General features: G+C 41.3%; 3 protein-coding genes and 2 long non-coding RNA genes across 7 annotated transcripts; 2 read left to right on the top strand and 3 right to left on the bottom strand.

The window, feature by feature from the left end:
- Positions 1 to 649: 649 nt before the first annotated feature.
- Positions 650 to 3,627, bottom strand: LOC120897125. Its single transcript, XR_005738500.1, has 3 exons — positions 1,576 to 3,627; positions 1,404 to 1,482; positions 650 to 1,332 (listed from the first exon to the last, which is right to left on the bottom strand). It is a non-coding gene; the product is annotated as an uncharacterized LOC120897125 (long non-coding RNA).
- Positions 3,628 to 14,088: 10,461 nt separating this feature from the next.
- Positions 14,089 to 44,631, bottom strand: LOC120894611 (serine/threonine-protein kinase fused). Of its 2 annotated transcripts, XM_040297321.1 has the most exons (4): positions 44,345 to 44,628; positions 14,476 to 16,535; positions 14,282 to 14,411; positions 14,089 to 14,212 (listed from the first exon to the last, which is right to left on the bottom strand). In XM_040297321.1, exons 1-4 carry the CDS (start codon positions 44,453 to 44,455, stop codon positions 14,150 to 14,152), a joined length of 2,364 nt encoding a protein of 787 aa, XP_040153255.1. In that variant the 5' UTR covers positions 44,456 to 44,628; the 3' UTR covers positions 14,089 to 14,149. The 2 variants fall into 2 exon arrangements, with proteins under 2 accessions (XP_040153255.1, XP_040153256.1); XM_040297322.1 differs by lacking the exon at positions 14,089 to 14,212 and having other exon boundaries at positions 14,298 to 14,411; positions 16,454 to 16,535; positions 44,345 to 44,631.
- Positions 44,632 to 53,627: 8,996 nt separating this feature from the next.
- LOC120894790 lies at positions 53,628 to 54,452 on the bottom strand. Its single transcript, XR_005738236.1, has 3 exons — positions 54,140 to 54,452; positions 53,984 to 54,074; positions 53,628 to 53,895 (listed from the first exon to the last, which is right to left on the bottom strand). It is a non-coding gene; the product is annotated as an uncharacterized LOC120894790 (long non-coding RNA).
- Positions 54,453 to 58,690: 4,238 nt separating this feature from the next.
- Positions 58,691 to 139,021, top strand: LOC120898543 (cytochrome P450 306a1-like). Of its 2 annotated transcripts, none has more exons than XM_040304535.1 (6): positions 58,691 to 59,188; positions 111,075 to 111,492; positions 127,610 to 127,755; positions 137,753 to 137,961; positions 138,056 to 138,536; positions 138,628 to 139,021. In XM_040304535.1, the coding sequence occupies exons 2-6, from the start codon at positions 111,177 to 111,179 to the stop codon at positions 138,991 to 138,993; spliced, it is 1,518 nt and encodes a 505-aa protein (XP_040160469.1). In that variant the 5' UTR covers positions 58,691 to 59,188; positions 111,075 to 111,176; the 3' UTR covers positions 138,994 to 139,021. The 2 variants fall into 2 exon arrangements, with proteins under 2 accessions (XP_040160469.1, XP_040160470.1); XM_040304536.1 differs by lacking the exon at positions 111,075 to 111,492 and adding an exon at positions 59,568 to 59,629 and having other exon boundaries at positions 58,692 to 59,188.
- Positions 111,522 to 122,711, top strand: LOC120898544 (uncharacterized protein K02A2.6-like). The gene is made up of 2 exons (XM_040304537.1): positions 111,522 to 114,894; positions 122,604 to 122,711. Exons 1-2 carry the CDS (start codon positions 113,525 to 113,527, stop codon positions 122,659 to 122,661), a joined length of 1,428 nt encoding a protein of 475 aa, XP_040160471.1. The 5' UTR covers positions 111,522 to 113,524; the 3' UTR covers positions 122,662 to 122,711.
- Positions 139,022 to 144,179: the final 5,158 nt, after the last annotated feature.

The following is a 144,179-nucleotide window of genomic DNA, read 5'->3' as shown; positions in this document are numbered from 1 at the left end:
CCAATTCTTAACACATATGTTGACAGGTCGTTGGAACCATCCTATTTTGCTGTTGTAAGGTTCCAACTAGTGTTGGGTAAAATAGCACAATTGAGTGTGCTGTGCGTACACGCACGCACATCTTAGTGTGCGGTGCACATTTCGCACTGTGCGCGTTCTCCGCACTGTGCGCGCACTCCGCACTGTGCCCGCACTTCGCACAGTGCGCGCACTTCGCACAGTGCGCGCACTTCACACAGTGCGCGCACTTCACACAGTGCGCGCACTTCACACAGTGCGCGCACTTCGCACAGTGCGCGCAATTCGCACTTTTCGCACAGTGCGAGCACACTCCGCATGGTGCGCGCACTTTTCGCACAGTGCGTGTGCTTTCCGCACTTTACGCACACTTCGCACAGTGCGGGCACTTTTCGCACAACGCACAGTGCGAGCACACTTCTTACTGTGCGAGCACACTTCGCACAGTGCAAGCATATATTGCAAATATAACCGCCCTTTAGCATTAGCATCAGATAGCATTAGCGACTCCGATCCGTTGGTGCAACGAGTTCAAGTCGGGGCGAATCAAAGGTCAATCGCTTTCACACATTCATACCACACATGCCCATCACCCCGCCCCCCCCCCCCTCTCGCCATGTCCCATGTCCCCTTCTCTTCATGTTGGAAACTGTTATAAGGTTCCAACAAACTGTCAGCTAAGGCGATGTTTTGTGTGTGCGCAAGCAGTTAAAAAGGCAGAAAAACCGCGGAAACGATCAATTGCGATAAAAACACCCAAGAGCGAAGATAACAGAGAATAAAGAAAAAAAACTAATTTTTTGGTGCACCCTCAGTGCTTACCTAACAAATTCACTTTGTTCTCTTTTTTTTGGTTAGAGCGCCAGTTTCTAACATTCCAAAAAATTAGTTTGGAACACATCGACGCTTAAAACTAAATCGCGATCTTTCATTCTCTCCTCTCTCCCAAAACAAACACAGACTCTCTCTCATTTTTCCGTTCTACACATTCGCTCTTTATTTTACCTCTTTACCTCTACTCACACATACACTTTTCAATACTCACACAATTCACACTGCCGAACACCCGTGCGAGATACACACGTACCCGTCTTACGCCCTCGTTCTTCCTTTAATCCAGCGTTGTCTTCGTCGAATGGTGTCCACACGTTAAAAATTCTTCCTACTTGCCTCCCTCTCGCTGCTCTCACATGCTGCGCTAGCGCGCTGGATGATCGCCTCTACCTTCCTGCCGCTTCTCCTCTACCAGGCGCTAGCACGTTGGAGGATCGTTCCTGCCTTCTTTCCTCTCTTGTTCTGTTGTTTTCGGCACTCCTAGGGATAGAGGGAAATATTAAATATTTTGCCAACAGCTGTTCCGACTTCACGCGAAGCGCAATACTTACCAATCAATTGAATATTGTTTCTATCGTGGTCCGTGCTCACTTCCGTTCGTGCGTGTGTTCTATAGAATTTCGTGGATTTCTATAGAAAACGAATATTATTTGATATCACAATTATTAATACCATTTAGTTTGATAAAGATTGATGTAACTCTTACTTAAAGGCTGTATTTACCAAATAGTTTTTTTCGTAGTGGTTTCGCGAGAGAAAAAACGACCACGCATCGACTGGCAAACTTGATTTCAAGCGGTTCTTCTGCTTGCAAACTTGATTTCATACTACCACTTTTTCATGAGAACGCGAAGCAGCGCCTTCCTCGTGTGGATATACAGGTATTCCTCGATATACGCCAGACTCGAAATACGTGATTTCGCTATACGCTTTTTTTTAATTTGACAGTTCTTGAAGAAATTGTACTAATTTGAGAAATGGAATGTAAATTGGAAAATAAATTCCCTTTTGGTTGAATATTAAAAACCATTTCAAAAGGTATAACATTGTAATCTTCAGTTGAAATCAGATCAAATAACTAATTTAGTGGCTAAAACCTACCACTTCATGCAAAATTATACGAAAATAAGCTATAATTTGACTGAAAACCTCGAAATTTGGCTTTCGATAATACTCGAGATACGCTATTGCCTCCGGTCCGCATTGATAGCGTATATCGGGGAGTACCTGTACAATGATACAAAGAGCGGGAGAGAGAACGCTTGCGTGAACGATTGGTGTAGCAAGCGAAATTGGATAAGTCCCAGAAAAGCGAGACGCAAGAGTTTCTCTCTAACGATGGAAAGAGAAGAGCCATATGAAACATGAGAATGTTTGATGTGACACAGAAAAGTTGCAAGCAAAACCAGACCAACACCCAGAAGAGCGAGGCAGAACGAAAATTTTTCTGAATGTTAGAATGAGAAAAATGATAGATACACATAAAAATCGCGCGATAATGCCGGTTGGGGGTGCATGTGTGTCGCGTACCCTGCATCCTGTTGTGTTGCGTACGTGTCGTGGCCATATTGTATCGTGTGAGGATTTGGTGTGCGTGTGATTCTCGCGTCGGGGTGTTGAACCACAGGATGTTGACCCCGTGAACGGCCATCCTTGTCGCGAATGGGCTGGCGCATGGAATTCTCCATGTCGCGGACCCACTCTTGAAACTCTTTCTCTTTTCGTCCCAAAGTGTTCGGGGGCTGCGCGATGGCGGTCTCGCCAGTTTGCGCTTCCGCAATATCGAGCTTTAGCAGCTCGCGTTCATGCACAATACGCCGTCTGTGCCGCTCCTCACTTTCCCATCGTGCACTTTCAGACGCTGACAGCGTCTCTTCCTCGTCTCGATCTGGATTTGCCGGACCGTTACCACTTGCCTCACCTGTCTTACTCGACGCTCCTTGTTGAGGGGTCTTACTTCCTTCTTGAGGAACGCGCCTCCGGGCGTCATCTTCGAACTAGGTTGGCTGGTACTGCTGCAATTTTTCCGCCTTACTTGCTGCCCACTCGTACACATATTCCACAGTGGAACCTTCTGACGGGGAGAGAGTCTCGCGCAATGCTCCTGGGGTGGACGATGCTCCGCGGGGGCTAGTGTAAACGTTGACACGTTCTGTCCCTTGGACAGTCCCTGTGGTAGCCGGCTCTGCCCTTGGCATACCACGCAATTGCTGCTGCTCCATTGCACTTTTTGGTCACAGGCACTTCGACACACACCGCGCGTGATTTATTTTTTCGACTCGCGAAACTACACGACGAACGAGGAATGCCGTACACGAAATCGTTTGACGAATTTCCAAATCCAATTTATTTTGGATTTATCGAATCAACATGTGTTTGGATTTATCGAACCAAATTTATTGGAATGTTGGGAACTAAAACCAAAGCGGATGAAATCTCTTGCCAAAAACGATTTATTATCTTATTACGCGCCAAAAAATTTGTCCGTTTTTTCGCGATTGGTTTAGAAAAGGCTCGTTCCTATCTTGCGGCCCTTTTTAACGCTTTTTTCCTGTTACGCTTCGTGCCTTGTTCGTGTACTGGTCGCTCGTTTTAAAACGTCCCGTTTATGACAGGTAGTTGGAACGCGAGATTCCAACAGTTACCACGAAATTTCAGCAAGAACAACGCAGTGGTGTGAAGATTTTTCTCAACCAAAACATTATTTTACATTAATCCCGCAAGCCGAATTCTCACCTAAAATTTTATGGAGGTGTCTGTAAGCGCTTACCAAATCAACTTTTGTTCATCCCGAGCAAGCTGGCACTGCAATATGTTTTCTTTTATTGCTCAGACTGACTGACATGTCGTTTTGACAGAATGAATAGCTACATTTTGAGTAATTTGTTTTACTCATATTTAGTGAAACGACAAAATTGACACTACATAGCTGAATTTCAGTAAAATTTGCTGTACTGCAATATGTTTAATTCAGCAAAACTATCTATTACTCAATAGCTTTCATGATTATGATAAGTCCCGCCTCTTACCCCAACACAGGTTTGAGACGGACGGCAGTATCTTTACGATAATATCACTCTAAGGTAGCTTTCAGTAAAAAAAACATTACTGAAGCAATCTTAGAAAATTTGCGGTGTATGATTCGTATACCACTCAAGAGTCGAGTCTTTTTATCCTATTTCCTTACAACTATTTTCACTTTTCCCATCTCTTTTCTTCTCTCACCAATTCTTAACACATATGTTGACAGGTCGTTGGAACCATCCTATTTTGCTGTTGTAAGGTTCCAACTAGTGTTGGGTAAAATAGCACAATTGAGTGTGCTGTGCGTACACGCACGCACATCTTAGTGTGCGGTGCACATTCGCACTGTGCGCGTTCTCCGCACTGTGCGCGCACTCCGCACTGTGCCCGCACTTCGCACAGTGCGCGCACTTCACACAGTGCGCGCACTTCACACAGTGCGCGCACTTCACACAGTGCGCGCACTTCGCACAGTGCGCGCAATTCGCACTTTTCGCACAGTGCGAGCACACTCCGCATGGTGCGCGCACTTTTCGCACAGTGCGTGTGCTTTCCGCACTTTACGCACACTTCGCACAGTGCGGGCACTTTTCGCACAACGCACAGTGCGAGCACACTTCTTACTGTGCGAGCACACTTCGCACAGTGCAAGCATATATTGCAAATATAACCGCCCTTTAGCATTAGCATCAGATAGCATTAGCGACTCCGATCCGTTGGTGCAACGAGTTCAAGTCGGGGCGAATCAAAGGTCAATCGCTTTCACACATTCATACCACACATGCCCATCACCCCCCCCCCCCTCTCGCCATGTCCCATGTCCCCTTCTCTTCATGTTGGAAACTGTTATAAGGTTCCAACAAACTGTCAGCTAAGGCGATGTTTTGTGTGTGCGCAAGCAGTTAAAAAGGCAGAAAAACCGCGGAAACGATCAATTGCGATAAAAACACCCAAGAGCGAAGATAACAGAGAATAAAGAAAAAAAACTAATTTTTTGGTGCACCCTCAGTGCTTACCTAACAAATTCACTTTGTTCTCTTTTTTTGGTTAGAGCGCCAGTTTCTAACATTCCAAAAAATTAGTTTGGAACATATCGACGCTTAAAACTAAATCGCGAAACGAAAAATATCGGTAGCCACCGAAGTACCGTTAGTGTTGAATCGCGCGCGTGATAAAAAGGAAAACGTTCACTAGGTCGAGTAGTGCAAACACCATGGATTTCATGCAGTATTTACACGGAGTGGAACGGGAGAAATCAAACATTCCCGTAGCGAGTCGGACGGCAGGACGCAATAGTTCCTTCACAACGTCCTTTGGCTCGCTCGTAATGTGTGAAGCTTTAGCAGAATCTTCTCGTGAGGCGGGCACGAGCAGGTGCGTCACTGGCCGTGACGCGACACCAAGAATGCAGGTGCGGGACCACATCGCGACAGATTCGATCCATGACTCCAGGGCTGCAGTAATGACTACCGGCAACGTAGGTGAGACCTTTTCCAACTATCGGGACGTAGCGTATCGTGTCTATCGGGAATTGGTGCTTCAATTTACGCAAGCGGAAGCGTTGCGTCTGCAAAACGCTGAGACCCAGCGTAAGATCCGCGAATCACACAAAAGACAGCAACGAATAAAGCAACTAGAGCGTGAGTTAAATGATATCCGTGAGCTTGAAAAGGATGAGGAACGGTGCCGGGCAACAGATCGTTCGGGCGCACCGTATCCTGATCAATTTGGCTACGGGCATCACGAGCCGCACGGGGACATGTTCCGGGGTCAAACCCCTTCCCCGCCGTGTATTGACCGCAATGGTGATGCGAATCGGACGCACGTCAGTGGCGACACAACTACACACACATGCCCTGATAAACGTCATAACCGCGCAGTGATCCACAACACACACAATCTAAAATCGTTCACTAATACTATCAACGCGACATTGCACACAAACACTGTCTTAGAAGACACGTACATCGAGGCTCATCACCGTTTCTGGCTGCGTCCTGCGGGGTTGAAAGATGCTACAAGTGGCGGTGGGGCCACCTTTGAAAGACAGGAATTGATCGAGGAAAGCGAAGCTTTAGAACCATCGGAGTCAGGTGCTTACTTCGAACCCTGCGTTGCAATCGAGCTCGAAGAAGTCATGCCACGACTGAGCATGAAACCATGGCCTGAGGAGCTGCAGCAAGGAGAACGAAGCACTGGAGGGGAGACATACTCGCGCGACGGCTCGAACCGTGTCCCACGTTCGTCAAGGAACAGAATTTCTATCCCGGGATCCAGAGAGATTGGGAGGATGGAGTCTTCTGTGTCGTCGAGAAGGGATCCGGTCTGGTCGATCGTGAGGGATCTTGCCACTAAATGTTGCCTGCTGCAGTGCAACATTGGACTACCTCATGGAAAAATGAACGGCTTGTGGCGGTATGTACGGCTGAAACAAAAACTTAATTTAATTTCAGCAGCAGATAATAGGACGTCAGGATACTCATGCCAAATCATCCGTGCGTATCGTGGTACTCTGCGAGTATGTGTGTGTGGTCCGGTTGCAGAAGCTGTGAGCGATTGAATCATTGCGTACAGAGGAGAGGTGTGAGGTACAGAAGCGGGGAGCGCACGGTTCTCCGTACTGCGCTGATAGCTAATTCGCTAGGTAAAGTGAGAGGCGCCGTTACAAAAAGATTGTCCGCAGCGAACAAATTCATGTGTGTAGTATGCGATCCACTTATGTGTTGAAACAGTTTTGATCAGTTTAGGCACACAACAATATCGAGATGAATGGTAATCCGTCTTTTTTGTTCAGCTACACGAGTAACCACGTTTAATTAGCGGAAGGTAAACAAACATTAGCTGACAGTCAGAATAGGAGTGTGACAACAGTTAACGTGGTCAAGTTCGGTGGTTAGAAAGAGAGCTAACTTTGTCGCACTGGAGGGGAGAATGTTGGAAACTGTTATAAGGTTCCAACAAACTGTCAGCTAAGGCGATGTTTTGTGTGTGCGCAAGCAGTTAAAAAGGCAGAAAAACCGCGGAAACTATCAATTGCGATAAAAACACCCAAGAGCGAAGATAACAGAGAATAAAGAAAAAAACTAATTTTTTGGTGCACCCTCAGTGCTTACCTAACAAATTCACTTTGTTTTCTTTTTTTTGGTTAGAGCGCCAGTTTCTAACACTTCAGTTAATTTGAAAATTTGACTAGGGCTCCGAGTGAAAATTGTATTTTTTGCATTAACACATGCCACACTAGCAATGAATTATGTTTCTCGCTCTACCCAATGGCTTGGGCCAACGATGATTAAATTGTATTGCTGCGCTGAACGCTGAAACACACGCGCACACCACCATCGCTTGACCACCATCGAAAACCCGTTACACAACCACAAACATACAACACATCCAGACAAAAATTTAAAGGCCCGGAAACACAATATTAACACAGCGGTCCGTAGCCGGAGAAATTATCAGGAAAAATCGGCTGACACCAAGCACGCGTGTCTTTAAAACAACTATGAACTGTGAAGGTCGTAGGTAAACGAGGCTCCAATGGGTTGAGGTTTCTCTTGAATTTGGCTGAGATGAAACGTGTCTGTGCTTGTACTCGGAGCCACCGCTTTACGATTGTGCAATAAAAACAGACAGCTGGTACAGTATCGGACATTAAGATAGAACCCTGGTGTTTTCAACGCACCTTGCACTTGTTTTACCACGTTACTTGTGTGTGTGTGTGTGTGTGTGTGTGTGTGAGTGTGTGTGTGTGTGTGTGTGTGTGTGTGTGTGTGTGTGTGTGTGTGCGTGTGTGTGTGTCTGTGTGTGTGTGTGTGTGTCTGTGTGTCTGTGTGTGTGTGTGTGTGTGTGTGTGTGTGTGTGTGTGTGTGTGTGTGTGTGTGTGTGTGTGTGTGTGTGTGTGTGTGTGTGTGTGTGTGTGTGTGTGTGTGTGTGTGTGTGTGTGTGTGTGTGTGTGTGTGTGTGTGTGTGTGTGTGTGTGTGTGTGTGTGTGTGTGTGTGTGTGTGTGTGTGTGTGTGTGTGTGTGTGTGTGTGTGTGTGTGTGTGTGTGTGTGTGTGTGTGTGTGTGTGTGTGTGTGTGTGTGTGTGTGTGTGTGTGTGTGTGTGTGTGTGTGTGTGTGTGTGTGTGTGTGTGTGTGTGTGTGGTAGAAAGAGAGTGTGCTTTTTAATGTGTATTTGCAAGTGCGCGGGTTTGTGTCTGAAAAACGTAGCTTGCTATGGTTTCATATTGCATGGAAAGTATTCTGATAATGTGTGTTATCATGTGAGACAGCGTGTGTTTGCACTTGGATAAAAGCTAAAGTTTGCATCGACAGCAGCGCTTGTTCCTCGGAAGAAACCGCAGGTGTCCTGGTTGATGAATGTGCATGCGCAGCGATGTGAAATGGACACGCGCACAACAGCAATGAACTCGGCATTCCCTTACAGGTGTTTCTCCAGTGCACGCCACAGAAATGCCTGCGTGCATCTCTGCGTTGAACGTTGTGTGCGCATGTTAAACTTTGTGCGTGCATTGAGCTGGCGCGCAGTTGTTCTTTTCAATGGGCGTTTTGTTTCATGAGCGCGGCAGTATTCGGTTCTCGATTTAAATGGGTAGACACTCACTCGCTTACTCATAGATAGTTTTTATCCATACGCTTTTTTTGCTGCTCTACAACGATGTAATTCATCACGTGTAGAAGCAGAACGCAGGCTGAGCACGGGATCAGCTGTGTCCAACTTTTAACCAGCGCGTTCTTGACGGTCCAAACAAGCAATGTTAGTAACAATGGGTCGAGGTAAACATTGTGCCGATGATCAGCGCCATATAATAAAGCGAATGGCGGCTGCTGGCATTAAGCGCAAAACGATCGAGTTTGTAATGGAACGATCGCGCACTTTTGTGGCAAACGCGCTTCGGACATCCGAAATGTGTTTGGACAACCAAAACGCGCTTGGACAACTGAAACGCGCTTGGACAACCGAAACGCGCAAGTCAACCGGACGTCCTCAGAAGACCACGGCGAAAGAAGACCGTAAAGTTGTTAATAGATCGAAAAAACACTGATCGCGAGGGCGGTGGTTCTGCTTATTACATCAAAAACCTTACCCAAAACACAGAAAAACTACTAACAAATCTATACGAAACGACATACTTGTGAAACAAACACACACACCAATACACATTCAAACATACATACACACACACACATGCACACACACACATGCACACACACACACATGTTCACACATACACACACACACACACACACACACAAACACAAACATACAAACCACACATAAACCTGTCCCAACAGGTGCATGCTGCGTTGAAAACACCAGGGTTCTATCTTTATGTCCGATACTGTACTATACACTAGCGATCTACGGGGCCCCTAAATCGGCGGGGCCCCAGGCGACCGCCTAGTCCGCTTACCGTTAGATCCGCCACTGAATAAAAATAAAAATGAATAAAAATTAATGCACTCATTTTTTCTGTCTCGTAACCTACAATGTACCTCAGTTTCATTCAAATAATTGGCAAAGTTCTTCGTGGGCCGTATGTTTGACATGTTTGGTCTATATGATTATGTGGTCATTGACACAGGTATGAACACCTAAGTGGGTATAATATCTTATTCTTCTTCTTTTTGGCTCAACAACTATTGTCGGCTAAAGCCTGCCTCTATACTACTTAGGCCCGTGTCTATGAACATTTAGCGACCAGAGTTCCATCTGGTGCATACACCTAGAACCACGACCAAAAATGTTCGACGGGCGAACTAGAGCGAGACAACCAGTGACAGCACGCTTCACCGCCTCGATTATCCGGTGGCTTGCTACACATACTCTCTTCTCCGGCAACTCTCGAACGAACAACAGTAGTTTTCGCGTCTCTCCCGAACTCACCGTTCCGCGGCTTAAAAGAAAAACGCAAAGCGTGTTGCGTATCTTCTTAAAAAATTAGGGACCACATTTGTGGCGCCCCTAAAAACATGTTGCGGCTATACCCACAACATGAGTTTGACAGGTCGTCCATACGATTTGGCAACAACTTACGTAATAATTTTATTTTCAAAATACATTTTCTATTCTTGTGAACCTGTTCTTCCCTATCGATTTATGTACCTTACATAGTCTATAAGCACTAATTCAGGTACATTCATGTAGGATCTTCAAGATCCCGATGGATTAATCAATAAACATACTAAACATACTAAATAAATGTTCTCGCAACATTTTCATAGGCCCGGGCCTTATGAAGTTGGCTTTCAATGACTTTTGGATTTTGGATTTGGACACAACAACCCACCATCTGCGAGCGGTGATTGAAGTCAAGTTTTTACCTTCTTTTAGCATCAAATTAAGTTCAGGACAGTTATAGAACACGATATTCAGAAGTTTACGACAACACAAAGCAGTCCAAATGCACGCTGCTCAACAATATTCAATAACATACTTACCCACACCATCAAGCCACCGTCTATCCATGTGGTAGCCCATGTATATAGCTTCTCTACAGTAGAATTGTCAAATCATTCGGGATAAGCCCACCTGTATATTATACAGTCTTTTCCCGAGTTACACGGTTCTCGACTTACGCGGATTCGGAGATACGCGGTTTTCTGAATTTGACAGATTAAAAGTCAAATCAGTACAATTTGCTTAAATTACGGTATAAATGGCATTTTTGCTAACAAATTGAAACCGCTTAAAAGCCAGAAATATTAAGTTTTCTGAACGAATCATATCAAATAAATGATAAAGTGTATAAAAGTACTAGGCCGGTCTCGTAGTACAGTCGTCAACTCGTACAACTCGTACAACGTCGTCAACTTAACAACATGCCCATCATGGGTTCAAGCCCCAAATAGACCGTGCCGCCATACGTAGGATTGACTATCCTGCTTTGGGGGGAAATCAATTAGTCACTGAAAGCCAAACCCACAAGAGGTGAAGGCAGGCCTTGACCGACAACGGTTGTTGAGCCAAAGAAGAAGAAGTATAAAAGTACTAAATTAAATCTAAAATTCCGAGTAATCAATAGTATTTTAGTCAAAAAACGTGGAATTCGACTTTCGCGGATATTCGAGTTACGCGGATTCGTCGGGAACGCAGAAACCGCGTAACTCGGGAACATACTGTACCCACTTTTATCAACACCATCAACCATTACTCAAATCTCACTTGCTTCAATTCGGAAGGTTCACATTGGAGCTTAGTATTAAACAATTATATCGCCATTCTCGTTCTAACTCTGGAAAACTTCATTGCGAAACCATACAACAGTACAGAGGGAAGGAGAAAGCTCTCAAAGCGAAGAAAGCTCCACTAGCTGGGTATCCCACCTACAAATGGCGATATCTATCCTTTTTTACTATTTTTAGAATGCATCAGTCATTTACCTCTGCTAAACGAAGTCTTTTTAGATTTCTTTTAGGCTTAGAGGTTGAGCCGTTTAGAACCCGTTTAGATGTCGCTAAGTGGATTTATGGCAAGGAATATAGAGGAGGTGTCTTCTTAGCGTTTGGCATGTTGCCATTTTGAGACTCAGTTTGACAACAGCCGTCGATATTTGTTTACAGGCAGCAGCTGCATCAAAACGTGTAAAATGCCGATTTATGGAGTGTGGATGCAAAATACAAATTTTTAGTGCTAACCAAATGTTTATGTTTAAACGAAAACAATTCATATATCATATCCAAATACCAGCAACATTCGTCGCATTTGACAACTGCCGTCGATCCTGGTTTTGTGCTTTTTTCTAAAGCCTCGATGCCCAATTGTTCTACATGACGACACCTCCTTTCTACCCACTTTGGATTTATGGTACTTGGGACGGTACCTATTATAAACGGATTGGAAGATACGCGGCTTTTTAAATTTGACAGCTCTCTGAGCAAATTGCACTGATTTGACACATCAGTTGTCAAATGCAAGATAAATTCCCTTGTCGTCGAATTTTACAATTATTCCATGAACTTACTGTTAAGGTGTCAATTCAATTATCGAACTATCCATACGTAAACACAACAACTATGTGTAAACGCGGCCTCATGAACTTTGTATATATACACTTGGATTTCAATAAAACTGAGTAGTCGCATGCTAGCTGTTCTCGGTGTCACTCAAGGTGGATTAAAAATATCAGGAGGTGGATAAGGGCCTTTGGGGGGTCGCCATAGTTGAGGGACTTTACGTCATTTTAGAACCGTTAACCATTGGTTTCCGCACACAAAGCCTAGCAAATAGAACAGATTTCTTTGTTATTATGAGCATTTTTGTGTGTCTATTGGTTTTATCGAAAAAATGAGATACATTAACAAAAGATTTGATGATTTGTTTATGCACGAAATTTAATATCATGTGAGTAACCCGGCGCTCTAGCACCAATCGAACACGACATCGAACATGAAAAATGTATGGGATTTGACATGTTTGTTTTGTTTGTTTGTTTGTGTCTGACAGTGCACCTCCATGATTATATGGGTTTGTCGAGTCGGTTGTCGTGTTCGAGTGATGCCAGAGCCCAGCCTAACGGCCAAGCTACACGTACCGGACGACATCGGACGATGCCATAAATCTGTTAATGCCAACTGTCAAATCCCATACAAAATCGGCCCGCTGTGATCCGACACGGCCCGGCCCGACGCGAATCTCTTGTCTGCGGTCCTACGTTTTATGGCATCGTCCGATGTCGTCCGGTACGTGTAGCTTGGCCGTAAGAGTTCTAATCTCAAGTAAATTGTCCATGCGGCTCGTAGATAATGAGGAATTAATGCGCAAATTAATAAAAAAAATGATTTCTCAGTTTTTATCATCAAAAATGTCGAAAACACAATGAATTATAGAATTAATTCGCGGAATGACACAAAATAACACACTTTAATCTGTGTTTTAATGTTCAATAAGAACTTGCTAAGTCCAATATATATTTTTAAATAATATTTTACCGAAAAAATGGGGTAGATAAATTATATGAACAAATTTAATAAATGTAAACAAAGTTTGAATCCTGGGGACCTTACGTCAAGTGACGAATTGTCAAAATGCACTAGAGTCCACCACCTGATATTTTTAAATCCACCTTGGTGTCACTTCATTTCGAACACATATCACAACAGTTACAGGGTTTCCCACGATTGGTTCCCATCTATTTTTGGTGGGTTCCCATATTTTTTTTGGTGCATTCCCACGATTTTTTGGCCGTTTCCCAGAATTTGTTGGTCCAATTGTATTGATATCCAATCGCAAAATACCAATAAATTATGAGAACTGTTGTGGGCAGCCGTGCGTGCCGACCCCTGGACTTGCCGTGGCAGTTGCGCTGCCACCGGTCAACGTCCAGGGGGACAACAGTGTGTACACGCACACTGTCGCACACACTAAGCGTGCAAGGCTTAGTGTGTGCCGAGCGCCGAGGCAGAGTGTGCACGAAGGCCGATCGAGCAGGAGCTCTCGGCAGGGGCGCTCGGTGCGGCTGGTGCGCGGCCACCGCACTTGCGGTTTTAAAGTGTTAATTGTTTGTTCATTGTGTCTTTTATTTATTATTGTTCGTTTATATGTGTTTGGAATAAAAGCAAAAGTGTCAACCATAACAGGAACGAACCAAGAATCTATGAAATACGATAAAAAAATCGTGAGAACTTACCAAAAAATCATGGGAACTGACCAATAAATCGTGGGAAACCCTGTATAACATTGTACATAAAAAAATAAAAAAATAATTTGCTAGCTGCAACCTATCACTTCAAGTGATAGCTATATCATTATTATTTTTAATGTTTAAGCTAGAAAACGAGGAACTCGGCTTACGCGAAAATTCGAGATACGCGGTTTTTTGTGGCCGTTTTCGGTCCTCATTAATAGTTTATTTCGTGGACCGCCTGTATCCGACAAATGACTTTCTCGACTTAGGCCCGAGTCTGTGCTCCATCGGATGCGATTTTATCGGAAGGCCTGTCAAAATTTAGATGGAATTTGACAGATAACGTCGGACGTGCGATTTCGTCGTACGACTAACTAAAACTAAATGTGTGGTGTTTTGTAGGAGCAATCTCAACTGAATTTTTCATAATCGTTATATTATTAAAATCATCCAAATAATCGCAATATCATACGAAAAAGCGTTTGACAGAACGTGCGATAAAATCGCATGCGATGAAGCACAGACACGGCCCTTACACCTTGCTGCGGGACATTTTTTTCTTTCTCATACAGAGTCGTACCTCGGGTTTCTTGTATAGTGGTGACAAATGTTTTAGGAGTGCATACATTAATTTTAATATAGGTAAGTCAACATATTTCGGTAGTGACACAACTAAGATATTTCAATTCACCAATGGCAAGCATAGCCTCCTAAAAGAGAAATGAAAAATAATTAAAGAACTATACCTTACGTAAAGACTGTTAGTGATTTCATATTACCTTTTTAACATATAAGTTTTCATCTAAAATAAGTTCTTCCAGGTTATGTTTGATATCGATTGTCCAACGTTTCTGCAAAGCTAAGCAGCTGAATCTTGCCAATATGCGTAGTAGCATACAGGTTCGAAGTCTGTGAAAACACATATACAAAAACATTCACTATAATATAACAAACTTTTCTAAATTTTACTCACCGAAGTACAGCATTATCATGTTTCAACAGTGTCATAAAATTTACATTTTCATGAAATATTATTTGCTCAATTATTTCTGCATTTTCTGGAAGTTCACGTAGCGCACAGTTCAAAAGAGCTAGTAATGAACAAACTAATCGAACGTACGCTTCATTCACGTGCACTACGGCAATTAAATTAACAAATAATTCTTTAGCCCCCAGAATTTCAATGGCATCGCAAAACTGGTTCAAAAATATATCTCCCATATGAATAAGATAACACATTAGATCATATACGGCTATTAAGGTTTTTATCTCGTCGTTATCTAATGCAGAAAGTTGACGAATAGAACAAATCGATTGTCTACTGGGCTTTATACCAGATTGGCTTTCACTAGTGGAGCTGTCTTCATAATATAGTTTGTTACATAAAAGTTTTGAAGCATATACAAGATTTGGCACTAATTTTAGCTCGCCATAAACATTGACTATGTCTCTCAAAATCGTTGGGGGCGTATTAATTGTTAATGGAAGGCTCAGCAAATGGGCCACATTTTCTACGACTTTTGCACTTGCTCGTCGGTTTCGTAACGGAGCTACAATAATGCATACAAAATTTTGCTGCTTCAATGATTCTAGCTCTCCGTCGAGTACTTCTTGTATTGAACGTTGCAAAAAAGCAAGCCATTCTTCGTTTTCGATAGGAGGATTTTGTGATTCGTCGCAAGAGTCCCATCCTGGGAGCAGGCTTGGTGTGTTTTTTTCAATCCGTTTTTGTTCTTCTTCTTTAGTTGTTATAGAAACATAGGACATTCCAAGCGCGATCGAATTACGATTAGTTGCCTGCAGTTCTGATTCAATACGCATTGAAAAATTGTCAATGCTTTGGCTTAATTTTCGCATCCCTAGTTCCTGTGATCGTACATGTTGCTTAACATATTCTCTTGATGTCTGAAGTTGCGAAAAGTCGCTATTAGGAACAGTAACTGATGCCAGTGGTAGTGGTGGACGAAGTCTTATAATGGGAAAATTATCGTTAAAACAGTTAACAATGAGATTCGGATTTTCCAGCAATTGAATTTTCTTTACTTTTTGTTCGTCAGCAGTCATATCATAGACACTTTTGCCATATACTGTTTCGTTTCTATTAGCTGCGTTTGATAATGAGCTAAAAAGGCAATTTTCTAACGGTATATTAGTGGCACAGTCGTCCGTATCTGTTTCTTGATATTCAAAATCGCTCTGAAGTATTACTTTAATGCTATCTTTAGAGGTTGTCAAATCTTCCTCATTGGATATATTTTGCCATATCTTAGTGCTTTCTACTATATTTGTCAATTGATTATTATTTTCTCTTGATTGCGATGCTGTAAGAGAATGCGTGAAGGGTGATTGAGGATTATTTTCATCTAAAGTTAAAATATGACCTTTTACGAATGGATGTTGTAGAATTGTAGCCCAGCTCATACGCTTGATGGGATCACGCTCAAGCAAACCTTGTATGAATGAAATACAATTGCTTGTTAGATAACTCGGCCATTTGATGTACTGGTTGCGAATAAGTCGTACTAAATGTATCATCGAAGTAGAACTAAATGGTGGTTCACCGGCAAGCATCTCGTAGATTATACATCCTAATGACCACAAATCAGCGTGATGATCGTACGGTTTTGCCTCCAAAAGCTCAGGGGCCATGTAAAGAGGTGTCCCTTTAATTGATGTCAGAACATGGGTACCCATTGTCATGTTTCGAGCGAATCCGAAATCACATAATTTTGCACACATTTTCCGGTCTAACAGAATGTTTTGTGGTTTTAAATCACGATGCAGTATCCGATGTGAATGAAGGTAATATAATGCAGATACGAGATTAAATGTAATACGTTGCGTTTTTTGCTCTTCTAGTGATCCAGCGCGTAGTAAACTATGCAAGTCTGTTTTAGCATATTCAGTAACGACTACTATTTCATTGGGTGTTTCGAATGAGTCCAACATACGAATAATGTTTGGATGTTTAAGATTTCGCTGTATTTCACATTCTCCTCTTAGTCCTTTCAATTCTCGTCCGGAACGGCCGCGCTAAAATGAATTAATAAAAAAATAATGTATTAAAAGCGTTGTTTAAATTATTAAATTTGCACGCAGAAAACACCTTATTTCTACCTTAATCTACCAAAACTAAAAAATTCTACATTACAATTTATGAAAGGAAAAAAATCATACTATACAAAGGTTCATAAGATTAGTCAGCCTAAGAACGCATGTCCCCGCTGCGCAAATTCGAGCAGTTTCCTGCGCAGGAAATGTACCAAAGCCGCAGCGCAGATTTTAGCTGGTCTCTCGCGCGGGACTTCAGCGATTCCTGCGCAGGCCTGCGCAGGGTTAGCGCCATCTGTTGGCGAAATGGACGAACTATTTATGGCGGCGAAGCAAAAAACGGTCAAAAAATTTAAAAATATTGGCGTAAATTTTTTTATCCGCTTCTTCTCCCTCCCTCACCCTGCCTTGCCTTACTTGCGCTTCTGCCCGTGCCTTCCGCCGCCAGCTGATTGGGTGTTGTGGTGTATGCGTTGGTTCATATATGTGCATTGCGGTTGTGTATTGTTGTTATTGGTGGGTGTTAGCATTTATTAATTTGTGTGTGACCTTGAGACGATGCGAGCTGGATTGGGATTCAAAGTGTTATCGGTGTATTGATGGTTTATTTTATTTCGTGCCGCTGCTGATGAGACCATTCGATGCCGCTGCCAGTTGAGGGTGAAGAAGCCTATTTAAAACAAGCGTAGGAGAACGTCTAACACTAATCTATTATTTTTTAATTTGAACATGTTTGATGCTTCAACGACCTTTTAAGCATCATGTAGCACAGTGTATAGTGGCAATAAATTGTTTTTAATGTGCCGAAATCTGTCACGAGTTTTTGGGTCTCGATACACACACGCACACACACAGCACGGGGAAAGTGACCGTTCACTCTATCATGTCGCGATTCCCCACCCCGCCCGGCGCTAGTGATGAGGATGCGCTACAAGATAGCTGAACCAGCCTTTCTTCCGATAAGGTAGCCGTACTCGCTCGTGCGGGAGGGGTTGGTGGAGGGTGCGTGCTCGCGTGTGCGACTTCGGGGGTGCGTGCTCGCGTGTGCGACTTCGGGGGTGCGTGCTCGCGAGCGCGCTTTCGTGGGTGCGTGCTGGCGTGCGCGCTGTCGTGCGTGCGTGCTCGCGTGCGCGCGTACGTGCATGTGTGCGTGCGTGCGTGCGTGTGTGCTGAGGTAGTAGATTCGGAGACTGTCACGGTCGCCATGTGGTAAGTTCGGCCGCGCTTCTAGATAGTCGAAGTCTTTACAGAGAGAGTAAGCCTCTGAATATGCTGTTTCAAACAAGCGTTTGAACAACATAGGAGGATATATCCCCTCTCACAAGAAGAAGAAGGCCGCGCTTCTCAAACCGTTTCGGTGAGTCAATGCGCGGAGCGCAGTGAAAGGGTGTGGAACGAGGAAGGGGATCGTACGGAACGCGACACCAAAATGTATACACATTCGTCGCGTATTGGTTACGTCAACTCGTTCACACTTACGCTAAGTTCGAAAAGAAGCACTTGCTTACGTCGGCGGAATCGCGGACTGGATCGACCTTGCGCGTCGAGTTGATGACCGAGGCGGAATCGGACACCGTGGGAGAAGTTGGGTGGAACTAGTGCAAACGTGCACTTTATTTCGATGAGGGTAATGCTGATCGGTCAACTGACTGAACAGCTGATAACCAAAAATGATTATCAAATTGAGCAGAGCCTTCGGCGGAATCTGCAAATTGGTGAGATGCACCAGAACACGAGTGATCTACGTGTCTATGGAAGGTGAACTGACTTCTCCATCAGTTCGAGCTTTATTTATAACAAATATGGTGTGAAAGTTGTGACACATTTGGTAACCAGATGTTTGTCAAATGTGAGCTTTCGTTTGGTTTTCCGGGTTTGGGTTTTTTTACAGGTGTTTCTTAAATTATACCTAGCGTGCCTGTGTTTTATCAACTATCCGTGCATTGTGGATGCAGCGAACGTTTTCCTATTTATGCCTGGGTTTTACGGAAGTTTAATTGTTTATCTGTGGCGCGTTTTCCTTATTTATGTTCTGTTTATGTAGTTAGATGTGACCTACTGTTAGCAGTAAATCTTAATCGTAAGCGTTGATGCATGTGAATGTGTGAATGTGTGTGTGTGTGTGTGTGTGTGTGTGTGTGTGTGTGTGTATGTGTGTATGTGTGTGTGTGTGTGTGTGTGTGTGTGTGTGTGTGTGTGTGTGTGTGTGTGTGTGTGTGTGTGTGTGTGTGTGTGTGTGTGTGTGTGTGTGTGTGTGTGTGTGTGTGTGTGTGTGTGTGTGTGTGTGTGTGTGTGTGTGTGTGTGTGTGTGTGTGTGTGTGTGTGTGTGTGTGTATGTGTATGTGTAAGCAAGTAATGCCGACCATATATTCTCTTCTATTTCATTTATTCATTATGTTTTTTTCATTTTATTATACAGGGTGTCCGAAATAAATTTGACACCTTGCCTTTGGGTTTATATCTCAGGGTTGAGTTGACGTATCGAAATGATTGATATGTCATTCGATTGCTAAAAGTTGTACGACCAAGTGTAAAAAATGTCTAGCTCCGTTAATATGTGGAACTCGTCCGAATTGTACAAGCGCGTAACGTGTGTTGTGATGGTTGCTGCACCATGCCATATGGCCGTAAAAACACGCCAATGGCTCACTGCCAATTTCCACCGATACACCAGCACCGACGTTTGGCCACCCTGCTTCCCTGACCTTAATCCTATGGATTACTTTGTGTGGGGCACAGTTGAGCGGGACACCAACAGGGCGTCCTGCAATACCCTACCCTGCTGGTGGCCAGAATAAAGGCCGTGTTTGCGGCCATCCCCAGAGACATGGTTGCCCTGGCTTGCACGCGGTTCCGGAAGCGGCGTGGAGGGGGGGTACTTCGAATAAAAAATGCGGCAAACATGGTAAGCTAAACTTTGTAGAAAAAAATGGTTTTTTAATATTTAACATAAATTTGATAAAAATTCCTTTCCTATTCCCTCAGAAACTGTCAAATTTATCTCGAACACCCTGTAAAAATCACGGTCAAATTGAAATTTAGAATCGCTTGAATTTGACTCGTAAATAAGCACAACACGAAAAAAGGACGAAAAGAAACATCATTCTCCATACAAAATGTATGGAATACCCAAGGTGTATGGGTACCAGGAGGTGAAGTGCTTCAGAGCAAATTGACAGCAAATTTCACGACTTGACATAACAATACTGGGGGCTCCGGTATTAAAATCGTGGAGGGCGGGGGGGGGGGTGGTATAGAAAATTGTATGCGATTTGACATTCATGCGCTAATACACCTGTTCTCACTTTCCTCTGAATCTTTATCCGGTTGCTATGGATCGCAATCATAGTGACCAAAAATACCGATTTATCTGTATTCCTACCGATTTTTGATATGCCTACCGATTCACAGATGAGCCCCCTAAAACTACCGATTTTTCATTTATCCTACCGAAAATCACAGATTTTTTCGTAATACTGACCAAAAAATCATATTACCATTTCCCAAATCACTTAATGTATTAAACTCTATATGGAAATTACTAGCAACCAGAACCAGCCCAAGCGCCATAGATTAAGCTTAAACGACTGGAAAATTGAATATCCATAGAAAAAAAATGAAGGCTCCACAGCTTGATTGGTTTGATCAATAGATGGCGTATTACAACTCATCATTATTTGCTATCCTTTTCTTGCAATGTGTTTCGACAAGTTTCATCTTATCATGACCTATATAGCCTTATAACTTTCTGAGCAAAAATCTACATGAATGGTCGTGTGGTCAGATACGTGGGTATCAACACCAACGACCATTACTGTAATCTCACTTGCTTTTCAGTGCTGGTGATTTCCGTTGGAGTTTAGTATTTAAACAATCGTATCGCCGTTCCAGTTCTAGCGATGCATAACTTCAATGCGAAACCATACAACGGTACAGAGGAAATGAGAAAGCTCTCCTCCAAGCGATGAAGGCTCAACTGGTTGGTGTATCCCACCAACAGAGAGCGCCACCAGCTTTTTTGCTATTTTTAGAATGCATGAGTCGTTTGCCGTCTGCTAAACGAAATCTTTCTATATTCCGTTTAGGTAGAGAGCTTGAGTCGTTTAGAAGGCGTTTAGTGGTCGTTTAGTAGATTTGTGGCACTTGGGTTCACATGTTCGATTTGTGGGTTATCATATCGAACATGTAAAACCCCATATATTTTTCATGTTCGGTATCACGTTCGATTGCTGCTAGAGCGTCCCAATCATTTGTTGGGTTAAATTCCCTAGTACAATTTTCCGACCAACACTTCAGAAAGGCCTCATGTGACCGCCCGCTGCGCAAATTCGAGCAGTATTCTGCGTAGTTTTTTACCCCCTGTGCAAAGCGACGGAAGAAATCATTCCCTTTCGCGCATTTTCTCATGCTTTCTTTTTCCCTCCTACGGCAAATTTGTCAAGCAGCGTTTCGAGCTACCCGTCCCTGGCACCGCCTCATACCCCTCGCCTGAGCGCGCTGTCGAAGGTTTGGATGTGTTGGTGCGTCAGACGGCCAATCGCTGTCAGTCGTCGTCCGTGCTTTTTCCCTCCATAGCGCTATCTCTTTCACGCGTATGGTCAATGCTCGCGAGCTGTTGTGGCGCTCAAAAAAACCGTTAACAAACATTGCGGCGATGAAGTTGCATTTTCACAAATCAAACCAAAAAAGCGCAATGAGTTCAATCGTTGCAATGTACAAATGACTAAGGAATCGCTAGTTCACGTTGGAGGGTTTGCTGTGCAACGCGCAGAACCCTAATTCCAAGTAGCGCACGCAAGACAGGTGGCCATGGCCGTGCATAGGAAAGCTTAAACCAAATTACATAAAGCTTAAGTTTATGTGACACTATGATTTTCCTTTTATATGTTGTAGATTGCACAGATATGCTAAGTCGTATGCGCATGGGTGTGAGTGTGCGTGTGTGTGCACAACTGTCGCCGAATGTGTTTTCTTCCGGAATGTTATGATCCATCGGTCAAAGAAAGGAAGGTGTTCATGACGGTGTTTTTTATTGTGGAGCTGCATCCTTCCCCCTGCCTGCAGCGTATGCATCGGGCAGGATACAGTTTGGCAGTATGCAAGTTGCCCGCTGGATAGGAGCGGGCCCGCGACACCGCCATGATTCCGCACATCTGTATGCCCGTCGTGGGTTCTAACCGCGTATGAACCGTTCGCCGTAGCAAGAACTGACTATCCGGCTACGTGGTACTCAAGTCCTGAAAAGGCCGGCATGATCGCGTAGGCCATTACGCCAATAATAATAATAAGAAGAAGAGGAATAACATAGCGTAACAGCCCACACCCGGAGAAGAGATTGGATTATCTTTGTTGCTGCCGTGTTACCGCTGTGACGCGACAAATGCACGGAATGCAATCGACCAAAACATGAACCTACCGATCCGAACCCATTCCAAGGCAGTGCCGGTCGCACGGCGTCATTATACCGACTCAAAACCAACAAGCCACCAGATTCTGGACGGACATGTGCAGCACCATACGCGCACCGTAATAAACAAATCCAGAATCCTCTTTTGTATGGATTCAATTCAAAATGTTGTTTCCACTTGCATCCGCTAGCTGAATTGGAAAGAAATGTGCTACATATCAGACGCACGTTTGCTTCGATCGTTTGTCTTTTTAATACCCCCAACAGCAGAACCGGTCGCAAAGATGGTGGTGCCAATTAAATGGTTGTATTGTGTCGAAGGTAGCGGTAATCGATCGGGCGGCGTGCAGTGCGTTTTCTAAGAATGCATGGAGTGTGTAGACGCAGCCGGTGACAATGCACGCATTAGAATCAAACAGTTTTGGAGTTCCCGCACGCACACACACACACACACGCGCACGCACGAACGCATGCACGCATGCACGAATGCACGTACGCGTGCACGCGAGCACGCACCCACGAAAGCGCGCAGGCGAGCACACACCCCCCATCAACCCCCACCCCCCTCCCGCATGATCGATTACGGCTACCTTATCGGAAGAAAGGCTGGTTCCTCACTCAAAGCACCGGGAGGGGAGGGGGATCGCGGCATGATAGAGTGGACGATCGCTTTCCCCGCGCAGTGTGTGTGTCCGTGTGTGTGTGTGTCGTGGCCAGAAAACTCGAGACAAATTCCGGCACATTGAAAAAATAATATTTTTTATTGCCACTATACACCGTGCTACATGATGCTTAGAAGGTCGTTGAAGCATCAAACCTGTTCAAATTAAAAAATATTAGATTAGTGTTAGACGTTCTCGTACGCTTGTTTTAAATAGGCTTCTTCACCCTCAATTGGCAGGGGCATCGTATGGTCTCATCAGCAGCGGCACGAAATAAAATAAACCATCAATACACCGATAACACTTTAAATCCCAAAATGAACCAGCTTCTCCCGTATCGTCAAGGTCACACACAATAAATAAATGCTAACACTCACCAATAACAATACACAACCGCAATGTACATATATACCAACGCATACACACAATCAGCTGACGGCGAAAGGCACGGGCTGAAGCGCAAGTAAGGCAAGGCAGGGAGGGGAAAGGGAGTGAGAGGAAGAGGAGGAAGGAATGGGCGCCAATATTTTTGAATTTTTCGGCCGTTTTTTGCTCCGCCGTCTGAAATAGTTCATCCATTCCTTCAGCAGATGGCGCTCGTTCCGCACCTAAAAACTGCAATAAATACGGTAGCCATCGTAGTTTCGGCTGAAGTCCAGCGCTGTTTTTTGCGTATTTTTTGACACAAAACGACGCAAAAAACTACGCAGAAAACTGCTCGAATCTGCGCAGCGGGTTTGTGTCAAAAAATACGCAAAAAATTACGCTAGACTTCAGCCAAAACTACGATAGCCAGCGTATTTATTGCAGTTTTTAGGTGCGGAAAGAGCGCCATCTGTTGAAGGAATGGATGAACTATATCAGACGGTGGAGCAAAAAACGGCCGAAAAATTCAAAAATATTCCTTCCTCCTCCTCTTCCTCTAACTCCCTTCCCCTCCCTGCCTTGCGCTTCAGCCCGTGCCTTTCGCCGTCAGCTGATTGTGTGTATGCGTTGGTGTATATTGCGGTTGTGTTTGCATTTATTTATTCGTGTGTGACCTTGACGATGCGGGAGAAGCTGGTTCATTTTGGGATTTAAAGTGTTATCGGTTATTGATGGTTTATTTTATTTCGTGCCGCTGCTTCCCTTCTTCCCTCCTTCCCTCCCTCCCTCCTTCCCTCCTTCCCTCCTTCCCTCCTTCCCTCCTTCCCTCCTTCCCTCCTTCCCTCCTTCCCTCCTTCCCTCCTTCCCTCCTTCCCTCCTTTCCTCCTTCCCTCCTTCCCTCCTTCCCTCCTTCCCTCCTTCCCTCCTTCCCTCCTTCCCTCCTTCCCTCCTTCCCTCCTTCCCTCCTTCCCTCCTTCCCTCCTTCCCTCCTTCCCTCATTCCCTCCTTCCCTCCTTCCCTCCTTCCCTCCTTCCCTCCTTCCCTCCTTCCCTCCTTCCCTCTTTCCCTCCTTCCCTCCTTCCCTCCTTCCCTCCTTCCCTCCCTTTCTTCCCTTCCATCTCCATATTCGTACCTTTCCTTTCCCGCTGCGCATGACCGGGAGCAGGGGGTACTGGCACACAGCTGTTGGAAGATTTAACAGTATACTTAACACTTTGACCGCCAGCCTGACGTCACAGTTTTTGAGTGAGCACGTAGCGTATGGCAAGAGAGCGATGAGAGCGACAGTTTCTCGTGCGATTGTTATCACTCTTTTGTTTCATTGCGATAAGCGGCGTAGCACATGTCGTTCTCGTTCTCTCTTTCCTACCCCATTCGTTCTCAAGAGAATCACTGAGCGTCAAATGCAAAGCTGAACGGTGAGCAAAACCGTCATGCGAATTTATATGACACGGCGCTTAAAGTGTTAAATTGCCAGCGGGGAGGGAGGGGGATGGTCATGGGATCCCTACGATCATCTTTCCGGGGGCCTTTGTCGCTAATACTTGTAGACATACGGCATATCAAAGACTAGAGATCATCGGTGACCGCCTAGTCCGCCTACCGTTAGATCCACCGCTGGTTCATGACGGTGTTTTTTATCGTGGAGGTGCATCCTTCCCCCTGCATGCAGCGCATGCATCGGGCAGGAGACAGTGTGGCAGTAGGCAAGTTACCCGCTGGATAGGAGCGGGCCCCCGGCACCGCCATCATTCCGCACATCTGCATGCCCGTCGTGGGTTCTAATCGCGTATGAACCATCCGCCGTAGCAAGGGGTTAGTCACCGGCTCCGGCTACGTGGTACTCAAGTCCTGAAAAGGCCGGCATGATCGCGTTGGCTATTACGCCAATAATAATAAAAAGAACTTAGCATAGCAGTCCACACCCGGGTAAGAGTTTGTCCTGACTTTGTTGCTGCCGGGCTACCGCTGTGACGCGACAAATGCACGGAATGCACTCGACCAAAACATGAACCTACCGATCCGAACCCATTCCAAGGCAGTGCCGGTCGCACGGCGTCATTATACCGACTCAAAACCAACAAGCCACCAGATTCTGGACGGACAGGTGCAGTATCATACGCGCACCGTAATAAACCAAACCAGAATTCTCTTTTGTATGAATTCAATTCAAGTTTTGTTTCCACTTGCGTCCGCTAGCGGAATTGGAAAGAAATGTGTAACATATCACATGCACGTTTGCTTCGTTCGTTTGTCTTTTTAATACCCCCAACAGCAGAACCGGTCGCAAAGATGGTGGTGCCAATTAAATGGTTGTATTGTCTCCTAGGTAGCGGTAATCGACCGGGCGGCGTACAGTGCGTTTTCTGAGAATGCATGGAGTGTGTAGACGCAGCCGGTGACAATGCACGCATCAGAATCAAACAGTTTTGGGGTTCCCGCACGCACACACACACGCGCACGCACGCATGTACTAGTGATGGGTAACCAGAATCGCACCCACGGCTCGGAATCGCTTCCGAGCATTGCTACTCCGGCTCCGATTCCGAAAAATTCAAATCGTCGATTCCGCCCGGAGCCGTCGGAGCCGTCCGGAGCCGTCGGAGCCGTCCGGAGCCGTCCGGAACCGTTGGAGCCGTCCGGAGCCGTCCGGAGCCGCTAGTCGGCAGCTGGAGCCGTCGGAGCTGTCGGAGCCGTCCGGAGCCGTCGGAGCCGTTGGAGCTGTCCGGAATCGTTGGAGCCGTCGGAGCCGTTCGGAGCCGTCGGAGCCGTTTTAGCCGTCGGAGCCGCTAGTCGGCAGCTGGAGCCGGTCGGAGCCGTCGTAGCAGTTGGAGCCGACGGAGCCGGTTGGAGCCGTCCGGAGCCGACGGAGCCGACGGAGCCGTCCGGAGCCGGTCGGAACCGTCGTAGTCGTTGGAGCCGACAGAGCCGTCGTAGTCGATGGAGCCAACGGAACCGGTTGGAGACGTTGGGGTCGTCGGTGCCGTCGAAGCCGACGGAGCCAGTTCGAGCCGTAGGAGTCGTTGTAATAGTCGGAAGTCTTCTGAAGCGCTTTAATTTCCCGATATCAGCGATGATTTCATTTAAAAAACAGCTTACGAGTAAAAAATAGTCTTCTTCATTTATTGCTCTGAAGTTTTTTTGTATTTTTTTTAAACAATAAAATCAAAAACAATTGTTTGCTCCGTATATCTAGGGAAAAATTATGAATCAAACTATTATTGATCTTTATTTTCATAAAAGATGGACGGATGATTGATAGTTATATTCTTTGTCTTGTCCATGTGCCATCATGTTATTCGGTAAAAAACAAGTGCGGCCTAAACCATACACGTTAGTCGATGTAAACAACCGTGCAAAACTGCCATAATTACGTTACGTTGTTTCGTATTTTATCAAACCCACCTCCCGTCATAGTTCTATTGCTCCTTGACCTCCTAATTTGATTCATTTTTTTCCTATATATATAGGGAGCAAACAATTATTTTTGGCTTTATTTTTGAAAAAAAAAAAAAACACAAACAAACTTCATATCAATAAATGAAGAAGACTCTTTTTTTACTCGTAAGCTGTTTTTTACAATAAAATTATCACTAATTTTCTGATCTTCTGATTTTCTAATTGATCTTTCTGATTTTCTAATCTGATCTGTTCGATTTCAACATATCCTATCCTGTCTACCGATCCCGTCTTCGCTCCTTTTCCGTACCATAAACTCCTTCCAACTCCTTCGTGAATAATTGTATACTATAGTCAGTAAGCACTATTGCTGTAACCCAACGTGGCCGAGCAATTAATAAAACAAAAAATTAAAAATTAAAAATTAAATATCGAGAAATTAATGCGCTTCAGAATGCTTCCGACTATTACAACTACTCCGACGGCTCCGACGGCTCCGACGGCTCCGGACGGCTCCAACGGCTCCAACGGCTCCGACGGCTCCGCCGGCTCCGGACGGCTCCGGCTGCCGACTAGCGGCTCCGGACGGCTCCGGACGGCTCCGACGGCTCCAGACGGCTCCGACGGCTCCGGACAGCTCCGACGGCTCCGGACGGCTCCGACGGCTCCAACGGCTCCGGACGGCTCCGACTGCCGACTAGCGGCTCCGGACGGCTCCGGACGGCTCCGAACGGCTCCGGACGGCTCCAGACGGCTCCGAGGTCGGAGTTTTGCACCTACCTTCCGGAACCGCTTCCAATTTTGGCGGAGTCATTCGGAAGCGATTCCGGATTTTTGTTGAATTTACCCATCACTAGCACCCCCGAACGCGCGTACACGCACGATCGATTTCCGCTACCTTATCGGTAGAATTGCTGGCTTAACTTGTAGCGCATCCTCATCCAAAGCACCGGGAGGGGAGGGGAATCGCGGCATGATAGAGTGGACGATCACTTTCCCCGCGCTGTGTGTGTGTGTCGTGGCCAGAAAACTCGAGACAAATTCCGGCACATTGAAAAACATATATTTTTTATTGCCACTATACACCGTGCTACATGATGTTTAGAAGGTCGTTGAAGCATCAAACATGTTCAGATTTCAAAAAAAAATTAGATCAGTGTTAGACGTTCTCGTACGCTTATTTGAAATTGGCTTCTTCACCCTCGATTGGCACGGGCATTAAATGGCCTCATCTGCAGCGGCATGAAATAAAATAAACCATCAATACACCGATAACACTTTAAATCCCAAAATGAACCAGCTTCTCCCGCATCGTCAAGGTCACACACGAATAAATAAATGCTAATACCCACCAATTACAATACACAACCGCAATGTACATATACACCAACGCATACACACAATCAGCTGACGGCGAAAGGCACGGGCTGAAGCGCAAGTATAAGGCAAGGCAGGGAGGGGAAGGGAGTTAGAGGAAGAGGAGGAGGAAGGAATGGGCGCCAATATTTTTGAATTTTTCGGCCGTTTTTTTGCTCCACCGTCTGAAATAGTTCATCCATTCCTTCAACAGATGGCGCTCGTTCCGCACCTAAAAACTGCAATAAATACGCTGGCTATCGTAGTTTTGGCTGAAGTCTAGCGTAATTTTTTGCGTATTTTTTGACACAAAACGACGCAAAAAACTACGCAGAAAACTGCTCAAATTTGCGCAGCGGGAGGCATGATAAAATTCTCTGAACGCCTTGATTTCTTCCGTCGCTTTGCGCGGGCGCTGTGAACCAAATCTAAACTATCTCCTGTAAATAAATGAAAGATGTTATTTTCTCGTGCTGTTCCTCATGGGACAGATTAGCTTCCATCTACGACAACCCCCCCCCCCCGCTCAACACTTCCAAAGCCTACCGAAAACTACCGAAATAATCTTAAACTCCTACCGAAAACTACCGATAAAATTTTGATGCGCCTACCGAAAACCGCAAAAATAATCTGGCCACTCTGATCGCAATCCATGAGATTGGATCGCAATCAACTACAGTGGAGCGCCGTTTATCCGGGTACCTTTTATCCGGCTGTCCGTTTATCCGTGCTGTTGAGAAATGACAGTTCTATACAATGGTGACATTTCGTTATGAGGAGGATATTTGAAAAAGCGGTTAAAAGAGCATATTGTCATAACAAAAGACCCTATAATTCAAGGCAAATTTCAAATATTCTTGTGGAAAAAGCATGAAGTTAATTAAAACTGGGTTATTTTTATCAAAAAATAAGATAATTTTCCAAAAACTAATCAGGAATTGGAGATAAAATATATCATTTGACTCATTATCCGTGTTATTCGCTTATCCGTGCGAGGTCAAGTCCCGAGAAGCCCGGATAAACGGCGCTCCACTGTACGTCTGAATCGTTTGCAGCTACGTTTGGATCGTTTTCAGCAACGTTTGGATCGCTCTCAGCTACCTTTGGATTTAGCGGTAGCTCGCGTAAATCTCGTTGCGGCGCAAAGTTTATTTGGTGACTAAGGAAAGAACTAAACAATTAATGCATTCAATTGTAAAATCTTATCGTATTTTATACGAAGCTTACATCACTATTCATACGTTTTTGATTATTAGGCCAAGTTTTCCAAACAAACCAGCACAATCTTCTTTTTTTTAGCGTAACGACCTACGTGGTCATTCAGTCTTGTTCAGGGTTTCGAGGTATAGTCGGATATTCCATCTTTAGAATGGAGGAAATCTGTTCTGATGCGTAAAAGCAGACAAATCTGTCAAATGTTGTTCATAGCTTAAAAATTAGTTTTTAACACATATTCTTAATTGGGTTCAAACATAGGCGATTTGAAAAGCAACAATTTCGTATTGTTCTGTTATGAGGAGAATCGTGATGTACGCCGAATGGTCACTAAATAAACGGTGCGCTAAAACGAAATTTGCGCGAGCTACCGTAAAATCCAAAGGTAGCTGAGAGCGATCCAAACGTTGCTGAAAACGATCCAAACGTAGCTGCAAACGATTCAGACGTAGTTGATTGCGATCCAATCTCATGGATTGCGATCCATAGCAACCGGATAAAGATTCAGAGGAAAGTGAGAACAGGTGTAATTCACCTTCTTAATAAACACACCTTGTGGAATACCCAGGTATGCTGGTTGCCAACTTAAGTGATAAAGTTTAAAATAAATCAAAATAAAATACTTACAGACTGTTTAAAATTAAAATTTATGCAGTAAAAAATCAGAAATTAAAAGTTGCTACGGAAAATTTCAGGTCAATAATAGCAATGAATCAAAAGTGATTTCAGTTTAAAGTTAAAAAAATACCCGGGTATCCGGTGGCCAACTTAAAGGTTAATGCAAATTAGGGTTCTGGATTTAAGGATTTAAACTTTGTTTACATTTATTAAATTTGTTCAGATAATTTATATACCCCATTTTTTCGATTAAATATTCTTTAAAAATATTTTTTTGACTTTGCGAGTTCTTATTAAACATTAGAACATGGATTAAAGTGTGTTATTTTGTTTTATTCAGTGAATGTATTCTATAATTCATTGTGTTTTCGACATTTTTGGAGATAAAAATTAAGAAAACATTATTTTTTTCAATTTTCACATTGATCCCTACCAGCATTAAACGGCTTTGAAGGCATTCAGAAGGCATTTAAAGCTTTAGTCGCCTTAGAAGGCGAATTAAGATTTCAACCGAAACTTTCACGGCTGTAACGGGTTCTTTTCGAAATCTTTCAACTTTTTGATTCAAGGAGAACAGATAGCTTGCCGCCATCTTAGCTTGTTTATATACTGAATTTGCACCTTTATTAATGTAACTTCCAAATAGAGCAGTGACAACACTTTTGGTTCCGAACCGAGAAAGCGTGTATTCAAAACCTGATTTTTATAATCTTTTTTCTGTGTTTTTTTTTTCTTTTTAAATTGATGTTTTCTTACTTTAATTAACATAAACAAAATTTATGTGAAGCAAAACTAAAATGATACCTTTTTAAAAAACATAATAATTACACTATGTTCACCGTTCATTACCAGAATGGGAGAAATATGTATTTAGCGTTTAGTTCGATTTTCTTTATTTCCACTTTTCCAAATTGGTCTGCTCTCAAAATGGGCGCCAAACAGATTGGTCGTTCACGCCAAGGAACTCTGACAGCTCTCTTGATGACAGCTCGTACTCTGCGTACGAGCCACGCGAACTGCACAGTGGGCTGCTACATTACTCCCCTTCGAGACTAGGATACGTACTGTTGAAGATGGGTAGGAAACACCACTCTTCGGCCTGAACGAGTGGTCCTAGTCGGTGGTAACTCAGAAGAACTGGTAGGTGGAGCAGGAATACTTGCAGAAGATTCTTGTAGGATGTGGGCTGGTTTGAGGCGGTCTATTGATATAGATACTGTACGACCTTTCACGTTGACCTTGAAGATTTTTTCTGTTCGATCCATAACCTCATAAGGCCCTTCGTACGGTGGTGAAAGTGTTGGTCGTATGGAATCATTGCGAATAAAGACGAATTTACATGATTTTAGTTCGGTGGGAATAAAAATGTTCTGAGAACCATGCCATGATGTTTGTCTGGGGCGTAATGATCGAATGGCATTTCGTAAATTAGCTACAAACTCAGCTTCATTTGTTGTTTCGCCAATATCGTTGAAAAATTCAGAGGGGATACGAAGTGTGGTACCATAAACCATCTCAGCTGGTGATGCTTTAATATCTTCTTTGTATGTTCTTAAGCCAAGTAGTATCACTGTTCATTATCGTGGCAGAGAAGAGCTGCTTTAAATGTTCTATGGAATCTTTCGATGATTCCATTGCTTTGAGGATGGTATGCAGTTGTACGCAGGTGAGTTGAACCTAACAGACGGTTGAATTCCAAGAAGAGTGATGACTCAAATTGTCTACCTTGATCAGAAGTAATATATTTGGGTACGCCAAAACGCGCAATCCATCCCGAAACTAGAGCATCAGCTATTGTAGCAGCAGTCATGTCCGGAATAGGTAAAGCCTCTGGCCATCGAGTAAATCTATCGATTATAGTCAAGCAGTACCTATTTCCTCTGCTGATTGGAAAAGGACCGACTATGTCGATGTTAATATGGGAAAATCGATCGTCTGGAGAAGGGTATTGGGATAATGGTGATTGAGTATGCCTTGATATTTTTGAACATTGGCATTGTATACAACTTCTCGCAAAGGCAATGCTATCTTTTCGAATATTTGGCCAAACGAATCCTTCGGTCATCGATTCGGCTGTGCTTCGTGTCCCAGGATGCGATAAATTATGTATCGCTCGCAGCGCAATATTTCGAAATGATGGTGTGACATACGGCCGGATACGATTAGTAGAGCAATCACAATATAATTGTGTGTTGCTGCCTGGAATCTCAATTAATTTTAATTGCAGCGACGATTCAGTTGTACCTTGCAATATCTGGCGGAGTTCCTCGTCATTTTTTTGATCATTTGCCAGCGCAACAAAATCCATCGAAGGCAATGTGTGTATAGCTGATATGCGAGACAGCAGATCGGCGACGATATTTTCTGTACCATTTATGTGGCGCATGTCTGTAGTTATTTGGCCTATGAAATCTAGTTGACGGGCTTGCCGATCAGAAACTTTGTCGAGTTTTTGGCGAAATGCATATATAATGGGTTTATGATCAGTGTAAATATGACAGCTGCGCCCTTCCAGCATATACTTAAAGTGACGCACTGCCAAATATATTGCTGATAATTCTCGATCGTAAGTACTATACCGCAGCTGCGCTTTATCAATTTTTTTGGAAAAGAATCCCAGGGGTTGAACGTTTCCCTCCACAATTTGATGTAATACAGCACCAGCGGCAATGTCTGAGGCATCAACCCAAAGAGAAAGCTCAGCAGATTTAGCAGGATGAGATAATAAGGTGGCTTGTGCGAGTTGTTGTTTACATTGATCGAAAGCTGCAAGAGTGTTGTCAGTCCAGGACAAAGGAGAGCAGTCGTTTCGTTTATTTCCCGGGATCATGTTCAATAATGGAACTTGAGCTTCAATTGCATGAGGAATAAACCTTCGATAAAAATTGATTATTGCCAGGAATCGTTTAAGTTCCTTTACTGTCGACGGAAGGTTAAAGATTTGCATGGTACACGATCAGGTAATGGGCGAATTCCTTCAGCAGATACAGCATGACCCAAAAAATTGAGCTTATCGCGACCAAATTCACAATTAGCTACATTAATGGTCAGATTGTGTTCATTTAGTCTCTCAAACAACTGTCTCAGATGTTGTTTATGTTCATCTGGAGAATTGGACGCTACAAAAAAGGTCGTCGACATAAGGGAACACAAACTGTAAGCCACGCACAACTTCATGTATCAATCGCTGAAAGGTTTGAGCCGCGATACGCAAACCGAACGTCATGAATAAAAATTCGTACATTCCGAACGGCGTCGTAATAGCTGTTTTCGGAATATCATCCGGATGTATAGGAACTTGATGAAATGCTTTTTGGAGATCAATTTTAGAAAATATGCATTTACCTTGTAACATTGATGTAAAATCCTGGAGATATGGCAACGGATATCGGTCCGGAACAGTTTGAGCATTAAGAGCACGATAGTCTCCACATGGTCGCCATGTTCCATCTGCTTTCTTGACCATGTGGAGAGGGCTAGCCCAATTGCTGCTTGATGGACGACATATTCCCAATTTCATCAAAAGTTCGAATTCGTTACGGGCTGCTTCGATTTTTTCTGGTGAGTCTTCGAGGTCTAGCATATACAGGCTGGCCAGTCGTTTCAATTCTATGCATAACGGAAGACTTCGTTGTTGTACCCATAGGAGCGAGGTGTGTTATTTGAGGAAATTCAGTTAGTAAATCTACAAAAGGCGACGCCGCGGAAAAAGTTTTCACCGAAATGTCAATATCTCTGGTAAGAAAACCACGTGACTCTAAATTGGTAGTGTTGTCTATGAGGCGGCCACATTTTAAGTCAATAAGAAGATCAAACTTCCGTAAAAAATCTGCTCCGATGATACCCGTTGAGACATCAGCAATGAGAAACGACCACACAAATTCACGACGAAGGCCGAGGTTTACTTTCAGTAACACTTCACCGTATACTTCAATAGCAGTTCCATTAGCGGCGAACAATTGGATGGACGAAGGCTTTACTCTGGCTGATTTTAATCCTTTTGGAACGACGGAAACATCCGCTCCAGTATCGATAAGAAATTGCATATTAGTAGAACAATCTGCAATTTTCAGTCGACAGATTGTGGCTGCCGAGGAAAGTTCGCCATTTTCCTCCACAGCATCAGCAGAGTGGCGTCATTGCTGGCTGGAAGAAGGCCAATTACCTACAGAGCAAGGTGCGCGACATACTCTAGCATTACTTCCGTAAGTACGATGATACCAGCATGGCCCATTTGATGTGTCTCTAGCGCGATCAGCATCCGTACTACGTGCGCGAGAACGGGATTGACCTTGGGGGTTATTAGGATGGATCTTGTCGAGTCGTTTCGATAATGCGTCGATTGCCAATTTAAGATCCTGAATCTGTTGGTCACTCGATGTTACATTGAGAGCAGTTGTAGTTGTTTCCTGACCGATAGAGCTAATATTTCGCAAGCTCATAGATTAGAATAATGATACTGATGCTCCTGTGTCGACTAATAATATAGATGTTTTAAAACTCAATTTTATTTTTATGTAATCAACTCCATTCAAATCTAGCGAGTATATTGGTCTAGAGTCTGAGTTGATTCCTTTTGGTCTAAAAAATTATTTTCATTTTCCTGTACTTGAGCTGTAGTATGATATACGTTTCTGGATTGTTGCCCTGTTTGTCGGTTCGTTATGGCCCTAGGATTTCTATTTGGCCTGTTCTGATAGCCATAATTATTGTATCTTTGATTTTGGTTGTATCTATTATTGCCACTGCGGTTACTATTTCTTTGATTGCTGTTGTAGCCATCGTTGTTATGATTGCGGTCATTGAAATTGTTGTTGTTTTTGTGATTGTCATTGCTTCTGTATGATTGGTTTGAGTTACGACGGTTATTATACTGATAATTCCTGTTCTGTTGTCTATAATTATTGAATCTATTATTGTTATATGAACCCTGGTAAGCAAGTACTTGAGCTTTGTCTTGCCTAGATTCGCATTCGTCTACTACTTTAGTGGCTTCTTTTATAGTTGTAAATTTTCCAATGGTGAGAGCAGTTTTAGCATCTCGATTTGACACTTTATCTATTAATGAATTAATTCCTTCTCGAATTGCGAATTCGTTTGCTACTTCGGTTGGAATTTGTTTTTGTAGGTAGAGAACCTTCAATTTTTCTGTAAGCTCTTCTATCTCTTTGCAAAGTGTTTGTGTATCCTTAGTTTTTAATGATTTCATGTTAGCTATTACTTTGCTTGGTTCTACCTGTTCCTCACAGCGTGATTTTAAATCTTCTGCTAATTGCTGTACTGTGGTACATATACATATAACATGGCGACCGTGAATTTTAAGCTGTAATCTTCGGATGTGCAAAAAAAAAAAAAGTGATGAATGAAACCCCAAACACGGACAAAAAGTGCAAAGTGGAAACGTTTTATAAAAATCGCAAGTGCTTCTGAAATGACTTGGAAAGTCATTCATAGATTCTTAATAGCATCAGCTATAGTCGTCTTGTCAGCGGCATCACCACGCGAAGCGATTACTGCTGCTTGGGCGTGAGCAGGAAGTCGAGCTGCCCATAAGTCTAGCAGCAAGGTGTCCCCTAGAGAATCGCCGGCAACTCGCTTCATCTTCATCTCGTTAAAAAGATGGCTAGGCTTTAAATCTCCAAGGGGCATTTCAGACAACACACGATGCAAACGCCGCTGCTGGCTGTCAGCAAAATGTACCGTCAGCTTTGATTTGATATATGCGTATTTTCTACTAGTTGGAGTATTTTCGACAATTGTGCGAAGTTCACCATGTTTCTGCGGGAGAACCTGAGCCATGACGATATTGTACCGTTGAGAGTCATGTTGGGCGGTGATTTCAGATGCAGCAAACCAAAACTCAAGGGACATAAAATATGCGTCAATGTTGGTGTCGGCCATAACTGGTGGGTTAAGACGCGGGGTAGCAATTGCTGCAACAGCCGCGAATGATTATGATGATGATGCTACACTTTCACCAGCATAAACATGCTGAGCACACGGTACAGCTGCGTTCTCGTTCTCCATTGTTTGTATTCGTTCGTAATTGTGAAAAATATTGACGGATCACGTCGGGGTCACCACTTTAGCGTTTAGTTCAATTTTCTTTATTTCCACTTTTCCAAATCGGTCTGCTCTCAAAATGGGCGCCAAACAGATTGGTCGTTCACGCCAAGGAACTCTGACAGCTCTCTTGATGACAGCTCGTACTCTGCGTACGAGCCACGCGAACTGCACAGTAGGCTGCTACATGTATCTCCTTTTTCCTTTTATTAGAGTTATCGAAATGAGTTTGATATATTGACACCTTTCAATGAGTTGGTCTTTAACAACCGAATAATGCAGACCATTTTTAATAGAGTGAAATAGCTCAGAGCTTAACGCAAGAGAACATAACACGTAAATCGTGCTATCGAATCTCACGCTCATATCAGGGAACACTACAACAGTGCTGCCGAAGACACTTGTAAGGTTTTCTTTTGACAGTTGCAATTTCAAATTTCAAATTGAAGTCGAAATTTTTCATTGACATACAGTAGAACGTCGATTATCCGGGGACGGATTAACCGGCGGGCGGCTTAACCGTGCGCATAAATCTGACAGCTGTTCATACGTACGGCGAAAGTTTGCAGCGATAATCAATTGGGTAACCAGTTTCTTGTGCAGCTCTGTAGTGTCTAGGGGTATTTTCGAAATTCATTTTTGTTCATGAACAGTTGTTAAACCTACAGTTATTGATTAAAATAATATTCTACTATCGATTAATCGATTGATTCTAGGTGAATTAATAATAAAACTGGTGAATTTCATATGTTTTATATGCGTTTGACATTTCTTGGACCATTATCCGTGCAAATCGATTAACCGGCAACCGTCCGGTCCCGATCTGCCCGGATAATCGACGCTCTACTGTATTTCAAAGGCATTTAATTACTGCTTAATGCACTGCTGATCGCCTTCAATTCGCCGGCGATTACAAGGCGATTAGAAGGCATTTAACACAAATTTCCGGGTAGGGATTCCTTATTATCTACGAGCCGGATGGACAATTTACGTGTGATTAGAACTCATACTCAAGGTGTGTTTATTTAGAAGGTGAATTATTAGCGCGTTTGCCGGGCGCCATCATTGAGTATTGTTATGTCAAATCGCATACAAATTTCTATACCCCCCTCCAGCCCTTTCCTATTTTAACCTTTAAGTTGGCAACCGGATACCCGGGTATTTTTTTTAACTTTAAACTGAAATAACTTTTGATCCATTACTTTTATTGACCTGAAATTTTCCGTAGCCTCCTAACTTTTAATTTCCGATTTTTTGGTGCATAAATTTTAATTTTATTTTTTTATTTTTTTAACAGTCTGTAAGTATTTTATTTTGATTTTTTTTAACTTTACCACGTAAGTTGGCAACCAGCATACCCGGGTATTCCATACATTTTGTATGGAGAATGACGTTTCTATTCTTCCTCTTTTCGTATTTTGCTTATTTTCGAGTCAAATTCAAGCGATTCCAAATTTCAATTTGACCGTTATTTTTATAATAAAATGAAAAAAAACTCAATGAATAAATGAAATAGAAGAGAATATATGGTCGGCATTACTTGCTTACACCATTAAAATATAGAAAGCATTGTTTACCTATGAAAATCGTTAATTTTTTGCATCAAAACGTGTGGAATACCCGGGTATGCCGGTTGCCAACTTACGTGTGTAAATCTGGTTGGCAACTCTACGGTTAATACCGGAGCCCCCAGTATTGTTATGTCAAGTTGTGAAATGGCATTTTGCTCTGAAGCACTTCACCTCCTAATATCCAAACACCTTGCTCATACTCACATGATTTTAAATTTTGTGCATAAACAAATCATGAAATCTTTTGTAAATATATCTCATTTTTTCGATAAAATCAATAGACACACAAAAATGCACATAATAACAAAGAACTCTGTTCTATTTGCTAAGCTTTGTGTGCGGAAACCAATGTTTAACGGTTCTAAAATGACGTAAAGTCCCTCAACTATAGCGACCCCCCAAAGGCCCTTATCCACCACCTAATATTTTTAATAATAAAACAGCGATTGGCCGTCTGACGCAAGGTGGATTAAAAATATCAGGTGGTGGAAAAGTGCCTTTGATCAGGTGGGGGTTCGCCATAGTTGAGGGACTTTACGTCACTTTAAAACCGTTAACCAATGGTTTCCGCACACAAAATATCGCAAATAGAAAGGTTGCTTGAATATTAAGTGCATTTATGTATGTCTATTGATTCTATCGAAAAAATGAGATATTATAACAAAAGATTTGATGATTTGTTTCAAAAATCATAGAAATAAGTGTTCTAATCTCACTAAACTCGTCCATTTATCTCGTAGATAATGAGAAATACATGTGAAAATAGGAAAAATAAATGATTTCTTCGTTTGAATCATCAAACATATCGAAACACAATTAATTATATAATAAATTCGCGAAATCACATAATGTAACTCACTTCATTCGATGTTTTATTGTAAAATTACAACTCGCAAAGCCCAAAATATATTTTTAAAGTATACTTAATCGAAAAAATGTAGAAGATAAATTAAAAGAACCAATTAAATAAATGTAAACAAATTTTGAATCCTGGGGACCTTACGTCAAATGACGAGTTGTCAAAATGCACTAGATTCCACCACCTGATATTTTTCCACCATGGTCTGACGCAAGGTGTTTTAAAAAGACAAGGTCAAGGTGGAATCCCGCTGCGCAGATTCGAGCAGTTTTCTGCGTAGTTTTTTGCGTCGTTTTGTGTCAAAAAATACGCAAAAAACAGCGCTGGACTTCAGCCGAAACTACGATGGCTACCGTATTTATTGCAGTTTTTAGGTGCGGAACGAGCGCCATCTGCTGAAGGAATGGATGAACTATTTCAGACGGCGGAGCAAAAAAAACGGCCGAAAAATTCAAAAAATATTGGCGCCCATTCCTTCCTCCTCTTCCTCTCACTCCCTTTCCCCTCCCTGCCTTGCCTTACTTGCGCTTCAGCCCGTGCCTTTCGCCGTCAGCTGATTGTGTGTATGCGTTGGTATATATGTACATTGCGGTTGTGTATTGTTATTGGTGAGTGTTAGCATTTATTTATTGTGTGTGACCTTGACGATACGGGAGAAGCTGGTTCATTTTGGGATTTAAAGTGTTATCGGTGTATTGATGGTTTATTTTATTTCGTGCCGCTGCTGATGAGACCATACGATGCCCCTGCCAATTGAGGGTGAAGAAGCCTATTTAAAACAAGCGTACGAGAACGTCTAACACTAATCTAATATTTTTTTAATTTGAACAGGTTTGATGCTTCAACGACCTTCTAAACATCATGTAGCACGGTGTATAGTGGCAATAAAAAAAAATTTTTTTTTTCAATGTGCCGGAATTTGTCTCGAGTTTTCTGGCCACGACACACACACACACGGACACACACACTGCGCGGGGAAAGCGATCGTCCACTCTATCATGCCGCGATCCCCCTCCCCTCCCGGTGCTTTGAGTGAGGAACCAGCCTTTCTTCCGATAAGGTAGCCGTAATCGATCATGCGGGAGGGGGGTGGGGGTTGATGGGGGGTGTGTGCTCGCCTGCGCGCTTTCGTGGGTGCGTGCTCGCGTGCACGCGTACGTGCATTCGTGCATGCGTGCATGCGTTCGTGCGTGCGCGTGTGTGTGTGTGTGCGTGCGGGAACTCCAAAACTGTTTGATTCTAATGCGTGCATTGTCACCGGCTGCGTCTACACACTCCATGCATTCTTAGAAAACGCACTGCACGCCGCCCGATCGATTACCGCTACCTTCGACACAATACAACCATTTAATTGGCACCACCATCTTTGCGACCGGTTCTGCTGTTGGGGGTATTAAAAAGACAAACGATCGAAGCAAACGTGCGTCTGATATGTAGCACATTTCTTTCCAATTCAGCTAGCGGATGCAAGTGGAAACAACATTTTGAATTGAATCCATACAAAAGAGGATTCTGGATTTGTTTATTACGGTGCGCGTATGGTGCTGCACATGTCCGTCCAGAATCTGGTGGCTTGTTGGTTTCGAGTCGGTATCATGACTCCGTGCGACCGGCACTGCCTTGGAATGGGTTCGGATCGGTAGGTTCATGTTTTGGTCGATTGCATTCCGTGCATTTGTCGCGTCACAGCGGTAACACGGCAGCAACAAAGATAATCCAATCTCTTCTCCGGGTGTGGGCTGTTACGCTATGTTATTCCTCTTCTTCTTATTATTATTATTGGCGTAATGGCCTACGCGATCATGCCGGCCTTTTCAGGACTTGAGTACCACGTAGCCGGATAGTCAGTTCTTGCTACGGCGAACGGTTCATACGCGGTTAGAACCCACGACGGGCATACAGATGTGCGGAATCATGGCGGTGTCGCGGGCCCGCTCCTATCCAGCGGGCAACTTGCATACTGCCAAACTGTATCCTGCCCGATGCATACGCTGCAGGCAGGGGGAAGGATGCAGCTCCACAATAAAAAAACACCGTCATGAACACCTTCCTTTCTTTGACCGATGGATCATAACATTCCGGAAGAAAACACATTCGGCGACAGTTGTGCACACACACGCACACTCACACCCATGCGCATACGACTTAGCATATCTGTGCAATCTACAACATATAAAAGGAAAATCATAGTGTCACATAAACTTAAGCTTTATGTAATTTGGTTTAAGCTTTCCTATGCACGGCCATGGCCACCTGTCTTGCGTGCGCTACTTGGAATTAGGGTTCTGCGCGTTGCACAGCAAACCCTCCAACGTGAACTAGCGATTCCTTAGTCATTTGTACATTGCAACGATTGAACTCATTGCGCTTTTTTGGTTTGATTTGTGAAAATGCAACTTCATCGCCGCAATGTTTGTTAACGGTTTTTTTGAGCGCCACAACAGCTCGCGAGCATTGACCATACGCGTGAAAGAGATAGCGCTATGGAGGGAAAAAGCACGGACGACGACTGACAGCGATTGGCCGTCTGACGCACCAACACATCCAAACCTTCGACAGCGCGCTCAGGCGAGGGGTATGAGGCGGTGCCAGGGACGGGTAGCTCGAAACGCTGCTTGACAAATTTGCCGTAGGAGGGAAAAAAGCATGAGAAAATGCGCGAAAGGGAATGATTTCTTCCGTCGCTTTGCACAGGGGGATGTATAATGAGGTGTAGTTATAGCGGTTTTGGCGATCCCCCCCCCCCCCCTGGGCTCCGATTTTGACAGATGGTTTTCCGCTTGTATATGTATTGATGGATTGTTTACGTTTTGCATGGTCAATATTTGGTGGAGATCAATTTGGGTGAATATTTTAGTGTATTAGAACACTGCGCGTAATTTAAAATGGAAATTTTTCTTTGAGAACTTGAAACGTTCGCCAAAAGCGGAAAACTAACTGTCAGTTTTCTTCGTCGATTCTTTTCCCATCTAGCTGTCAAAACGGGCTTATAACTTGACCTGATATCTTTAGGGTCCTTGGACAAGGTGAAGTTGTTCAGAGCAAAATGACATTTCTCGGCTTGACATTACTGTTCCGGAAGCTCCGGTATAAAAATCAGGAAGAGCTGGTACGGTGTAAAGAAATTTGTATGCAGAGAGTGACAGATGTCTCCCACGATGTCGCCCAGCAAAAGCGATAAAAATCAATCTTCTAAATACATTATCCTTGGTCTGACGCACCTACAAATCGATACCTGTCACAGCGAGCTCATGCGAGGAGTATGAGTCGGTGCCAGGGCCGGTAGCTCCAAATTTGAAGTTGGAGGGAAAAAGAAGGCATGAGAAATGCCTTGTCATGAGAAATGGCATGAGAAATGATGATTTCTTCCGTCGCTTTGCACAGCGGGGTGCCAAACTCATTTTATCAGAGGGCCGCAAGTACAGGCGTCCCCCGAGTTACGACCCCCTCGAGTTACGACGATTCGCAGATACGACGATTTTGATTTTGACAGTTAAAAGTTGTCATTGACAAGAAATTTATGTATTTTTTTGAATATCTGGGCTGATAACCGTTGTACATACATTTCCAAAGATTTCACAACTACCCTATCTTGAATAACTATATTATGTACGGTTTTTTAAATATAATTATTTTATTATCGAACATTATTTTAAATAAAATACACAATATCATAAATTCCAACTCTTCAACTTCGGTTATAAACTTTATATTTATAGATATTCGACATACGACTTTTTCGACTTACGCGTTGCTTTGGGACATTTTTTCGGTCCCAAATACAGTCGTATCTCGGGAGACACCTGTACACACAAATTTTTCTCATCCGGCTTCAGCAAAGTTTTTTACTGAAACGGTTCAGTAATAGAATATTTTACTGATTTTCAGCATAAATGTCTTTTTTTTACTGATTTTCAGTAAAACAATTTACTGAATGCATTTCAGTAATACACATATTAATGAAAATCAGTAAAATAAGTGTCAAATTAGTCGTTTCACTGGATATCAATAAAACAAATTACAGGCGGTCCCCGAGATACACGGTTAATGGGGACCGAAAACACCCGCAAAATACCGCGTATCTCGAATTTCCGCGTAAGTCGAATCTCGTGATTTTCAGCTATATTATCACAAATTTTCGTGTAATTTTGCAAGTAGGGGGTGGTTTTAGTCACTTTATGAATTATTTAATATGATTCTGACTGAATATAACAGTTTTAAACCTTTTGAAATAGTTTTAAACATTCGATCAAAATGGAAATTATTTGGCAATTTGCAATTGATGTGTCAAATCAGAACAATTTGCTCAAAGAATTGTCAAATTTAGAAAACCGCGTATCTCCGAATCCGCGTATAAGAGGTACCGTGTATCTCGGGGACCGCCTGTACTGAAAATGTAGCAATTCATTTTGTCAAATCGACCTGTGAGTCAGAACATCAAAACAAAACAATGCGGTAACCACTTGCTCGTGATGTGCAAAAAATTGATTTTGTAGGCGCTTACAGGCACCCTGGTGAAATTTCAGGAGATATTTCGGCTTACGGGATTAATTTAAAACAATTGGCAGCCGTGTTGGTGTGTAAAATGTTTGCTACAATCCACTGTGCTTGCTGAAATTGGGTGGTGTCTGTGAGCGCTTACTGAACCATCTACAATTGCGGCGGCAAAATACAGTATAAAAACTGTATAAAACAACACAAAACATGTATGAACAATATGAACTGAGCGACTCAATTTAAAAGAAATATTTCGTCATTTTTTAATCGCTACCAACTACAGTCTGTTCCCGAGTTAATCGGTTCTCGACATACGCGGATTCGGAGATACGCGGTTTTCTAAATTTGACAGATTAAATGTCAAATCAGTACAATTTGCGTCAAGTTCGGTATAAATTGCATTTATGCTAACAAATTGAAACCGCTTAAAAACCAGAAATATTACAATTTTTTGCACGAATCATATCAAATAAATGATAAAGTGTATAAAAGTACTAAATTAAATAAAAAACTCTGAGTAATCAATAGTATTTTAGTCAAAAAACGTGAAATTCGACATACGCGGATATTCGAGTTACGCGGATTCGTCGGGAACGCAGAAACCGCGTAACTGTACGTAAAAATCAGTAATATGAGAATGGCTTTACTGGGATTTCAGTAAACGAGCTGTCATTTTGGTGAACACTGGACATTACTGAATGATTCAGTAAAGCAAGTGTCTGTGCTCCATCGCATGCGATTTTATCGCACGTGCTGTCAAACGCTTTTTCGTATAATATTGCAATTATTAGGATGATTTTAATAATATAACGATTATGAAAAATTAAGTTGAGATTGTTCCTACAAAACACCACACATTTAGTTTGACGGATAAAATCGGATGCGGCGTCCGACCAAATCAAAAATCGACGAAATCGCACGTCCGACGTTCTCTGTCAAATCTCATATAAAATTTTGACAGGCCTTTCGATAAAATCGCATCCGATGGAGCACAGACACGGGCCTAAATATTATTTTTACTGAAAGGATTACTGAAACTTCAGTTCAAAAAGCTGCTAGATATTTCACCTGTCAAATAAGTCATTTCGTTGTATATTTCACGCTGTAACCGGTAACCGTCTATCTCGGGGACCGCCTGTAACCGTTCAAATAGACATAGAGCGAAAACGGCGCGCGCGACGAAAAATAGCTCAAAATTTGACTCGGTGTAGATCAAAATAGCTCATTTGACTCAGTCAACCAACTTGTTTTTTTATTCGATAACACACAAAAATAGGTTAAAATGTGTTCAAATCTATTTTTAGCGTTTGGCACTAATCTGGCTTGTAAACAAAGTAGATAATTCGATTATTTCGGATGAAACAAAAATGTCGCGCGAGACAAGTAGCTCTGTTTGCAAAATTGAGCTACTTTTTGTCGCGCGCGACGTTGTCGCTGTATGTCTATTTGGACTGTAATTTTATAAGGAGTTCGATGGGTTCGCTGCTGACGATTGGCATGTGTAAACAGGGGGTAAGGGCTGTTCAGCAATTCACCTTCGCATATTCATACACCTTGCTCTTAGGAATTCATCGACCTGTGTCTTAAACGGAATTCCCTTGGCAACATCAAGCGGATGAGAAAAATACTCGAGAAAGATTTGCCGAACTGTCCTAAATTGTTTAATGTGTTAATTAAGCCGAGAACTTTCGATAAGGAATCGTGTCGTAGAAATGCATTTGCTGCACCTTTTTTCTATTTTGAAATTATGGATCGATTGTTGACACATACGAACTTACCTTGTTTATGATTTTGATAGCCACTGTGTCGCCTGATGCTTTCTCAACAGCTTTATAAACTTTTCCAAATGAACCTTCTCCAATGAGATCGCTAAGCACATATTTATTCATGTTTTGGCTGTATTTCTTGAGTGTTATTTTAATTATGATGCAATATGTTTTTCGGATTGCTGATTCCAAATCGTATTGTTCACAACAGCATATAAAAGTGGACTGTTAAGAAACGAGGTGAAGTATTAGCCAAAATCGGGTTGGCCATCTTGGATGTCTGTTGACAGAAGAAAGGCATGGAAAAATCATTAAGGGCGGTGGCAACGCTGATCCGATGCGATTTTATCGGACGCTTCTGTCATACGCTATTTCGGATCTTATTGCGAAAATTTGAATGATTTGAATGGTTCAACCATTATACTTAACTAATTTCATATTGTTCCTACTTAACCTGCATTATCACATTGCCCGATATAATCTGTTGCGCCGATCCGACGGAATGAATTTTTTTCGATTCCGTCGTACGACGAAATCGCGCGTTCAACGTTGTCTGTCAAATCCCATTTAAATCTCGTCCGATAAAATCGCATCGGATCAGCGTTGCCACGGCACAAAGCCCGTGTCTGTGCTCCAACGCATGCGATTTTATCGCACGTGCTGTCAAACGCTTTTTCGTATAATATTGCGATTAATTCAAGGTGGAATGTATAATGAGGTGTAGTTATAGCGCTATTGGCGATTCCCCCCTGGGCTCCGATTTTGACAGATGGTTTTCCGCTTGTATATGTATTGATGGATTGTTTACGTTTTGCATGGTCAATATTTGGTGGAGATCAATTTGGGTGAATATTTTAGTGTATTAGGCCGCAAATACACGACGCGCGTTTCCGCGGGCGCGTTCAAACGCGTATAACAATCCAGCCATAGAAATGAAATGTCATTCGAACGCGCTACCGCGGAAACGCAGAGATGCTCAGCTGGATATCTCTGCGGAACTGTTATACGCGTTTGAACGCGCCCGCGGAAACGCGCGTCGTGTATTTGCGGCCTAATAATATAACGATTATGAAAAATTAAGTTGAGATTGTTCCTACAAAACACCACACATTTAGTTTGACGGATAAAATCGGATGCGGCGTCCGACGAAATCATTTTTTTTATTGCGTCGTACGACGAAATTGCACGTCCGACGTTATCTGTTAAATCCCATATAAAATTTTGACAGGCCTTTCGATAAAATCGCATCCGATGGAGCACAGACACGAGCCTAAACCCTTAAACCATTATTATTAAAAGAGGCATCAAAACATTTGGAGAAACATTCAATAAATAATTTACAATTTTCTTGTTATTTGTGATGTGTTCTTGTATGACCAGACCGATTTATCATTTTTTCACAATAAACATTTAAATCGTTAAGGGCTCTCAGATTTCAAACTACCTGTAACGAACTTTTGGCTACTTGTCAAATCGTTCTTCATTACTTGACATCGTTCCTACACAGCCCTTGCTCTAATACGGACGTCACATGAACCGTAAACTTTGGCGTAAACTGGATTTCAGCCATACAACCCTGAAATCTTTTGACATGAAGTTTACGCTCTCCCATACAAATCAAGCGTAAACTTTTTGAGTTTACGCCTCGTGTGACGTCCGTATAATGCTTTACAACGAGACCATGATTCCTCAAGAAATTTCATCGTAGACGTCAAAGTGGGTTCATTATACAGGTGGGCTTATCCCGAACAATTTGACAGCCGTGCTGTAGAAAAATGAAAACGGATTGACATGACCGTATTAATACACGATGCGCAATCTCAGATTGCGCATATATTCGTTTTATCTAAACATAAGTCATTCCGCGCAGCCAACCCTGAGCTATAAACGTCATTTCCATACATTTTCAGATTGCGCATAAATTTTCAAGATTAGGGTAAGGGCGGTGGCAACGCTTTTTCGCATGCGATTTTATCGGACGGCCTGTCAAATTTTTAAATGGGATTTGACGGATAACGTCGGACGACGAAATCGCACGTCCGACGTTATCTGTCAAATGCCATATAAATTTCATCCGATAAAATCGCATCCGATCAGCGTTGCCACCGCCCTAAGGCCGCAAATACACGACGCGCGTTTCCGCGGGCGCGTTCAAACGCGTATAACAGTTCCGCAGAGATATCCAGCTGAGCATCTCTGCGTTTCCGCGGTAGCGGGTTCGAATGACATTTCATTTCTATGGCTGGATTGTTATACGCGTTTCCGCGGGCGCGGAAACGCGCGTCGTGTATTTGCGGCCTAACTGTACCAGTTTTCGGCAGGCTAGTGCAGCACTTTCACAAAAATTGCAGACACATCAATATTTTTCATTATTTTTCTTGAAAGTGTTGTTATTCTGGTTGATAAATTGCAGACACATCAATATTTTTCATTATTTTTCTTGAAAGTGTTGTTATAGTATATTACAATATTTTTTATTTGCCGGTTCAAAGCCCTTTTTCATAAATATTCGTGAAAATGCAAATATTAATTTTGCTCCTATTTTCGCCAGTTTGTTCCTATTTTCGGCAGGCAGTGTTCCTATTTTCGGATTGACATGGCCGTATTAATACACGATGCGCAATCTCAGATTGCGCATATATTCGTTTTATCTAAACATAAGTCATTTCGCGTAGCCAACCCTGAGCTATAAACGTCATTTCCATACATTTTCAGATTGCGCATAAATTTTCAAGATTAGGGTAACTGTACCAGTTTTCGGCAGGCTAGTGCAGCACTTTCAGGCTGAATATAGACGAACCGAGATCATCGCGGTACCGCGAAAATCGCGTATGACTTGAGCTGTCAATTACAGTGGAGCGCCGTTTATCCGGGTACCTTTTATCCGGTTTTCCGTTTATCCGTGCTGTTGAGAAATGACAGTTCAATACAAAAGTGATATTGCGTTATGAGGAGGGTATTTGAAAAAGCGGTTATAAGAGCACATTGTCATAACAAAAAACACTATAATTAATGGCAAATTTTAAATATTCTCTTTGTAAAAACATGAAGTTAATTAAAACTTAGTTATTTTTATCAAAAAATAAGATAAATTTCCAAAACATAACCAAAAATTGGTGATAAAATATATCATTTGACTCATTATCCGTGATATTCGCTTATCCGGGCAAGGTCAAGTCCCGAGAAGCCCGGATAAACGGCGCTCCACTGTATGTTATAAAATCTGATAGATAGGCGAGATAATCGCGGTTGGAACCATCCGAGGTCTGGTGACGATTGAATGTGCCTAGAAATATTTTTCTATCAATTTGCGAATTTGTGAAATTATTTATATCACATAGTTTATGCAAAATAAAAAACAAAACTCATTTCTCGACACGACTTTTCACACAAATCCGCCAGAAAAAGTAAAAATAATCGGTTCGCGCTACTGCGAAAATCTCAGCAATACCGAAGTTGGGTATCTCTGCGAAACAGCAGGCGTGATTGGAGGCGCGGAAGATTTGACAGCCCAACTGTTCTACAACTGTTATAAACAAGGCGCGAATTTCGCGGTACCGCGACGATCTCGGTTCGTCTATTTCCAGCCTCACAAAAATTGCAGACACATCAATATTTTTCATTATTTTTCTTGAAAGTGTTGTTATTCTGGTTGATAAACTATCAAAGTATATTACAATATTTTTTATTTGCCGGTTCAAAGCCCTTTTTCACAAATATTCGTGAAAATGCAAACATTGATTTTGCTCCTATTTTCGGCAGTTTGTTCCTATTTTCGGCAGGCTGTGTTCCTATTTTCGGCAGCGCGAATACGGGTCAGAAAATGTTTTTATCAATGTAAATATGTACAAAAAAATGTTTAAAGCAATTTAACACTCTTACTTTCCTAAGATTGGTGTTGAAAAGCATTTTAATTATTAATTTTATGTTGCTTATTTTGGCCCGTTTTGACAGCCATTTTGATGCGACGTTTAAACAGAGCAGCCATTGACGAAAATTGACAGTTTGATGGTTATAGCGTAGGCGAACTGGCTTACATATATTTATTTTTCTCTTAAGTTAGTGCATTGTTTGTCGTAAATTTGGTGATATTTGGAATAAGAAAGGTCTTATTATGTGTCGACATACGCATTGTAGTGTTCTGATCAAGGTGGAATGTATAATGAGATGTAGTTATAGCGCTTTTGGCGATTCCTCCCTGGGCTCCGATTTTGACAGATGGTTTTCCGCTTGTATATGTATTGATGGATTGTTTACGTTTTGCATGGTCAATATTTGGTGGAGATCAATTTGGGTGAATATTTTAGTGTATTAGAAAACTGCGCGTGATTTAAAATGGAAATTTTTCTTCGAGAACTTGAAGCGTTCGCCAAAAGCGGAAAACTAACTGTCAGTTTTCTTCGTCGATTCTTCTTCCACCTAGCTGTCAAAACGGGCTTATAACTTGACCTGATATCATAACGGTCCTTGGTTCTGATCAATTTTAAAAGAAATATTCAGCCAAATCCAAGGTGTGTTATTGTTCCGAGTTTCGACAGGAGCTCACAACATTGAGCTGTCAAAAATGAACATTTACTGTGTACCTATTTTCGGCAGCATTTAAAGTGAAAAATAATTTGTTTATCGTGATTTCAAAATTCCGAACAAGTTAGAATATATTAAATAAGTATAAAATCTTTAATATACACCACTTTTGTATTGTTTTACTGTTCTGATTCTCTTAATCACAAAACCTGCCGAACGATTTGCTGACAGCAAAGCTGCCGAAAAAAAGGCACAATTTATTTGATATTTAGGAAAATACGTAATGAAATGGTGTGAAACTTCGTATGTGAATATCAAATAAGTACAGTTTCACTGCAAAATTGTATTTTGTGAAATATTTTACCGCATTTGTGCAGCATTTCACGTTTTTAGCTATCTAGCCAAAAATAGGTACACTGCCGAAAACTGGTACAGTTACCCTATATGTCCGAGGTATATAATTTTTTTTTTTGACCGATAAATACAAGGTGGAATATAGAGGAGGTGTCTTCTTAGCGTTTGGCATGTTGCCATTTTGAGATTCAGTTTGACAACAGCCGTCGATATTTGTTTACAGGCAGTAGCTGCATTATAACGTGTAAAATACCCATTTATGGAGTGTGGATGCAAAACACAAATTTTTAATGCTAAACAAATATTTATTAAACGAAAACAATTCATTTACCATATCCAAATACCAACAACATTCGTCGCATTTGACAACTGCCGTCGATCCTGGTTTTGTGTTTTTTTCTAAAGCCTCGATGCCCAATTGTTCTGTATGACGACCAGTGTTGCGAACGGTGACGTTCATCGACATAAAATTGTAAACATTCATTCGATTTGAAGCTTCCCATTCCCATCTCTCTCTGTCATTTTACATTCCCGTCAAAAAATGTCATTTGACATGAAGACATTTTCAAGATACATTCATTTGACATTCGCCAACCTGTATGAATCGTGAACTGTGTCGTATTGCAAACGGCCGTATTCATGTCAAACTACAACAGAGCGTGCGGTGCAAAGGCTTTCGTTTCACTAGTTTTTGCTATTTCACTAGAATCCCCATATTCAGCGACGATACACTTCATAATCCTCCGATCGTATCGATTTGTGTTGTTCAAAAAATGTCAAATGACATTCAGACTACATTGTTTACATTTCATGTCATTGCATCAGCCCTGACGGTAGCGACACGAATGAATTTCGTTTAATGACAGTCGTGTCGTGGAAGCATTGAATGTCATCAGCCAAAAAATATTTTGACCGGCTGTTTACGGTGACTGTCATGAAAAATGTCAACAGTTAACAACACTGATGACGACACCTCCTTTCTACCCATTTTGGATAAATATATCCCGTTTGACAGATAAACATATGCGCAAATTGAGATTGCGCATCGTCTATTGCTACGGTGAGGGGATTCGATGATTTGTTGATGTAAGCGTGCAAGGTGTTTTAATATGACAAGGTGAAGTTGTTCAGAGCAAATTGACATTTCACGACTTGACATAACAATACTGTGGGCTCCGGTATTAAAATCGGGAAGGGCAAGAGGGGGGTATCAAGGACCGTAATGATATATCAGGTCAAGTTATAAGCCCGTTTTGACAGCTAGGTGGAAGAAGAATCGACGAAGAAAACTGACAGTTAGTTTTCCGCTTTTGGCGAACGCTTCAAGTTCTCGAAGAAAAATTTCCATTTTAAATCACGCGCAGTTTTCTAATACACTAAAATATTCACCCAAATTGATCTCCACCAAATATTGACCATGCAAAACGTAAACAATCCATCAATACATATACAAGCGGAAAACCATCTGTCAAAATCGGAGCCCAGGGGGGAATCGCCAAAAGCGCTATAACTACACCTCATTATATATTTCACCTTGGGGGGGTATAGAAAATTGTATGCGATTTGACATAACAATACTCAATGATGGCGCCCGGCAAACGCGCTAATAATTCACCTTCTAAATAAATACACCTTGGGAACAAGTACCGCTCTCTAATTGTACTGCTCGAATTTTTCCCCCGTGTTTGCCTATATACCATTTCGAGCAGTCGTTAACTGTTTTGTCGATCGTTTATTTTAACAGGAATGAACAACAAATGAACTCGGTTAAACCAAAATGAACTTTAAACGACTGTTAAAATGTGTTCATTTATTCGCGATGCCGGCTAATGTCATCGATTTAATCGTTTCTCGAATGAAACCCCAACCCACTGAAGCACCGTTGACCAAACGACCTTCCCAGGTTTTTTAAAGCGACGCGTGCTTGGTGTCATTTTTTCCTGCTAAATTCTCCGACTACGAGCCGGTGTATTGAAATTTTGAACAGGGGCCTTTAATTTTTGTCTGTGTATGATGTTTGCTTGTGGCTGTTGTAACGGGTTTTCTTTGGTGGTTAAACGCAGCGTTCTGTTCTGTGTTGTGTGCATTGGATTTTAGCAGCAAGTGTCTCCGCGTTTTTTTGGTGAGCTCGTGCACCGACCTTCCACACCAAGACACCAAATGGACGGGGCCCCTTATTGACGGGGGCTCCTTACCGACGGGGGCCCTTACCGACGGGGCACCCTCATCGAAGAGTCCACATAATCGACCCCCAAAACCACCTATGAGTTTTGGCTTCAGTATAGCTGTAACGGTTTTTGATCTTGTCTTCACGCAAAAAGTGGTATGTAAATAGTGATAAAACATTTTAATATCAACATGGCCCAGATCCCCTTAGGACATACGAATACAACCCCTTCCCAATTTCCCCCACTTGTCAGTGACCATAAAAGTTGAGTAGGGCCCGAGTGAAAATTTTAGTTTTTGCGTTAAATGCAGGCACGCTTCACGGTCCTAGTCTTAGGATGTGAATACCATTTTTCGCGTGTAAACATGTGCCTGTTTTCGGCACTCATCTGCAAAACAAGTATAGAGGCCCCCAGACTAGCACAGGCACGTTTCATCCAAGCCAAATTGAAGAGCGCACACATCGATATCGATGGAATCGTTTCTCGAATGAAACCTCTACCCAACGTTGCCCAGAGCACCGTTGCTTGCTTAGTGGTAGTCAATATTTCTGCTAATTTCAACGGCTACGAGCCGGTGTATTGATATTGTGTTTCGGGGCCTTTAAATGTTTGTCTGGGTGTGTTGTATGTTTGTGGTTGCGTAACGGGTTTTCGGTGGTGGTTAAGCGCAGCGTTCTGAGCATTCAATTTTAGCAGCAAGTGTCTCTGCGTGGTTTGGGTGTCTTGTGACCCGGCCATCCACACCTGCAAAAAGTGACGGTTTATCGCTTTGTCCAATGCTTTGCGCCAACGATGATGAAATGGTACAGGGGTTTAAATTGAGTTTAGACTAGCAGCATACTTTTTTTGAATAGTCGCAATAGATTCTTGACTAGCATCCTCTAATTTTGATTACGAGCAATGGATTATTGGGTAAAAGTAAGGCTCAGCCCTCTACGTTACGCTAGCGTTACGCGTAACGCCTGTTTATCACCAACCCAAGCAGCATTTTTGAACACCTGTTTTAACCGCCGTGGATGAGCAAATTAATAGCTTATCATGTCTTATTATTGCTTATTTTTACATGATTATTAGAAAAGCAACAATTTTTGAACAATCATAAAAAAGAACGGCAATCGCTAATAAAGATAAAACTCATTGATACTTCATGAGTATAAATAAATTATAGTATTACTATTAGGCCATCATTTTTAACAACAATCAGAGCTGTAATAACTTCAACTATTATAATTAATAAAAATATTATACACAAGAAAGGGTTACTTATAAAAAAAATTATTTATTTTCCCACCTATTGATAAAGCAGGATAATGAAATACATACATATATTTATTAACTTCATTAACCTAACTTTTAAAAAGAGCCCTCGCACCTAAAGTAATGTTTGTTCAAAATGGCCGGAACAATAGATTGAATAGGTAATAATTATATTTCATATATACAATTTATTTATAAATGTTTTTAATATTTTATATTTTCTTATCATAGGAAATATTACTCCAATTGAAAGCTTTTGGGATGTTTATGAACTGCTTTCTTTCAGACTATTTTTCATAAATCATAATGGAACAATAAAAAATATTGAACTTTTAATTTACTCGTTATATAAAAATTAAATCTCGTAGAAATCGATTCATCTTCAAGCAATTCATTTTTTTTATCGCAATTTAAAATATTTTTTATTCAAATAATGTAAACTGGTCAGTCGCCTGGATGACAAATCTGTAATAAAAATGCTGCTTGGGAATATTTTAAGGGATGTAACGCTTCTCCAATGTAACGTAGAGGGCTGAGCCTTACTTTTACCCTTTGGATAATATTTAATTTCATCCGCCCATTAGTTTAAAGTATTTGTTTTATTGCTATCCTTACTAGCAATGAGAATGAAATAGTGTGCAACTTTCAGGCGAGGGGCATGTACCCAGCCAACAATTTCCGAAGGCGCCCCGTGTAAAAAAATTTTACTTTAAGCTTTCCTTAAGTTTTTACACTAGCAGCAGCTAAAGTAAAAACTTTCAGCACGGCACAAACCGACGCATACATTCAAATACTTGAATTGCTGGTCCTGCTTACGCATACATTTGTATTTATCCCTCCCCTTATACGGACGTCACACGAGGCGTAAACTCAAAAAGTTTACGCTTGATTTGTATGGGAGAGCGTAAACTTCCTGTCAAAAGATTTCAGGGTTGTATGGCTGAAATCCAGTTTACGCCAAAGTTTACGCTTCGTGTGACGTCCGTATTATATTTTCGGATTGCTGGTTGTAGTAGTGACGTTTTTTCTTTTTGCTTTATGCACACTTTCGCATGCTATTTATTCATGTTACTCTTTCCACGTGCGTTTTGGCACACTCACACTCTGTATACGGAAGGATGCTTCACCCCTTCCAAATGCTGCGGTTGCTTTCTGTTACCCTTCCTCTCGTTCTTCCTTCTACCCTCTGCGCTAGGATATCCTCGACTGGTGCTGCGCGTGTTCAGCCGGCGCCTGTCTGGAAATGACGTCACGGACTGACTGTTGATGAAAATTAACCAATAATTAATCTATGTTTTTTATAACAAACTAAACAATATTTTGCACATAGGATTATAGAAACGCTTACCTTGATATTTTAAAACCGGACACCGTTTTCCTTCCGTCGATCGTTTTGCGGGATGTTGGCAACCGTCGATTAACATGCGCGTGCACTGTAACTTTTTAGACGACAAGCGTTAATTGAATGTATCCATTAAAGCACACACGAGGATAAGAAACTTACCTTAGAAATTTACAAAGATAAATCATTCCATAATTGAAGAAGAAGGACCACGACACAAAACGTAAACGAGCAAAGTACGGGGCACAAGAAATCACACATCACTCCAACTGTTATGAACTGCTTATGTTTTATTTAAACACGTATAACGTACATAATAAATACTGATACACGAAATACAAACACGTTAAAATGTACAACAATTTACAACGTAGGCCGCGCGCCAGCCGCACCGAGCGCCCCTGCCGAGAGCTCCTGCTGGATCGGCCTTCGTGCACACTCTGCTCGGCGCTCGGCACACACTAAGCCTTGCGCGCTTAGTGTGTGCGACAGTGTGCGTGTACACACTGTCGTCCCCCTGGACGTTGACCGGTGGCAGCGCAACTGCCACGGCAAGTCCAGGGGTCGGCACGCACGGCTGCCCACAACACCAACACATCCTTCCACAGTGAAAGTTCTGGACAGACTGAGGATGCCTAACACTCGGATGAGCGCGATAGCAGAAAAATCATGGGAGATCGAGAGAGATGTGTAGTCTCGGTTCAGCGGAATACGCATGCAGATGCATGCGTGTGTGTCACTCGAAGGATGTCGGTTTCCTCTTCTCTCGTTTTTCGTTCATAGGCCACACGATCGGCGTTGTGGCGTCCAAAATCTAGAGAAAGAAGACATGCTCTCTCGCTTTGGCACACAGGAAAGTTTTCCAATAGCTTCGGTTTTGCTGGTTGGGTAGAAGCATGGGGAGACGGTTAGAAATACGCGGAATTACGCGGAGGCGCAAGCGTGTTTTGGTTTCTACACAGTTTTTGCACTCACACAATTACACATGTGTGAATGTGTTCGCTCACTTTCAGCCCGACAGACAAACCCGACAGACAACCCGACAGACAAAGAGAACGAAATTTTCAGGCGAGGGGTAGGTAGAAACACGCGGTGGGGGTCCGGCCCAAGCACGGATCCGAAGTCCGTTCCCTACTAGCAATGAGAATGAAAAAGTGTGCGACTTTCAGGCGAGGGGCATGTAGAAGCATGGGGAGACGGTTGGAAATACGCGGAATTACGCGGAGGCGCGAGCGTGTTTTGGTTTCTACACGGTTTTTGCACTCACACAATTACACATGTGTGAATGTGTGCGTTCACTTTCAGCCTGCGCGCTCAGTTTGGTTTTCTGGCAGCGGCATGCGGGTATCGGTGTCTCGCTCGCACTAGTGCAGCGAGTGTTCCTCTGTGCGCTCCCCTTCTTGCCACCACACGAAATCGTCAGTTCAGCTCAAGCGTTCGCCGTGAAAGGCTGCGCGCGTGTTAGCCTAAGTCCCGGGCGATCGAAGTTTCGCTAAGTGTTGAAGTGTTGTGCACATTGAAATGAAGCTGCGCTTTTCTTTCACCATTTATCTTAAATGTGTGATTTGCGTTGCTTTATTTCAATGTTTATTTTTGCTGTATCGAACATCAACAACGGGATCCACGCGGTTAGACGGCTCTTTGAAATACGACGATTTTTTTATATTAAGAATTTGTGTGATTTTGTGGCAAGATTGTGTGAAGCTATGTGTGAAAATGCCCCATTATTTGCAATAAAAGTGATAAAATATAAACCAAGTTTGATGAGTTCAAGATTTTGTTTTTATTCGGGTGCACCAAGTCCGAATGAAGGGAAGCGCACAGCGCGCTACGAAAGAAACGAGCCGGAGGGGGTGTCAGTCCAGCGCAGCGCAATTCGCTGGAATCAAGTGGGAGGGGGTACCAGTTCAGCGCAGCGCAAGCCGAAAGAAACGGGAAGGAAGGGGTATGAGGAAAATACGATGAAACAGCGCGAGCGAGCGTTCTTTACTGCGAGAGCGCCTCGTGTATTTTAAAGGCAAGCAAGAGAGCGCATTCTCTCCGTGGTAGCGCTCCATTCGCCATTTTTAATTTTGAGCCCAAAACAACGGACTTCGGATCCGAGCTTGGGCCGGACCCCCACCGCGTGTTTCTACCTACCCCTCGCCTGAAAATTTCGTTTTCTTTGTCTGTCGGGTATCTTTTACGTTAAACTCAGAGATGAACATGTAAAATAAGAGTTATGTGTGTGGTTGTCCAGAGTAAGTTAAAAAAAGGTTAGCTAAACTGGGGATCTTTATTCGCGAAAGCCTGGACCAAAACTACAGTGGTGCGCCGTTTATCCGGGCTTCTCGAGACTTGACCTCGCCCGGATAAGCGAATAACACGGATAATGTGTCAAATGATATATTTTATCACCAATTCCTGATTAATTTTTGGAAAATTATCTTATTTTTGATAAAAATAACCCAGTTTTTATTACCTTCATGCTTTTTCCACAAGAATATTTGAAATTTGCCTTGAATTATCGGGTCTTTTGTTATGATAATGTGCTCTTTTAACCGCTTTTCCAAATATCCTCCTCATAACGCAATGTCACCTTTGTATTGAACTATTATTTCTCAACAGCACGGATAAAAGGTACCCGGATAAACGGCGCTCCACTGTAGTTTGTTAGATAGGTGTTCAATCAATATGACACCGCACGTGGAGGTTCCGTTCGCGATCAGCGCCAGTTGTCGTGGAAACCTGTTTCTAGTGCGGTTCCCGTTTTAACATGACTCCGCGACTCACTCAACCGTGTTGTTGGCTAGATATATATATATATATATATATATATATATATATATATATATATATATATATATATATATATATATATATATATATATATATATATATATATATATATATATATATATATATATATATATATATATATATATATATATATATATATATATATATATATATATATCGTTTAAAGGGCCGTGAGTGCCTTTTGCATTGAGCGCCGAAACGGATTTCGTCGAACGGAGTCCATGCTCTAGCCGAATAAGAAAACCTGTCTACACTCCATACTGGTGATGGGTAAAGTTGTCAAAAATTCGGAGTCGACTCCAATCCGACTCCGATAAATTCGGAATCGACTCCGGAAGGTAGGTCCGCGCTGCAATATCGTTCGGAAGTCGTTCGGAAGCGTCCGGAGTCGGAGTCGTCCAGAATCACCCGGAGTCGTCCAGAATCGCCCGGAGTCCCCCGGAGTCGTTTGGAGTCGTCCGGAGTCGCCCGGAGTCGCCCGGAGTCGGAGTCCTCTGAAGTCGTTCGGAGTGGTTCGACTCAAGACGACTCCGAACGACTCCGACTCCAGCGACTCCAGCGACTCCGGACGACTCCGAACAACTCCGGGCGATGCCGGGCGACGCCGGACGATTCCGGAAGACTCCGGACGATTCCGGACGACTTCGAACGACTCCGACTCCGGGCGGATCTAGTGGTTCCGTTTTGTCGGAGTCGGAATCGAACAAACAATAGTCGGAGTCGGATCGGAGTCGTGGGTGCGCTCAATACATCACTTCGCTAGTGTCAACCTCCTCCCTCATTCGGTCGCCGTCATGCGGTTGAGTCCAGTATCCCCAATATTCGAGTATTTGTTACAATCATCCGCTCTCGTTCCGCTTCTTTTTCTCGTTATCCCCCCTCTTTACACACACACACACACACAAACAAACAAAGAAAAACACAAACAAACACACACACACACACACACACACACACACACACACACACACACACACACACACACACACACACACACACACACACACACACACACTTGTTAGTTTTATGAGGATACTTAATCTCGGGTAATTTGTAGAACTTAAATTTTTGGGGCCGGTCTGGTGGTACAGTCGTCAACTCGTACGACGTAACAACATGCTCGTCATGGGTTCAAGTCCCGAATAGACCCCATACGTAGGACTGACTATCCTGCTATGGTAACAATAAGTCACTAAAAGCCAAACTCACTTCACTAGTGGGTACAGCCAGGCCTTGACCGAAAGCGGTTGTAATGCCAAAGAAGAAGAATAAGATTTTGTTTTTCAATACATTCTTCCTCATAAAAATATATTGTTTTCGAGGTATGAACCAATATGTAAGTTTATGCACATTATTTGTTAGTTCATTGATTCCTATACGTTCTTATATTTCATTGCATACATACTATTTCATGGGTTTTAATGCGTTATGGATTGATTTTATTGAAGTTCTTTCATAATAACTAGGATTATTTTTTCATTCTATAATTTTAATTTTTTCATGATCAGATCATACAACATTATTTTTATAAAATCTTTGAAACACTACTCATATATTGTACTACTCATATATTGAAACAATACTCATAGGAAACAATTTAATGATTGTTCAAGTATTTTTTGCCATATAAAAACAACCTCGAAGTTCATTTGCCTCTATCAGCAGAAGTATTTGTTTACTTTTGCTATTGCCGCAATATGCTACGGTATGGGGATATATTATTTTCTACGCTTGCTGATTGCTATTTGACAAGTTTGAAATAATTAGGAATGACCGTCAATACATAAACACGTATGCAATGCACGTAGTTACCATTTCACGTGTTAATATAAGTAAATAAAATACTAGAATTATTGTTATATACACAATATACACTCTTGCAGTTTTAAATGAAACGAAATCAATGGTTTAAATGAATGAGAGCGAAATAGAAAAATCCTTCGTTACTTGTTTTCTTGTTGTGTTGTGCTTAATGATGGAACGTAAACGAAAGTAAACCGAAAATGGAATGAAACTAATTGAGTGAGAAGAACACTAAAACTAAGAAAAACCAAATCTGAACGAACGCTCCCCTCTGGCTTTTTTGCTAGCTATGCAGTTCTTCGATGGCCAGCATTCGGAAGTTACGTACAACAATTAGAATAAATGGAGTGAATAAATGATTTACAGTGTTCACATTTACAAGTCTGAAGCAATTGGAATTCCAAATTTAGTGGTGGTGAAAGATATTTATGTGGAGGTTGGGAAGAGATGGCTGCAGTTGTTATTGGACAGTAGGAACCGAAGCATCGTGAAGTGTTTGCATTTTATACATCTGGTACATCTGGTTTTAGGAATTTAAAATAGTGACAGCATTTTTTGCGAACTATTTTTATGTTGGTCGGTCAAAATCATTGATTCAACAAGTGATTTGTAAGTGTTTTTTTTCTTTTAAGATATTGTATCTTTGTTTCAATACCCATTGTTAGCATGCTAGAACCATAATTCTTAGCTGTTATTTTGGAGATCGTCAACATATCTGTAAAAAAGCGAAAAAGTTTTGTGTGTATTATATTACAAATGAATAATTTACACGTTTGATCGAGCGTATATGAGGAACTCCATTTCTTCGACCTCATTAGTGTGATTTAGTTTTTAAGATTATTGTAAAACACGAGATTTTTCTTTCCGTATACGTGTAAATATAGTCCATAGACACACTAATACACATAACCAAAAATGTAAACAACACCTCTAATACAGGCGACCCTCGAAATACGACTCACTCGATTTTGTTTTTGATAATTTACAGTGGTCTTTATTTGATGACCTTTACATATAAAGAGGCGAGTGAGAATAATTAACCCAAAGTCGGTAAGAAATAAAAACATTACATACACATGTATGCAGATTCCCTAACTACCCTTATTTGAATATTTATGTAGGGTAAACAATTTTGGTAATAAAAAAAAATCATTGCAGGGTTTCCAAGTCACTTTAAAATGTGCACATAATTATTCACCGCATCCAAGATGTTTTTCAACAGCTTTCAAACGGTGTATTTGCTTCAACATGAAATTTCATTTTCAATACATAACAAAGAACTGTCCAATTCAATCCAGGTCCAAAATTACAATTATTGTGATGGAAATAAAATGTCCGATCTATATGGAATAACATTTTTTCACGCGATGAATAACAATGTTTACATTCGAAAGGAAGATGGAAACCTCTGTATCGATTTTTTAAATTAATTCGTGTATTTCATAAATCACAAGCTCATATTATAAATTAAAACTCTTCAACTCTGGCTTTAACCTTTGGATTGACAGATATTCGACAAACCGCTCTTTCGACTCACACTTTACTTTAGGGCTTACATCTCGGGGGTCTCCTATTCATCTAGTCTCGGACATACGCGGTGTACATTTTATGAAAATTTGGAAATACAGTCTGTTCTCGAGTTGCGCAGTTTTTGCGTTCCCGTTACATCCACGTTAACAGAATATCAGGTTTTCTTGCAAAAATGCATTTAACAAATATATAATTTTGATTTTAGCTATTGCTTTCACTCGCTAAACTATTAAAATCATTCGATAGAGTAAGTTTTCGAGTTACGTGAATTCCACTTATTTTTATTATTATACAGCGTCCACCACAACTATATGGACAGTCGTTTTTCACGATTTTCGGAAAATCTGTAAAAGACAGATTAAAAAAGGGGATTTTTTAGTTGTGCAGAATACTATTTCACATCTTCGTATATTTCGTACAAAAATCATTCAAAAATCGAGAAATAACATATTCTAGAAAGATTTTACAGAAAAATATGTTTTATAGATTTTTAAAAAGTGTTGAAGGTTTAAATTAAAAATAACGTTTTTTAAAGTTTTGAGAGTTTTTTAAGACTAATCATCAAAATATTGTTTAATATCAAAAGTTAAAAAAAAATTCTTTGCACGTAATATTGTTTTGAAAATTCAAACTAAAATATGTAAAAAGATTTTCAAAAAATTTTTTGAAATTACCATGAAAACCTGATCAATTTGGTAAACAATGGTTCAAAACTGATCTGATCAAACAAAAGCGACACAAAAACCCCACCAACAATTTTTAGCAGAATCTAGATTTTTGCTTATGTTACATGCATAGTTACGGAATGTAATGCTAGCCTGATATATTTTTCTTCCCACTGCCCACATCACCATCGATATTCTCTTAAACCGCCACAAAGGCGCTCGTAACCGTCTGCTTGTAAAATTTGATCGTGACTTGGTAAGGTAGTTTTTGAGCCTAAATAAGGACTGGCTGAATTAGTATGTGGTATATATATGTATTAGATAAGTATTTGTAATGCGGGTAGGAATATGTGCAATGAATATTAATGTAGGCCCTTTGCAATTGAATATCGTATTCGTCTGCACTTAATCCAAAACATTTATGGGCGCCTTTGTAGCGGTCCAAGGCTGGAAATAGATGAACCGAGATCGTCGCGGTGCCGTGAAAATCGCGTATGACTTGTACTGTCAATTTTGTAATTAAATCTGACAAACAGGCGAGATAATCGCGGTTCGTGTCTGGACTCATCCGAGGTCTGGTGACGATTGAATGTGCCGAGATGATTTTTTTTAATCAATTTGTGAATCAAATTATTTATTTCACATAGTTTATGCAAAATAAAATACAACATTCGTAACTCCACACGAGTTTTCAAACAAATCCACCAGAAAAATAAAAATAATCGGTTTGCGCTACCACGAAAATTTCAACAAAGCCGAAGTTGGGCATCTTTGCGAAACAGCAGGCGCAATTGGAGGCGCGCAAAATGGGTAGAAAGGAGGTGTCTTCATACAGAACATTTGGCCATCAAGGCTTTAGAAAAAAAACACAAAACCGACGGCAGTTTTCGACGGCAGTTGTCAAATGCGACGAATTTTAATGGTATACGGGTATGATAAATGAATTGTTTTCGTTTACTAAATATTTTTATAGCACAAAAAACTTGTATTTTGCATCCACACTTTATAAATCGGCATTTTCAACGTAATATTGCGGCTGCTGCCTGTAAACAAATATCGACGGCTGTTGTCAAACTGAATCTCAAAATGGGCAATATGCCAAACGCTAAAAATACACCTCCTCTATATTCTACCTTGGAGGCGCGGATGATTTGACAGCTGAACTGTTCTACAACTGTTTTAAATAACGCGCGAATTTCGCGATACCGCGACAATCTCGGTTCGTGTATTTCCAGCCTAAGAGGACATCGAAGGTGAAGTGGGTGGTGGGAGGAAAAAAAATATCAGGCTAGCATTACATTCCGTAACTATGTATGTAACAGTAGCAAATATTTAAATTCTGTTAAACAATCGTTGGTGAGGTTTTTATGTCGCTTTTGTTTGATCGGATCAGCTTTGAGCAGTTATCCACAAAATCGATAAGGTTCTCGTGGCAATTTCATAATAATTTTTGAAAATCCTTTTTCCTACTTTGGTTTGGATTTTTAAAACAATTATTGCAGGCAATTTTTTTAAATTTTTGATATTTTTCCAAGTTACATTTTGATAATTACTCTTATAAAACTTATTAAACCTTAGAATAAGTTATAAAAACACCTTTTAAAAGCCGTTAAAAAATATATACCTGTAAACCCATTCTAGAATATGTAATCTATATTTTTGAACAATTTTTAAATGTGTTAGTTTGTACAAAAAACGGATTTTCGAAATGTCTTAATGTTATGGTACGACCATAAATTTGTTTTTTCGTAATAAATCGTGTAAAAACGTTTGAAAAAAAATGGAAAAATATACGAAGATGTGAAATAGTATTCTGCACAACTAATACATTCACTGTTTTTATCTATCTCTTACGTATTTTCCGAAAATCGTGAAAAACGACTGTCCATATAGTTGTGGTAGGCGCTGTATCGATGGGGTTTGTTCTCCTATGTGGCAATAAGCCTCATACTCAGAGGAATAATCATCTGTTATTGAGCTAGGCTTTACTGTCTATTGCTCGTGGATTCGGTGATACACTGTTTCCAGATTTTAACATTTAATGTGTCAATACCAAGATGGTTTAAAGTGATTAGATGGTGGAATCTAGAGCATTTTGACAATCCGTCATTTGGCATAAGGTCCTCAGGACTCAAACCTTTGTTTACATTTTAATTGGTTCAAATAATTCATCTACGACATTTTTGTGAACAAATATACAGTGGAGCGCCGTTTATCCGGGTTCCTTTTATCCGGCGTTCCGTTTATCCGTGCTGTTGAAAAATGACAGTTCAACACAAAAGTGACATTGCGTTATGAGGAGGGTATTTAAAAAAGCGGTTATAAGAGCACATTATCATAACAAAAAACACTATAATTCATGGCAAATTTCAAATATTGTCATGGGAAAAACATGAAGGTAATAAAAACTGGATTACTTTTATCAAAAATAGGAAATTTTTAAAGAACTAATCAGAATTTGATGATAAAATATATCATTTAACTCATTATCCGTGTTATTCGCTTATCCGGTCGAGGTCAAGTCCCGAGAAGCTCGGATAAACGGCGCTCCACTGTACTTTTTTTTGACTATGTAAGCTTTTATTTAACATTGAAACATAGATCCTATTTTTGAATAGCCGTTTCTAAGACATCTTATGTTTATAAAAAAAGATCGGCTTTTTCGTATCGTTTTTGTGTGTATGTACAGTTATGCATCACGCAATAAATACAACGTTGATTTGAGCCAAATTTGCCACATGGGTAGTTTATAGTTCAGGGTATGATTTTTTGTACTCCTATAACCCCTAGATCCTCTTCATCCCATTTCCTTTCTCTTTTCTTGACGGTTTCATCAAGAATAATTATGTGAATATTTTGTTTAAAATTAAACACCCGATTGATTTTGCTCAAATTTGGAGAGAAGATTCTTTACAACGCTACAATACACTGAGAAAATTTTCATCCATTCCGGATGAGGGGATGTGATTTTTTAAAATCATAGTTCTACCTTTAAAAACTCCCTCCTCCTATTTGTCATTTGTTTACCTTTTAATCCTTAAATACAGTATGTTCCCGAGTTACACGGTTCTCGACTTACGGTGGTGGCAACGCTTTTTCGCATGCGATTTTATCGGACGGCCTGTCAAATTTTTATATGGGATTTGACAGATAACGTCGGACGACGAAATCGCACGTCCGACGTTATCTGTCAAATCCCATAGAAATCTCGTCCGATAAAAGCGCATCCGATGAGCGTTGCCACCGCCCTTACACGGATTCGGAGATATGCGGATTTCTAAATTTGACAGATCACATGTCACATCAGTACAATTTTCTTCAAGTTCGGTATAAATTGCATTCTTGCTAACAAATTGAAACCGCTTAAAAGCCTGAGAGCATTTCTACATACACCGAGAATGCAGCTGAGAAAATAACTGACAGCATGCTTTGACAGCGACTGACAGCATTTTCGGTGAGAGAATTCTCCTCGGCATGCAAAGAACGATGGAGCTGAGAAAAAATTGAATTGGCAGTTTATAGCGATCAATTATCAATTATAGTTTGCATTTTTGCCGTCTAATAATTGTAGATATATTATTAAAAAGTAAAAGAAACTTTTTTGGCTTCATTTTAACAATTAAAATGGATTTTTTCAACATCATTTTAAAAGTCTCATCTCGGCGCTTTTCAGAGCTTCTTGTGTGCAGATCGTGAGAATTTGAGCGTGAAAAACCGGTTGTCAATTCTCTCACAGCCATCTCTCAGCTGCAGTCTCGGTGTATGTAGAAACGCTCTGAAATATCAGAATTTTCTGCACGAATCATATCAAATAAATGATAAAGTGTATAAAACTACTTAATTAAATTAAGAACCTCCGAGTAATCAATAGTATTTTAGTCAAAAAACGTGAAATTCGACTTACGCGGATATTCGAGTTACGCGGATTCGTCGGGAACGCAGAAACCGCGTAACTCGGGAACAGACTATATACCATATCTACATTTTATTACATTAATATCTAAACCTTATCCTCCAACTTCAACTACACCTCAAACTTTTCTACTCATTATAAATGTTGAACTTGTAAACAACGTCAAATAAAATACTCTTAAGGACTGAAGAATATAAGAGCGTTTCTACATACACCGAGACTGCAGCTGAGAGATGGCTGTGAGAGAATTGACAACCGGTTTTTCACGCTCAAATTCTCACGATCTGCACACAAGAAGCTCTGAAAAGCGCCGAGATGAGACTTTTAAAATGATGTTGAAAAAATCCATTTTAATCGCTAAAATGAAGTCAAAAAAAGTTTCTTTTACTTTTTAATAATATTTCTACGATTATAAGACGGCAAAAATGCAAACTATAATTGATCAATCGCTATAAACTGCCAATTCAATTTTTTCTCAGCTCCATCGTTCTTTGCATGCCGAGGAGAATTCTCTCACCGAAAATGCTGTCAGTCGCTGTCAAAGCATGCTGTCAGTTATTTTCTCAGCTGCATTCTCGGTGTATGTAGAAACGCTCTCACCGAAAATGCTGTCAGTCGCTGTCAAAGTATGCTGTCAGTTATTTTCTCAGCTGCAATCTCGGTGTATGTAGAAACGCTCTATGACACAGAATTACACGTGCTTTTTCAACTGCGTACACAACGTGAATTCCCCTTTTTATTATCTTTTTCTGACAGCACGGCCGGGTTGCCAAGATTTTTCAATTGTACGAGGTTTGGACATTATTCGGTTGACAGTTGATGTAAGAGGTTGACGTTTATGATCCACATACGCCTACAAACTTAATATGTTTCTTCTTATTATTATTATTTGGCAAAAAAATCTTTTTCATAATAGACTTGTTTACATCATTCATGGGCGAGGCGTGGTGATTTATTGGAGTAGAAATGTTGTGTGTCAGGGCTATAGTTTTTGTTTTTTGATATTACAGTAGAACGTCGATTATCCGGGGAGTTCGGGACCGGACGGTTGCCAGTTAATCGATTTACACGGATAATGTTCCAAGAAATGTCAAATACATATAATATAAAATTATAAAATCCACTAGTTTTATGATTAATTCACCTTGAATCAATCGATTAATCGTTATTAGCATATTATTTTCATCAATAACTATAGGTTTAACAACTATTCATGAACAAAACTGAATTTCGAAAATACCACTAGACACTACAAAGCTGCACAAAAAACTGGTTGCCCATTTGACTATCGCTGCAAATGTTCATCGTACGTTTGAACAGCTAGGTTTGAAGCCGCCCGCCTCCAGATAATCGACGTTCTACTGTATTTACAATTACGCGTTTGTTTACAACATTACCAAAGATATGTATCAAATATTATCGCTTAAATACAGGTATTAGAAAAGTCACTGTAGAAAATTTTGTATGCGCCACAATTTTCATGTGTTTTTTTTAAATATTTTTTTCATTTATTTCCCCAACAGTTCGGTATGTTGTTGCTTGGTTTACTCAATCCTCCATGTCTGATTCCTTTTGCTGTTACTAAATGGTATCTTCTTCTTCGTATTTGGGACAACAACCGCTGTCGGTCAAGGCCTGCCTGTACCCACTAGTGAAGTGAGCTAAGGCTTTCAGTGACTTATTGTTACCATAGCAGGATAGTCAGTCCTACGTATGGCGGCTCGAGACCGGCCCACTAAATGGTATATTAAGGCCTAATTAGACGGAGGAAAATACTGTCATGCGATTTTGGAATCTGTCCTTCAAACAGGGTTTGACAGATAGATGCCAGTCGGAAAATCGGAATTCGGCATGCTCATTTCCGATTTGCTCCCGAGTAGATTTTTTTCTGGTGATGTCGAAAGAGCGAATTGAATTTCCTGATGATGACGTACAAAAACAACAAAAATGGGAAACAACGAATGATTCTTTCGGATAAAGCCAAGAAAATCAATAAATTAAATAATAAATGAGAAAGGTGGCAGAATAATTCTCTTGCATTACTACACGCACGAGAGGCATTTTGTGCCAAAGTCTTAAGGGCCAATTATGTGACTCGAGTGTTTGAAAAAAAAGTATCAAAAATGCTCATTTTCTATTATGATCCGTGTTAGAGAACTTGATTTGTTTCTGGTTTGAAATCTAACTGAACGAAAGTCATTTGCTTTACCTGATTCAAACGGATACCGATTTTTGTCCAACAGCTTTCTGTCAGGTTAAAGCTACGGAAATCGTTTTGTTTTATAGTTTAACTTCTAAATTCTTATTTTTAAACCACACGTATTGCATGTAATTACATGCGTCCCCCGAGTTACGACCCCCTCGAGTTACGACGATTCCCGCTGCGCAAAGCGACGGAAGAAATCATGGAGTTCTGAGAATTTTATCATGCCTTCCTTTTCTCTCCAACGGCAAATTTGTCAAGCAGCTCGTCGAGCTTCCCGTCCCTGGCTCCGCCTCATACCCCTCGCCTGACCGCGCTGTCGAAGGTTTGGATGTGTTGGTGCGTCAGACGGCCAATCGCTGTCAGCCGTCGTCCGTGCTTTTTCCCTCCATAGCGCCATCTCTTTCTCGCTTGTGGTCAATGCTCGCGAGCTGTTGTGGCGCCTAAAAATGCCGTTAACAAACATTGTGGCGATGAAGTTGCATTTTCACAAATCAAACCAAAAAATCGCAATGAGTTCAAACACTGCAATGTAAAAATGACTAAGGCATCGCTAGTTTACGCTGGAGGGTTTGTTGTGCAACGCGCTGAACCTTAATTCACATTGACACGTTCAGCCCGGCGCTGATTTTCATCAACTTTCCGTTCCACCAGCATCAAGAACGCAAGCTGATTGTGAAGCCAGCATCCTGGAAAGTTCACTGGTAGTCCCTGGGACATGTTCTGAACATCGTGCTTAACATCGTGCTGAACGTGTTAAGCATTAAGTATAACTTTGTTACCCTAAGCTTTTGCTTTCGTATGCTGTAGATTACACAGATATGCTGTGCCGTCTGCGCAAGGGTATGAGCGTGCGTGTGTGTGCAACACTTTCGCCAAATGTGTTTTCTTCCGGAATGTTATGATCCATCGGTCAAAGAAAGGAAGGTGTTCATGAAAGGCGGAAAGACGAATTGAGGCCCCTGTCAATGGTAACTGATGACCGGGAGGAAGGGGTACTGTTACACAGCTGTTGGAAGATTGAACGGTATACTTAAATTGCCGGTGGATGGGGGGGAAGGGGGGGGGTGGCCATGGGACCCCTACGATCATCGGTCACAGGCCCTAAAATTGTAGTAGCCATGGAGGAAGGGGAGGTGCAAATGGTTCTCCAGCCACGGAGCCCTAAAGACCATCTTTCCGGGGGCCCTTGTGGCTAATAATCTGTCCACTTGTAGACATACGGCATACTACAGACTAGATATCTTCGGCGACCGCCTAGTCCGCCTATCGTTAGATCCTCCGCTGGTTCATGGCGGTGTTATTTTTATCGTGGAGGTGCATCCTTCCCCCTGCCTGCAGTGTATGCATCGAGCAGGAGACAGTGAGGCAGAATGCAAGCTACCCGCTGGATAGGAGCGGTCGCGCGGCAACGCCATCATTCCGCACATTTGCATACCCGTCGTGGGTTCTAACCGCGTATGAACCGTCCGCCGTAGCAAGGGCTTAGTTACCGGCTACGTGGTACTCAAGTCCTGAAAAGGCCGGCATGATCGCGTAGGCCATTACGCCAATAATAATAATTATAAAAATAAGAAGAACTAAGCATAGCAGTCCACACTCGGGGAAGGTTTTTGTTTTGAATTTGGTGCTGCCGGGTCTACCGCTGGGGCGCGACAAATGCACGGAATGCACTCGACCAAAACATGAACCTACCGATCCGAACCCATTCCAAGGCATTGCCAGTCAATCGGCGTCATGATAACTACTCCAAACTAACAAGCCACCAGATTCTGGACGGACAGGTGCAGCACCATACGCGCATCATAATAAACAAATCCAGAATCCTCTTTTGTATGGATACAATTAAAAATGTTGTTTCCACTTGCGTCCACTAGCTGAATTAGAAAGAAATGTGCTTCATATCACACGCACGTTTGCTTCGATCGTGTTTCTTTTTAACACCCCCAACAGCAGAACCGATCGCAAAGATGCCAATGCCAATGGTCTCTCAGGTAGCGAGATCGAAAATGCATGGACTTTGTAGCCGCAGCGGATGAAAATGTACGCATCAGAATAAAATAGTTTTGGGGTTTCCAAACGCACGCACTCACACAAACACACAAACACGCGTGTGAAAACTCTCTCTCACACACACACACACACACACTCACACACACACACACACACACACACACACACACACACACACACACACACACACACATGCACGTACGCGCGAACGCAAGCACGCACCCACGAAAGCGCGCGCGAGCACGCGCCCCCGAAGTCACGCACGCGATCACGCACCCTCCACCCCTTTTTTTTGCTCCGCCGCCATAAATAGTACGTCCATTTCGAAAACAGATGGCGCTAAACCTGCGCAGGCCTGCGCAGGAATAGCTGAAGTCTCGCGCGGGAGACCAGCCAAAATCTGCGCTTTGGTACATTTCCTGCGCAGGAAACTGCTCGAATTTGCGCAGCGGGCATGACGGTTAATTAGCTCATCCACGGCGGTTAAAACAGGCGTTCAAAAATGCTGCTTGGGTTTGCGATAAACAGGCGTTACGCGTAACGCTAGTGTAACGTAGAGGGCTGAGCCTTACTTTTACCATTATTTTTTGTTTAATGCTGTCTTCATACTTATTTTGGTGCAATGAGCTTATTATAACTTGATTTCAGTTAAAGAAATGTTAAAAAATGATTTTTGTTACAAAAATCCTCAAGATTTTGCTTACAGCAACACTTGGTACAGCTATGGCGAATTGCTAGGAACGCTACAGTCATAATTTGTGGAAGGCTGGGCAAAATGGGCATGTTAAGTAGTTTGCTGAATATTTCTTTAAATATGCCACAAAATACAATTTTTCTTTCATTATTGTATGCCTCCTTCCTTTATCTATGGATAAAAATAGCCACATAGAATGAAAATAACTTGAAATCATGAAAACAGTGTAAAATAAAAATTAATGTTTTACAAGCAGCTATTATGACTCGCGGGGTAAAATGGGCATAGGCATGGGGCATGGGCATATGTAAAAAAACTGTGAAACATCAAAACAGTGGGGCAATATGGGCCACAACAACCGCGCTTAGGTAATGGTCTATGCTTTTGTGCATGTTTCGTGAAATGTATTTTCGTTCTATCTTTTGTTTTGCTGGTCAGGAAATCCCTTAAAATTCTTCCAAAAATATGTTATCAAAATTTAAACAGTTTTTACACGTTTCAATCTACAAAATCGAATGTTTTGAAGCTGTGCTTGTTATCATTATTGAGGCGACAAATACAACACCATATCCTCACCAAGCGCCGTATGTCAAAAGCATCTGCCAATTTTGCCCCACGTGAAGCATTTTTTTATTTTTGTTATATTAGTAAAAATACGCATTCTTGCTTTGCCTTGCTTTCTTCAGACAAATTGTATAGAAAAATCATATCTTTAAAAATATATCATGTAAAACTTGAACGCATCCTTATGACACTGGTTTAAGCTTATTTTCGAAATGGCAAAAATTACATCAATATGCTACTAAACCTTACCCAAGCGCCACAGATTAAGCTTAAACGACTGGAAAATTGAATATCCATAGAAAAAAAATGAAAGCTCCACAGCTTCATTGGTTTGATCAATAGATGGCGTATTACAACTCATCATAATATTGCTATCCTTTTCTTGCAATGTGTTTCAACAAGTTTCATCTTATCATGACCTATATCAGTGATCAGATATATAGTGTGATCAGATACGTGGGTATCAACACCAACGACCATTACTCAAATCTCACTTGCGTCATTGCTGGTGGTTTCCATTGGAGTTTAGTATTTAAACAATCGTATCGCCGTTCTAGTTCTAGCGATGCATAACTTCAATGCGAAACCCATACAACAGTACAGAGGAAATGAGAAAGCTCTCCTCCAAGCGATGAAGCTCAACTGGTTGGGGTATCCCACCAACAGAGAGCGCCACCAGCTTTTTTGCTATTTTTAGAATGCATGAGTCGTTTGCCGTCTGCTAAACGAAGTCTTTCTATATTCCGTTTAGGTAGAGAACTTGAGTCGTTTAGAAGCCGTTTAGTGGTCGTTTAGTGGATTTGTGGCACTTGGGATATGTGCCTGATTTGCGTTGTAATCTTTTCTCAGTAATGCGTGGTGATGCTGCTGGTATGAAAGTGGTGTATGAAAACGGAGTGGTACAGATTTATCGTGGTTCAGAAATTGTCGCGTGTGGTTCACGGGTTGGAAAGTTATACCAGCTAGATTTTCGTTACATGCAGCGTGGTGAATATTCGATGATGACGACAAGTCAAGTGTCTAATGAGCTGGAATTGTGGCCCGTTGCGCTCCGTGATTTTTTAATATTTTTCTTGTTATTTCTGCGTCTCTGCGTTTTCTGTGCATTGGATTGTTGTCTGTTCTACTGACTATTAAGCTGTTTCATATAATCGTTTCGTCTGGGCGAACTGTTTCGCTGCACCGCAACTGTAGTTTCCTGTTGTTTTTTTCGGCTTAGCAGTGCTGTGCTGTGATTACGCGTGATCTAGTGATGGCTATTTGCTTCTCGTGTGCTGAACCACTAGAGGCCACCGGCTGCATCATCAGTTGTGCATATTGTGACGCTACGTTCCACCGCGGCTGTTGCAAATTGCCCCCCGAGCTGATTGACGCAGTATTGTCCAATGTCTACCTGCGCTGGAGCTGCATTGGCTGCACTAACATTCTTAAAAATCCGCGCTGCCGTTCGGTAAAAAAAATAGGCGTCCAGGTCGGTTTCCAAGCCGCCCTCACCTCAGCCGTAGCAGCTATCGGCAAGCTCATTGGGCCTATTGTCGCCGAAGTTCGCAGTGGTTTCACCCTCCTTCAAACTGCATCCACGCCTCACACTCGGAATCCTGATCCTCGACCTGCTACTGGTAGAAAGCGGAGGCGCGTAATCGAGCATTCGGCATCTTCTGGTGTTAATAGAATTGTAAACAATCGCGGTAACATCCTTTGTGCCGCGTCATCGCCAAACGCATACACCAACACCACGATTGCCGTCCAGCCGGCACCTACACAACCGCATGAACTAGTGGGAACCGATCCACTATCATCACCGCCTCAAACTGCACCTCGTGAGCCTTTCACAGACAGGATCTGGATCTGGATCTGGAGCGGGATAGGCGGCCGCTTAGCAACAGCCGTCACTGTGGAACAAGAGGTCGCTTCTGTAAAGCGTCGCTTAGCCACCGAGGACGTTATAGTTATAGTGTTGAACCTGATTGCCTGGACATCATCCAGCTTTACTAACATACTTCACGCTCCCGCAATGCAGTGTACCGTCATCTCAACCCCCACGTCAAGCAGATTTCAATTTTAGACGAACTAATTTCACTGATCTCGTTTCTGCACACTTAAAAATATTTCACGACCTCGGTTAAAAAAACTGCCGAAATTCGTCGGCTCTTTCGATTCTTGCTGATATGTCAGTTGAAAATTTCCCATTGCCGATAATCAGTGCCATTTAAAACTGAAATATCAGTTAAACAAATATTTTAACCGAAACTCGGCAACACAACATGCCGATTACATACGTTAACACTGCTGTCACCGAGGTCATCCGTCAAAATAACCGAAATTTCGGCCATGCTATTTGAGTTAGCCGAGGCTCGGTTTTCTATCTGTCATTCATCATTTAGTCGATGCAGAAACCTTTCGGAGTGATTTTGTGTTATAAAATCAATAGTGTGAAAAATAAATGAAAATATGACACCCAGCGTGAAGAAACCGATCATCAGTAGCGTACGATCGGACACGGGTGGGCTACGAAGCTCTGTCAACGCACGTAGCCAGTGCACATAAGATCGTCGCTCGAAGCAGTCCTTATCCAAGGATTACCGGATGCTAGTTCGATTGGACCAACATTTGCCGGCCCGTTCGGACTTCCAGGTTTCATTTCCAGTTACCTTCACGAGGTAAATATCCAAATACTCGACCACGTGACTTCCAATCAGGGTTCACTCAGGCTTGTTTCACTCTGCCCGCTTTACAGAACCGTGTCTGTACCGGTGTCCGCTCTATGCCCGGCCCATCTTCCTGCACCCTTACTACATCCAGACGCTGTACACCATCTGGTGTTGTATCGGCGCCCGTCCCTGCGCTTCCCATCCCACCACAACTCTCACAATTGGGGGGGGAGGTGACTTCCTGCCATCCAACTACAGATACGATGGTGGCATCATGCTGCAGAAAATGTACATCGGCAATCAGTATGGGCTCTGGCTGTTATGGTTATGTCTCAATAAATAATTGTGTTTGTATTTATAACTCAAACTAACTTTTTACGCAAATAAAACCGTTAAAATTAAAAAAAAGATTGTTTTTATAATTAGCTGAAATCTCGGATTGCTCTAACCGAAAATCTCGGTTAAACGTAAATGTCAACACAAAATGTCAATTGCATTTTTAACCGAGCTTTCGGCAACAGAAATTTAACCGAGATCTTTGCCGAGATCTCAGTTGTGCAGATCTCGGCAAAAATTAACCGAGATTCGGCAAAAAATTTTAAGTGTGTGCACTTAACCAAGTTAACTGGGACTCTTTCACTGATTATGACGACATCAACGACAGTGTGGCTGAATTTTCTTCTCAAATGAATGAATTTGTTGAACAATTCATCCCACGGTTTAATGTTCGTGCTCATCCACCATGGACCAATTCTGCACTACGTTTGCCTAAACGTCGAAGATCACGGGCCCTTAAAAAACTTCATCGACTAAAAAACAGCACTAACCGAATAAATTGCTCGCGCCTCAAAAATATATAAGCAGCTGAACCGAACCGCCTACGCCAACTACGTCAGGAAAATTGAAATCAATATCAAAAGACATCCCACATCATTCTGGAAATTTGCTAAAGATACGGAATCCTGTGGATGACTTCCTTCCTCGATGCAGTTCAAGGGAAACACCATTACCGGAGATGAAGAGTTTTGCAATGCATTTGCCTCATATTTCTCTTCTGTGTACACCAACAATTCCTCGGTACCGTCCAACTCAACATCGGCTTTATCCTTCATAAATGATGAGGTTAATTTATGCACAAAACTAATCAACGATGATGAGGTGGAATCTGCTATTTCGTTGTTGAAGCTTTCCTACGCACCTGGGCCTGACAATATTCCCAGCGCAATTCTCATTAACTGCAAGGCTGCTCTCATTCCTATACTGACCAAATTATTCAACAAATACTTGCAATCGAAATGCTTCCCGCGTCTTTGGAAATCATCGTGGATGTTTCCTGTTTATAAAAAATCTAATAAAACTAATGTGTGCAATTATAGAAGAATTTCAATGTTATGTGCGTGCAGTAAACTGTTCGCAAAGATAATGTCTCGTCATATGCTCCAAGCCTTTTCACCATTAATTTCTAATGTTCAACATGGCTTTATGCCGAAACGATCGATTGAGACCAATCTAATAAACTTACTTAACTTTTGCCACTCCTATATTGACAAGGGCTTACAGGTTGACGTCATTTATACTAGTGATGGGCAGGTCGACCCGAACCTATCGGGTCGGAGCCATCCGTAAGCGACCCGGAGTCGTTCGGGTCGACCCGAAAGGTACATGTAGGTTCAGTGGGTGCAACGACTCCGGTAGGTGCGAGAAAGCATAAGCGACTCCGACCCGTTGGTGCAACGAGTTCGGGTCGGGTCGGGCCACAGTAGGTTCAGTTTGACCCGAGGGTGCAGCGAGTTCGGGTCGACCCGATAGATCAGTAGGTGCGAGAAAGCATAAGCGACTCCGACCCGTTGGTGCGGCGAGTTCGGGTCGGGTCATATTGAACCTATCTTGATCCGACCCGACCCGAACTCGCCGCACCAACGGGTCGGAGTCGCTTATGCTTTCTCGCACCTACTGATCTATCGGGTCGACCCGAACTCGCTGCACCCTCGGGTCAAACTGAACCTACTGTGGCCCGACGCGACCCGAACTCGCTGCACCAACGAGTCGGAGTCGCTTATGCTTTCTCGCACCTACTGATCTATCGGGTCGACCCGAACTCATTGCACCCGCGGGTCGGATTTGATTCCGACTCCGAGCTAGCGCACTCGCTACACCCACGGGTCGGAATCGATTCCGACTGGCTTGCACCCGACTCCGGGTCGGGTCGTGAAATGAATCGTATGACCCAACACTAATTTATACTGACTTCTGCGCTGCTTTTGACAAGGTCAACCACTTTCTATTGCTATCTAAATTATCAAAGTATGGTGTTCACACAAATTTTGTTGAGTGGTTAAGAAGTTATTTAACTGATCGTTGCATTAACGTTAAGATGGAAACTAGCTTATCTGCCACATTCCATAATTTATCTGGTGTTCCTCAAGGGAGTATATTAGGACCTTTACTATTTATTATATTTGTTAACGATTTCGTATTTGCTATTCCTCATGTTAAACTGTTAGTATATGCTGACGATCTAAAAATGTTCCTACCTGTTAAATTTTCTGAAGACTGTGAAATGTTACAAGTCGTTAAACTATTTTTCTGCATGGTGTTTTAATAATGAAATGTTACTTAATGTTAGCAAATGTAGTTGTATAACATTCTTAAAGAAAAAAAATCCTATTATTTATAACCACAAAATCAATGAAGACAGCGTTCCAAGTTTTTCTCAGGTTCGGGACTTAGGAGTTATTGTAGACAATAAGCTTAGTTTATCAAGCCATTATCAAACTATCGCCACTAAAGCTCTTAAACTATTAGGATTTGTCTTACGTGTCTCAGCTGACTTTAAATATCCTTTCAGTTTACAAACATTATACTGTTCTTTAGTCCGTCTCATTCTGGAATTTGCCAGTGTAGTTTGATGTCGCCATCAGATTACATACATCGATAAAATTGAAAAAAATCAGAAAAAATCACACGTATTATGTTTCATCGTCTACCCTGGTCAAACAAAATTTCACGTCCTTCGTATAATGTTCGGAGTTTATTATTTGGCTTAGAGACTTTACAGCATAGGAGAACTACGGCTCACATGCCGTACACACATGCACACTGTAAGCATTTAGTTATTTAGGCATACTGCCCGATAACTTTAATTTAAATAAATTGTAAAACCTCGAATTTTACTTATTTGAATTAAACGTTCAAGTTATAACAAAGGCACAAAATCACAAAGTAGAAGAATAGACAGAAGGCTGAAGGTGTTGTCAGTACAACGATCCGTAAACGAATGATCTTTATTTTGACATTCAGATTATCGCACAGTTGTCACGGTGATGGTCATATTCTGATCCGGCATATTGGGCACTATGGTCTTTTCAGGGGTCAAATCTCCAGGATATTACAGCTCGGCTATCCTGACAAACAAATTGACCTCAATTTTAGCGGCTTTACTGTAGAAATCTTCAATACTTATTGAACAGAACTGGCATGAGAATAACTCACATACTTTCAATCACAACTGCTTTTCTGACCAACATCTCCTCCGGAAGTCTTGCTGAAGTTTACGGAAGTTACAGCCAAGCATGAGGACGATGATGATATCGAAAGGTGTTGATCTGGAATGATGTCGTCATATGATGCGTTAAGTTGGGTAAATTTCAAGGTGGGTGTCAATTTCAATCACAGCTGCTTTTCTGACCAACATCCCCTCCGGAAGTCTTGCTGAAGTTTACGGAAGTTACAGCTAAGCATGAGGACGATGCTGATATCGAAAAGAACTGATCCTGAATGATGTCGTCATGTGATGCGTGCGGTTGAATCAATCTCATAGTGGGTGTAAATACTGCTGCCGCTGATCGGCATCTCCTCCAGAAGTCTTGCTGACGTTTACAGAAGTTACAGCCAAGCATAAGGACAATGTCGATCAGGATGAACCTGAATACTGAACGACAACACGATGATTGTTGTTCAACAGCTCAGTAGGCTACAACCGATGCCACAGCACTCGAACATGACGCGGCGGTAGAGGGTGGTAGCGGGGTCAATCCATAAAGTGGTGGAAGGCAATACACACGATGAATCGGAGGCGATGACAACACGGCATGCGGTGCACATGCAATACCAGAAGTGATGCGCGAAGCTTTTCCAGTATTCCAAGTATCAGCGATGATAAAAGAATAGCCAGCGGCCGAATTCTTACTAAATGGCGGTGTCGTCATTGTCGTGCAAGATGAACAAGATGGCGGCCTTACTAAATGCAAGTGCTAGATGGCTGGTGTCTTTGGGGTTGCAGGGATCGATATCGTTGTGGCTGGTGAATCTGGCGTAATCTGGTCTAGCCATGAGGCAAATCGTTGCCTAAACATCGAATTGGCTGCCTATACCGGCAAGCACATACAGAAGCTTCTCGTTTTTGCGCATTACAATGGTAGATGGTAGCGTCATCTCACACACAAACAAACAAACTCTTCGATACACAATCTTGTGCCGTGCTGGATTGGACAGCAAAGCAGGTGCAGGCGATAAGATTTATCCCACTTCTGAGATGTAAAACCTCGAATTTTACTTATTTGAATTAAACGTTCAAGTTATAACAAAGGCACAAAATCACAAAGTAGAAGAATAGACAGAAGGCTGAAGGTGTTGTCAGTACAACGATCCGTAAACGAATGATCTTTATTTTGACATTCAGATTATCGCACAGTTGTCACGGTGATGGTCATATTCTGATCCGGCATATTGGGCACTATGGTCTTATCAGGGGTCAAATCTCCAGGATATTACAAAATGAATAAATAAATAAATAAATAAATAGCATATTGCCTGCTGAGAAGAGGGGTTAGTGTGGACAGCATGAATTGGCTTTCATTCAAAGTGAGGGTCCCGGCTATCCTTCGAGATGCGGCACTCACACCATCCACCTGGCCCGTCGGTATCGGTGTACGTGAGTTTTTTCCATCCCGTCAACAAGACCACCAAACCTCATCTCCTATAGCCACCCGAAACCGCTTTACAACACGCACACCAGCAACCAGTACTGATCACCGCTACACCACACGCACACTAACAACGACTCACCGTTTAGCCGCACGCACGTCTACTCTACCTGGTCCTGAAACTACATCATCACAACAGTATCACCCCCCGGTGAATGATACCTTGGAAGCACCGAACTCAACACTTGTTTCTAGACCGCCTCAAAACCACCGCGCTTCATCTCCGCACCTGTACCAGTCTACAATCGATCGCTTTTTTCTCAACTAGATGAAGTTCCGCTCAATGCACGCAACAAACACGCCAAGCCTCATGCTCTGACAACGCAGCTCAATTGACTTACCGTATACCCGCTTTATCCAACCGCCACAATGACAACGCTACCGCTGAGTATTTAAGCTGCTATTATCAAAACGTTGGAGGTTTGCGAACTAAAACAAAATAATTTCACCTAGCTGTATTGGAGGCTGACTTCGATCTCATCGCCCTCACGAAAACTTGGCTTGTTGACAACATTCCATCGGCTCTTCTCTTCAACAACAACTTCTCTATATACCGCTGTGATCGCTCTCTAAGCGGCTCTCGCTCTCGCGGTGGTGGTGTTTTGCTTGCCGTTTCTAACGCATACGATTCGATGGAATTACCTTCCCGTGATCGGTCTCTCGAGTATATTTGTGTGCGCGTCGCCTGCAATAACGCTCATCTGTACGTCATGGTAGTATACATTCCACCGCAGCTTAGCTCCGAGATATCGACTCTTCGCTCTCTACATGATTGTATCAGCGGCTTTATTCTCACATTGAAGCCTTCGCATTTGCTGTTTGTTATTGGCGATTTCAATCAGCCTAGCATAAGCAGGTACACAGCTGATCCTTCGTCCTCGCCTGCATACTCATCAATCATGCACTATGAACCAACGGCTCGCTCACTGGCCAATAACACCTTTGTGGATGGATTTAAATTTAACGGATTAGTGCAATTAAATCACATAAAGAACTCGCACGGACGCATGCTTGACCTGCTCTACGCTAACAATGCTGCAGCTAAATTGTGTTCGCCTGTCTTTCCAAGTGTTGTTCCGCTTGTACCTCTTGACTCCTACCATCCGGCGTTTGACTTCAATTTATGTATTAACTCGTCGACCCGACGCAATTCAACGACTCGACGAAACTCGACGACAACCGTATTTTATCGTTATAACTTTGCTAAAGCTGACTATGTGAAACTGAACGATATGATATCAATGTTTAACAATAGCTTTCATTGTTCCAATTTTGTTTCACTTGCCGAAGCATTATTTTCATTCTCGTCCTGTATGCTGCAAGCTTTTGTTATATGCGTCCCAGTTCAGCGTCCTAAACCTAACCCCCCCTGGGCGGACCGCGCACTCAAACGACTCAAACGTGTAAAAAGAGCTGCTTATCGTCACTACCAAACGCGCCGCTGCCAAAGATCTCGCTCGATCTACTTTGACACGCACTCTTTACACTGCAGCTATAACCGTTTTCGATATGGCACATATTTGAGTAATATTCAACGTAACCTCTGCAGGTGGCCTGACTCGTTTTGGCGCTTCTACAACAGCAAAACAAAATCCACGCATACACCGAAATCTATTACGTACAAAGGAGCAACAAGTGCCAACACTAAAAAAAATGTGCAATCTCTTCGCGGATCGCTTCGCAGATTGCTTTTCACCGGCCATGAATGATACCGATACCATTGATGCTGCTCTCGTCAACACTCCGGCTGGCGCAATTAACATGAGTACTCCTTTCATCGACAGTGAGATCGTTTTATCATCCCTAATGCAACTAAAGCCTTCCTTCTGAAACGTTGTCAAACGACTGTAGCACCTATCCTTGCAAAAATGTTCAATGAATCGCTGGCCAATGGCTACTTGCCCAAAACATGGAGGAAATCTTGGATGGTTCCTATTTATAAAAAGGGCGACAGGACAGATGCCATCAACTACCGGGGTATTATATCTTTGTGTGCCATTGCCAAGGTGTTCGAACTAGTGATATACAAAAATCTGCTATATGCATGCCGCAGCTACCATAGCCCGTATCAACATGGATTCGTGCCAAAAAAGTCGGCTACCACGAACCTGGTTGAATTTGTAACCTATTACACTAGCTAAATTGATGCCGGAGCTCAAGTCGATGCAAGTTATACAGATCTGAAAGCAGCATTCGACTTTCTTCCGCACGCAATTCTTCTCCCTAAACTGCGCCGTGGCCGCAGTGAATTGCGATGCAAATCTTGTTTTTGCTATGTATTTTTTTTATTGAACTGTTACATCTTAATTAGGCCATACGGCCCGTTGAAGATTAATAAATAATAATAATAATAATAATAAATAATAATAATAATAAACTTGATAAGCTAGGATTTCCCTGCTCGCTCGTACAGTGACTTAAGTCTTACCTAATTAATCGCATATACATCGTGAAAATTGATAAGCACATGTCAAAAGAAATAGTCAGCAGCTCGGGTGTGCCACAAGGAAGCAATATTGGCCCGCTTCTCTTCATATTGTTCATCAACAATGTTACCCTTTACCTCCCGACAGTGTCTGTTTGCCGACGGTGCAAAAATTTCACTTTTTAATGTTACTGGTACACCTGTGGACATAAAAATAGGAACTTTTTTTCTGACCGAAAGAGATAGTGCTTTACATAATTTTTTGGTAGCCCTGAAAAGAGCTGATTAAGTGGTGGTTGGGAGGTGGTGTTGCGGTGTTCCACAGAGCGAAAACACATTCTAACGGTCAATGTGTTGACCATTATTGTCTTTCACTGCCTGGCAGCGAGTAGCCATATCGTGGATGAGATTCTGACACATTTCTATAGGAATGCGTTTCCACAAATCCTTGCAGCGTGCCCATAGGTCTTCCGCTGATGATGCATGCTGGTTCTTGATCTTGTCCTTAAGAATTGACCACAGATTTTCAATTGGATTGAGGTCAGGACTCCACGGAAACGCATTCCTCTAGAAATGTGTCAGAATCTCATCCACGATAGCCACGGTAGAACTTGCACATCCTGGTTTGCCAAATAACATCTAACTGTTCGTGATGTGTGCTTTGAGTCGTTATCATGCTGAAAGATGTAAAGGCCGGGCTACATTGATCGGACTCGCAAGCGTAATTTCGATTTTCACTAGCGCATCTGGCGGCGGCTGGTGGAACCTTTTTTTGGTCATCGAGGGAATGGTCGTGCCGGACCCACAAATTAAGTAGTTTTTTCATCGTTTTTTGTCATGAAAATGGATGCAATGCGTGCAGGACATGTGCATCTACCTTTAACAAAACTTTTCTTGTTCGATTTAAGTAAAAAACATGGAAAAATAACGTATTTTCTGGAGTGGCTCCAAATTATTTAGCAAAATGCTTCGGTTAGCCGCCGCCAGATGCGCTAGTGAAAATCGAAATTACACTTGCGAGTACGATCAATGTAGCCCGGCCTTAATGCTCTTCGTCGCCGAATTTTTGTCGAGCGTATGGCAACATCTTACCGCAGGACTCCACACAGCATAACACGGAGCGCAACATAACAATTGACAGCTGCCAAACGCTTGAGAAAACGCTTGGGAAAGGAGGTAAAACGTTTCATTAACTGTCGGTCATCGCAGCAGGTTGGTAGCTTTTCAACGAGAAATGAGCGGGCTACTAAGGATACTCAAAACATGGTACCGGCAATAGAGCGTTTTCTGAAGCGTTAAGCAGTTGTCAGTTGTTATGTTGCGCTCCATGTTATGCTGTGTGGAGTCCTGCGGTTACGACTAAGTATTTTTCTGTACCCTTCCGAGTTCAGTGTCCCGATGATACGGAACAAAGGACCCGGGCCGTGCCAGGAGAAGCAACCCCACACCATTACGTGGCCGTCTCCGTGACTAAGGGTTTTTATCGTGTTTTCCGGATGATACGCCTGATTGGGAAGGCGCCAGACGTATTTAATGCCGTCCGAACCATCCAGATTGATTCTGGACTCATCCGAAAAGATTATTTTCATCCACCAAGTGATGGATGCAGTTAGATGTTCTTCGGCAAACCGAATGCGCGCTTCTACGTGGTGCGGCTGCAGCTTCCGAACCTTCCGTGGTCTCCGGGCACAGAACCCAGCCTCTTGTAAACGGCGAGACACCGTCTTCGACGATACTTGCAATCCAAGCTCTTGCTTGATGCGAGTGCAAGTAGTGAAAGGGTCCGCCCTGACCTTTTCAACAATCTGCGCGTCAACGTCAGCCGTAGTTTTTCACGGACGACCGGTCGACTTACCCATAGCCTCGCTACGAATGGCGTTGTCAACAAACGTCCACGAACGGCCGAACGCCTTGCAGATTGTCTTTATTGGGACGTTCTCACGAAACAGCCCCTGAATGTGTTTCCGCTCCTCTGGTGTGCAGTGCTTACCGTGACCCATGATGATTTTGTGGAATTTTTTAACAGCAACCTTAAACCTTGACCACTGGCTGAAGAATGAAGTGCAAAACGATTTGGCTCTCCTTTTATACTGCCGCGACACGTCATCGGCACTCGTAACTCAGGTTAGTAGCGCACCAAAAATGGGAGTATAAAAGACAAAAATTGGCGATTGCAACTTCAGTGCGCTTCGCACTCTTGCCGATGACACATCTAGCGCATGCATTGAGCCAAAAACAAAAAAAAACACATACAATTTTTTTTCCTATTTTTATGTCCAGCGGTGTACCTACTTCAAGGACGGCATCGCAGTAAATCGACAAAATCATGCCAAAGACCTGGGCGTTCTTCTTGATTCAAGTTTGATTTTTAAACATCATATCGATGACGTTGTACTCAGAGGAAACCAATTACTTGGCGTGGTTATCCGAACAACTAATGAATTCCGCAACCCCATGTGCATCAAAGCTGTCCACAATAGTATCGTTCGTTCGGTTCTGGAATATTCGTGCGTAGTCTAGAGCCCAACTACTGCTTCTTTGATTGCTCGACTTGAGGCGATTCAACGTAAGCTCACGCGATATGCCCTACGCCTACTTCCCTGGCAGGATCGCAATAATCTTCCTCCGTATGCTGCGCGGTGCCGTCTTCTAGGCCTTGAATCTCTTTCGGTTAGAAAACGCAATGCACATTGCTCTATCTTCGCTGGATTGCTAAATGGCTCTATCGACTCATCCCCTTCGTTGCATCGAGTCGATATCTATGCACCATCCCGAACACTTAGGTCTAGAGAAACTCTACGGCTCGCTCAACCTCGTTCCAGCGCTGGTCTTTTTCTTCTTCTATATGCGAGTTTGGACCTATATCCTCCTATGTTAGATGGCAACCATCTCTCATAATCAGAGGCTTACCGTACTCTTATTTGTCGTTGGACTACTCTGAGTCATATCGACTTGGTTTTGATATGGGTTTTTTGGTTTAGAAACGTATCTGGTTTTCTTTAATAAATCTCGTTATTTTTTTACTGTCCCTCCATCCCTGTCTTTGAAATGTCTTTTTAGATCCGCTTTAGTTAGTCCCAGAGGTGGGTCATATTTAGTACATTCGAATAGCATGTGACTTGCTGTCTCTGGTAGTTTGCATTGGCTACAGTATGGGTTATCCGTTATTTTCATTGTATGCAGCCATTTGTTTCCTAGGTCGTGTCCCGCTAGTATACGATTAGTTATTCTTATTTCGCTTGCTGACAGGTTGGTTTCCAGATGCCATGGCTTAGTTTCAAACACTGGTTGAAAATACTCGAATTTTTTCCTTTCTTTTGACATTGGTCACTGTACCACCTTTGAGTTCCTTCTATCATTTTGTTTTTCGCTAGTCTAGTCTTAACTTATTTTGTATTCGGTTTTCCTCGTTGATTCCTTCATTAGCTAGTTCATCTGCTTTTTCGTTTCCCGGAATGCCTATATGTCATGGAATCCATCTTATTTCCGCTTTGATTTGTTTGCATTTGTTCAATATGTTGTGTTATGGTTTTTCAATGTGTGTGTCTTTTTGTGCTTTGTTGATAATTTCGCATGCTGCCTGACTGTCTGTGTATATGATTATATTTTTAATTTTTTTGTTTTTGCTATTTCGAGGGCTTTTTCTATTGCAGTTATTTCGATTGATGTTATAGATGTAGCGTTTTCTAGTTGGTATGCGTATTCATATTTTCTGTCCTTAGATGTAATAAATATTCCTATTCCTGCTCCTTCTATAGTTTTGCTACCGTCTGTGGATATGATTGTTCTTGTTTTTTGAACCTCTTCAATTTCGTTTAAGTACTCTATTTTCATTATTCTTTGGTCGTTATGGTTCTTTTTTGATAGTTTTTGGTCGAGTTTGGTCCTAATGACTGTTTTGTGGTTGATGTTGTTCCTTATGATATGTACCATTTGTTTAATTATTTGTTTGTTTTCTGTGTATAGTTTTTCCGCATAGTTCATTCTTCTTTTTTTCTGGTTTTTATTCTTTTCTAATTGTTTTTTTTTTGTGAATGGGTGAGTATGCTATAGTTTTAAAGAGCTCTTTTGTTGCTAAATATGTGGTTCTGTAACTAAGGGGTATTTCTGCGTTTATAGCATATAGTGTGTTAATCGGGGTTGTTTTAGTGCAACCCGAATCCTTTCTAATAGATTGAGTAACAATTGTGTTCATAGTGTTTAGTTGCCTTTTCTTTGCATTTCCTAGAAAGGATGCTCCATACTCGAGTGTACCTCTAACTATTGATCTATGTACTGCAATAGTTTTGTTATTTGTTATTTGTTATTTATTAATTAAAATTCAACGGACCGCAAGTGCCCACTTGAAGCGAATTCATTTACATTCATTCATTATAACATAGTCACATTTCGGTCATTCATTTGTCACGCTTAGTCTTAAGTAACATAATTAACATGTAAAAGGTCGCACGACACGAATACTGTTTAACAATGCGGTGCGCGACATGTCAGTTTGATGACGATCACAAATAACATTAAACTCACGGCACATACGAATAAACGGATCAGAGGAGCCAAAGCGAGTGCGGCGTTCCTCCACGTCAAGTAGCGATCTAGCTCGGAGCGATCTCGGCGGGACTTACATGTTGAGCCTCGAAAGAAGCGCGGGCGAGTCGATCCGATTGTCAAGAAGTCCCGCGACAAACAGCCTCTGAGCGTTGCAGTTCCGCTGCTTCAGCGTCTCGATGCCAAGCAACGCACAGCGTCCCTCATAGTCAAGTTGGACACTCCAGGAGCGCAAAGCGAACCGCGTGAATTTGCGCTGGATCGACTCTAAACGAGCTAGGGGGCGAGCAGCTGTAGGCCACCATACTACTGAAGCGTATTCTAACACTGGTCGCACCAAAGCACAGTATAGCGTCTTGATGCAAATCGGGTCAGTGATGTCTCGTGCTATTTGTTTTAGTAAGCCGATCAATTGGTTACCCTTAGTGACAACGTGCTCTAGCTGGTCGTGGAAGTTCAACTTTTCGTCAAGGAGCACTCCTAGATCCGTGACACAGCTTTTGCGACCAATGGTAGATCCATTTAACGCATCGTCATACACTAAGGGGCACCGCTTTCTCGCAAACGTAACGACAACACACTTCTCGACGCACAATTCAAGACCATTCAAAGAGCACCATGACTGGAAGGCACTTAGAGTAGCTTGAAGGCGGAGTTGGTCTGACCGGTCACGGATAGGCAGGAACAGCTTCGCGTCGTCTGCATACAGTAGGTGGCCGTCAGGAAGGAGCAACCGTGTTACGTCATTCAAGAAAATGACAAACAGCAGCGGTCCAAGGTTACTCCCCTGCGGCACCCCCGAAGAAGCATCGATACGGCGCGACGTATGGGGTCCCATCTTCACGCAGTATGTGCGACCAGCAAGATAGGAACGCATTCAGGCCAGCAGCTGCACAGGCAGACCAAGCGTTTCGAGCTTTGCGAGCAGCAAGGCGTGCGGAACGCTATCGAAGGCAGCCTTGATGTCCGTGTAGACTGCGTCGATCTGCGTGCCGGCATCGATGGTCCTGTGGCAGAGGCTAACGAACTCAACCAGGTTGGTGGTGGTTGAACGCTGAGGGACAAATCCATGTTGAGCTGCGCTAATGTAGTTCGAGGCAGCTGCGAGGAGAGGTTCGTACACCAGGAGCTCGAAGACCTTAGCGCAGGCACAAAGCGATGTAATGCCTCGGTAATTACATGCATTTGATTTGTCCCCCTTTTTGTGCACTGGAACAAGCCACGAAGTTTTCCAGCAGGCAGGATAGATGCCGGAACGCAGTGAGTCGCGAAAAATCGAGGCCAGGATAGGCGCGATGGTGGTGCCACAACGCTTAAGCGTAGAAGCCGGGATCCCGTCAGGCCCTGGAGCAAACGAAGATTTCAGCCTGTCAATCGCTTTCGAGACTGAATACTCATCGATGATCGGCAAGTTTGGGGCCATAGCATCCACCGGTACGTTTGATAATGCGTCGGCTATATGCCTCTCATCAGTTACAGCTGGAAGGAAGGTGGCGGCAAAGCGCGAGGCAAAAATATCACATACAGCAGACGGATTGTTGCCGTTGCGCCCGTTGTAACTGACGGAGCTAGGAAAACCAGAGGATTTCCGACGATTGTTTGCGAAGTTCCACAGTACACGTGAATTGCCGCGGCAGCGCAAAACCGTACGCCGTACGTGCCCCAGGTAGCGGAACCTGTTATAGCACCGATAGAGAGAGTGCGCAGTATTATAGTTGCGCAATGCTGCGGGATACCTACGCAACAAATAATCGCGATACGCGGCAGCTTTAGCCGTTTTGAGCCTGCGCAGCGTTCTGTCACCCCAAGGGGGGCCTCGTTTAGGTCGTTTCCCCGGCGTGCATTCATTCAGGGCTTGCAACATGAACCGCTCAAAATCTTTCACAGCGAGGTCAAGAGTGGCGTAACGGGAACAATCAAAGACATTCGCGAACGAGGCGATCATCGGCAGGAGCCTGTTAAAGTCCGTCCGCGCGTAGTCAAGGCGTGATGTTAGCGCAGGAACGGCTGATTCCTCTCGTGGTAGCGGGATGGCCAACTCAAGCGCAGGGTGATAGGTGTCAATTGCTAACAGCGGGGTGAGGCAAAGTTCAAGCGGAAGGCAAACAGAAGCAACAGCATTATTTGCAAACACCAGGTCTAAGATGCGTCCGCTGGTGTTAAGATGACCATTGATCTGGAAAAGTCCGCTATGATGCATCTCGTCCATAAACAGAGCGGAGAGAGCCGATCGCGTACGTGGCTCATAATGCAGAAATGGCAAATCCGGATCATGCTGAGCGGCTGACCAGGAGACGAGAGGTTGATTGAAGTCTCCTAACAGGAGTAAACCGTCTCCGGGATGCATAGTTGAGCATAATGAGCGAATGCAGTTTTCGATTTCACGGAGCGTGGCAGCATTTGCGGCAAGTCTAGGCGGGAGGTATGTAGCAATGATGAATAGTCGGGAATTGCCTAGTTGTATTACAACGCACACTAGCTCAAGCGATGGATGCACCGTTGTGTGTTCCCGTGACGTCAGAGACTGAGAGCACGCAATCAACACACCTCCACCGCGGGAACATGTACTGTTGTCAACACTACGATCGCATCGGTAGACTCGGAAGCTATCGTCAAACAGCAAAGCCGAAGGTAGACTAGGATCGAGCCAGCTTTCCGTAAGCACTATTACATCGAAATTTTCTTTGGATTTAAGTTGTTTTTGTAGTTGCATACGTATTTCAGGACATTTAGTTTGTTTCGTGCTTTATCTTTTTGTGCTTCAATTTGTTTGCGGAATGTTAGTTTGCTGTCTGTTAGTATGCCCAAATATTTGTATGTTTTTACTCTTTCAACTGTTTCTCTGTCTATATCAATTGCTATGTCACTTATTTCGGTATCTGTTACCCAAAATTTTGTTTTTTGTGTGTTTATAGGCAGATGCAGTTTTTTTGCTATTGTTGTGAAGTGGTTCAATGCTGCTTGTAGTTTTTTTCTCTAAATCTCTTGGTGAGCTACCTGATTGTACTATAGCGAAGTCGTCTGCATATTGTATGATTTCTATATTTTTTTTGTTTTTGTTGTTGTGGAAATCACGTGTGTAAATGTTAAAAAGGGTTGGAGATAGGACGTCTCCTTGTGGCAGACCATCTGAAACCAATTTTCGGACAGTCTCCCCTTCCACTTCTATCTCCAATGTTCTGTTATAGAGGAATGCTGCGATCCATCGTATAATATCTTTGCTTATTTGGTTTTCTTCCAAGATTTGGATTATTAGGTCTGTTTTTACGTTGTTGTACGCATTTGTAAGATCCACAAATACGACTCCCGTAAATCTCTTTTTTCTTTTGTTGTGAGATATTTGGTTCATCAGTAAGTCTATGCATTGATCGTTTCGTTCGTTTTTTCCTAAAACCAAAGGAAGCGTCAGGGATGATGTTTTTTTCAGCATTTTGTTTGTCTAGGTTATATAGTACTGCAGAATTTGCTATTTTTTGTTATTGTTGGTATCAATGCTATTCCTCTGTAGTTTCTGGGGTCGTTGTGTTCTTGTTTTGGCTTTGGAATTGCTATTATTTTTATTTTCTTGTAGCGTTTTTTTACCTTTCGGACTTTCCACATATCGTTTATTTCGTTTACGAATTGTTCGGCCACTTCATTGTTCAATTTTTTTAGAATCTCATAAGATATTTTGTCGTTACCGGGTGCTGTATTCTTTTTTTCCGTAGTATTTCATGCCAATCACTTAAGTCGATTAGATTAGTTGGTACTACCCCTTGATAGATTTTTTAGTTGCCTTTTTTATTTTTTTTTTTAAGTTTATGTCTAGAAACTCTTTCGCCGCTTGTTTGTTTTGGTATTTTTGTATTGTTTGTTTTGGGATATTTTGCTCTAGTGAAAGTGTGGTCTTTCCTTCTAGATTGCCAAGAAAATACCACAGTTCTTTGCTTGTGGTGTTTGTATCGAATTTATCTAGCTTCTTCTCTATCTTTGTTCTTTTGTGTACTCTTTTTTTTGTATCTGAACGTTGCCGTTGCTTTATTGAGGTTTATCATGTTTTCGACTGTTCGATTATTTGTAAATGTTTTGCGTGCTCGGTTTTTATCGTGCCATGCCTTTTCGGTCTCTCGATTCCACCATATTTTTGGTTGTTTTCGTTGTTTGTGACTATTATTCCGTATTTTGATTTGAATTGCCTTTATGACTGAGCTTAAATTTCCATTTCTTTCTGGTATGAGCTGATTTATGTCGATCATCAGTTGTTTTTTGTTCATATATGTTCTTTGCCTTGTTCTGTTTTGTAGTTGAATTTCTGTTATGATTGTTCTATGGTTAGTGGCACCCATGTGATGGTCTAAAACTTTGCGTTTGCTCTTGAACATGATATCTTCCGATACCATGGTAAGATCAATTGCTGTTTTCTGTCTTTTTGTATCTGTGGGAATGAAAGTAAACTCCCTCTCGTGGAGCATGTACAGATTTGTCTCTTCTAATTCATCCACTAGGAACATGCCTTTACTGTCGTTGTATGTGTTTCCCCATATGGTATGGTGGCAGTTTAAATCAACTGTTATTATAGTTTTGGTTTTGTGTTCAGTTTTGTTAAGCAATTTTAGCAGGGCATTTTTGTACAGGGCAATCGGTTATGCTGGGGTTGGCATATACACTAATGATATTTAATTTAGTTTGGAGTAGTTGAACTTCGGTTATTTGTACGTGATCATTTTCATCGTATTCGTTTATTACCTTGTATTGTACACCTTTTCCACGTATATACCAGTTCCACCATACCCGTCCGTTCTGTTGGTGTATATCAAGTTGTAGTTATGAATATTGGCTTTTTTTACGTTTGTATCATTTAACCAGGTTTCCATAAAACACCCAACTGTTATATCCATGGTCGACATTATGCGTAATATTTCATCTTTGTTTTTGATGAGGCTGTTAACATTACTTTGCAGGATTTTGATATTATTTGAAACCATTTATAAATTTGATAATTATTTTTTGTAGCACTTTTTTTTGTTCGTTACTGTGTTTGGATTCCGTCTGTGCTGTTGTCACGGCTAGGCTTTGTTTTCGGTGGCCTTCCTCTTCCTCGTTTTGCTTCTTTTTCTTCGTTCTCTGTTTCTTGCGGATACGGACGGACTAGCTTGGATTTGTTAGTGGCAGCAATTTCGAGAGAGCATTTTGAGAGGTCGATCATTTCTATATTAGCATCTTCCTCTCTTTCGTTTTGGATTTGGCAGATTCGCTCTGCTAACGTTTTTGACGGACCTGGTTTTGGTGTTGTAAGTGGTTTCGCGGTGCTCTGCTTATTTAGGAGTGTATTGGTTTTGTCAGTGGTGTTGGTATTGGCTGTGGTGGATGCGGCTTTCATTGTCTCGGCTTAGGTTAACCTATTTTGTGCACATGACACGCCCGGGTGCAGTTTGCATTGGCAGAATCTGCACAAATTGGATTGGGTTTGGTAGGTGATGAGAATTTTATGTTCGCCTGCTAGAAAGGCTGTGGCTGGTATTGGGCTATTGATAATTATTCTGGCGATGTAGTCGCTAGTCTTGGTCACATACTTATAGTTTGCTCCCCATGTGGACGATTTGACACTTTTCACTTCTCCGTATTGTGCCAGGAATGTTTTAATATCTTCTTCTCCTGCCTCCTCCGGTGCGTCATATATCCTAACCTCCACTGCACCATCTGCCATACTCACCGGGATTTTATAGGTTTCATTGTTAACTACTTGTTACATCTTTCGGACATATTGAATGAAACACGACCGCTCTGTTTGGTTGTTCGTACGCGAGAGAGCGTGCCGCCAAATTCCTCTTTGTATTTTCCTCTTCCTTTACTTCCATATCTGTCGCCGCGCGTCAACTGTCACAGCGGTTTACACATCGTGGTTGGATACGCACGGTGTGTACGAGGTGTATATTGTTGTGGGCAGCTGTGCGTGCCGACCCCTGGACTTGCCGTGGCAGTTGCGCTGCCACCGGTCAACGTCCAGGGGGACAACAGTGTGTACACGCACACTGTCGCACACACTAAGCGTGCAAGGCTTAGTGTGTGCCGAGCGCCGAGGCAGACGGGGCGACTATGGGCTTCGAACGACGATATCCGTTCGCCGCGGTTGTCAGAAGGCGCTCACTTGGCGCTCAGTTTTAAAATAACCCGTCCGGCAAAATGAGTGTATTTTTTGAGTGATTTGAGTGACGCTGTCGAAACCCGTCCGGCAAAATGAGTGTATTTTTTGAGTGATTTGAGTGACGCTGTCGAAATACAGTGTCTCTTCGACGAATGAGTTACCCACTCACGCGAGCCCTCCCCCACCCCACCCGCAACGCACGGTGCGCTCTGCAGTTCTCAATGTGTTTGTGTTCTTTCGAGCCATGCTACGAACATATCAAAAGCTTGTTGTTTTTCGCTTTCTTTCATACATTACCACGATCGCAAATACGCACTTATTATAAAAGCAAACACAAACACGGTCATTTTTGGTTACATTAAACACTTTATTGAAACTTAATGTAAACTTTCGTCACACATTTAGAACCTAACAAAAACACACATCATGTCGTCGTCCTGCTAAGTACGACCTCCATCCAGCAAACACATATCTGTGAATAAATGGATCCTTACCTGTCGATGCCCGCACTGCATGTGCGTCTGTACACACTGTTTTTTTACTTCACACTTCACCAAAACACACCGGCGCACGAGACTTTCAACGAAATGCGCATCAACGCACAAACACTGCGCGCGGGAACAAAACACGCACAACCATCTCCGGCAAAGCGTCGCGCCTTACTGGTGGTGTTGTACGCGTAGGAGGGGGGGGGGACATACGGAGCGATGGTTCGATGCTGTAATGTAAGCGAGACAACACGATGTGACGAGCAGATCCAAGTTGAGCTCGCTGAAAGAAGACACACACACATTCACAGACGGCTCGTCAAAGCACGGTATTTGTATTGGTGTTAGTGAAGCGCGCGTGTAAAACAGAATGCGAACTCTCATCGCAGCGCGTTTCTCCTTGCTTCCTCAAGCTTCCTCATACCCCTCGGCCTGAATCACTCAAAATTTGGGGTCTCATTGTTTGCGTGGAATGCGAACTCTCATCGCAGCGCGTTTCTCCTTGCTTCCTCAAGCTTCCTCATACCCCTCGGCCTGAATCACTCAAAATTTGGGGTCTCATTGTTTGCGTGGAAGCGTCTTGGTCACTTCAACGTGCGCAGTATTGAGCAATTGATTCGGGATGAAATGGGTTCTGGACTGAAAGTGAAATGTACCGACAAAAGTGTTGTGGTGTGCGTGTCTTGTTTAACCGGGAAACAAACACGGAATCCGTTTCCATCGCGTAATGAAAAACGATCGTCGCGATTGTTAAGGCCGGGGGACATTGCCCGTACTCGCTGGTGTTATTTTTATTTTTATAATTATGAATTTTTATGTAGCGTTACTAGCGCATCTGGCGACGACCAGCGCAAGCTAGATGTCGGTATAATTTATGTGTCAAAATTATTCATACTTGGTGTCTCATCAAGTTTCGACCAGGCTACTTGTATGCCGTTTGAAATGTTGATAAACGTCCATAATTGCTACAAGGTAGGCCGTTAATTGTTGTTGTTAGACAAATCGTCACTCATACAAAGCGCTGGGCACCATTTTTCCCCATCTTCCAATCTCTATTCATCATTGGATAAAATTATAGCCTCCTCGACCCAAAACGTTTTTTGACAGATAAATTATACCAATATTTAGCTTCCACCCGTCACCGCTAGATGTCGTATGCTTTAACAAAAATTACACTACGGAGTACGGACAGTGTCCCCCGGCTTTCAGAGCTCATTCACTCGGATGTTTGTGGTCCAGTTACTCCAGTTGGTAACGGTGGTGTGAAATACTTAGTGTCTTTCGTAGACGACTGGAGCCAGTTTTGTATGTTTTTTCTGATTCAATCAAAGGATGAAGTGTTCAAGCGTTTCTGTGAGTACGATGCTAACAGGTTGGCTGATAAGTCCCCGGTCTAACAAAGAAAAACACATTTTTTTGTCAAAATTCGTTTTTATTATTCAACATAGTTCCCTTCAAGAGCGATACAACGATTATAATGTAATATTCCGGTGTGGATATATACGGAGGAAATTACTATTTATTGTATGGCGATCCTCGCGTCCGTTCAGCCTGGCGGTCTAGCACAAAAAGAGCGATCCCTTTCTCATGACTTTCTTAACTAGCCTAACTCGCTTGTCTAGGCTCTCATTCCTTGACACTCATATTACACCTACACCTGTACTAACTTACGCCTGCGCTAATCTCTCGCTAACCTTACGGCTCTCATTCCCTAATTACATTCCCTCATTACACCTAACTTACACCTGCACTATTTACGCCTGCGCTAACCTAAAGCTCTCAACCTAAAGCTAAAGCTCTAAAGCTCTGACGCATGATGTTTCACATGTAGGTGACGCTAATCACCACAATAACGACCTTCCAATTTTTTGATTCCATTTTGGTAGTACTCCTTCGGTTTTGCCTCAAAATAAGCCTCAGTTTCGGCGACCACCTCTTCATTGCAGCCAATTTTTTCCCCTGCGAGCATCCTTTTGAGGTCTGAGAACAAGAAAAAGTCGCTGGGGCCAGATCTGGAGAATACGCAATTCGGGGAAGCAATTCGAAGCCCAATTCATGAATTTTTTCCATCGTTCTCAATGATTTGTGGCACGGTGCGTTGTCTTGGTGGAACAACAAAATAACAAAAGTTGCTTGACAAAAGACGCTCTGTCTCACAAACCGTCAATACAGACGTCAAATTTTGACACGGCGCCATCTATGTGTCAGACCGGGGACTTATCAGCCAACCTGTTAACCCTGTCGAAAGCCTGCGAGAGGTCAAAGGGAACGAGCTTACCACACTTTCGTTGATTCCTGAGATCAACCACCCGCTCCTTAACAGAGAGCACCGCTTGAAAAATGTTGCAAGGTTTGTTACTACACTTTTGCGCTGTCGATATTATCCCCCACTTCCTGATTATAGATTCAAGGCGTAGTTTGATAATTCTCGACAGTAGCTTATAGTCCGTGTTAAGCAGGGATATAGGCCGAAAACAGGAAGCGGTGTTTGTACTTCCTCTTTTCCCCACGAGAACTATGACACTGTCAACAAAGTCCCGTGGAAACCCACCTTCTAGAGCCTCGTTTCAAAATGAGATGTAATTCCCTATGGATTATCCCGTATGCACGAAAATAAAATTCCTTAGGGATACCATCAGGACCGGGAGACTTTCGCGGCGCAGATTTTTTAATTGCATCCAGGATGTCATCAGGTGTAATCTCACCCATGCAATTATTATTGATATCACAACCCTCTGCAATGATTTGACTGCAGGTACAGTGGCCGGCAAAATAAAGAGGCCACTACTTACGTTTTTACATTTGTCTATTTTTTTCGTTAATAATTTAATTTGTTTATTACTCGTTCAATGGATAACAATGGATCCGTGTGAATGTTCTTAAGTCTAATATTAGATTAAAATAAGTAGTAAGATCATTCTTAATTCGCTTCTAAGGCAGTTTTTAAAGGATTGCACTGAGGTTCCAAAATCAATCAAATGACGAACTTCGTTAAACACCCTAATCATGGAGTTGAGGGGGTCTCTAGATCCATATCTAGTTCGACTACGGTTCAGGGCAAGTAACGGACGAGAGCGAAGCTGAACAGCAGGCGCGTAAAAGTTGAACTGCTGGAGTAGGGAAGGACAGTCGATGTTACTTTGCAGTAAACCAGCCACAAATAGTTGTTGTGCGGTACGGCGTCGGATGTGGAGCGGTTGCAGTCCAAGGAGCAGAAGTCGCGTTTCATAAGGTGGTAACTGACTGCCAGGTGGCCAAGGTAACAAGCGTGTTGCGTATCGGGATAAGCGACGCTGTATCGATTCCATTCTCTCAGAAAGTCTTTGGGTTGAGGGCTTCCAGACGACACAGGCGTATTCGAGTACCGGGCGGATAATACCACAGTATAACGCTTTGATGCAGACTGGGTCTTTGAAATCTCTTGTTATCCGAAACAATATGCCAAGTAATTGATTACCTCGGGTAATCACCTCCTCTGTTTGCTAATGAATGAAATAATGAAACTATCTTTGTGCTATATATTTTTAAACAATCTTCATTCTTTGCTCTTAAATGTGCAATCAAAAATTTCTGAAAAAACAAAGGTTTACCAGGACCAAAAATATTTTTAAAAAAATTAGTCCAAATCACACTGACAAAAAAAAGTGCCCACATGAATTATTTTCAATAAATTGATTTATTAAACACAAACAACAACCATTTAATATTTAATGTGCCACCCTTTGGATCTTAGGACTAACTGTAAGCGTTTTGGCATACTCTTCACTAGATTTTCTAAATGATTTGGGTCAAGATTTTCCCAGGCGTTCTCTAGGGCTTCAAAATATTTATCTTTATTGATTACGCCAGTTTTTTTCACTCTAGCATCGAGAATGGCCCACAAATTCTCGATGGGATTTAAATCAGGACTTTGTGGAGCCCATTCAAGCGGTTTTATGCGACATGAGTTGAAAAAAGTTTTTGTTTTCTTCGCGGTATGTTTGGGGTCGTTATCTTGCTGAAACACAAATTTATTTTCTAGACTTGATTTTATTAGAGATACCTCTAAATTTTCTGGTAGGATGGTAATATAAGTATCAGCTGTCATAATGCCGTTGATTCGCACCAGGCTCCCTACCCCTCCCCAAGAAAAACACCCACAAACCATAACATTGCCCCCTCCATGTTTCACCGTTCCTTGGATGTTGTGCTCTTGAAGCTCCTCACCTGGTTTACACCACACATGGGACCGTCGTTTTCGGTTAAACAGTTCAAATTTAGACTCATCTGTCCAAAGAACAGTTTTCCAAAACTCGAACGGCTTATCCGCAAGCTCTTGAGCAAATTTGAGCCGTTTTGCGTTGTTAGCCTTACTGATGAAGGGTCCTTTCTTGGCCAATTTACTATTGTACCCCCGTTCTATGATGCGGCGGCGAATCCTTCAATCGGAAATATTTAACTGAAGTGTATTTTTGATTTCAAGGACTGTTACTTTAGGGTTTTTCTTCACTTCGCGCACGATCCTGGTGTCTGTATTGCTATCTGTTATTCTCTTCCTACCTCGGCCTGGGCGATCTACCACTGATCCTAACGTTCTATATTTTTTAAAGATTTTTCCAACTGCTGATTTGCTGATGCTATACCTGCCAGCAACAGCTCGATGTGATTCCCCGTTTTGAACATCACAAACAACCAATTTTCGAACAGCCAGAGGAATTTGTTTTGTGTTATTTTCCATTTCGTGCAACTGAGCCAAATTGTCCATGATTAATGTACGAGTCCACTTTAATGCCAAATGCTAATGCATGCAACCGGTCGCTTGCCTAATCACCTCATGTCAACAAAAAAGCTGTCAAAACAAAACGATAAAAACGATAAGTTTGATTGATTTGCATAGTGGGAACTTTTTTTTGTCAGTGTGATTTTGACTAATTTTTTTTTTAAATATTTTTGGTGCTGGTAAACCTCTGATTTTTTCAGAAATTTTTGATTGCACATTTAAGAGCAAAGAATGAAGATTGTTTAAAAAATATAGCACAAAGATAGCTTCATTATTAACGAAAAAAATTAGACAATTTAAAAATGTAAGTAGTGGCCACTTTATTTTTCCGGCCACTGTAAACGTGTCGTCCGTATCTAAGTCTTTGTCAGAGTATAGTTGTGTGTAGTATGAGTGATTGTGTTGCCTGATGTCTCCTTCTTGATCAATTACTCTGCCATCTTCAGACAAAAGTTTGTCAATTACGGTACGAGCTCGCCTGCGTTTCTCAAGTTGAAATGTAGACACACTCTCGCCAGCAACACGTGTCTCGTTAATTTGTGTGTATTCTTCTGAGAAGCGTCTTTGAAGAGACAGGATTTTACCCTTGACTCTGTTAATGTTGCTAAGCTCCACAGGGTTTGTTAGGTAGTTATTGTAAGAGTTTTTTAAAACTCTATGCAGTATGTCCATACGCAAGCGAAACGAGGAGTATTTTTGATTCGTATTCCAGCGGAAAAATGATTTAATTTTTGGTTTGGCGAATTGAATCCACCAATCCATCCAGCAGCTGAATTTCATTCTTTGTTTTGTCCATACATTCCACTTGCACCTGAACTCCTGCATATTTTCCTGTGTTAAAATATGAGGCCTTAGCTGCCAGTATCCATTGCTTCGTGATCTTGAGCAAATGTTTACTGGAAGGCTCGAACCGTCAGAGCTTTATGGTGAGAAAAGACTAGTACGTGTAAGTCAGTCGTGCGTAAGTGTGTCTTGAGTGTAGATGATACGTAGCATCGAGCGATGCGAGAACCCGAGCCGCGTGCGATGTGGGAATACTCTACAAAGTCACCTTTGAGAGCTTCCCAACTATCGCACATCCCCATACCGTTTACAGCGTTCCTCAGAGCAAGGTTGATATTTCTCTCACCCATTGCGTCCTTTTGATTGATGATCCTTTTGACACAGTTAAAACCCCCTGCAAGAACGACATGCTGACATGCATTTCACAGATAGTACGCTAGGGTGCGATTGAAAAACTCCTCCCGCTCTGACCAGTGAGGACTAGCGAGGCGTCCAGAGGGAGCATAAACGTTACAGAGTGTAGTAGTATTCTCAAGACGAAGGCAGATTATATGTGAGTCTAAACTGCGTTCGACGTGAGAATATCTGAGGTTTTCCCGTAAAACTATCGGCGTTTATCAACATTCACATTCAACATTCACAACATTCAGAGCACTTTGTACCCAGGAAGCGAAATGTTGCCATCATACACTTCTTGTAAGAAAATAACATCTGCATCAATTGATCGAACAAATGAACGCATCGTATTTATTTTGGTCATGTTTGAGATGGTGTTTAGATTAATAGAAACAAACAAAAAACTTTCGTATCGATGCGTGTGTATACAAGTAAGTGTTATTGTTTTTGCTTTTTTCGGTGGTCGGCCAGGTTTACGCCTGACTATTCCCTCGATCGATACATTAGACGTGTCACTGTCAGTGTCGTCTACGTTTCTGCGCTTATCTTTAGTATCAGGGTCAGAATTGGTGGCGGGAGGTGTGGGAGAAGGATCTCGAGGAATTTTGAACACAGGTACAACAAGCGCCGTAGTGCACTCGTATTCCTTCCCTTGTGCTGACGATGTCGATGCTGCCGGTGCGTTGCTTGCTTCCGTCGGAGACACCGTCAGAGCCCTCGGTGCTATGGTCGGTTCCGTTGGTGCTACGGTCGGAGCCTTCGGTGCCACAGTCGGAGCCTTCGGTGACACGATCGGAGCCTTCGGTGCTACTGTCGGGGCCTTCGGTGTCGCTGTCGAAGCCTTCGGTGCTACGGCTTTGCTAGCATGCGGAGCAGCTGCATATTTTAGCGTTTTTGCCGGAGCCTTCGATGGTGTATTGTTTCTGGGTGCTGATGTTGGTGCTGTTGTTTTTGTCACTCCGGCATATGACACGCCTTGCTTAGCGAGGCTGCGCTTGCTCTGCATGCATCCCATACCAGTATGTTCGGGCATTAGGCAATACCGGCAGTATGGATTTTGCCCATTGTAAGTGACGGTGGTGCGCTCGTCTGCGATGGTCATTGTTGGTCCGATTTGGGTTGCCGGTGATCTAAGGATAATTTTTACCGCGATAATCACCGTTTTTTCCCGACACTTTACTATCCGAACCGTACTCCGTCTCGGTGATCGAAACTATCTTGCCGAAACAACACATCGCTGCTTCTATTTCTGCTCCCGTGACATACGGTGGAAGCTCGTGCAGCCGCACGACACGACGTGTATCGACAATAAAGTCAATCACCTCTGAGCGGGACGGCCGTCTCGGAATCCCCTCTTACACTAATTTAAAAGTGCTTGCCCGCTCGTGTAGTGTTGATAAGTACTCTTGCTGTTAGAAAAAAACATTTTTGATCAATGCAGCAGTCAAGAGCCAACTGCAATGATAATCATTATTGGCGAACAGAAGATCCGATTTTCAACAGACCTGATACGTCCCATGCCTTTGCTGACACAAATGTATGATTTTTTGATTTTTTTTTAGATATCGGCGTGAATTTTTGGAAGAGCACTAAGCAGTAACCCCAACAACTTGTTCATTGAATAACGTATTGATGTGCAGTGGCCGCTAGTACACATACAACATGTTCAGATCCAATTCCAAATGCGTACTTGAAAACATACAATTTTGAAATGCTCACTTCTGTTTCAATCCATCTTCTGTTTTTTGAGCCCATAAATGTAAGATCGAACTACAAAAATATATTATCGCATGTGGTTCGAATACAATTGCTACTCTTTTTTTCGACTCATGTTTTCTACGTTAAGGAATAAGTAATCGATGCTTAGAACAATTTCAATGTAAATTTTATCGGTCTTAAATTTCATGAGGGTCATTTCCAAAAACGCCATCAAAATTTTATTTTATTGTCTCGAAACTGGTTTTGGAGTATTGAACTGAATTGGTATTTGTGTATGAGACAATTGACAGATTTTGTTACTAATTTGACGTATCCTTAATTATAGCTTGGTTGTTCTTAACCAACACCATCAATAGAACGATCACCTAATCTCTCTTGATAGGTACATACCATCAGAATCCTTTTCTGCCTTCTTGGACATATTTCCATTGTTGATCATTCTGTAGTCGATGCTGATCCGGTTTAATGCAGTGCGCAAAGTTGCTTCACTATACGTGTAGTGTGTTGCAGCCATGTTGCGCAATGAACCATCGCTCTCTTTAATGCTCTGTTCCGCAACGAAATCCTGAAATAAGTAATTCTTCCCACCCGCGAGAAAATCGTTGCATTTTTAACTTTAACATTCCAGCCATCAATACTCCCCCTGCTTTCTCGCTGGAAATATCAGCAAGGCTTTTTAGCATATGGCTGCTTATGGTCTCTCGGCTACATCTGCCTCTTATTGTCATGCGTTTTCTTTGTTCCAACTCAGCCAATAATGCGGAGTAGTAGATTTGAGGGAGTGTACATGTTCGACGTCCTGGGTATAGCATCCCGTTTTACAGGATATTCTACACCACACTTATCTGTCGATGACGACGATGTGTGTAGTACTTGAGGTGCTTAAGGCGCATAAAGCCAACTATACTGGCTAAATGAATGATTGATTTAATTGGAATTTCAAAATGTCGCGACCAAGTGACTGAACAAGAGTTGGTTGCACACAATGTCACCAAGCATGTGATGGTCGCACCTAGGCATGGGACAATTGTGCGAGACCTATGCCGCACACTCAGTTCATTATAGTGTGCGGTTGATCGCCGCACGCAAAAAAGTGAACGGGTAGGTCTTCCGCACGCATACAGAACTAACTGAACTAACTGTTGTCACACACAACGACACAAGAAGATCGATCGCACTTTGCGCGAGAAAGAATGCACATATTGCTAGCGTGGTCAGATTGATCAATCGCACACAGCCGCACAAAAAGAACTCCTGCCGCACACTGACCCCATACTGAGTGAGAAAGAACACTCACAGCCGATGGGTCATTCGCACACAGCCGCACGCGCGTTCAGTTAGTTCGGTCGCTCACTGCTGCACGCGTATTCAGTAGGGTCAGTCGCACACTACCGCACAAAAAGAACTCTTGTCGCACACTGTCGCACGCGCGTTCAGTTAGTTCAGTCGCACAAAAAGAACTCTTGCCGCACACTACCGCACGCGCGTTCAGTTAGTTCAGTCGCACAAAAAAGAACTCGTTAAGCGCACAGCAACATAAAAGAGAAAGCTTGTAGATTTTACTCGTTTAGATCAGCTTTCGTTACAAATCAACTTAAGTATATACAGTTTGTTCTCGAGCTACGTTTTCTAAGTTCTTGTGTGCAATTAGCATAATTGGCTCAAAGGATTCTCAAATGCAAGATAAATTACTGTTTTACCAAAAATTTGAGAGCCTCTTAAAAACCAGAAATTTTCAAATTGTCTGCATGAATTGTGATACATAAATTGTTTAATGTAAAAACCTAGTTACCTAGTTATGCATGAACCGCGTATCTCGGACTGACTGTATTTATAATTAAAAATGCAGCCTTAAAAGCAATAACTTTCTGTTCTTGCATTAAAATCTCGATAAAATTAAACATGATATTTAAAAAAAGGTACTTAGCTCCAATTGAGCGACTGACCTACCGCACGCGTTCAGTTCATCATACTGAACGAACTACATCGCACGCGTTCACTGAAAAGAATCAAATTGCCCAAGCCTAGTCGCACCAACTGTTTGAGGCTCGCCTCTGATCTTCGCAGTAGAGCTCGTGACGCTGAGATGATTTTGTTTCAGCCAGAATTTGTCATGACTATGTCAGTGATATTTTGCAAAACTGATCATAGCAAAAAAAAGTCGTGAAATAGTGACTGACCAAGCGATGGTCGCAAACATGTCATGAGCATGTATTGCTCACATCAACCGTTCTGAGTATCACCTCTGATTATCACAATTGAGTACGTGACGTTGATATGGATTTTGTTTCAGTCAATTTTTTTATGACATTGACAGTGAGATTTTGCAGCACTGCTTGTATGGCATGTGAGTCCTCGCGCGCCCTCGCAAATCACTGTGTATTGCATGGCGGGTAGCTTCATTTCAAACATCACACGACCGGAGACTGTTCCTTCCGCACTCCAGTAGATGCAATTCGAATACTACTGTAAATGCAATTCATGTCACCCTACCTATCGTCACCGAGACCCTGGTTACCCAAAAAATCGAGCGTCTCAAGTCGTCATACTCCGAGGGTCCAGATGGTATCCGACAATTCTCCAGCTTTGTGCTGTATCGGTAGCTCCTGTTTTGACTAAGATTTTTAACGAATCTCTGCGTACAGGAACCTTTCCATCACTGTGGAAGGTCTCGTGGCTAACACCCATCCACAAAAAGGGCAGCAAAAACGTTTCAGTGAACTATCGAGGTATTACCTCTTTGGCTGCTTTCGCCAAAGTGTTCGAGCTCCTTATCTATGAACCATTAATAGCATCTGCCGGCAAATACATCACCAGCAACCAACACGTATTCATGCCTTAGAGATCAACTACGACAAATCTGATGCAATTCATTAGCGGCTGTTATAAGTCCATTGATGATGGTATGCAAGTTGATGCCATTTACATGGACATTAAGGCGGCTTTTGATAATGTGTCCCACACAATTCTTCTGGAAAAACTTGATAGACTCGGATTATCACCATTCTTGGTAAAGTGGATGAAATCGTATTTATGTGGTCGTTTATATGCAGTTAAAATGGGCTCCCACCAATCTAGATCTATCGGTGCCTCTTCCGGCATGCCCCAGGGCAGCAGCCTCAGTTGTTCCTGCTCTACATAAACGACTTGTGCATGGTACTCTCGGATAATAGTTGCCTTCTCTACGCAGATGATGCTAAAATATATCGTGAAATCCGTGAGCCCGAGGATCATCTTCAACATCAAGCCACCCTGACTGAATTTGTCTCCTGGTTCAAGCGTAATGCACTAAGCGTCTGTATCGATAAATGCGCCATAATCTCATACAGCCATTCAAGAGCTCCAGCGCTGTTTAATTATACGCTTGATGGTCAGAAACTCGAAAGAGCGAACTGTGTAAAGGATCTAGGAGTCCTCCTAGATGCTAAACTCTCCTTCGAAGAACAGATAGACCAAGTACTCTGACAGGTGACTGATGACAAGTGTAGTTCTGTTACTGTTTAGCTCTTTGTGTTTTCCTGTAAAACGTGTGAAATAAAGAGCTGAGCGCTCAAAAAACATTTCACAAGTGCTGTTAAATGCTTGTAAACTCTTTCCGTGTCACTGTTGATATTGTGTACGTTGTTTACTGTGCAACATTACGGGTGGATTGTGCGGTCATCAGCGTTGTACGTTGAGACAACGATCGATCCTTCCCGGTGTAGATATATGTTTGTGTTTGTGTCCGACCAACTTAGTACCGTAGTTTGTGTTGTGTGTGTGACACCGAAGAGTGTGTGTTTTTTTTTTTTTGCTTGAAGACGCCTGCGTAGATATCAATGTAAGTATAAATAGTCGATAAAAGTTTCGCCCGTGATTTGTTTTACGGCATGGAGTGTTTAAAATGATCCGCCGTGATCGTAAACGGCGATGACCCGATCGTTTGTGCCGGGAGTTGTGGGTTTAGTTTTCACCGTCGGTGTATTACATCCACACTCAACAAGCCCGCGATTAAACTTTTAAATGAGAACCGCAATGTTGTATATATTTGTGACATCTGTTTGGATCAATAAGCGGGCTTGGTTGGTATGGAGATTGATGCAGCTAAATCGAATGATTTGCTTGCACAAACACTGAGGGATTTAGAGATCAATGTGAGCGTGTGGATATCTAAAGCTTTAGCGAGAGGAATCGAGACTCTCAAAACTGAGCTTTGCGCGCAAGTGGAGCATAAGTTGGAGACAACATTGCGTGAAAGGTTAAGTGCTATGGAAGCCTCAAAAATGTCTAAGGTGGCCTTGCGTGCAACTATTGACACTATGAAAACAAGCGAAACAGTGCAAGAAGTAAATTTAGAATCATGGGCGACGGTCACTAAAAAAAGGAAGAGGACAAATAGTGGGGCCAGTAATGTTCAAACTATCATTAATAGATTTGACGAGGGAAACAATAAAGTTACTCCCAAAATTAGGAAAAATGACGATATGAAGGAGCCCATGAAAGTGAAAGTAATTGGAATGTTTGAGAGTAATAACTACAAGTACCAGAAACACAACGCGGTATTGGAAATCGACAATGAGACTGATAAATGTTTGGAAAAAATCGATAAAATCAATATTGGATTTGATCGTTGTAAAATTTCTAGGAGCATACATGTTATGCGTTTTTTTAAATGTGGTCAGTTTAACCACAAGAGCACTGAATGTCAAAATAAGGAAGCTTGCTCAAAGTGCAGTGGCGAGCACCGAACGTCGGATTGCACCTCGTCCATCCTAAAGTGTGTGAATTGTGTTTTGGCTAACACATCTAGGAACCAGAAACTACAGGTACAACATGCGGCCAATAGCTGTGAATGCCCGCTGTTTAAAAACAGGTGGAGAGACGAATGCAACTTTCTCAATAGCAGGGAGGGGTGGAATTAGGGCGGTTCAGAGAGATTTTATATTTCAATGTTGCCGGTCTTTCATCTAACTATGCTATGTTTCGTGAGACAGTAGAAAAAGTTCAACCTTTGTTGGTCTTGATCTCGGAAACTCACGTGACCGAGGAGGAAGCATTTGAGCAATATTATATAAAAGGTTATAGGGTAGTGTCATGTTTATCACATTCACGTCACACAGGAGGTATTGCAGCTTATGCCAGAAGTGATATTGTCCTTAAAGTGATCTTAAACGAGTCATTAGAAGGCAATTGGTTTCTCGGTTTAGCGGTTTCTCGGGGTATGACGGCAGGAAATTATAGCATATTATATCACTCACCTAGTGCAAGTGATTCAAGGTTCGTAGACATTTTGGAAGAGTGTTTAGAAAGGTTTCTGGATTTTAGCAAAATGAACATTGTCGTCGGTGATTTCAATATTGACTGGGTGAATGTTGAAAAATCTGCGAAGCTGAAAAGCTTAATGGATTCAGTAAATATGATCCAAAAAAGTCAACGAATTCACACGAATTGCTAGGTAGAGCAGGACATTGATTGATCAGGTTTACAGTAGTATTGACTCAATCAAAGTCACTTCTGATCCGCTATTGAAAATATCGAATCACGAAACACTTGTTTTGATCATAAAGCGATGAGCGTTGTAAAACGGTTCAACGTAAAGTTAAATGCTGGAATAGGTACTCGAAACTTGCTCTTTGCAACAATGTGTCACAAGGCTTACAGTATGTCGCGTCCAGCTTGGATGAAGCAGCTGACTTGTTATGGAACACGTTGAAAAATGCAATGAACACCTTGGTGGAAGAAAAGACAATTGTTTCAAGAGAAACTAGTAGGTGGTACACTTTGGATCTTGCACGTATTAAACGGAAAAGAGACAAAGCGTACACAATTTATTAGAACTAACACAGATTATGATTGGACTGAGTATTCTACACTCAGAAATTTATACAGTAGAAATCTTAAAAACTCACGCAAAAATTGCGGTGAGATAAATAAGCACAAGGGAGGTAGCAGAGAATTGTGGAAAGTGCTAAAACGCATGTTAAGGTCAGATGAAGCACATGTTTCTATTGTTAAATTTACCGGTTTGATCGAATCTGAAGACTCCATCATATGTAATAAGTTTAACTCGTTTTTGTCAACAGTGTTTTGGATATAAATCAAAACATTGATGATGTTAATGAGCCTTATTATTTGTCGCATAGAGAAACTCCACGAAACCATTTCAGATTCCAAAAAATAACTCTTAGTCAGCTAAAGATTATTTGTTTCAACCTGAGAAAAACCACAGGTATAGGGATCGTGAGTTCAACAACTATACAGGATTGCTTTCATGTGATAGGAGATCGACCTTTTGATGGTGATAAATGAATCGCTAGAGAGTGGAATTTTCCCAAAAACATGGAAGGAATCATTAATAATACCTATTCCTATGGTGAACGGAGCTGCCAATGCGGAGGATTTTCGTCCTATCAATATGTTGCATGTGCTCGAAAAGGTGCTGGAGACAGTAGTTAAGGAGCAATTGGTTCAGATTCTGAATGGAAGCTGTTGATGGAAGCTGTTGATCCGAGAGCAATCAGGATATCGGCAAGGACACTCTTGTGAGACTGCTCTGAATCTTGTACTGGCGAGGTAGAGGGTGTTGATGGATCGGAGGGAATCGATAGTTGCTGTTTTCTTGGATTTAAAACGGGCATTTGAAACAATATCTAGGCCATTGTTGCTTTCTAGCTTAAGGCGTTTTGGTATTGTGGGGAGGGAGCTCAGTTGGTTCGAAAGTTATTTAAAAGACAGAACTCATAGAAGTTTCCACGCAAACAATGAGACCCCAAATTTTGAGTTATTTAGGCCGAGGGGTATGAGGAAGCTTGAGGAAGCAAGGAGAAACGCGCTGCGATGAGAGTTCGCATTCTGTTTTACACGCGCGCTTCACTAACACCAATACAAATACCGTGCTTTGACGAGCCGTCTGTGGATGTGTGTGTGTCTTCTTTCAGCGAGCTCAACTTGGAGCTGCTCGTCACATCGTGTTGTCTCGCTCACACTACAGCATCGAACCATCGCTCCGTATGTCCCCCCCTCCTACGCGTGCAAAACCACCAGTACAGCGCGACGCTTTGCCGGAGATGGTTGTGCGCGTTTCGTTCTAAGTCCCGCGCGCAGTGTTTGTGCGTTGATGCCCATTTCGTGCGCCGGTGTGTTTTGATGAAGTGTGAAGTGAACAGTGTGTACAGACGCACATGCAGTGCGTGGATCGACAGGTAAGAATTTGCTGAACAGAGGCAACGCAGATTGTCGACAAGTTTCCCGCAGCCTGGCTCGACCCGGTACTTTGCTGTATGACGTCATTCGTGAGTATAAAGGATTCTAAATGTGTACTTTAGTGTGTACTTTATGTTTCAATAAAGTGTTTAATGTAACAAAAAATGACAGTGTTTGTGTTTAGTTTTAGAATAAGTGCATGAAAGAAAGCGAAAAACAAGAAGCTTTTGATGTGTTGGTAGCATGGCTCGAAAGAACACAAACACATTGAGAACTGCAGAGCGCACCGTGCGTTACGGGTGGGGAGAGGGAGGGCTCGCGCGAGGGTGTAACTCATTCGTCGAAGAGACACTGTATTTTGACAGCGTCACTCAAATCACTCAAAAAATACACTCATTTTGCCGGACGGGTTATTTGGTAACTCTGTATCAGAGCCTATAGAAAACACCCTTGGTGTTCCACAAGGTAGTGTTCTTGGACCAATTTTGTTTATCATGTATATCAATGACATGAAACAGGGTTTGAAGGCTTGTGAGATCAATCTTTTTGCCGACGATACTGTTCTGTTTATCTCGCACAAAGATATCAAGCAAGCAGAGTCTCTGATTAATATCGATTTAAACGCTCTGGATGGATGGCTGAAGCACAAATAGCTGGCATTAAACATTAACAAGACTTGTTACATGGTGATGTCTGCGGGTGTCTTGGACGAACCTCCATCTATTGTGATAAATTCGGAACGAATCGAAAGAGTTAGACAGGCTAAATACTTAGGGGTAATCTTAGATGACAGGTTAAAGTTCCACGCTCACATTGACTGGGTCATCGCTAAAGTGGCTAAGAAGTGAGGAGTAATAAGTAGATTGGCGAAGGATGGCAACAAGGGTCAAATTAAGAGGCTTCAAAGGTTGCAAAATCGCATCATGAGCTTAGTACTAGGATGCGGTCGACGTACGCCGACCACTGTTATGCTAGATATCTTCAATGGATGTCGGTAGAGCAGAGGATTGTATACCAGACCATGATCTTTATTTTTAAAATGTTAAAAGGCATGTTGCCTGGGTATCTGTGGGAGAGCATAATTCAGGGGTACGACGTCCACCGGCACTGCACACGCAGGGCTGATGAGCCGAGGGTACCCTACGGACAACGAGCGGGTAATTTTTATCATGGTGTGCGTAAAAACCTAGAGTTTCCTAGGCTTAAAAAAGGGGGCGGGAACGGGTACCACGGTTCTCTCCCGCTCCCATATAAAATACACGGTGCGCTCTCTCAATGCTCGCAATGAGCATCCTTTCGTGTGATTGTGTTTGTTTCTTTCGTGTTTCTTTCGTTCAGCGATCGCTCACACTCGCTGCGTATTTTTTTGTTATCTAAAGCTAAACAAAAACACAAACACGCGTAGATTTTTTTTCATCACTTTATTGAAACATTTACATTTTAACTTTACACGATTTCACACATTTATGTAAGTTGATACACAACATTTGACTAAAATAAAATTGATCGCTCCATCGATGCAAACGTTGAAGTTGTCGAATATCTGCGTAGATCCTGTTGCACACGTTGATTACTGTAAAAAAAGTACGAAATAAAGCTGCGCGATGTACATAACATGCATTACGAATCATTCGCGCAGCTTCATTTGAATTCGCACAACACTTGAACACTTGAACACATTACAAAATCATAACATGAATCGTCCAGGACTTAGGCTGACGCACATAGGCCGCTCGCTGTCGATCCTTGAGCTGTACTGACGATTTCGTGTGGTAGCAAGAACGAGAGCACACAGAGGAACTTTCGGTACAGCAGTGCAAGCGAGACACCGACATCAGCACAGTGCTGCGAGCAGATCAAACTAAGCGAGCTGGCCGAAAATGAACGCACACATTTCCACATGTGTAACTGTGTTAGTTAGGCCGGTCTCGTAGTACAGTCGTCAACTCGTACGACTTAACAACATGCCCGTCATGGGTTCAAGCCCCAAATAGACCGTGCCGCCAGACGTAGGATTGACTATCCTGCTATGGGGGGAAATCAATTAGTCACTGAAAGCCAAACCCTTAAAGGGAAGAACGGTAAATTTGGGCGGGGGAGAACGTTCTGCCGTCTACACAGTGTGAGTATGCCAAAGCACGTGTTGGAAGGGAGAGAAAAAGTTGGAATAAACCGCATGCGAATGTGTGCATACAGCAAATGTAAACATGTGTGCTTCATCATTTCTATAAGCAAACCGAAAAGGGGGTGGAGCAAACACATTGGTATGCGTGTGGTGCAGAAGAAATCTGAGTGTGAACGCGATCGTTCGGGTGGAAGGTGTCTATGTGTGCGTGAAACCACATTTACACTTCTTCTGCAAGTGGGTACATAAGTGGGTACATATGTGTACGACACGATCCCATACAAAACTTCGGCTTTTTGCGGACTGGGAAGTATTAGAATAGAATTATCTTATAGATACTTTCGTCCTTCTCAAACCTGTGTTGGGGTAAGAGGTGGGACTTATCATCATCATCATCATCAGTAGTCGCTAGTGGCAATCGGCTACTTGGCTTGGTCATAAACATGACGCGCAAGCTTCTTGATCCTATGTGTTTCAAGACACTGTACTGCGCACTTATTAGACCACTGCTGGAATATGGTAGCTTTGTTTGGTGGCCAGCATCTACTCGGGCAATTGCGCGGCTAGAGTCCATCCAACGGAAGGCAACGCGCTTCGCCCTTCGTGATTGGCCGTGTCGCCTCGCCTACAAGACTAGGTGTTAGCTGCTTGGTATTCCACCCCTCGCCGAACGTGTTGAGCACGCCGGACTGACATTTATCACGGGAATCTTAAACAAAACCATCGGTTGTCCCGAGCTGCTTTCAAGGATTCATCTCTATGTTCCTGCCAGAATACTCCGTCGCCGGCCAATGCTGGCAGTCGCTGAAACCCGAACAACCTTTGGCTCTCGCATCCCCCTTTTTGTATGTGCCGTCTACTAAATTCAGCTGACGATATCTATGAGCCTGGAATGATGATAACGGTATTGATTTCATTTTTAAGTGTTCGGAATGCGACCAACAATAACTATATATAAATGTTCTGTTCGTTATCTAATGTCTATTGTTAACAAAATTTTACTCGAGAGGGCTTTATAGTGCATCGATTAATAAACTCTAAACTAAACTAAACTAAACCAAAGAAAAAATAGATACTACTATGCGTTTACTATGCGTAACTTCAGTTTGAAGCTAAATTATCGACCTACCTTCTAGATTCTAGAATCGAGTGATACAATCAAGAAACACGGTTGCAATCCACGGTCGGTAAGGATTCTACCCGTCTTGCATGCCAACACTCTGGATATTTGGCAAAACTACAGTTCTAACGTAGCGGTTGTTCGCACTGTGGTGTCCCTCACTGTATGTAATTTCATAAACCAAAAATTTTAAACCAACACGTATGCACCCATATTATAATATGTTTGTTACACCATACATTAACAAATATCGGTGTTTTTAATAGCAGATGACAACGTCTCGATCGACAAAAAACAGCTCAATATTGATAACGGAGGTACTTGTCTCGCGCCATATTTCTACTACATCCGAAACAGTCGAATTATCCAGTTTGCTTGCGGTCTGGTGTTGTGTTGTTCAACGCACCACTCTCCTTCACCGGTACATGCACGCAGCCCTTCGAATCGAGGAAGAACGCGTTGTACAGCACAGTTAAAGCTTGCTAACACTTCTTTAATTTTATTTTTACTTCGCTATATCAGGTTTTCATCAAAATTAGAAAAAAAAATTGCACTTTATCTGCAACAAAATTTGGTTATGTATAGCACAGCAGGCGAGAAAGAAAAAGCCTGACTGATGCCAGCTGTGCGCACCAACACAGCAAATGGCCTAATGCATGACGTCATTCGAGCATAGCCGAGCCTCCAAGAAGTTCAGTGGAAGGGGGCCTGAAAGTTTGGTTGGACCGAACTGCTTTAGGCGAGAACAAGACGACTAGAGAATTAGAGCGCGAGATACCCTAAAACCCCTCGTATTGTTGGGCCCGTGATTTGATAGTAGATGTTTATCCCATGATGTTTAATAGTAGCTATTCCAATTGTCAAGAACGACTAAATTAAAAATTTGTGTGTTGTAAGTGTTTGTACAAAATGGTCATAGATAACGGAATAGTCAATACTTAGAAAAAATTTGGAACACGATTGCAAATGTTATTTAAACAGTAACATTTACCAAAATTGTAAATAAGGCAAAAATTTGGAAGGATTATGAACCGACATAAGATTTGGATAGAAATCAGTACCAAAATAGCAACTCAGCCTTATAGGGCAATTATAAAATTATCACAAGAGAAATGTTTTGCTTTTCGAGATGTTTGCATGAAATATTTCCTGCATTCAGTATACATATATGAGTTTCTGTTGCGTATCGCTATAACCGGTCCAAATTTACTAGTGAATATAAACTAACATAACACAGGGAGTATATAACATGTGATTACATACTCTCTTACTTATCCGGCGCTACTTTTCGGTCTTGGCCTGCCACAGGAGTGTTCGAAATCCGTTACCCCTGCCTTAATAGCGGACGCTCTATGCCATTCTGTCTCCTCAAATTGTGCATACTACGTCTCCTTTTTTCTTGTTGACGATCTTTAAGGAGGGCTTTACGGGCTGGGTGGTCCGTTTCCTTGCGTACAACATGGCAAACCCACCGGAGCCTGGTGAGCTGTAATTACTTAAACATAATATGTGACTACTTAAAATTGATTTTGTTTATGTAATTAACTTACATTTTCATGATTCCATTAATCAGTGTCCCATTACATTTTTTGCATTCTATCTCTTTTCCAGATTAAAAACAAAATTTCAAGTAAAGTACAAGGAGAGAGTTACTGGAGCGGATTTATTATACGAGGATCTACTGTATATTCATATGAATTATATAGTTACACAATGATAATGCTGATGTGTTTAGTAATTTTGTTATTGTTTTGCTGTATCTTCATAACTTTGTTGAGCCGACACAAAAAGCCTCCGGGACCATATGGTTTTCCATTTATTGGATGTTTAACATTAATTGACCCTCTTAAACCATACGAAACTTTTTCTCGACTTGCACGACAATATGGTACTACATACGGGTTGTGGATGGGACAAGTTTATACTGTAGTACTAACTGATCCTACCTTAATTCGAACCATTTTGTCAAAGGATGAAGCCACCGGTCGAGCACCCTTGTTTATTACACACGGTATAATGGGAGGTCATGGTAAGTAAACAAGCACCATTACAGGGTTTTCGAGGATTATATAGACATGTTCAGCGAGTTTTAGATTCGTTCAGGCATATAATAGACTCTTTCAGCGAGATATACAAGCCTATTATATTGCGTTCGGCATTCGAGAAGATTCACTCGCACGTTCATTATGTTCATTTTCGTATCGTTTTGCTAGCAACGTTCCGCTTCGAGTAACTCATCGGCAGATTCGAGTCGACGAAGTAAAAATCGGTACTGTATTGCTCGAACAGGAAGGTGCATGCGACAGATTTTCTGCCGACAGCTCAAGCTGTCGGAAACGCGCAAATTTAAACTCACAAAGAATTTAAGTCACTGTCTATGTGTGTAATTGAGTTTGACATAAGTTTATTAACATTCTCATCACTCATATTTATCCCATTTTCAACAAAATTATGGTAAAAAATGATTTTAAAGAAGTGCTGAATCCGTTTGTTTACACTCACTCCGACCGCCGATTGCTTCGACCAACTGTCAAACACACAGATGCTAGAACAAAAATGTCGACGAAACTTTCATCAATACGAATGGTGAAAACGATACCGGCTCGACTCGAGTGCTTCCGACGGAATCTAATGTCATTCGAGTAAAATAGTAGGTCTGATAGAAATGTTCGGAAGTAGGCGTTGACATGTTCAGCAAATCTGTAGTGCTGTCATTTGTTTTGTTTACACCCTGTGCCGCAGCGATTAATTTTTCATTCTTAAATGTCCTAAAAATAGCCAAAAATCATTCCCCAAGCTGTTTAATACATGATTTCATTGAAACAAACATATTTTTCGAAACCGTTTGTTTACCTCCTGATGAGGACAGTGGCGGATTTAACGGAACGCGGACTGAGCAGCCGCTGAGGCCCCGTCTATTTAGGGGCCCCGTGGATGGTAATACCAGCATATACAACAATGTGTACTGTAGTCTCATCCAGAACTTTTGTGCCCAATAGGGGCCCCATGGACGAAGAAACTCATGCTTGGTGTTTGGTACATGGTGTCTAAAAACGATATCGAGCTAGCCCTTGTTATTTTTTATTTTAACGTTTCATAGACTTGAAAAAACGATCATATAATTCGTAATTCGTTGTTAGGCAGTGTGTTAGATTGTCGTCAAGAAGTTTGTGATCTAGGCGTTACACTGGACTTCAGTTTAAATTTCCCGAATTGCACTACGATGATAAACACAATAGAGGCAATACAACGGTAGTTTACAAGACTTGCTTTAAAATACGACCAATTCAGAGGACTCACAACCATGCCAAGTTATCGCTCACATTACCTTCTGCTTGGTCTACAGACGCTCGAGCATCGTTTTAGGTAAACAAATGTGTATTTGTTGCTAAAATATTTTAAAAAAAATACGAATTAGACGTTGTATATTAGAGAAGAGCAACATCTACGTGCCTTCGAGACCTCTTCGCTCTCGTAACTTGCTTGTTGATGAGAGCAGGCGTACTTTATATGGATACTGTTTGGATTTGAATTTATCATACATTTTGTTTAGGAGAATTTGCTGTTTGGGTCATATTTTGACAGCTCAGTGAGGGATACAGTTCCGATCCGCACGGAATGATCGATTCCGCGGTGACGCTCATCACTACCAATTTTTTGTAAGGAGAAGACAGACGCTTCGTGAACTCGAGAAGAGAAAGACGTACTTGTGCGCAACACTTAAAACACCACGGATATTGTTCAGCCATTTTTTCTTTAACTTCACTAAAACTTTGTAATTTGTAACACAACGTAGGACTATAATAAAACTAGCAAACGTAATCAAACCCGTATAAACAGATACTGTTGGGTAACCGTCACATCTCTTCTCACCAAGTTTCGACATCTTGGTTGAAACGTCAGTTGTCAAATGTCGCTTCGTGTATTCAACTCACTTTGTCTTGCGAACTCAACAATAAAGCAAGCACATTGTCTCGAAATATACAACAAGTGGCGACGAGGATCGTGAAAAGTTTATTAAAACTTGTAAACACCCCAGCAAAGCCTCAGCATTAGCCAAAATGTCACATCCACCAGCAGGACCAGCAGGTCAAACAGAAAATTTGAGCAAAGATGCTTTGCTTCAGATTCTTCAAAACCAGCAGCAGCTGATGAACAAAATGGCGGAACAGATGGATAGCATGTGGCTAAACTCGCAAACGACGCTTAGCAGTGAGCTCATCTTGGACTCGCTATCGACAAACATTACGGAGTTCGTGTACGACGTAGATAAAGGTCATTCTTTTAATGCATGGTTTTCACGGTATGCAGATTTATTTGAGAAAGATGCCGAAAAACTTGACGACAGTGCGAAGGTTAGACTTCTCCTACGGAAACTTAACCCAGCAGCGCACGAACGGTACACGTCTTTCATCCTACCAAAGCTGTCAAAAGAGTTCTCTTTCGACGAGACGGTTGCTAAACTCAAAACCATTTTTGGTAGTGCAGTATCCACATTTCATCGACGGTATCAATGTCTCCAAACAATTAAAGAAGAAAGCGAAGATTATATTACATACTCGTGCAGAGTAAACAAAGCATGTGTCGATTTCAAGCTGCAAGAGCTGAAAGAGGAACAGTTCAAATCCCTCATCTTCGTTTGTGGACTCAAATCACAGAAAGATGCAGACATTCGAATGCGCCTTTTGTCCAAAATCAATGAGACACAAGACATTACATTGGAGAAAATAGTAGAAGAGTGCACAAGTTTGATGAACTTAAAAAGGGACACTTCGCTTATCGAATCAACTATTACTACTCCAGTCGCAACATCACAAGCAGTACGGAAAAATGATTCTCAAAGTTACTATCGCAAGGCGGGAAAGCACGGTGAAAAAAGATCAGCGACACCAAAAACACCATGTTGGTCATGTGGAGGAATGCATTTTTCCAATTTATGCGAATACAAACAACACAAATGCAATGATTGCGGGCGGACAGGACACAAGGAAGGTTATTGTGCATGTTTTTCGCCAAAATTACCCGTCAAACCACAGCAACAGCGAACATCTAATATAGTTACCGTCAATGCATTGAACCGAGGTCGGCGTTACGTGGAAACTATCATCAACGGAGTTCCAGTCATGTTACAACTAGATTCTGGGTCTGACATCACCATAATATCCCAGCAAAACTGGAAGAACATCGGAACACCATCGACAGCACCACCTGACTGCCAAGTTAAAACAGCTTCCGGGGATAGTTTAGACATCGAAGCAATGTGTCGTGCTACATTCATTCTCAACGGAACACAAAAAGAAGGTGAGGGTTATGTGTGTCGCGCTAACATACCCTTGAATGTTTTAGGTGCTGACCTGATGGATGAATTTGGACTATGGGACATACCTTTCTCAACATTATGCAACAAGGTTGAGCAACAGCCAGATCAGCAGTGTAGCATAGGTTCGACACCCGACACTATTAGACTTAGCAAATTAGAATTAGATTAGAATAGCAAAGACACAATTATTAGTATAACATCCGCTATAATAATCTGCAGTAAATTCATTACATCCTAGACACAAACCGCACTAAGGCTAGAATGAAACAGCTAATGATAGAATGAAATAGCATGATAAGTGGCGTGATCGTATTCACCAACACACTCAAAAGAAATAGTTTTTACAAGTATAAAATTTTAAATTAAACATTATCAGAACATAAATTACTGTAATTAGATGCACACAAATATTAGACATAAAAGTGCAATATGTTCTAATCCGAACCAACTAGATAAATAGGGAAAATTTAATAGAGTTCATCCAATTGCGCAGTAGGATAATACACATGGAAGGACGATGTTACCTAATGTACGCAAAAAGTCACGTACGCATAATGCGATAGATAGAGCAGGATAATAAATTGTAATCATGCATAACGGAGCGGATAAGCTAAATATGCCCATAAGCGCAATGTAATTATTTCGTATAAAAGGAAGCTCGCGCGTAGCTAGAAGAGAGTTGTTGTATCAGTAAAATCACGCAGTCCAGTCCGCCGCGCAAAAATTAGTTCGCAAATCAATAGAAGCCAACCACGCTATTAAGTTTAAGTAAAGTGGCAAAAATAAAGTGAGTTTATATAAAAGTGCAAATACAATCCGTCTTTAGTCAGGAACGGCACTAAGTGATGACAAGTTCACTACATGGCGACCGTGACACAGAGCCAAAGCAAAGGAATACGAACAAAACACTGAAGTAAGCATAACTAAAGGCTGCAGGTTATAAAAATCCCGTTGGACACGGTATGTAAACACTATGGTAAAATTTATATTTTGAAAACAAAAATACCATAGCGCGAAAAGCGGACGAAGGTATGTATCGCAACAATCGCGAGTGCAAATTCGTCGTAAACACTATTATGCACAATACATATACACTAAGCTCACAAACACTAAAGTATTCGGCATAGATGTACGTTTAGATCACATTACACTTATAAACACAAAAGCCGATACGCGTCGTAAAGTGAGATGCAATAATGTGCAGTGACACCAATACAAATTAGTTCCGTGATACAACAACTGTGAAAAAACTCACCCGAAACTGCATGAATATCCCGAAACATCACCAATACAGTGCTAAAAATGAAATCAAATGTGAATTAAAAGCAACAACAATTACACATGCAGTGACACATAAATACCGAACCGGAATACTAATCAGAATAGTGCACAAGAAAGTGTGAAACTAAGTGCGCTAAGTGAAACCGAACTGAACAATCCCATAATCGCAGCAGCAGCAGCACTTCCACAACGAACAACACGAGGAAAGTGTTAAGAACGATAGAACGCGAGCAACAATACGCGAGGAAGCAGTCAACGACGCCATCGCAGTATACACATCGAGCAGCTGTTAAACTACACATCGTGCATGCCGTAGGACACGCAAACGATAAGTTTCGTTAAGTCAGGTATTGTAAAATAACACTATGGGATATATATGAATATTCAGTAAAAAAAAAAATATATATATATATATATATATAAAAAAAATGTTATAAAAAAAAATAAGTAAATAAAAAAAAAAAAATAGGAACAATTATAGTTTTTGCGAAATAATTTTATTGGACTTAAACGTTAATTCATTATGTTATTTATTATGATTTTCGTTATTATTTAATGGATTGAATTTAATGAGTAAGTTAAAGGATAAATTGTTCCAGTTAAGGTTAATACAACATAAATTAGAGTATTTACCAAAGAATTTTAGAGTTTGTACTGTAAGTAAATATAAAATTTTGGCTAGAGAACTATTAACATCCATACAATCGGATTTGATGGAGCTCGGAGAAGCCATAAGTGAAGAGTATTTAAACAAAATTAACAGTGAAACCAACGAATGCTTTTCAGCGATTGAGTTTCGCATAAACAATTACCAAATGACAAACGATTCCCAAACAGAAAAAATGGCGCATTTCGATATTAAAATTGCAACATCTCTTGTTCAAACATATGATGGATCAAAAGAGAATCTTGACATTTTCATAGATTCTGTAAACTTACTTAAAGAGATTACTCCAAATGATCAAAAGGTAATGCTGGTAAAATTTATCAAAACACGAATAACAGGGAAAGCCAGAATAGGATTACCACGAGATCTGGACAACATCGATGAAATTCTAGAAAATATAAAAGTAAGATGTGAAGAAAAAACAAATCCCGAAAAAGTCATCAACCAATGAAAAACTATCCAAGCAAGACAAACCACTAAAATTTGTGAAGAGGTCGAAATCTTAACTAGCAAATTAAAAGGACTTTATCTAGAACAAAAAATTCCCGAAGAAGTAGCAAACAAAATGGCTGTTAAAGTTGGAGTTGACACACTTAAAGAAAAAATTTCCAACTCTGAAACAAAAATTCTACTTAAAGTCGGACAATACCCAACAATTACAGCAGCTACACAAAAGGTATTAGAAAATGAAATCGAAAACAATAATTCAAATCAAGTTTTAGCCTTTAATAGAAATCAAAATTTTTCCACAAATAATTTCAAAAGATTTCCTAACAGCAAAACAAATAATTATAATAGATATAACTCGAACCCAAACTTCCAAAACAGAACTAACAGGAGGTATTATGAAAGTCCAAATTCAAATAGATTGAACCCAAATACATATACCCCAAATAGAAACAGAGATAGACATTTCTATAGGAACCCTAGACAATATAATCAATTTGGAAGACAAAATACACAGCCCAATAACTTCTCAAATCAACAAGCTCGTAGAATATTTACTACTGAAGCTGAAGAAGAAGAGGAACAGAATAATTTTTTAGGCCAAGCCCGGCAGGAATAGAACAGCTGCCGGTAATGACATTGAATTTATCTGCCAATAATTCAACTACAATTAAAGTAGAAAAAGCTGCAAATAAGTATAGTTCATTATTTATAGACACAGGAGCAGCAGTTTCATTATTTAAAATAGGAAAAATTAGATCTCAGCATGAGATAGATAGCAATAACAATGTTAGATTTACAGGAATTACTAATAACTCTTTAATTACCTATGGTACAATTAGTTCAAATTTAATATTTAACAACGCAACAGTTAGTCATAAATTTCACTTGATTCCAGATATTATAGAAATAGAAGCCGATGGAATTTTAGGAAGAGATTTCTTTACAAAATATAAATGTAAGATAGATTATGAATATTATTTGTTAAATTTTGATATCAATGGAATCTCAATATCTCATCCTATAGAAGACAATTCACTCTTAATTCCAGCAAGAAGTGAAATTATTCATAAAATAGATTTAAAGAATTTAAAAAAAGATTCAGTAGTTCATGCACAGGAAATAACAACAGGAATATTTTGCGCTAATACAATAGTTTCCAAGAATAATCCAAGGATAAAATTTATTAATAGGGTAAATGTACCTATAGTGGTGGTAGTACCAATAGTGGTGCTATTGCTCCAAAATGCGGTTTATAGGCCAAATTAAAAGTAATTAAGTTATTTAAGTTAGTGTGAAATGTTCTTTAGCCTTTTACAAAGGGTTTAAAAGTTAAATGGGGCCATTCCGTTACTTAGTGACCGAAAAATCCATTACTTTGTGAAATGTGTCAACATTTTTCCAAAATCCTTAGGATTTCATAACGAATCCCTTTTCTCTGTTAACGTTCTAAACGACCACATAACCACGCAATTACTAGTTTTTCAACATAACTGTTATGAAATGTAATTGTTTTACTAATATTATTTGCCTTTTGATCATATTTATGCATTTTTAAGTGTTTTTTACCATAGTGCCATTATAGGTACACAAAACAGGCATGTTCCTATATTGGTTATAGTTATAAAATCAATAAAAAAAAGATCGTTTTAGATTTTTTCGAGGACATTTTTGACATGTCGTACTGTTTTCACTAAAATAAGCAACAGAAATGAGTTTTATGTAGGTAATTTACCAAAAACAATCCAAAATTCGCTTATCTGGCAGAATGAAAAATTGACTTCAAATCAAGCACATTCCTCCGGGTGTAGGTTGACGACAGGTGTGATGCAGTACTTTAGTGAATAGTTTCATTAATCAAATTTATACATTTTGTTACGATCAAATTACGCAAGAAACCAATATTATGGCAGTAATCCTTGCTATTCATACGAAAACAGCTTCGAAACTAAGTTTCATTGATATTATACACCGTTTTTTAGGCATCTTTGTTTACCACCACTATAGGAACACAATACGACGACTATAGGAACCATACCACCATTATAGGTACAACGAAGCAGTCACAAAAATATGTATTTTTTCGTAAATTTGATGTATTTCAGGGTAAAAATGGTTGTGATTGCGAAGATAAAACATTTTCCGAAACATATGTCTTAAAATATTCAGAAATTGTCCTTCCTGACACTTGAAATCCATTAAAACACATCGATACCACTACAAATTGCACCACTATTGGTACATTTACCCTACTACTGAAAAAGATACTATTATTAACACGAAATTTTTCAAACCTACAATAGAGCCAATTAATAACTTTGAAATTTATAAAGTAGCAGAAACTAAAACAAATATGCATAGAGTTAAAGAAATATTAAGCAAAATCAATTTAAAAAATTATCCAGATATTATTAGTCAAGAAATAAGTAAACTAGTAAATAAATTTTCTGATTTATTTTGTTTAAATGAAGACCCAATTACAACTAATAATTTTTATAAGCAAACAATTACTCCTAAAGACAATATTCCTACATATATACCCAACTATAAACAAATTCATTCGCAAAGCAAAGAAATAGATCAGCAAGTAAATAAGATGTTAGAAAATAATATAATAGAAAACTCCGTTTCCCCTTACAATTCACCAATTCTGCTTGTGACCAAAAAAAACAGGAAACGATAAGAAATGGAGATTAGTAGTCGATTTTAGGCAATTGAACAAAAAGATATTACCAGATAAGTTTCCACTTCCGAGAATAGACACAATATTAGACCAATTAGGAAATGCAAAATATTTCAGCACTCTAGATCTGATGTCAGGTTTTCATCAGATCCCTTTGGAAAAAGAATCGCGAAAATATACAGCATTTTCTACACCAAAAGGACATTATCAATTCACAAGACTGCCTTTTGGACTAAACATAAGTCCTAACAGTTTTCAGCGTATGATGGCAATAGCAATGGCTGGCCTCACACCTGAAATAGCATTCATTTATATCGATGATATTATAGTAATAGGAAGCTCAATGAAAAATCATATAGAAAATCTTACACAAGTATTTAATAGATTACGATACTACAATCTTAAATTGAACCCAGAGAAGTGCAAATTCTTTAAATCAGATGTTACATATCTTGGACACAAAATAACGGACCAGGGAATATACCCTGATGAAACCAAATTCAAAACAATAAGAAAGTTTCCTATACCAACTAACGCAGACGAAGTTAGAAGATTCGTAGCTTTCTGTAATTACTACAGAAAGTTTATACAAAACTTGCAAAACTTGTTTATGCAAAAATTGCAAAGCCACTAAATGATTTATTAAAGAAAGGCACACTTTTTGAATGGAAAAAGGAACAACAAACAGCATTTGATTCATTAAAGGAGCATCTGCTATCTCCAACCATTCTTAAATACCCAGACTTTAGCAAAGATTTTATTATAACTACAGACGCATCAAACTTTGCGTGCGGAGCAGTTCTCTCCCAAATCACAAATGGGCAAGATTTTCCTATTGCATTCGCAAGTAAAACTTTTACTAAAGGCGAAAAGAATAAGAGTATAATAGAAAAAGAATTAGTAGCTATACACTGGGCAGTAAATCATTTTAAACCATATGTTTATGGACGGAAATTTACAATCAGAACAGACCATAGACCACTGGTTTATCTCTTTGGTATGAAAAATCCAACGTCAAAATTAACCAGAATTAGACTAGATCTGGAAGAATTTGATTTCACAATACAATTCGTAGCTGGAAAAAGTAATGTTGCAGCAGACGCATTATCACGAATCGTGTACAATTCAGATGAGTTGAAAGAATCGATCCCAAAAACTAAAGAGGAGGATATTAAAAGCATTAAAAACAATTCAATTATGGTAGTTAACACAAGAGCAATGGTAAAGGCGCAAAAGAAAGTAAAGGATACACCAACAGCTGGAAGAAATAAAGAAGAAGTAACTAATCAAGTACTTTGGAAGACAGATAGACCGTCAGAAGTTAATAAGATTTTGAAAATTAAGTCAGAAGTTAAAAGAAATGGAATAGAAATCAAAGTATGTAGTCACAACTATAATAAGCAACTTGGAAAAAGGGTTACCCCTCTTAACAATTCTAAAGGCCAAAATGGAAGTCAAGAAATAGAACTTGCTCTTCTAGATATATGCCAAATTGCTAAGAAATTTAAACGAGACAAGTTAGCAATATCAGTTGAGGACAAATTATTCGAATATTACTCTCAATTAACCATAAAGGAAATAGTAGACACAGCAATTTTCGGTTACGAGATAATTTTGTTTGATCCACCTAAATGGATAACAAGTGAGAAAGAAAAGTTGAAAATAATGGAAGAATATCATGCCATACCCACAGGAGGTCATATAGGGCAATACAGATTATATTTAAAAATTCGTGAAAAATTTAAATGGAATAATATGAAGCAAGATATAATAAGTTACGTGCAGAAATGTGAAATATGCAAAGTCAGCAAAGTAAATAAGCACACAAAAGAAAAATCTATAATCACATCAACTCCAGCAAAACCATTTACCATCATATCAATTGACACAGTTGGTCCATTACCCAAAACAATAAATAACAACAGATATGCAATTACGATTCAATGCGACCTATCAAAATATATAGTGATCATTCCAATTAAAAACAAAGAAGCAAACACGATTGCGAAAGCATTGGTTGAACATTTTATCTTGACTTATGGAAGCTTTTTGGAGCTTAGATCAGACCAAGGATTGGAATATAACAATGAGGTGTTAGGTAAAATAGCCCAAATTTTAAAAATAAAACAAACATTTTCAACGCCATATCATCCACAAACAATTGGAGCTCTAGAACGTAATCATAGAAGCTTAAATGAATACCTTAGAGCATTTACTAATGAACATCACGATGATTGGGATGATTGGATAAAATTTTATGAGTTTGTTTATAATACAACACCACATACAGAAACAAAATATACTCCGTTTGAATTAGTTTTCGGTAGAACAGCAAATCTACCACAAGAAATTTATAAACATAAAATCGATCCAGTTTATAATATAGAACAATATTACAATGAAATGAAATTTAAACTACAAAAGTCCAATGAGATTGCACGTAAGAACATAATAATAGAAAAAGAAAAAAGAGAAAAAAGAATTATATCAGCATATAAATCCCATAGATGTAAGCATAGGAGACTTGGTATACTTAAAAAATGAAAATAGAAAAAAATTAGATCCATTGTACTTAGGTCCATTTATAATTACGAATATTAAATATCCAAATTGTACAATCAAGAATAAGCATACGCAAAAGACTACAACAGTACATAAGAACAGATTAATCAAGAACTAAATGAATAACGCAATTCTTTCGCTCATTCACTCAATCTTACGTTATTCACAAAAACGGGGGAGGTGTAGCATAGGTTCGACACCCGACACTATTAGACTTAGCAAATTAGAATTAGATTAGAATAGCAAAGACACAATTATTAGTATAACATCCGCTATAATAATCTGCAGTAAATTCATTACATCCTAGACACAAACCGCACTAAGGCTAGAATGAAACAGCTAATGATAGAATGAAATAGCATGATAAGTGGCGTGATCGTATTCACCAACACACTCAAAAGAAATAGTTTTTACAAGTATAAAATTTTAAATTAAACATTATCAGAACATAAATTACTGTAATTAGATGCACACAAATATTAGACATAAAAGTGCAATATGTTCTAATCCGAACCAACTAGATAAATAGGGAAAATTTAATAGAGTTCATCCAATTGCGCAGTAGGATAATACACATGGAAGGACGATGTTACCTAATGTACGCAAAAAGTCACGTACGCATAATGCGATAGATAGAGCAGGATAATAAATTGTAATCATGCATAACGGAGCGGATAAGCTAAATATGCCCATAAGCGCAATGTAATTATTTCGTATAAAAGGAAGCTCGCGCGTAGCTAGAAGAGAGTTGTTGTATCAGTAAAATCACGCAGTCCAGTCCGCCGCGCAAAATTTATTTCGCAAATCAATAGAAGCCAACCACGCTATTAAGTTTAAGTAAAGTGGCAAAAATAAAGTGAGTTTATATAAAAGTGCAAATACAATCCGTCTTTAGTCAGGAACGGCACTAAGTGATGACAAGTTCACTACAGCAGGTCTATGAACTGAAAGCAAATTTTCCCGAAGTTTTCGCTGATCGCATGGGTTTTTGCTCAAAAACGCAAGCTCATCTTACTTTGAAGCCGAATGTTCAGCCCGTTTTTAGACCAAAAAGACCAGTGTCATACAACATGGAGGCTGTAGTTGAAGACGAATTGAAACGATTGGAGCGGTTGGGCATTATCACCCCTGTTACGTACACAGAGTGGGCAGCGCCCATAGTAGTTGTAAAAAAGGCAGATCGCTCAGTACGAATTTGCGCCGATTTTTCAACTGGCCTTAATAGTGCTCTCGAGTCAAACAATTATCCCCTACCTCTGCCGGAGGATATTTTCAAGCGAATGTCAAATTGTATTCTATTTAGTCATCTAGTCTTATCCGATGCATACTTGCAAGTACAAGTTGACGAAGAAAGCAGTAAGCTTATTACTATAAACACGCACAAAGGGTTGTATCGATTCAATCGCCTTTCTCCAGGTGTAAAAAGTGCTCCAGGCGCTTTCCAACAAATAATGGACACTATGCTTAGTGGACTCCCTCATGTGGCACCGTATCTAGACGATATTTTAGTAGGAGGAGCCACCTACGAAGAGCATAAACGCAACCTCAATCATTTATTGCATCGTTTGAAAGAGTACGGGTTTACGGTCAAATTCGAGAAATGCAAGTTTTTCATGCATCAAGTAAAGTATTTGGGCCAACTTCTTGATAAAGGAATTAGACCAGATCCAGAAAAAGTGGAAGCGATAGTGAACATGCCTCCACCTTATGACATTCCCACATTAAGATCGTACCTGGGTGCAATAAACTACTACGGGAAATACATACGAGAGATGCGTACCCTTCGCCAGCCACTGGACGAACTGCTTAAAGAAAGTTCTAGCTTTGAATGGTCCGAAGCATGCCAAATTTCATTTGATCGATTTAAAACCATATTACAATCACCGCTTATGTTGACACACTACAACCCTCGATTAGATATTGTGGTATCAGCAGATGCCTCAAATATCGGGATAGGGGCTCGTATAGCACATCGATTTCCAGACGGGACAGAGAAAGCTATTTACCATGCCTCACGAAGCTTGACTCTAGCAGAAACGAAATACAGCCAGATTGAAAAAGAAGCATTGGGTCTTGTGTTCGCAGTTACTAAATTTCACAGAATGATTTATGGAAGACAGTTTGTTCTACAAACCGATCACAAGCCCTTGCTAGCTATATTTGGATCAAAGCGCGGTATTCCACAATATACGGCAAATCGCCTTCAACGATGGGCGCTTACAATGATGATTTCCGTATCGAACACTGCAAAACAGACAATTTTGGACTTACAGACATTCTGTCCAGATTAATTAATTCACATGTAAAGGAAAATGAGGATTACATCATCGCATCGATCGAAACAGAAACCGTTCTATGCAACACAGTGGCGCAAGCCATAGAACATCTGCCGGTAACATATAAAATGATAGCAGACGAAACTAGCAAAGACGACACATTAAAAAAAAAATACAGTATGTTAATCACGGGTGGCCTAAAAGCAGCACTCAATCAGAACCACCGGAAGTCATGCAGTTTTTTGCTCGCAGAGACTCGATTTATTCTGCTCAAAAAATTTTGATTTACCATGATCGAATAAATATTCCAACGAAGTTGCAAAGAAGAGTCCTACATCAGCTACACAAAGGGCATCCAGGAATTGATCGTATGAGATCATTAGCGCGCACCATCGTTTATTGGCCTAATATAGATCAACACATCACCACACTTGTGCAAAATTGCCATGCATGTGCTTCGGTAGCAAAAACTGACACCAAAACCAAGTTGGAATCGTAGCCAATACCAGAAAAACCGTGGCAAAGAGTGCATGCAGATTTTGCAGGGCCAATAAATGGCACATATTTTCTTCTAGTGATAGACGCCTACTCCAAGTGGCCGGAAATTATTCCAACTAAGAAAATTACCACATTAGAAACCATTTCGAAGCTTCGCAACATCTTTAGCCGATTTGGAAATCCCGAGGTCTTGGTAACAGACAATGGCCCTCAATTGACAAGCGATACTTTTGAGACACTTTGTGAGACAAACGGAATCATACATTTGAAAACCGCTCCATTTCACCCTCAAAGTAATGGCCAAGTAGAGAGCAAGTTTTTCTATCTTGCTACCGGTCAACACCTTGTAAAAGTGCTCCGGATGGAAAATCCCCAAGTGAACTTGTACTAAAACATCCGATGCGGACGTCATTGGAACTTCTTCGTCCACCCACTAATTTTTCAAAGAAGCAAAGCAACCCGCAAGATCATCAGTACAACACCAAGCATGGAGCAAAACAAAAACACTTTGAAGTTAAGGATAAAGTATATGCCCAAGTCCACCACTCCAACACTTGGACCTGGGTTGCAAGCGAAATTTTGGAAAGAATTGGTAGCGTCATGTACAACGTATGGCTGCCTGAACGCCAGCGCCTTATCCGTTCTCACAGCAACCAGCTAAAGCGGCGATATGACGATGTCAAAGAAGTTCCAGAACAACCCATTCCATTGGACATCCTTCTCAGTTCATGGAACCTGAGACCTGCCAGCAATCCAACAACGTCCAGCGTACCGCCACCATCAATTGAACCGGAAGTAGATGATTTCTTGCGGCGTGAATTCTTGGGAGAACTTGAAGAATCAACATATCAACAACATGGTGGGCAACTGCGACGGTCAAGAAGACCACATCATACACCAGCTCGTTACGCGCCCTACCAGCTTTACTAAAAAAAGGAAGGTGTTGGGTAACCGTCACATCTCTTCTCACCAAGTTTCGACATCTTGGTTGAAACGTCAGTTGTCAAATGTCGCTTCGTGTATTCAACTCACTTTGTCTTGTGAACTCAACAATAAAGCACGCGCATTGTCTCGAAATATACAACAGATACAATGAGCCATTACTAGCTATAACAAGGCAATTCAATACTTGGCCTTAACACTTTGATTTTAATTTATTAACGGGTTAACGACCAACGCATTTCTTCTTCTACTTTGGCTCAACAACCGATGTCGGTAAAGGCCTGCCTGTACCTACTTGTGGGCTTGGCTTTCAGTGACTAATTGATTCCCCCTAATAGCAGGATAGTCAGTCCTACGTATGGCGGCGCGATCTATTTGGGGATTGAACACATGACAGGCATGTTGTTAAGTCGTACGAGTTGACGACTGTACTACGAGACCGGCCTAACGACCAACGCATTTAAAGAGAATATTTTATTAAATTCCAATTTTAATACGGATTAAATTCCAATTTCCAACCATTACGGTGAGTTTGATTCAAAGCCAATTGTAATATTCCCCCTCCCCCCCTCGACACCAACAGGGGGCTTCAACTCCTTTTACTGCTTAGGGCCCCAAACACCCTAAATCCGTCACTGGATGAAAATGATCCAAGCTGCAGTATGATCCTAAAAGTGTATGCAGTATTAGATGTGATAATTACATGTGCCTATGCTGTTGCTTGTTGAAGCAGTCACTCACTGAAGAAGTTGCTGGAATCCAATGCTTTTGAACGCAAACCGAGTGCGTGAGCCCTTCATCTTTCGACTACCATCGAAGAACAACAGATGAATGAAATAACAGTAGCTTCTTAACCCAAAACAGCAGCACGTTACCAGTATCTCCAGGTTATCGCCATTTGAATGGATATGGCAGTACACATATTTTTGTGTAAAATGTTAAAATTTGATTATTTTCTGAAATAAAACACTTATATTTTGTCGTGAAAGCAACAGCAACAACTCTGTTGTTGTGTTGTGTAGGTCAAGCAATCTGAGATTGGCGCCTTTCCGTGACAAAAAGCTGACGGAAAGCAGTTTGACAATTTTAGATTTTCGTTTGTGTTTCATAATACATATCTTGGCAGTATGCTTGTGAGTTTGTGTTTCGTCAAATTTTATTTTTCCAACACACAACACAAACGGATGTTATAATACAAATCTTCCGATTTTGACAACTCGTCTTTACAATTTGTGTTTAATAATCGGGCCTTATATCTCGCTGAAAGAGTCTATCATATGCCTGAACGAATCTACTACTCGCTGAAAATGTCTATATAATCCTCTAAAACCCTGCAAAATAATAAAAGGAATTGAACCTACCTTGTTGTTGCTCTCATATCGATAGCCCTTACAAATCGTAAAATAATTCCATTTATAGTTAAATTATTCAAAAAATTCATTCACAAATATTTAAACAAATTTATTGCAGGAATCATTTGCGCTCAAGGTAATTTATGGCGCGATCAACGCCGATTATCAATCGATTGGCTTCGTAAATTGGGAATGGTTAAGTATGGATGTGCTCGATTAAATCTTGAACGGAGAATTAATTCTGGACTTATCGAAATGCTTCAGGTAAATTGAATACTACAGTATCTGTATACACAAGGGGCGGTCCCACGCTATAGTTGTCAATCCACACGATTTAACAACATCTGGTTTGTGGTTTTAACCCAAATAGCCAGAATTGCTTAAACAGCCAATTTTGGCATGCTAAAGATCACTGCTTGAATTCGCCTTTTGCTGTAGATAAACTGCATAAAAGTTCCAGGTGGTCCTTCTAAATAGCGCCTAAGCAGCTTCCTTATGCTACGGTGCCGGGGGTTATTTTTCTTTGTTTTATTTCACGTTTATTTTTCGTTTTATTTTCACGTAAGCGTCATCGATGAAATAAACAACAGGTTTTGTTTCAACAACATTTTTTTCTACCTATTTACATTATAAAAACAATTTCTGATCCGTATTCGCAAAGTCGAAAATAAAATCACAGCCTGCCGAAAATAGGAGCAAAACCAATGTTTGCATTTTCACAAATATTTGTGAAAAAAGGCTTTGAAACGGCAAAAAAAAAAATTAGCGTAACATATTGTGATAGTTTATCAACCAAAATAACATCAATTTCATGAAAAATAATAAAAAATTAGGTGTGTGAGCAGTTTTTTGTAAAATTGCTACACTAACATGTCGAAAACTGATACAGTTACCCTACAATTTTTTTTAATATTGATTTCAATATAACCAAAAACCAATAACCGTCAAAACATTGAAAAAGATCAATGACTACTCCAGCCTGTATGGGTATGTGAGCTTTTGATGTAGTTGAATTAATACATTCTCGAAACACATTTTAGCAAGCATACTCGATTATGTAACTTTCAACACTAATACAACAGTATATTTCGACATGAACGATGCTCCGAGACTTTTCTTTGTTCCCAAATATAGTCTTATGGCTCAATTATTGTATTTTTTTGTTTTCGTAGTTGCATTAAAGTTCATTTGAGTTGATAATAATAAAGAGACATAATTTTATTCTCATTGGCGCAAAGCGCCTTGTCGCCTACGCGGTCATGTCGGTCTAGACAGGCTTTCAAGAACTATTTAGTAGCCAGATGGTAAGTTCTTGCTGCATGAGGACATTCCATATGAGGTTTGCCAAATAACCAGCTCGAACTCTATAGCTGATTTGAGGCTGTTTAACAAAAAATCGTGCCGATTTCGTACTTTGTGACTGATTAAAAGATAGACGGTACTTTGCGGAACTATGGCGCTTTTTAACTAGCACTCGATACTCTTTAGAACCTTGTGGCTGTTTAGCCTAAAGTGTATGGTTCATGTTGGAGTGGTAGCAGTGGGTCAGGTAGGCCTTGATCGACAACGGTTGTTGAGCCAAAAGAAGAATGCAATATGTAATTTACCTAGTGTTTTTTTTTTTTTTTTTTTTTTTTTCTTTGGCTCAACAACCGATGTCGGTCAAGGCCTGCCTGTACCCACTTGTGGGCTTGGCTTTCAGTGACTAATTGATTCCCCCCCATAGCAGGATAGTCAGTCCTACGTATGGCGGCGCGGTCTATTTGGGAATTGAACCCATGACGGGCATGTTGTTAAGTCGTACGAGTTGACGACTGTACTACGAGACCGGCTTATCTAGTGTTATTAATATCTAATATTTCTAGTGTTATAAAGCATTTAAATTATTAATTTTATGTAGCTTATTTTGACCCGTTATGAAGGAAAATTACAACTTTTCGGTTATAGCCAAAGTCTATGAGGCGGTTTACAATGACCAATCGATGACGGCCTATAGATCATTCTGTGCAATGATTCACCAATGAACAGGCTTTGATTCATTTTTAGCCAAAATAACTCCAATGGGGGACCATTGAAATTCATTTTTGTTCATTTCTGAGTCATTGTAGTTCATTTTGGTTCATTTTTTATTCATTTCATGAAATTTTTGTTTCCTGGGTCGTGTCATACATATAAATGAAATTAATTTTTGTTCATCAAGTTCATCGCAAACTATCGATCATCATCGATCGTTGGTCAGAAAGGGTTTCTGAAAATGGCAACATGCCAAACGCTAAGAATACACCTCCTCAATATTCTACCTTGAGTCGAAATAGTCGTACGTCGAATATCTGTGAATATAAAGTTTTTAACCGAAATTGAAGAGTAGGAATCTATGAAATCGTATATTATATTTAAAATGATGTACGATAATATATTAATTTTCCTCCAAAAGTCGTTTACACGATATAGATAGTCAAGATCGGGGAGTTGTGGAATCCGAGGAAATATGTTTGTAACGGTTATTTGCACAGAAATTCAAAAAATATATATACAGGCGTCCCCCGAGTTACGACGATTCGCAGATACGACGATTTTGATTTTGACAGTTAAAAGTTGTCATTGACAAGAAATTTATGTATTTTTTTGAATTTCTGGGCTGATAACCGTTTACATACATTTCCAAAGATTCCACAACTACCCTATCTTGAATATCTATATTGTGTACGGTTTTTAAAATATAATTATTACATTATCGAACATTATTTTAAATAAAATACACGATATCATAAATTCCAACTCTTCAACTTCGGTTATAAACTTTATATTCATAGATATTCGACATACGACTTTTTCGACTTACGCCTTGCTTTGGGACATTTTTTCGGTCCCAAATACAGTCGTATCTCGGGGGACACCTGTACAGTCTGTTCCCGAGTTACACGGTTCTCGACTTACGCGGATTCGGAGATACGAAGTTTTCTAAATTTGACAGATTAAATGTCAAATCAGTACAATTTGCTTCAAGTTCGGTATAAATTGCATTTTTGCTAACAAATTGAAACCGCTAAAAGCCAGAAATATTAGAATTTTCTGCACGAATCATAGCAAATAAATGATGAAGTGTATAAAAGTATTAATTTAAATCAAAAACTTAGAGTAATGAATAGTATTTAGTCAAAAAACGTGAAATTCGACTTACGCGGATTCGTCGGGAACGCAGAAACCGCGTAACTCGGGAACAGACTGTATATCAATTTCATCTCTTTGACAACTTTTGACTGTCAAAATCAAAATCGTATCTGCAAATCGTTGTAACTCGAGGGGGTCGTAACTCGGAAACGCCTGTAGTAGATATTTTGGAAAATACTCAAGGAAATGGTATGAAACTTCGTATATTAATAACAAATGACTACACTTTCACTACAAAATTGTGTTTTGTGACATTTTTGCTACAATTGTGTAGAATTTCACGTTTTAGTTATCCTGCCGAAAATAGGTACACTGCTGAAAACTGGTACCCCACGTAGCACAAATCCACTAAACGACCACTAAACGGGTTCTAAATGACTCAAGCTCTCTACCTAAACGGAATATAGAAAGACTTCGTTTAGCAGACGGTTAACGACTCGTGCATTCTAAAAATAGCAAAAAGCTGGTGGCTCCATCTGTTTGTGAGATACCCAACTAGTGGAGCTTCCCCTAGTGACATTTGCTCGAAATTGTTTTACCATATCTGCTCAATAAGTACATGTTGGAACCTTTTCGCAAGGTACCTAACGACCTGTCGTAAACGCGCGTTTTAAAATATGTGAGATATCGGTTCGGGTTTCAACCGATCGCGTTCGGTTCGCAAGGAAAGCATAAAAAGGGGCGACAGGACACGAAGAAGGTCTCTAAACCAAAAGTGGGAATCGAAGACTAATTTTTTGGCAAACGTAGAACAATAAATCGTTTCGGCAAAGAATTTACACCGCGTTGGTTTTCATTTCGCAACATTCCAAAAAATTACGATTCAAATGAATTTGTGAAACGAGTTTCGAACGTTTTGTGGCCGGCAATTATTTGTTTCGCGGATCGAAGTAAAGTAAATCACGCGCAAATAGAAAAGTTTCGGTAGCCGCAAAAAAGTGACAAGTGTAATGGAGCAGTACAATACGCGTCGTATGCCACGGCTGGAGCGAGCTAACTCCGGAACGCATCCGGATACGGAACGAGAGTACGTTCCCAGCGTAGCTTCACCCATCCCAGGACCATTGCGCGAATCTGCTACCCCGTCGGAAGGAGGCACCCCTAGGTTTATCTCTATAGATAGAGATACTACATCCTACGAACGGGTGCAAAGTAAGGCGGAAAACACATATTGTCGCGACCTCATACCGTCGGAAGAAAACATCCAGAGGCTAGTTCCCGAATCAGGAGATACGATACCTCGAGAAGTGATGCGGAGTAAGGCGGGTGACTCGAAACGTTACGTTAACGAAAACGCGATTTGTGAGAGCAAAGAGACGGGAACCGCACCGGAAAGTACACGATTAACAGAGGAGAAACGGCGCCGGAGGCGTATCGCTATTGAACAGGAGCTTAGCATACTCGATATCGCGGACGCTCAACATAGCAAATCAAGTTTTGCGCAGCCTCCTACTGGAAGAAATTTGGTAGCACGAGAGCTGCAGTTTGAAGAAAGAGTCCGTGATATGGAGAATTCCATGCGAGTAACGTCCCACCAAAATGATGGCCCTTCGCGGGGTCGATATCCCGTAGATGACGATCACGACCTAGACGCATCGAACACACGCACACTAAACCACCGCGCAACACAACATGGCCGAGATGTGTTTACAATACATTCGCAGCATCCAGGATACACGATGCACTCGGGATACGTTGCACACTACGGTTATGCGACACAGTCGGAAAACGCATCACATCCTGGGTACACAACACAAAATAACCCAATTCGTCCGGAAAACACAATGCACCAACGGTATACGGCACACTTAGGGAGCAATACGTATGCAGGTCACACTACGCGTCACAACACACATCTGCCGATCCACAGCACTGTACTAAGCCATAATCAGGTAACGGCTCGCCAACCATTACCGCGGGATTTGCCGATTTTCTCCGGAGATGTTGACGATTGGCTGGTTTTCATTACCGCATATGAACGCACCACCATTTCTTGTGCATATACGGATGACGAGAACATTACCCGACTGCATCATGCACTAAGAGGGCCCGCACTGGAGACAGTTGGACCTCTCCTATCTTTCCCGGACGGATTGAAGGATGCCATTGATACGCTTAAAGCGCGTTACGGAAGACCCGATTTAATTGTGGAATCGATGATCCGCAAAATAAGGGGAATGACCGCACCTAACGCTGAGGACTTATCAACCTTAGTAGAGTTCGGGTTTGCCGTAAAGCGGTTGGTTGGAGTGGTAAAGGCTTCCGGGCTACAGGCTTACGTGTACGATGTTACGTTGCTTAAGGAGCTAGTAAAGAAGCTGCCCCCCGTCATAAGCATTGATTGGGCGAGGGAGCGGAAGAGGTATCCGGAAGTTACATTGATCGAGTTTGGAAAATGGATTGGTGAGCTAGCTGATGACTTATGCAGTATCATCGATATGACGTCCAGCTCGGAGAGACATGACGAGACGCATGCAAAACAGCTCCCGACGCAACAGCTACAGCACCGTCAATGTCGGCGTCTAAAGTTTCAGCCCGCTAGACCAAACCAAGGGCGACCGAGCAGTACCGGACGAGCCCAAACGACCTACTGTAATACGACGATTCCGCGAAGGAAACGCGTTAGGAAACCAGCAAACATTATTGAGGTACCAGTGATGCATCCAGCGTGCGTTCTCTGTGTTGCCAATTGTGGATCCCTGGATCAATGTGCGACGTTCCGGAACAGCACTGTAACAGAAAGAAGAGGTTTCGTAACCGAGAGAAAGATGTGTAGGAAGTGTCTTGCCAATCACGGCGGCAGATGCAGTCGTACGAGGCCATGTGGTATCGATGGATGCAGTGTACAACACCACGAGCTGCTTCACACGGAACACCGACATACGGCCACATCTACTTCACATGATCCGTGTACTGGGGGGACAGGTAACACTTCTGAACCAGGCATGGCTAATATTCTACTCCATACAGGATCAAATGAAGGCACACTCCTTAAATACGTGCCGATAACTCTGTATGGGCCTGCCACGCGCGTCGATACGTTCGCGTTACTGGATGACGGGTCTACATCAACGCTTATGGATGAAGGACTGATGCAGGAACTTGGTGTAACCGGCGCACCACACCCACTCAACCTGCAATGGACAGGGAAGGTTTCCCGAAAGGAACAGGATTCCATGAAGGTGTCAGTACGTGTGTCTGGCCGCAATGAGTCGTGTATGAAGGAGCTGATACACATGCACACCGTTAAGCAACTTGCGCTACCCGCACAGTCACTGGATGTGGCTCAACTTGCCGCCACATACGGTCACCTGAGAGGACTACCAGTAAGTCGATATGTGCGTATCGTACCTCGCGTTCTTATTGGAGCCGACAACTGCCATTTGAGCCAACCAATGAAGATCTTGAAGGGCAAACGGGGCGAGCCAGTCGCTTGCAGGACCCGTTTAGGATGGCTAATTTACGGTCCTTACGCAGTTGATCGAGATTTTCGACATGGCGTCATCGCGAAGAAGCCAACCTGTCGCAGCCACCGGACCATTGCACCGATTAGCTCAACCTCCGTACCGCTGCAGAATACGGAGCACGAAAGCGATCCACCTGGGCTTGAGTTTTCCGTTGGTCCAAAATCACTCTGCAAGGCTGCGGCAAAGCAGCGGTATGTATGCCTAAAAACAGATAAAATAATCAATCCCGTTGCAGACGATAAAACAAAGGCGAAGATAAAACCACACTTATCTGAAGACCGCAGCGGGCAAGCACACAACAATGCATCGACCAAGCGTCGGTTCTACACGGTGATGAAACGGGCTCAACCTTCTAGTAAACAGGAGGGAACGCCGCAGGAGGATGGGCCGGTGATGCAATTTGAACTGCTAAATAAGCGATGGTTCAATCTCCCGGGGTGAACGCGCTGTAGCAGCTGCCGACTCCGCCAAAAAGGTCCACATAATAACCTCGCGTTGCAGAAATCATTCGCACATATGAACGGTTCCAAAAAACAGTATAGGGCTCGGGATAGCATCTTTCGAAGCGCAAAGGATAAGCACGGTAAGAAAACTGTTCATAAATGCTGCGTGAGACCACTTTAACACGAGGTAGCGAATGTAAACAAACGACACGCGCTAATCTGACAGGTTCGATAAGAAAGTGAAGCCCCAGTCGAAGCTAGCGAAAGATCAACTGTGGTACACTTGGGGGGACAATGTTGGAACCTTTACGCAAGGTACCCAACGACCAGTCGTAAACGCGCGTTTTAAAATATGTGAGATATCGGTTCGGGTTTCAACCGATCGCGTTCGGTTCGCAAGGAAAGCATAAAAAGGGGCGACAGGACACGAAGAAGGTCTCTAAACCAAAAGCGGGAATCGAAGACTAATTTTTTGGCAAACGTAGAACAATAAATCGTTTCGGCAAAGAATTTACACCGCGTTGGTTTTCATTTCGCAACAGTACATGATACGCCTGAAATTATTGATTTGTGTGTGATCAAGTGTGTTGAAAACGCCAAGATTTGGTGTGTTCGTAAATTAGCTTTGGTTTTTGATGAAAAACAAAAGCTAATTTAGTATGACATTATTTTATAAAAATCGTTATTTTTTAAGGATATAATGGCTACGTGACCAACTATAACGATAGGAAACATAATTTCCGAGCGAATATAGAAGAAAGTAACGAAAAAGCCACATCACAGTTGATTTTAAAGGACTTTTTTCTAAATTCCATTAAACTTGTGCAGTTTAAGGGAAGTTCAAGGCTCCAGTTTAAGGTACTTTGCTCAAATTCCCGGTTATTCGTGCTCGAAAATATCAATTGATTATAATATGCAGCTTCAGGTGAATGAATTTTAATTTAGGCTGATTTTTATCGCTTCTATATCAGAATGAAGATTTCAAAAGTGTTTTATGTATTCGTTAAGCCTCCAGAAAGCTTGTTTGAGCAAAAGTTTTCTCCCGTCCTGTCAAAAAGTGATGTTCATATTTGGTTATAAACAACATGCTATGAGACGATCTTGATTTCATACAATTTGATTCTAGATTCCATAACTTGATCTCTATAATGCACCTTGGGAAAAATGTTAACACCACCTTGTTTTGCCATTTTTCGAGCAGGTACTTGAATCTAATTCTAGCTTTGAGGCTAGAATAATCTAGACTGAAAATTGCAGACTAGTTTTGTGTGTGGTTTTGTATGGAGTGTTTACATGATTTCAGCCTCCATCTGTCAAACTCCAAACAAAAAGCTGACTAGAATGGTGAAGGGCCCCACTGTTCGTCATTTTTTTAAATGATGAAACTCGGATGATCCCTCCTGATAGCCACCTACTATACGCGGCATCACTGATCCGGTCTGCATCAAGACACTGTAATGCGGTTTGGTGCAGTCAGCACTAGAATAAATGTTAAGAATAAATGCGTCGGTAGTATGGTGGCCATCAGCTGCACTTCCTCTGGCCCGTTTGGAGTCATTCCAGCGCAAGTTCACGCGGTTTGTCTTGCGCTTCTGGAGTGTTCAGATAGACTATGCCGGTCGTTGATCTCTCCGAACTAGATCTAGGTGGATTAAAAATATCAGGTGGTGGATAAGGGCCTTTGGGGGGTCGCCATAGTAAAGGGACTTTACGTCATTTTAAAACCGTTAAACATTGGTTTCCGCATACAAAGCTTAGCAAATAGAACAGATTTCTTTGTTATTATGTTGATTTTTGTGTGTCTATTGATTTTATCGAAAATATGAGATTTATTAACAAAAGATTTTATAATTTGTTTATGCACGAAATTTAAAATCATGTGAGTAAGAGTTCTTATCTCACGTAAATTGTCCATGCGGCTCGTAGATAATGAGGAATTTATGTGAAAATTGGAAAAAATAACGATTTCTTAGTTTTTATCATCAAAAATGTCGAAAACACAATGATTTATAGAATAAATTCACGGAATAACACAAAATAACTCACTTTGATCTATGTTTTAATGTTACAGGGTTTCTCAAGCCAGCTCAACATCGTAACACTATTTTTCGAACACGTTAAACGATTGTCAACATCGTACATACAATTCGAATCCGTAAATTCTTTTTGATTTGGTAACACTAGGTTTTGAACGCGTAAAATCCCAACTCGAATTTGGAAAATGTATGTTGGCTGTCTTGTCACCCATTGTACATTTTTCAAAGTCCAAAATATATTTTTAAATAATATTTAATCGAAAAAATGGGATAGATAAATTATATGAACAAATTTAATAAATGTAAACAAAGTTTGAATCCTGGGGACCTTACGTCAAGTGACGAATTGTCAAAATGCACTAGAGTCCACCACCTGATATTTTTAAATCCACCTTGGATCGTCATCAACCATCAACCAACATGTCGCGCGCCGAGCTACTAAACAATATCCGTGCCGTTAGTCCTTCTACGTCCTAATTTTATTGACAGACTGATTGACTGATTTTATAACTAAACGTATACATGTATTTTGTGAAAATGTTAATTTTTATGTATAATATTACAGTATACGCTCGGTAATCCGCACTTTTTTAATCTGCACGCTCGATAATCTGCGCCTCGATAATCCGTACTTTTGTCAACTAAATTCATGAGAACAGTGTTTCGTCCAAAGGAGGGAACAATGATTAAAAAAATAATATTAATGACGTCAAAACGCGGACTCAAAAAAGTGCGGATTACCGAACTATACTGTAATGCTTCGAGAGGGCCATGCGGTCCGTTGAATTTAAACAAATAACAAATATCAAATATAGACTACCTAAACCATTGGGAGAAACACACATTTATGTTACATAATACATGCTCAATAGAGCTTATCGTCATATACTTTTAACATACATGTTGCGCACTACTTAACGATGAACATAGTTACAATTTAATCACTGTATTCAATAAAAACGCATTTTTTGCGATAGTAAGTATATAATATGTTTTTAAGTTGTTCCTCGTTCATCTTTAAAAACTTGTTATCTCTTAACTAAGTGTTTTATGTTATTATTTAACTAAGTTTTGTTATTTCGAATTAAGTGTTACATTCTATATAATTTACATGCTTATATATGTTTTTTCGCCCTTTCGAAAGGACATTGATAATATGGTAGATAAGACACCACAAGGTTTAAACCCATCTCCTATCATACATCACGTGCTCGGAAATTTATTAAATGATTTAGTTTTTGGTATAAAATACGAAAAGAACAATGTTACATGGAAATATTTACAGCACCTTCAAGAAGAAGGTGTGAAGCATATTGGAGTATCTATGGCTGTGAACTTCTTACCATTTTTGAGGTAAATTTACGAATTTGATTTTGTCACATGGATTCAAAGATAGCTGAAGATATTATTAAATAACTATTCTATTCACATCGTCTATTTTCTCTAGATATTTACCTTCTACTCGTAGAACAATCAATTTTCTTCTCAGTGGAAAACATCAAACACATGCTATTTATGATGCTTTGATATCCAATCAACGAAGCAAGTTGCGTTCTTGTGATACATTTATTGAAGAGCAGGAGGAGTGCATATTAACATATTTTTTAAAAGAAGCCGCAAAACGACAAGAAGCAGGTCGACCGGATGCTGCATTTTGCGATGACATACAGCTACGCCATTTGATGGCAGACTTGTTCGGGGCAGGTGTGGATACTACATTTACTACGATTCGATGGGCTTTGCTATATATCGCCCTATATCCAACTGTTCAAAAGCGTCTTCGAGAAGAACTGAGACAAAGACTGGTCGTGAATGAGCCACCTTCGTTGAAAGATGTGGAGGCTTTGCCCTATTTACGGGCAACCATCGCGGAAGTGCAGCGAATTCGTACCGTTGTTCCGCTTGGTATACCTCATGGAACAACTAAGGTAACAATGGTTCTTGAAGTATACGTTACGTCAATACAACGTATTCTGATCTTATTCTCTAACATTATTCTTTATATTTTATATTTCCCAGGAAATAAAGATTGGTGATTTTAAAATTCCATCAAATACAATGATCATGCCTGTAGTATGGGCTGTGCACATGAATCCTATACTATTCAACGCGCCTAACACTTTCAAGCCAGAACGGTTCCTGGATTTAGAGGGGCGCTTCTCCATTCCAAACTACTTTCTTCCATTTCAAGTCGGCAAACGTATGTGTTTGGGCGAAGAGCTTGCTAGAAATATTCTTCATTTGTACATCGCCAATATAGTGTATCATTACGATTGGATTCGGATATCTCCTGAGGATGCTATGTTGATCGATTTAACAGGAAATTGTGGATTAACCTTAACTCCCCCAGACTATATAATTATATTCTCGAAAAATAATAAATAAAACTGTTAAAAACGTTGTATCAATTTTATTATAATTTTACCCATAATTATATTTTTTTTGTTAAATATAAAGCAAAATAAATATCAATAATAAGTTATGTGGATTCTATTAACCTATTTCATCAAATAATATAAAAAATAATAGACGCTAACAAAATAAATCATGCAAAATATCAACAACATTTATTTGTTTCCTTGTAACCACAAAGAAATCATAATTGTAACTTCTTCTTCTTCTATTTGGCACAACAACCACTGCCGGTCAAGGCCTGCCTATACCCACCCACTAGTGAAGTGAGCTTGGCTTTCAATGACTTATTGTTACCATAGCAGGATAGTCAGTCCTACGTATGGGGGCACGGTCTATTCGGGGCTTGAACCCATGACGGGCGTGTTGTTAAGTCGTTCGAGTTGACGACTGTACCACCAGACCGGCTACTTAGAATTGTACACACACTTATACATCATACATAATTGTAAGACTTATATTAAATATATCAGTATATTATTTTATAAACTCAACCAATCTTGTCTCTTATATGAAAACCCGATAATGATGTACTGTCTTTATGCGAATAATGCGTTCTAGGGATATATTTATTTATTTAATACATGCAGACTATTTGGATAATTGTGTATATTAAAAAAAATAAAATTAACAACAAAAAACAAACAATTGATGGTGAAAATTTACTGATTAGACAATCAGGCCTATCATATTGGGTTCGGCATTCAAGAAAATTCACTCGAATGTTCATTTTGTTCATTTTGCTATCATTTGATAAGTTGCTTTTCCGCCGGCAGTTTTGAGTTGATGAAGCATAAATTGGTATCATATATGTCGATCGAGTAGGCAGATTCGAGTGATTTTCTCCCGACAGCCCTAGCTGTTGGAAACACGCAAATTCAACCATTTAATTAACTGTGACCGCTGTCTACATTTATAATTATATTCAACACATGTCTAATAACATTTTTATCACTCACATTTAACCCATTTATAACAAAAATTTGGAAATTATTTATTTAAAAGAATAAGTGCTCAATCAGTTTGTTTACACTTACTCGGTTCACCGGTTGCTTGGACCAACTGTCAAGCACGCTGGAACAAGAACAAAAAAGTCGACGAAACCTTCATCGATTCGAACGGCGAATATGATACCAAATATTCTTCCGTTCAATTCTGGAGCTTCCGATGGATTCGAGAGTCGTTTGAAGTATATGATAGGCTTGAATAACTTGTCAAAATTAGAAAAATCGCGCAACTCGGGGAAATAGACAGTAGATCCTAAAACACGTATTTTATGGCATGATGCTCATACTGAAAGAAAACTGTAAAAAATCTTGTCTGTCGTAAAGTTATGTGAAGTTTGTTTTGGTTTGTTTCATTGGAATATCCTTAAACTCATACCTTAAATATGAAACAAAACATTGGGTAATGTATGTAATGTAGAAACAAAGAACAACATGTAACAACATCTTTCAACCCATTTCTATTTGACATCTTTGTTTTTTTGGCAAAAAGTGCTCCACAATTTCACAATCATTAAAATATTCTTAGTATGTTCGAACTCATCTAATTAATTTACTATTGACATTGTCAGCAGTTATTTAAATGGATAGATTTCATAACAACGGTTTAGACGTAGACGGAAATAATCTACGGTCTAACTACTTTTCATTTAATCTTTTCAGATCATTATTTTGAGTACACTATGCTTACTTCAATGATTTATTAATAATTTAAAATTGCTGTTGTAGAGTATACAAAATCACATCTGTATAATATGTCCCTTGGCAGAGATCATACCTTTAGCTTAAGTACCGTTTTAAAATATTACCGTCTCGTTCGAACAACCTTGATGTAAAATGTCATATGAACTGTCAAAAAATAAAATAAAGAAAAGCGAATCTATATTGAAGATTTGGATAGAAAACACCTGTTTTAAGACTTATGGAATTTACATCTCAGAAGTGGGACAACCGTGGAAAATCGGTCAGAAATGGAAACAAAAGATACAATGATTTGCACCCTTGAAAATGCTGGAATTTCGATACGTCCCGCTGCCACCGTTCGCGAAATTCGCCAGCTACACACCAGCGTTGTTGGTGGTGCTTCTGTCCCGGCAGAGATTGAGGTTAAGAGTACGATGGCCGATGCACGTGGAAAACATGCTGCAAACATCAGAGCTCCTGCTCTTCCGGAGGTTGATGTTAAATGTGCACTTACCGAAATGGGTGGAGACAATGCAACAAGTATTGAAATCGATCCAGACGCACAGAACGAATCACATTATGTAACTCCCGAAGATGAAGTGGCTTCCCCACGAAAGCGATTTGAAATTCTCGAGCTCCAAGAAAAAATCAAGCAGTTAAAAACACGCAGTAATGAGCCTGTTACACAATCACCAATGATGATGAAATTCGAAGAATTTATCGAGAAATTTAGCGGTGACAATTCAGAAAAAATTGAATGGCTACGTGAGTTGGAAAGAGCGTTTCATCCGTACAAAATGAATGAAACTACCAAATTCTTGTTGGGCAGAGGTATTTGCACAATAAATGAATAATTACAGAGCGTTCACAATACAAAATAATAGGATCGAGTTTATTCACGTCTTAACGCTGATGATAGTTCAAAGCAAAGTGAGAGAAAAAAGGAAGAAGAAAATGATGCGCACTTTAGGCGCGTCACACCACATTGTTTATCTGTCAAACAGATGATGTTGGCAGCTCTGTTATGGCAATCAGGATTATGGCAAAGATCAGTTGATGTTTCAACACTCCTCCTCAATCGATAGTGCCATGTTTTTCCGATAGCCCTAACATTCCTGAAAACTTCCGTTGCTTTGTAGCTCCTAAAGGCTTTGTGAGGATGTCAGCTACCATGTCTTCTGTTGGACAAAATTCGAGTTTCAAAACTCCACGGTCACACAAATCCTTCACAAAATGTCCCCTTGTTTCGATATGTTTTGATCGCCGACTGGATCTTTCAGAGCCTACAAAAGATATGCAGCTCTGATTATCTTCTAACATACGTGTAGGTTTATCTTGGGGATTGTCCATCTCTTCTAGCAAACCACGTAGCCAGACAAGCTCTTGGCTTGCCTCGCTTAGAGCCACGTATTCTGCCTCCATTGATGACAAAGTCACACAGGTCTGCTTTCGGCTGGCCCATGAAATTGCTCCTCCTCCATAAAGGAATACAAATCCAGATGTGGATTTTCTGGTACTAGTGTCGCCAGCCCAGTCAGCATCCGTGTAGCCGGTTAAACCGCTATCAGCTTTGTCGTATAACAAACACCAATCGCGTGTCGATTTTAGATATCGTATGACACGTTTAGCTGCCACGTAGTCCACTTGTGTTGGAGCTTCAACTTTCCGACCTAATATCGCTGCACTAACGGCGATATCTGGGCGCGTACAGACAGCGATATAAAGGAGTACACCTACAATACTTCTGTACTTAGATTCATCGGATAGAGCTTCGTTGTTGTCTTGAACTTTCATGTACCCGCTATCCATAGGCGTTCTTGCTCCTTTAGCATCACGAAAGCCAAACTTGTCCACCACATGGTCAATGTAACTGCTAAGACACAGGCTGTATCTACCTGCTTCGCACTTGATTTCCATACCCAAAAAATAATTTAGGTCGCCCAGGTTGATCATGTCGAATTTCTTTTTCAGTGTGTCGTACACTTCATCGATGATTTTCTCATCTTTTGCGCCAACCACGATGTCGTCAACATATACTAGCAAGTATATTTTATTAGTAGTTTCGCCTTTCATATATAGGCAAAGATCAGCGCTGCTTTGCTTGAAACCTATTTCTTGGAGAATACCACCCAGTTTGTGATTCCAGCAACGTGCTGACTGTTTTAGCCCATATATGCTCTTGTTTAGTCTGCACACGTAGTGTTCTTTGTCTTTTTCTTCGTAGCCAGGAGGCTGCTTCATGGACAACTCTTGATCAAGATCGCCATATAGGTAAGCCGTTTTTACATCAAAATGTTTGAGCTTCATATTGTCTCGAGAAGCCAGAGCCAGCAACAAACGGAGTGTAGTATAGCTCATAACCGGTGCAAAAACCTCGTCATAATCTTGACCGCACTTCTGTGAATATCCTTGAGCAACAAGTCGCGCCTTGTATTTTAACAGTTGCCCTGACGAATCACAGTTTTATTTTATATACCCATCTGCAACCCACTGCCTTCCGGTCTGATGGCATCTCGACTAAATCCCACGTTCCATTGTCCGAGTGAGATTTTAATTCATCTAACATAGCAGCTTTCCACTGCGAATGGCTTGGGCATGTAATGGCTTCGTGAAAACTCCTTGGTTCACGCTCTTCTTCAAGGGCATTTCCGATTATGTACGCTTCCTCTATCAAACGAACCGGAGGAATTCCTTTGGTTGGGCGCTGAGAACGTCGTACATCTTCATCATCATGAGAATCACTGGAGTAATCTTCTCCTTCAGAAGCACTGTCGTACGGCTCCGATTCTGAGTTTTCATTTGATATCGGTGGTGAACTTGAAAACAAATCATTGTTCTCTTCGGTAGTTGGTGGTAAAACGAGCGGCACATAAAAATTATCACCAGATTCTGTGTGTACCTGTTTGACAGCTTCCTTGAAATTACAAAGCTCCAAAAACTTAGCATCCCTGCTTATCGTGATGCGACCTGTCATAGGATTCAAAAAACGATAAGCTTTACGTCCATCGGCGTAACCTACAAAAATTAGTTTCTCAGATTTCATGTCAAGTTTTCGCCTTTTCTCCTGTGGAATGTGAACGTACGCCGTCGATCCGAAGATGCGGAGATGTGCATATGACGGTTTCTTTTTATGCCATAGTTCAAAAGGGGTACAGTTCACTGTTGATGAAGGCAAAAGATTCTGCAGATAAACCGCCGTGCTGATCGCTTCGCCCCTGTATTTCTTTTCCATTTCAGATTCCGACAGCATGCAACGAACGGATTCTACTGCATAACGGTTCCTCCGTTCAGCAACACCATTCTGTTGCGGTGAGTATGGGGCCGATTGCTCATGAACGATGCCGTTATCTACAAAAAAACTTTTTCAGTGAAAGATTCGAATACTCACCGCCGCCATCCGATCTAATCTTCTTTGGATAGTATCCAAATTGATTCTTCATGAGGTTGCAATATTCACGTATCTTTTCCGCT

This window comes from Anopheles arabiensis, chromosome 2 (assembly GCF_016920715.1).
Source record: "Anopheles arabiensis isolate DONGOLA chromosome 2, AaraD3, whole genome shotgun sequence".
NCBI classification, from domain to species: domain Eukaryota; kingdom Metazoa; phylum Arthropoda; class Insecta; order Diptera; family Culicidae; genus Anopheles; species Anopheles arabiensis.
The sequence above is the reverse complement of the archived record's forward strand: the minus strand, read 5'-3'. Positions and strand labels throughout refer to the sequence as shown.

Excerpts from the sequence above, each read along its gene's own strand:
- LOC120894611 (XM_040297321.1), bottom strand. The coding sequence starts at position 44,455 with ATGAATAAATATGTGCTTAGCGATCTCATTGGAGAAGGTTCATTTGGA. Across the intron at positions 14,412-14,475 it reads CATGATAATGCTGTACTTCG|ACTTCGAACCTGTATGCTAC; the intron begins GTGAGTAAAATT and ends GTGTTTTCACAG. Across the intron at positions 14,213-14,281 it reads AAAACTTATATGTTAAAAAG|GAGGCTATGCTTGCCATTGG; the intron begins GTAATATGAAAT and ends TTTCTCTTTTAG.
- LOC120898544 (XM_040304537.1), top strand. The coding sequence starts at position 113,525 with ATGTCACATCCACCAGCAGGACCAGCAGGTCAAACAGAAAATTTGAGC. Across the intron at positions 114,895-122,603 it reads GAGCAACAGCCAGATCAGCA|GTGTAGCATAGGTTCGACAC; the intron begins GTGTAGCATAGG and ends AAAACGGGGGAG.
- LOC120898543 (XM_040304535.1), top strand. The coding sequence starts at position 111,177 with ATGATAATGCTGATGTGTTTAGTAATTTTGTTATTGTTTTGCTGTATC. Across the intron at positions 111,493-127,609 it reads CGGTATAATGGGAGGTCATG|GAATCATTTGCGCTCAAGGT; the intron begins GTAAGTAAACAA and ends AATTTATTGCAG. Across the intron at positions 127,756-137,752 it reads GACTTATCGAAATGCTTCAG|GACATTGATAATATGGTAGA; the intron begins GTAAATTGAATA and ends CCCTTTCGAAAG.